At 35.7% G+C, this 126,765-nt stretch overlaps 6 protein-coding genes and 2 long non-coding RNA genes across 34 annotated transcripts; 3 read left to right on the forward strand and 5 right to left on the reverse strand.

Moving 5' to 3' along the window:
* Nucleotides 1–4,301: 4,301 nt before the first annotated feature.
* LOC110008562 (uncharacterized) lies at nt 4,302–14,613 on the reverse strand. 3 transcript variants are annotated; one of them, XM_020676607.2, is made up of 3 exons: nt 14,080–14,613; nt 7,222–7,289; nt 4,302–6,645 (listed from the first exon to the last, which is right to left on the reverse strand). In XM_020676607.2, the coding sequence occupies exons 2-3, from the start codon at nt 7,282–7,284 to the stop codon at nt 4,678–4,680; spliced, it is 2,031 nt and encodes a 676-aa protein (XP_020532266.2). In that variant the 5' UTR covers nt 7,285–7,289; nt 14,080–14,613; the 3' UTR covers nt 4,302–4,677. The 3 variants fall into 3 exon arrangements, with proteins under 3 accessions (XP_020532266.2, XP_020532265.2, XP_020532264.2); XM_020676606.2 differs by lacking the exon at nt 14,080–14,613 and having other exon boundaries at nt 7,222–7,459; XM_020676605.2 differs by lacking the exons at nt 7,222–7,289; nt 14,080–14,613 and adding an exon at nt 6,744–7,126.
* A 1,175-nt stretch (nt 14,614–15,788) lies between these two features.
* LOC18424385 (uncharacterized) lies at nt 15,789–38,775 on the reverse strand. Of its 9 annotated transcripts, none has more exons than XM_088845924.1 (7): nt 38,120–38,775; nt 37,786–38,015; nt 26,589–26,742; nt 21,634–21,789; nt 20,944–21,182; nt 16,638–17,010; nt 15,789–16,112 (listed from the first exon to the last, which is right to left on the reverse strand). In XM_088845924.1, the coding sequence occupies exons 3-6, from the start codon at nt 26,731–26,733 to the stop codon at nt 16,687–16,689; spliced, it is 864 nt and encodes a 287-aa protein (XP_088702050.1). In that variant the 5' UTR covers nt 26,734–26,742; nt 37,786–38,015; nt 38,120–38,775; the 3' UTR covers nt 15,789–16,112; nt 16,638–16,686. The 9 variants fall into 9 exon arrangements, 8 of the variants coding, with proteins under 8 accessions (XP_088702050.1, XP_020517201.2, XP_088702048.1 ...); XM_020661542.2 differs by having other exon boundaries at nt 26,589–26,699; nt 38,120–38,758; XM_088845922.1 differs by having other exon boundaries at nt 26,643–26,699; nt 38,120–38,730.
* Nucleotides 38,776–47,345: 8,570 nt separating this feature from the next.
* Nucleotides 47,346–52,165, forward strand: LOC148780400 (uncharacterized). Of its 8 annotated transcripts, XM_088845928.1 has the most exons (6): nt 47,414–47,553; nt 48,807–48,940; nt 49,262–49,373; nt 50,379–50,423; nt 50,777–50,876; nt 51,238–52,165. In XM_088845928.1, the coding sequence occupies exons 2-6, from the start codon at nt 48,930–48,932 to the stop codon at nt 51,255–51,257; spliced, it is 288 nt and encodes a 95-aa protein (XP_088702054.1). In that variant the 5' UTR covers nt 47,414–47,553; nt 48,807–48,929; the 3' UTR covers nt 51,258–52,165. The 8 variants fall into 8 exon arrangements, 5 of the variants coding, with proteins under 5 accessions (XP_088702053.1, XP_088702052.1, XP_088702055.1 ...); XM_088845927.1 differs by lacking the exon at nt 48,807–48,940 and having other exon boundaries at nt 47,346–47,553; nt 51,210–52,165; XM_088845926.1 differs by lacking the exon at nt 48,807–48,940 and having other exon boundaries at nt 47,346–47,553.
* LOC110006378 (uncharacterized) lies at nt 51,884–53,091 on the reverse strand. Its single transcript, XR_002279287.2, has 3 exons — nt 52,543–53,091; nt 52,223–52,365; nt 51,884–52,062 (listed from the first exon to the last, which is right to left on the reverse strand). It is a non-coding gene; the product is annotated as an uncharacterized LOC110006378 (long non-coding RNA).
* Nucleotides 53,092–59,302: 6,211 nt separating this feature from the next.
* LOC18424386 (uncharacterized) lies at nt 59,303–68,973 on the reverse strand. 5 transcript variants are annotated; one of them, XR_016040114.1, is made up of 6 exons: nt 68,374–68,972; nt 68,058–68,287; nt 67,577–67,687; nt 64,238–64,393; nt 63,661–63,894; nt 59,303–59,771 (listed from the first exon to the last, which is right to left on the reverse strand). XR_016040114.1 is itself a non-coding variant. In XM_011630688.3 (6 exons), the coding sequence occupies exons 1-6, from the start codon at nt 68,703–68,705 to the stop codon at nt 59,448–59,450; spliced, it is 1,392 nt and encodes a 463-aa protein (XP_011628990.1). In that variant the 5' UTR covers nt 68,706–68,973; the 3' UTR covers nt 59,303–59,447. The 5 variants fall into 5 exon arrangements, 4 of the variants coding, with proteins under 4 accessions (XP_011628990.1, XP_088702058.1, XP_088702057.1 ...); XM_011630688.3 differs by having other exon boundaries at nt 63,661–63,899; nt 68,374–68,973; XM_088845932.1 differs by having other exon boundaries at nt 63,661–63,899; nt 67,577–67,730; nt 68,374–68,934.
* A 3,389-nt stretch (nt 68,974–72,362) lies between these two features.
* On the forward strand, nt 72,363–78,139 carry LOC18424387 (putative pentatricopeptide repeat-containing protein At3g25970). Its single transcript, XM_011630789.2, has one exon. The coding sequence runs from the start codon at nt 73,337–73,339 to the stop codon at nt 75,863–75,865; it is 2,529 nt and encodes an 842-aa protein (XP_011629091.2). The 5' UTR covers nt 72,363–73,336; the 3' UTR covers nt 75,866–78,139.
* A 1,340-nt stretch (nt 78,140–79,479) lies between these two features.
* LOC18424388 (mechanosensitive ion channel protein 1, mitochondrial) lies at nt 79,480–118,554 on the reverse strand. 5 transcript variants are annotated; one of them, XR_016040116.1, is made up of 9 exons: nt 118,349–118,554; nt 115,220–115,268; nt 114,245–115,104; nt 113,482–113,759; nt 102,851–102,951; nt 93,690–93,858; nt 92,900–93,007; nt 81,652–81,873; nt 79,480–79,838 (listed from the first exon to the last, which is right to left on the reverse strand). XR_016040116.1 is itself a non-coding variant. In XM_006828975.4 (8 exons), exons 3-8 carry the CDS (start codon nt 115,072–115,074, stop codon nt 79,725–79,727), a joined length of 1,653 nt encoding a protein of 550 aa, XP_006829038.2. In that variant the 5' UTR covers nt 115,075–115,104; nt 115,220–115,268; nt 118,349–118,554; the 3' UTR covers nt 79,480–79,724. The 5 variants fall into 5 exon arrangements, 2 of the variants coding, with proteins under 2 accessions (XP_006829038.2, XP_088702061.1); XR_016040115.1 differs by having other exon boundaries at nt 93,687–93,858; XM_006828975.4 differs by lacking the exon at nt 93,690–93,858.
* On the forward strand, nt 82,320–84,724 carry LOC148780401 (uncharacterized). Of its 2 annotated transcripts, XR_016040119.1 has the most exons (4): nt 82,320–82,510; nt 83,066–83,154; nt 83,243–83,667; nt 83,847–84,155. It is a non-coding gene; the product is annotated as an uncharacterized LOC148780401 (long non-coding RNA). The 2 variants fall into 2 exon arrangements; XR_016040118.1 differs by having other exon boundaries at nt 83,243–84,724.
* Nucleotides 118,555–126,765: the final 8,211 nt, after the last annotated feature.

Here is a 126,765-nt window from a genome sequence, read left to right on the forward strand (position 1 = left end):
TTAGTCTTTCCGCTTGTAAACTTTGAAACTCAACGAAACATTCTTTACACTAAAGCAAACAGGCTTCACAATTGATTTCACTATTTACATTTGCTTCTATAATTATTTTTTGTTGGCCTTAGACTTCTGATCCTTAGAATTATCAATCCAGATTGTAGGAAATAAAGTCGTCTTGCTGTTTTGAGCATTAAATTTTTGCCCAACAAGGTTTTCCTTGGTTTGAAAATCCATATTTCCATTTTTTTTTTCCTTGAGTCTAGTCTCTACTTCAATTCGAAGAGGTCTCTAAAGATGAACAAAATCATGATCAACTTTCTTGTGCTTTATTTTCTTTTGATACTCTTTTCAAGATGGGGGTAGCTTGTGAATTATGATGCCTACTTGAAAAGATTCATCTAACTAAATAACATATTCTTAAGGGAATAGCTTCAAATCCTTTTTTCTTTTTAACAACCATAATGGTCAATAATGAAATGATCGATTTGAAAGTTTTTCGACACAAAAACTACAATTTATGGGTAGTCTTGAGGTGAGGTTTTACTTATTTTGATAGGGTTGCAAGCCTATCAAGTTATTTTCCCAATTTAAATAAGGAAACTGGTTTGATAGGGCTGCAGCCTTACCAAAATAAGTAAAGCCTTGCCCCATAAGTCATCGAAAGTTACAATTCTAGTTTCGGAAAACCTTTAAACTGATCATCTCGGCTTGAACATTCGTTGCGCAAAATTAAAACTAAAAAGACTTCAAGGTCTAACAATAGTGTGTATTGTACTAAATTATCTTAGACTATTTATTTCGCCCTAAAAATAAATATTTAAATATCTGCCAGATCTGTACTATTTTTTAAGTTTCAAATTTTACTGTCAGTGTTAGAAATAGACTTTTGAGCCATCATGAAGATTTTAAATGTTGAAAGTGGTTTTTGGATGAGGATTTGCATGATGATTTAGTTTGTTTTTATAAAGCCTAGGCCTTATAGAAACTTCATCCTTTTAAATAATGAAGCATTGCGCGGTAAAAAGAACCAAAATCTAGGGGCTTTTTGTATAGAGCGGCGGCTTATAAACGTCAACCCTAAACAACAAAAGTAAAACGATCCCCAAAACGCCAATGATGGTCTCAAGATCTATTTCTACATATTATTATGAAATTTAGATATCAAAAAATATAGAAATTGGGTAGATCTATAAACACTTAAAATTTTTGATAATGAACAGTTTACAATTTTAGAACTTAAAATTCTTTTTATATATTTACATTTCGAGGTCGAAATAATAACTCTTGAGTTTTTTTAAATATGAGAATGTGCACCATACTCTGATGCCGTCTATAAACTTTTAGGAACTACTTACCAATTATAGACTGGATTGAGGGGAAGTACATAGGCTAATCCATCATTCATCATTTAGGTGGATGGTGGAGATATTCCTACCATCTCTCAAAATCTGCCATCTTTTGCAAGTTGAGAAACGGATCATCTCTCCATCTGTATTCGATGAGGGACGGTCATATGGGCCTCCATGTTCAGTATGCTATATACTTCATTTTGTACGATATAACGTTAGGCAGCTAAAACCGAAGAAGCAGTGGCCTTTGGTTGTGATTGAACAAGCAAAATATTTTCATGGTTACTCGTCTCCGAGCCTTCAACGGTTGCAACATGTAGGGGTGGCAACGGGTTGGATCGGGCCCGATCGGACCAAACCCAAAGTTTTGGGACTTGGACCATACCTAAAAATAAAATATATATATTTAAATTGATTTAAATGTTATATTAAATATGTACATGTATTACTTAGATATTATAATTAAAATATATGGTTATGTCATTTAAATATTAGTTAAATATTATTAAAATATTATATATTAAATATAATATATATAATAACACTATGCAGGTCAGGTCCACATGGACCTGGACCTGGACCTCGACCAAGACCAGAATAGTGTTCGGGTCCAATATTTGGACATATTGGACCCGGGCCCAACCTGCAGGTCCAAGTCATAGACCCGTACCAAACCCAAGCCGGGTCAGTTCCATTGCCACCCCTGGCAACCTACAATTTAAGGCTTTGTATTCATACTCAAAATACTCAATTTTTTATAAGAAAATAGTCTATATAAGGTTGCAACCTTATGCCATTAAAGTATCGTGCCTCTCAAAAATTCAATAGAAGAGAGTGTCCCAATGTTGGAAACCCTCTAATTGTTCATCTTGACTTCGACATTTATAAACATGAAGAAAAAAACATAATTTCAAGTCCAAAAAATAGTGCATCTTGTAACAACTTATCTAGACTGTTTATTTTCAGGGTTTTCAAGTATTTATTAATCTCGATCTTTACTATTTTTGAAATTTTAATTTACAACAAGGGGTAAAAATAGAGTTTCAAGCCATTACAAGGTTTCTAAACAAATTTTAGATACACCTTACTTCTACAGTACAAGACGGCAACCTTATGCAAACCTCACCTTTTTACAATGAGAGCGTTTGTCGTCTTTTCATGGGTGATCGGTTTTGTTTAGTTTAATAATAACATTTTTATAATGGGAAAGGTTCCTGTACTTCCCCATAAAAGATCTATGCTTTCCCTATCATCCAGCCGTCTAATTTTAATCAAGAGAGCCACTCACCGTTTGATTTTATATCCGACATCTCAAAGTATTTTATTTTTAGTTTTTTTAATACAAATTATATGAATATGAAATTTGGTGCTTGCCATCTTCTCATTGGGGCACACATATAAAAAATATTTAAAATGATTTTTCAATAAAATATAATGACCAAAATACCCCTTGAAACTTTCAGAGGTATTTTGATCATTTTATATTATTGAAAATATTTTTTTTATATTTTTTGCTAGTGTGAGTTTAATAGAGGATTGGACATACAAAATTTGGTGTTAAAATAGTTTGTAGAAAAAAATTAAAAATAAAATAATATAGAGACGTGATAATGTAATTGGGGCAATCTTAGCCCTCCATTCAAAAAGAAGGGTTGGAGAAGGGGAAGTATATAAGTTTTATATTGTAGGGAAAACATAAAAAGCTTGCCCATAGTTTATCTGGCTTTATTTAGTGGGAAATTCCCGTTACACACTCCTTACCCTCCATATCTTTTTATCTCTTTCCATAAAGGAAGAAATTTGTTTTACAAATTATCAAAAAACAAAAACTCCTTTTGCAATAAAACTTTCTTACATGTAGGGGGATAGGGGTAAAACTTGATATCTTGAATCTTATTTTGTTTTGTTTGGAAGCAAAATAAGAAATGAACTTTTTATTTAATTTTTGTTTTTTTAATTTCAAACTGCTTTTGTTAAACAATCTTTTGGCCCAATTTAAGATTGGGGAATCAAAACACAAATGACACTAGGACATTAAAGACTGGATTCCTAATACCCATCTAGAGTCCTGTACAATAAAGTATGTTTCTATGCAGAAGAAATTTAAGTTTGAAATTATCTATATTCCTTTTAGTAAAAATATGGCATATCACAAATTTTTTTTTGAGTTACATGTTATTTCTTTAAAATAACTTGTTTCAATTTAAAGATAAGATATTACAAAAGTAATATAATGGGATATTATACAATAAGACCATTTACTTATGATAAAAGGAGGTCACAATAAATATAACCATCCCATGTGAATCAAATAGCTTGGCAATGTCATAAAGTTCGATAACATATTTTGAATTTTTTAGCATGATTAATGAAATAAATGCAGCCATCTAATTTCACGTTCAATTTTCAGGTTAATTGTGACCAGCTTATACCAAAAGTCCACATTATGCTTTACCGGTCAAGGTGTCAGCTTTATAAACCATAAAGGTGTTAGCTGCCCTTTCTCAAAGGTAGTGAATATTGCTCAAATAAAGAATAAATTTGTCAAACTGTTGCCTCTCACAAAAATTTTGGGTCGTGCAAAGACACTAATTTACTTCTGCAGGAGTACACCAATCTTATTATTTCAAAGCCCAAAAGTGGTATTATGGTCGCATCTTGATTATGAAACTAATCACTAATATTATTTGACTCAAATCAGCCTTTGAAATTCTGAATTAAGTCAAGAATATGATCACTAAAGCACTAGCCTATCCAATTTGCTCCTGCAGGAGTACACCAATCTTATTATCTTATTATTTCAAAGCCCAAAAGTGGTATTATGGTCCCATATAGATTATGAAAGTAATCACTAATATTATTTGACTCAAATCAGCCTTTGAAATTTTGTATTAAGTCAATAATAGGATCGCTAAAGCACTAGTATATCCTTGTGAAATGTGAGGACTAACAAAATGACAACACCAAAAGCCAAATATTTCTATAGACTGTAGTGAAAACCTCCACTCTGACAAAATCCAATGTCAAGTGTTGCATACCACCAAAAAGATTCAACGCAATAGCCCTATCACAAACTCAATGAAAAGTTCATAATTTTCTAGTTTCTAGTTATAAGGATGTAACAATTGAATAACACCCAAAAAAAAAAAAAATCCTAAATCAACCAAACAAAATGGGGGAGAAATGAAGCAAGACCACCAAAACAATGGGTTCCATGCACTAACTTGGCACATATTATGCACTCCTTGCCCCTAGCAGCCTCAATGTTGCAGCATCATTCTCTCTCTAATTCTTATGCCCTTCTCTCTCTGATACTAATGCTTCTCTAATTCTAATGCCCTTCTCTCTCTAATTCTAATGCTTTACAAGCAGTTATGAGTGAAGTATAAGTCCTCCCTCTAGGGGAAATGTACCTCCTTTCAAACCTTGAATTCTTGGGCTTGTATGGAAAGGACCACCCCATTGAGTTCAGATGCTCCATCACTCTTGTTACCATTGGTTTAGTCATTCTGAGTTTTTGACCTTGGTTTAGATCACTGTTCTTATACACCTCAACATACTCAGCTAAAATTTTTGGACAATAAACTGCCTTCAAATCTTGGTCCCCAGAGATATATAACAAAGACTTCCTCTGTTTAGAGGCCCTCAAATTTTGATCATTATCCTTGTATTCTTCCAGTGGATCTTTAGGGCAAAATGATTGCTCAATTGAAACATCAGATCTCAGAGCCATAGTAGAACCAGTAGAGAGTATATCTTCAGTAGATGAACTTCTTCTAATGGAGTTTGAGAGCTTAAGTGTCTCCTTTCCCCTGATTTCAGTGGAATTAGACAATTGAGGCAGAGGAGTTAGACCACAAGAGCTCAATTCATCGATTGTGCAGCTCCTCTGTGAAAGTCCTGCTTCTTGATATGCCATACAAGCTTGAAGGAGAGAGTAATAAGCTTTTCCACTCGCTGAAACATAGCGGAAAGCATATCGTTTATCACATACCTTACACTCCAACCTCCATCCAGCTGATAAAAGATGATTCACAGCTGTTTGCTTCATATGTTTGATGAGGCCCTTCCCTCTCCTACTCCCATTGTTGTTCCTGACTTCAATGTAATCAGTTATTGAGTCGGGGTAATGGTGTGATTGCTTCGCTGCTCCGCTGTTGAAAACCTCCCAAGTTGATTCTCCTCTATCTAAGGAACCCCTCTTCCTCTTTGTGACTTTACCACACCTTTTTTGCTCCTCTTTCTCACTGTAATCATCGTGTGTACTTTGAGAGGAAAACTGGTAAGTGGATTCCTGTTCTTGGGCTCCATCAATCCAATGGTGCTCTGAATCATATTCAGAAAACAATTCATCGGTCGAATAAGATGGAAACTGGAAAGTGGGTTCCTCTACTTGGCCTGGATCAATCGAATGGTGCTCTGAATCATATTCAGAAAACAATTCATCGGTTGAATAAGATGGAAACAGGAAAGTCGGTTCGAATACTTGGCCTGCATCGATCGAATGGTGCTCTGAATCATATTCCAAAGGCAACCCATTAGCTGAATAAGATGAATGTCCGTTAGTTTTAGAGCCATGGCTGCTTACATCTAAAGCTCTGCAACACTCCATGGCCACCATGCCTTCTTCATCATCCACCAAGGCTCGCATCTGCTTCTCAGTCCTTTCTCTCTCAGCATCTCCAATTACCTGATCTATGAGCATCTCCCATGTCATTTTGCTCGTACAAGTCCACTCTAAAACCACCTGCATAAATTCCCTCTTCATACTCAATTGACACCACAACTGGTTGAGAGAGAGAAAGGACCCCTTTTTCTGGATTTTCTCAAGACATGTCATCAATGGCCATCGCCCCCGGTCAGTCCATTTCCTTGAAAATTCATCCCAATCCTTAGTTATTCGGATTTTTGAGAGAGAGATACTCTGTTCACAGGCTTCATCCGGAAAAAAAACAGTTATCTCCGCACACCCACTCTTGCTCTCTACAATCACACCTTCACACCAACACACTTCTATAAAGGCATCGACACAGAGGCCAGGAACCAGGTTTTCATGAGAGGGAGGAGCCGAAAGAGGAGGATAGAGAGCCCTAATCCTTGGTCTCTTGTTCTTGGAAGAAGAAGAAGAATCAGAGCCCAAGAATGGAAGAGATCCAGACATAGGGATATGATCTACGAACCATGATGAACCACCGCTTTCCTTGATTCTGTCGTACACAACTATCCATTCAGATTCTGTATAATCCGAGACCTCTGCAGGGTGCCATGTCCCTTTCAGCCCTTCATAAAGAAAACGCACCTGCACTTGCAAGAAACAAAATCCATTTCAAGAAGCAACATCCATCACGGAGAGTGAGAGAGAGAATACAAGAAAGAGATCTACAGAGAAACACTGACCAGCAAATTTTCCCACAAAACACCTCTAAATTTTCTAGATTTTGCTAGAAAGAGAGAACAAGAAAATGCTGCACGTCCTCTAAATTCTCTAGAGTTAGAGAAAAAGAAAACGTTGTAGAGAGAACCAGAAAACATTGTAAAACCTTTTTAGAGATCGAAAAGAGTTTCTCGAAAAGAGACAGAGACACAAGGAAAACCAAACTGGTTTTCAGGAAGAAAATTTAGAGAGAAAACAAGAAACTGGCACACACAGTTAGAAAGAGAATTCTCAGCAGAGGGGCCAGATAGAGAAAGAAGGCAACCCAATAGATTTTTACGTTAAAAGAAAAAAAAAAAAAAAAAAGAAAAGAAAAGAAAAGGAGGCAAACAAAACTGTTAGCTTCGCATTCCAAGAAAACAGAGCACGAAGAGATAGAGAAAGAAAGAGAAATGTAGAGAGAGAGAAAAAGAGAAATGTAGAGAGAGAAAGAGAGAATACCTCCACCTGGTCTCCTATTCTAAACAAACCCTTGCTCTTCTTTCCCATTCTCTTATGTCTCATTGATCCTGATAATTCAGCAAAGAAAGAAGAAAAAGCTCAGAGAAATGAAAACAACTTTCTTTTAACTGTGTAGAGAGAGATAACAATAGAGAAAAAACAGTATTAGCGATGAATGCAAATATCTCCGATAAATCTTCCAGTTTCAGAATTTAAAGGTGGGAAATTATATTAATATAGCTTCTTAAATATTAGAAGAGGAAACTTACTAATATAAGGTGTAACCCAGATACCACCTTGTAGAACTTTGCATAAAATTAGGGAAATTCTCTCTTAAAAATAGGGAAAATATTTCCTTATCTTTTAATTTTGACTTCCATATCTTATAACACTTGACAATTGAAAATATTACTGGTAAACAAATTTTTTCTAGCTTACCACCTTACAATTCCCTGACTTCTTTGACCACAAATTTTTTACCCAAATAAACACTAAAATGATATCCTATTCAAACTCTATCTCTCTAAAACTCCATCTCTTTCAGTTCGTTTCTAAGTGAGTTTAGAAGCCAAGAGGTTAAGTTTGAGTTCGAACACGAGCACACTTTCTTATGTGTGTGAGAGAGAGAGATGGAGTTTGGGTTTTAAAAAGAGATGGAGTTTTGAGAAAGAGACGATGATGCGAGAGATGAAGTTTTAGAGAGAGATATAGTCATTTCATAAATTGTTGAGGTCATCAATATATGGTTAAAAGGGTTTAAGGCATTTTACTTAAAAGTAATATTTTCAATTATTTGGACTAATGAGATATAAAAGTTTAAAATAGAGACTAATAGGATATTTTTCCCTTTTTTTTTCTCAAGTAACAACCTAAAATAACTCTCTTTCTAAAACTTCTCTTTCTCTATCTAACTCATAAAATTAACCATGGTGAGTAGGACAGGCAATGGACCCGCGGCGTGCCCTAAAAAAGTAGGCCTTGGCCACATACTGTAGCCCGAGGATTGGGCCGGACTGGGCCAGTGCTGGCCCAGTTTTGCTGGGCCAACTCTCTTTTTTCTTAAATTTTTTTTATTTTTTTCATTTATTCTTTTGTCCCCTAGCTCTTAGTGATGGGTGGGCTTGGGCCGGCCGAGGTTTAGGCCGGCCACCCTTATGTGTGAGAGGAGGATTGAGGAAGCCGTACCCGCCTTGTTAAAAAACGTTGACAAACTCCAAGATATAGATAGCGCTGGTTTAAAACGTGACGCTTAGGCCCTTTTTATGGTAGATAGAGTACATCAATATTTTTATATGGAAAAAGTTTATATAAACGTGATGCCTAAATTTTTTTTTATTTTTTAGAGAGTATATCAATATTTTTATATGAAAAAAGTTTATATGGAGCCGAGGCTCTAAACAATAAACAATCAAATTAGAGCTCACCTCAAAAATTTCACTAAAAAAGGTTGTTTCGATGCTCAAATATCCTCAAATTAATCATTTCGACATCATCAAGATAGAAAAAAAATGGATTTCAAGTTTTTGAAATAGCGCATCTTATAATGCTTTTTTAGACCGTCAATTTTCAAGATTTTCAAGTTTTTATAGATCTACTCGATCTGTATTATTTTTTAAGCTTTAAACTTTATAATTAGAGATGAAATATATTTTAAGGTTATCAAAAATTATTTTTATATTATACCATATTTCTCAACATTATTTGAAGGTGCACTCTACTTTGATCTTTTAGAGCCTTTGATCACATGCCCTGCATCTCTCTAGCAATATGTTTGTCTATATTTTAAGGAAAACTTCTACCGCATACCTATAGCTTTATATAGGTAGAATAGATAAAGGAATTTGTAAATTAATATGGGTGGACATTTACCTAAAGTTTCCAAAATTTTATTGGAATTAGAGATAGTGTTATCAGGATCAGGATCAGATTGGGCACCGAACCAGAAAGGTGATGCTAGTCCAAACTGTTCGAACCAATTTCAAAGGATTTCAAAAATATTAAAGAAAATATGTTTTATAATAATTTTAAAATATATAGTATATTAGAAAAAAAAAAAAAAAAGTTGCTTAAAAACATGCAATATATTGGAAAAAAAATTGCCCATTCAGACCAGCCAAGGCTAGTCAAATACTACTTTTGACCAAATCTAATTTTTATTCAAAACTAGACCGTAGAGATCTGGTGTAATCTTCATAACTATAGCCTAGATGGAAAAGAGTAAGTGTTATGGACAAGGTCAAGTGGCATAGGACTATGGCCGGTTGGTGTAAACTAAATGATAATGGAGCATTATTGAGGAGCACAGGCCACAAATGGAGGATTTCCACGAGATCACAAGAGAGGTTTCATAGCTTCCCACCACCACATTTTAACTCTAATACCAAATGTATAGAAAATAAAATAAAACTAAAGTACAATTTGCAAGCATAAAATATAAAATATACATGGTTATTTTTTACTTTTGAGAATAAAATGGGATTTTCATAAATTTCTCCTGATATTAATATAATTGACATAATATTATATTACTAGTTGTTTGATACATACCTTGATGATACATAATACTATTTAGTTATTTAAAATATTTTGCGATTTTCAATTGTTCCTAGGTATTTCTAGCTAAAAGCATGTAATTCTCTACAAAGTACTTTGAATACAATACAAAACCTTTTTAAAAAGATAAACTTATTTATAAAAATTGCTTATAAATTCATCTTAGATAATTTTATATGAGACATGGCCAACCAATAGATAATTCATTATCAAAGTCAAGGGTTAATTTTATTAAATCATCAATTATCAATGGTCATAAATAGAGCAGAATGACAGACTACGATTCACATAGACGACCCTACTTAATTGAAAAAAAACTATAATGATGATAATAATCCATCCAAACAAGCCAAGCCCTTAAAATATATATACTCACAAAGCATATCCTACCTCTCTTTTCTTGGAAAGGCTTGCATTTTCTATGCCAAGGTGTCTTCTTTGAGATGCTGTATGGAGTAGTTGGCAATGGAAACAAAAAAGACAGATGAAAAAAAAGCGAAGCATATGCAACTCGAATCCGAGTTATCCCATCCAAGAAATGGAAAAGAATCGGCATTTGAGAGTCGAGTGAGATCGCAATAGAAGAAGTTCAAACAAGTTCAAAGGCTCGGACTAGCTTGCTCAAACCAGCTCCCAGAATAACTAGGAACCCGGAGCAAGTGGACTCGGTGACTCCCAAGTGACTTCACTGTGTTTGTTTTGAAAATTATGAAAAATTGAGAATATCCCCCCAAATATCTATTATTTAAAATTTTTCCTCCAAAATTTTATTATTATACATACTTTTTTTTTTTTTCCTCAAATTGGCCTTGCATCAGACTTTGAAGGTCTGAAGTTGAGCTTGGGATAAATTCGAGTTGAGGTTTAGTTGCCAACGTTGGGCAAGTTGGAAACAATTAAAAATTCGGAAAAGGGTCATGAACATAGAATTAAAAGAACCTATAGAATGGGGAGAGTGAGCCAGAGAAGCAAAAGCAATTGAGCTTGGGATTGATCTACTAATGGTCAACTTTTGCAAACTATTGAAGTACCGTTGAGCTATAACAGAGAGAGAGAGAGAGAAGTTGATTCCTTCCATTGAATTTCTATTTTGATCCCTACGTAAATTTCTTGAACTTTGGAAGGTTGAAAATGACCTTGTGTTCTCTTATCTTAATGTTATCCAAACTTGCAATCCAACTTTTGTTGGCTACAGGCAATAATTTAATTTATTTAGAAAGCTTCTATAATGATTGTCTACTAGTTTTGGTTGATCAGACAAGATGAGGTAACTTTTTTGTTTCATATTGTTCACCGTATTTTTCTTATTTTTCAAGGATTCGGTACAACTTGTCTTAATTGGGGCACACCCTACCTGATCGGTGGTTGGTCAAATAACGATAATATTGCTCTTATTTAATTCATATTTGAAATTTTTTAAAACTTTAAAATCAAATGTAAAATTAGAATATTTGAGAGATGCTCTAGAATCTAAAGATTTTAAAATTAGCCAAACTATGACAGAATATATGGAATGCAAGTTTAGTAATAATAGGAGTAGAAACAATGAAGTAATTCAGATTGGTGGTCAAGAAATGCCTTAAAAATAAATTGTTTCTGATACTAGAGTCGATAATCCAAGAGAATTGAGAGATTGAAGACAATTCCGCAAATAGAGTTAGAGCTGAATGGAAAAAGTGGAAATATGTATATAGAGTTTTATATGATCATTGCATACCATTGAAACTGATGAAGAAGTTATATAAGACAGTTGTAAGATAGTCATGTTTTATGGGATGGAATGTTTGGCAGTCAAGAAACAATCTATCTAAAAGACAATCTTAACTGAGATAAGAAAATTGAAATGGATGAGTGGCAAGACAAGAAATGATAGAATTCATTTTGAATACATACGAGAGAACTTAGGTATGGCTTAAGATTTAGGTGGGCTGATTATACAACGTAGACCTAGACCTAATCCAGTACCAACTAGGAGATACGATTTGATTCAAGTAGAAGGTTCTAAAAGGGCAAGACGAAAGCCCAAACGAACATGGATAAAAATAAACAAGAAAAGATACAGTGACATTTGGCCCTTGATAGAGAAGAACAGAAGAAATCATGTAGCCGACCCCAAATAATTAGAATAAGACCTGGTTAATGATGATGATGATGATTAAAACATAGAAGTTCATCAAATTACTAACGGATTTGGGTCCATAACCATGGGTTCAAATGCACGAGATCTTATAGCACTTACCAATGAGGCCTTATCAATTAGTATTTAACAGAAGAAATCAATTATAAACACTAATATAATTAGATCAACTCCTCATAGATAAACTTGGAATTTGCGATCCCAGGTAAGATCATCAGGGGGTTTTTTTGTACAAAATGTACTTCTAAGTAATTGCTCCATGGATCCAACATTTACCTATATGACGAATAAATCAAATCAAATCATATAAGGAAGAGGAATATTATTTGTACAAATGGTACTTCGAACTTGAAACGAACATAAAGAAATTAATGAGACTTCTTTATCTTTTGAGTTGTTCTATCGGATCAGTCGCTTCAGATCTTTAGGCTCCACCCGGACCCCATGAAAAAAATTGAATCACTTTTTATGGATTCGTTGAGAATGATTCTGATCTAGTTCATGGCTTATTAGGAGGTCCTCACGGACAAAAAAAAATTGCAGTCGTGATTTTATTGAGCTCAAGTCAGGAATTAGGCTTGGGCTTGGCATCATCACAAACTGTCGAGTTCAATTCCTACAATTGAACTACTCACAAAAAAAACTCAAGGCATCCTTTGTTTCGCACAGATGAGCATCGATAACTTACCTAAAAACTATACACTCTTTGGCGTGCTTATGTAGTTGGGTTGTAAAACTAATCAAGTAAATAGGAGCATAATGTTTTAATTTTATTTCAATCACTTTTTCATCTACATTTCTTAAGAACTCTTGTAGATGGAGATTAGAAACAGAATACATAGTGGCATATCTTTACTATTGTTAAGTCTCTCTCTCTAACTTTGAGATAGAAAGTACATCGTAGTGATTATTATATGATGTTATTGGGATATTATGTTGTTTGCCTTTTTTATTGGCAATTTAAAATATCAAACTAATGTACTATTCATTTTGTAATATGTTTGTGTTCACATGACATCAGTATATATGAAGGGTGCAGTTTGCATAGAACTTAGGCTTTAAAGAATCAAATTAGAGCCTACTTTCAAATAGTGTCAAGTTACGTGGTTCAATAACGGAATCTTTGTGATAGCCTTTAAATATATTTTCTCTCTCTTTATAAAATTCAAAGATTAAAAAATAGTGTCAATCAACAGATCTATGAAATTTTGAAAATCTTGAAAATTGACAGTCCAAAAATGCGTTACAAAATACACTATTTTCAAACCTTGAAATTCATTTTTTTTCTCATGTCCATGTATGTTAATGTCGAGATGATCAATTTGAAGATATTTGAGCATCAAAACTACCTCTTCTAGTAGAATTTATTTTTGAGGGAGGCTCAAATTTGATGGTTTAAAGCCTTTGCTCTAGTATAAACTTTTCCTACATATGAATTCATAGAACAATTAGAAACATGAATACGTTAAATATTTAATGCATGATAAAGTCGATATTAATTTCTAATGCAGGTATAAAAAATCACTACCCAACTTAATAGTTTTAACTAGTATTTGAAACCCCAGACCAGCCAGCCGGAACGGTCATCTGAGAAACATGTCCAGATAGCAAATCGGTGATTTAAATCGGTGGATCGGCCAGTTTAAGCTGATCGGGCCTTTAAAAAAATTTCATAAAATTGCTAAAAACAATTTAAAAACTAGTTCTTTGTGTTTCAAAAAAATAGGGGTACTGCATTATGTATGTTTATTATTTTATTTAAAATACATAAATACTAAAACCTGTCTCATGTACCAGCATTTGATACCATTACATTCATTTCACAGTGAAAATGAAAATGAAATTTAAAATCCATCTCATTACAATAACATGGATACATAAGAGCATATTATCAAGAAATTATATTTTTATCACATACCAATATAGTGATTTTAAATTCGAGTTATTTCACAGAACGACACTCGTAAATATTGAGCTCCCCAACAGCAACAACCTCACGACTCAACGATTTTGAGCGGCTCACTAATTCAGTGACTCATCAATGATAACCACAGTTTTTAAATAATATTACGAAATATAATTAGCTAAATATTAATATTATCAAGGAAATGTGGCAAAATTACTATACTGATGACAATGCTCAAAGAGTTGTAGAACGAAGAGTCTACCTTTGCAGAAGTGCACCGTTTCTCTTTCTTTTTCCTTTGCAACATCAAACCCCGATCAGATGAGTCTTTCTCAAAGACTACGATATAGGATCTGTTTGACGATGAATCTCAGTAGATCAGCACCCAGAACGCAAACAGAGGTCACATCGATCAGCAGTCGGAATGCAACAGATGTTCAGCCAATCAGCTGGAATGCAACCGATGATCATCCGATCACCTGTATCGGTTTTCCGGAATGCAACAGATGTTCATCCGATCAGCTGCATGGTTTTCTTCGTAAGCCTCTAAGCGGTATTTTAGTGAGGCTGAGAAAACTCTGGTGTATATTTCATTAACAGAGAGAAAATAAAAATACAAGGGTTGTTACATAAAACAGATCGCACATATATATTAATTACCAAAAAAAAAAAAAAATGGCACATATCTACCTAATGGAAAGTATGCAATTACCAAAAAAAATAAAAAATGGCACATATATGTCCAAATGGAAAGTATACCGGAAATATACCAAGATCAAATTTGTACATATCTCAAAGAATGTATTCCTAACAATATATATATCTTTTAACAACTGTACTATTTTTTAGAAAAATAAAATCCAATAAAAAATGAAATCAATATAGATTAGAGAACATTAAAAAAAAAAATCTTCTAAATCCTTCCTTGTACAATGCAATACAAAATCCCTAAAAATTTAAATACTTATGTTTTCAAAACAAAGTGATTTTTTTTTTTTGCCAAAAAAACCGAGCTTTTTCATAAAACCAATCAAAATACAGCAACAAAAAATCAAGATTTTTAGAAAAAATATAAAAACAATAAAAAGTAGAACATGCATACTTACTAGAATTATTATTTCTAGCTTGTAAAATTTATTTACTTTTTCATATTCATGATCTCCATGTTAGAGATTACACGTCCTTAAAAATTAAGTCCAAAAATCCATCTCGAAAGTAGATTTATTAATATACGCGTATTTCTACATATGTGGGCTTGGACGCATAGAAACCGGGTTCAAAAAATATTCACCAACCTATGCTAAAAAATTCAAGTCAATATACAAAAAAATATATTTAAAAACAATTCCAAAAAAAAAAAAGAAAATATAAAAATAAGAACCATTGGCAAAAGAAATATTCACCAATATGTGCCAAAAACATTCAAATTAATATACAAAAAAAATATATAATATGTCTATATTTTTTACACTTTGTTATTTTTTAATAAATTATTATGTACCCTTTGTAGACACAAATCGGGGTTACTCAGCCGAGTTACTCACCAAAGTCAGTGTGGACTCGGGTGAATCACCAACACTGAATCCAAGTTGATAATTTTGCTTTATATGTATGATATTATCATAGAAGTTGTTTGTCGCAATAATAAGGGGATTTGGTGATTAATAGGGTCACAAAGCTCGGGTTTATAGACAATTTGATTGTAATTTTGTGCCCCAAGAATAATCACAACATAAACCAAACATATTTTAAAAGGTACGGTTTGTACAAGATTGCAATATTCTACACTATCCACCATTCGTTTGATTTGATCAGTATAGATTTGACACATCTTTTCAAATAATGAAAGTACATAACATGACATGCCTTTTATGATAGTGTCAATACATGGCATGTCTTTTACGATAGTGCCCAATCTATACCGCCTTTTCATTTCATTGGCTCAAATTTTTGAAAATTTGCTTTCTCGGGTTGACAAGCATGACATCATAATTTTGACATAAATGATTATGTAATTCTACAATTTAACATCCACAAAAATGAGAATTTGTACTGATATTAACAACTGCCCACATGTCTGGGAGGACTTGTAACTGCACTGCTTACAGCTTCTTGCTGTTTAAGGCAATTTTACGTAAATACAAGGGCATGATGATCGTCCTTAAGACGTAAACCATGTGCTAAGCACCTGCAACTGCAATATGGCCCCACATAAAACTGGAGAAGCAACCCTAAAATTGACCGCTATTGATTGCTCATATCTGGTACAAAGCAGAATACTTATGCTAGCGGACCCTGAGATCAGTCAACAGATTTTACAGCCACTCTGGTCAAATTCTACAAATATGGGTAACTTTTGGCAATTATATTCGGGAAAAGTTTATATAGAGCCGAGGCTCTAAACAATCAAATTAGAGCCTACCCTAAAAATTTCACTAGAAAAAGTTTTTTTGATGCCCAAACATCTTCAAATTGATCATCTCAACTTCAAGATACATGGACATGAGAAAAAAAATGGATTTCAAAGTTTTACACAATATATTTGTAACATATTTTTGGACCGTCAATTTTCAAGTTTCATAGATCTGTTGATCTATACTATTTTTGAAGCGTTGAACTTCATAAATAAAAATGAAAATGTATTTTAAGGTTATCACAAAAATTTCCAGTATTGAAACCACATTTCTCGATACTATTTGAAAGGCTCTAATTTGATTGTTTAGGGCCTAGGCTCTATACAAACCGCACCCTATTATAATATTAATAAACAATTTTCCGTACACATTTGGTAAAGAATCTCCACGAGAAGATATGACTTACTTTCACAAAGTTAAAGTACATTTGGAATGCGATGTGTTCCAGACTAATGTCACATGTGTTTGAGAACCATCACCCCAAAGCCAATACCAAGAAAAGTGGCAATGCTAATTCCAAATATGCCAGCAAGAATTCCAGGCATTACAAGAGTCCCCCATCCCTTGGCAGTTGCCATTCCACAGGCTGTTGTAGGGCCACCCACATTGGCATTTGATGCCATCAGCAAGAGCTTCTGATCAAATCCTATCAGTCTTCCAACTCCAAGAATAACAGCAAGATGAACAGCAACCTGGATCGATGCAAAAGCAAAGATACCAGGTGCCGTGTGAATAACATTAAATATGCTCCCACTTGCTCCCAAAACAGCAAAAAAGACCTGTCCATATACATGCCCATGTAATGATTTAACAGTGAAGTATAAATCCATCAAAACCAAATACATTTACTTATTAGGCTTCATTTTATCTTGCTCAGTTACTTTCAGGCTTCATTTATAACAGAAAAACTACAACTCTTCTTTAAAGGTCTAAGTAGGAAAAACAAAGGTAAATCATGTTTCAATATTACTACACACAGGAATGGTTGAACTCGTTTACTATTAGTTCATCATAAAGTATTAAACCGACAGTACTTGGATCAAATTCTTGGCCATGCACTATGCAAACTACTCAGGGAGGCTGTGTACACTGAACAGACAACAGTTTTCTGAGACCGCCATCTTGGTTACAACTAAGGAACCAATACCAGATCTGAACTATCTCCATGTTCTGTCTTGTGTAACTTAAAAAAGGAAGGTCTGACTGTTATCTATGCTTTCAATCTTTTTCATTTGGAAATAACAGCCCAAATATTGTTAAAAGCCATCTTCAAACGGCCAAGGTGATTCGAATTTAAGCATTGTTAGTATCGTTTCCCTTTTATTCTGTTACATCCACACCCAAATCTCTGCTTGCTGGTATTAAGACGCCGTCGCAGAAAATGAACATGAAGGGGTCAAGGTTCCCAACACAATTTTGGGAATTGGCTTTAAGTTTGAGAGCGAATACTAGTTTGGAGACCCTAGTACCTACTGTCATTATAAACTAAATTTCAAGGTGATTTGAAGTCTAAGCATTGTTAGTATCGGGGCCCTTTTATTCTGTTACATCCACACCCAATCTCTGGTTGCTGGTATTAAGAAGCCGTCACAGAAAATAAACATGAAGGGTCAAGGTTCCCAACACAACTTTGGGAGTTGGCTCTAACTTTGAGAGTGAATACTAGTTTGGGGACCCTAGTCGCTACTGTCATTATAAACTAAATTTCAATCTTGAAGATAATACCATTATAATATATGAAAATAACAAGAATAGACATTCTTAAACATCTTATCACCAGGGCAGGCACTGTTTGAAATAAAAACAGGAACTTAGGTAGATTACTGTTTTTTTTTTGTTTGGGAAAGTAAAAATTTCATGAGTGGATATTTAAGGGGCAGCTTTGACAAGATTATCTCGCACCAACGCATCCCTCAGGTAATCTTTTTCTGCCAAAGGTGTTGGCTTAGGTTGTTCAGTGTCTTGGATTTTCGCCCCTATCCAGTACTTCAAGAAAACATCAAATGAACTACAACATCACAAAACTATTAAGCTGAAGAATCAGCCCAAGTAATATTTGTAATTAATGGTCATGGTGCATTTCATTGTGATCCATTGTAGTAAATTCTATACCTCATTATTTGGTGGAATTTGCAATGGATATATTTAATGTTTGTGGACTGATGTGAGATTTTCATGCAAGTGCTCAAGAAGGGTTGAAGCTATGTCTACACAATTTTAGATACTTCGAGTAGTCTTAGGTCCATTATGGTCTAACTCAGGGATGGATCAGGAATGGGAGGGGATCTGTCTTATAAGGCATGCTTACCGAATATGCAAGAGAAACACATGAGGGCTGTGGACATTTGGAAGAAGTGTTTTACATATGGAAATAAATATTTTGTCAGAATTTAATATGAGGACGATATTTTCCTGCTTCAAAATGAGCTGATACTATGCTCCATTCAGAAAGGTTGTTTAGTAAGAGGAACATTTAGACATTTGGTTTTTGATACTTATATTATTTCATATTGACATGTTAATTTTTAAAATTAAACACCTGGACATTTTTTTTATTTATTGTTTATTAATTTGTTTATTCTTTACAACTATGATTAGAGCAATATGTGTTATACATTTATTTAGTATAAAGGAAAGCATGCAACCAGGGCCGTATTATTGAAATGATTTTCTTATTGTAGAGAATAAATGACTAAATCTAAATAGAAATTCTATACCCTTCAGTACAACAATCATTACAAGATGTGCAGCCTTAATTAGCTTTTTTGGAGGTTCAATAGAGCGACAATTTAGTGGGCATCTTGGCACTTTAGAAAATATATGCCAGATAGATTTGTACCAAAGAAACAGTGGTCAAATATAATTTGAATGGGGACCTTGGTATTTTAGAAAATATGTACCAGCGAGATTTGTACTAAAAGTAATAAAAGGGGCTGTTGTGTGACCATTCCTTCTCGATTCTTAGGGGATGTGCACTCTGAAGTTCTAATCTGTCTATTGCTGTTCTAATTTGCGCACTCTGAAGTTCAAATTTGTTTATTTTTCACAATTATGATTAGAGCATTACGTTTTGTACATTTATTTTATTAGTATAAAGAAAAGCATGCAACCAGGGCTGCATTACTGTAATGATTTTCCTATTGTAGAGAATAAAAGACTAAAATGCAAATAGAAATTTTATACCCTTCAGTACAAAAATCTTTACAAGATGTGCAGCCTCAATTAGCTTTTCTGGAGGGTCAATAAAGCAACAATTGAATGGGCATCTTGGCACTTGAGAAAATATGGGCCACACAGATTTGTACCAAAGGAACAGGTGGTCAAATATGATTTGAACGGGGATCTTGATACTTTAGAAAATATGTACTAGAGAGATTTGTACTAAAAGTAATACGAGGACCTGTTGTGTGACCTTTCTTTCTCACTTCTTAGGGGATGTGCACTCTGAAGTTCTAATCTGTAGGTTTTGAAAATGTATATTATGCTCAGGAAGCTATAAATCGGGATCAACATTGTATTGCTTGTTCTAACCTCTAACGTGGACACTAGTCAGCAGACAAATACTGGGGTGATTAAGCGACATGAGATTTGAAGGAAAAGCAACACAATGTGAATATAGAATGGGATGTTAGACAGTTAGCCTACATCAGCAACTTCACTAAATAACCAAACCAAGAAACAGTTTCCTTTCTCTTATGCATGAAATGGCAACTCTGGTAACACTGATGGAATCAAGACATCCTCATTCTAGTTAAGAGAATTCTGCAGACATTCAACTCATTGGAAACCTGCACCCTAGTAGGAATACTCCTGGTCATGAGGTGTGGAAGTAGGAACTGGAAAACAGATTATTTTCAACAAGGATCATGTAACTATGTTTTTGTTAATTTGGAGCCATATAGCCCCAGTAATGTTTCTGAAACTAAGTGGGATCAGTTGGGACCTTTCCAACTTCTTCTGACAATATACACATAAAAAATGCACCAAAGAAATCATGTGTGGGTGCACAGTGCACTTATGCCGCAACCCCACAACAAATTGGCAAGTCACATACTGCACATCTTGCTGATACATTATTATAGGCATATGCATCCACGAATCAATATCTGTATACAATCTTAGATACTTGAAATGGAGATCGTTTTCCACATGGCACAATGCACAACTTTAGCAAAAACATCAGCAATGCATCTGTCATGATAAGCAAACGAGTCACATGTAAATGCAGGACACATTGGTAAATAAGAAAAAGGAAAAGGGAACTTACTCTAGTGTGTGACTGTGATACAGTTTACAAATGAAACACCTAGTCTTGATTCTTAACAAATTTGAAGAATGAAGAGATTATCCTTAGAGGCAAAGTTTTCATGCTGGGAAGTCTCGTAATCCAACATTTCAATATTCAGGTGACATTTTTCACTGATGTGAGCCTATATAGAGTTTCAGCATTCCTTTTATCTCAGTTGGGTCTTGTGCGGATGTGAAAAGATCACAATAAGTGACTTAGATTTGGGCTCTCATAACTACATCCAGTACTTGGAAACTGATTTGACATTTCTGCTGTCTGGTGAAAATGGCTATTGAATTACACACAAGTTCAAGGAAGCCAAATGAGAAGTTCAGTATTGATAGTAGAAAGCACCCTGGAAACTAGAAACTGAACCTAATATAAGCATAATTCTTCATAGATGACTAGCTAGAATTGAATTTACCTGCAATGAAATCAAAGCCATGGATTCTCCAGCAGGTGCAAGAGAGCCGATTTGTTCTGGGAATACTGTTGCCAACATTACCACAATTGCTGTAATGCATGGAATACCTCCACCTTGGATACCAAACAACTTTGCAAGTTGCATTCCAAACTTGCAAATGGCAAGAGATAAACCAAGAGCTGTTGCTGTCTGTCGCACTGGTGAGCTACCAGAATAGGCTTCCTTCTCCCTTTGGCAGTCTGTCAAAAGTGGGATAATAAATGGAGTTACAAGAGTGATCAGAGGAATAAAATGTATCCTGCCAACGTTAAAAATGATTTGGGTGCCATTTCAGAAATATTCGAAAAGTGGAAATAAGAATGACCTGTTTGTTTATTTGGTCCATACACACCTTATTGCTTAAGCTTACACTGTCAACGAATACTTTGATTTTGAACAGATCTTAAGATTTACAGAATCAGTTTGTTTTGAGGAATTACTTTGTAAAAGTTCATTGATTATTTTAATGAACTCGGGAACTAGTCTAATTATAAATGCAGGATTCAAATTTTCAAAATAAATAAATAAATGCCACTCTCCACATGAAATTATAAATATTAAAATCCATTCTAGTTTATTATGGCAAGTGAATAAGAAAAAAGTATTTCGTGTAACATGAAAGGATAAAACATAAAAAGAGCGCAGGAATACCATTTGTTGATGCTGATTTCTCTTGAGGTATTCCAGAAGCTAATCCAAAAAGAAATGTGAAGTATATAGCACAAACAACATTGTCTGCAGCCACTCCTGCAGCCACAACTGTTGGGGATATTCCAAGGGCCTTTGAGACTGCTACGTAATTGATGGCTTCAAATTTAAAGTACAAAAATATGGCACAATTAGCCATGCTAGTTAATGAATTTCACGATGTTCATAAAATGCAACATATTCTATAACACCATCCAAAAGGAATTGATGAAAACCAACTGTGCAATGCATGTGATAAATGCCCATTCGTGTTGCGCGGGCAGGCAGGGCAAGTTATTCAGCACTAAAGGATCTCACACGATGCGTGTGGTGAGTAGGGAATGGTATATGGTTCACAAGAGCAGGAGCAGTGCTTTATGTACAATGCGCATTGGGAAATCTGCAGTATGCAGTGCTTGGTTTGCATTCCATAGTGTGCGGTGTGTGGTGCACATTGAATAACACATTCATTAATGCACATTTAAGATACACAGTGGACAGATGCATTGTGCAGGAGAGCTAAGAACAGTGAAGTTTACTTAATCGAATGGTAGGTGAAGTACAAGAACCTAAGAGACTAAAATAGTAGAAGAAATGGACAAGAAAATGTTCATTGTATGATCAATAATAGCCTTAAGCACCCTATTTACAAAAAGATTTGAACAGAGACATGGCACTCAAAGTTGGTTAAGAAATAGAAAGCAGACTTTGTCCGATCAGGAAATGATCATCTACTGTCATTTAAAATGTCAAAATAGGGAAACACAAAATTCGTATCTGCACACAAGGTAGGCATTTGGATTAATCATAAATGTATATAGCAGTTCAACAATTATCTCAAGTATGCATTTGCTACTAAGGCCATGTATAACCTTACATATTTATTGGACAGGGAAAGGCAAGATTTTGGGCAAGGATACTCATTTGCCTCAATGTATGTATGCTGCTGATCACGAATCAGAAAGTGGAAAGTTGGCACTCCAACCAGTTGAGTTCCCCATGGGACAGCAAAGGAGTTCCAGTCAGCTAAAGGGAGACTCGTAATAATCCATCATCCATGTATAAAGGGATTAATGAGGATTCTCCAGCATCTCATGAGTAATTGCCAGGTCTCTCACATAATATAGGAGCTATCAGTTCATGCAGTTGCTGAGAACTCCTGAAGGAGAATCTGTTTATCGAATTCTAGGAACATACATTATACAGCATATAAGGAAAGTTTATGGCCAACTGAAAGTAGCAAGATTCTAGCATAAAGGGCTGCAGACTAGAGAGGTATGCTCATTTTGCAATGCTCTACATGTGATGGTTGCTTTATCAAATCAAATAATTTTAGCACTGGCAGTGAAGAGAAGTAAAATAACTAGAAACGGTTCAAGCACAAAATCTGAATATATGGAAAGTAATGAATGCTCCAATCTACATGATCCAATTTACAGGGGACTATGTACCGTTTGGGCATGTGGGAGACAAGTGCACAAGAACATATAATACACATAGGGGGAATTTGTCACAATGCATCTAAGATTTTAACTATTTAACATTTTACCCATGTGTTTTTATTTAATTTCAAAATGCCCATTAAAATACACATGATATTGTGTTGTTGGATATTAGAAAAGGAGTATAATGTTAAACAGTCACATAGTATGCCTATATATAGTCTAAAGATTGATAATATATCTAGTTGTTTCTTTGAGTATCCTCCAATTATTTCAAGGCAATATTGCCCTTCTCTTCATAATTCATATTACACTCTCTGCCTTCTTAAATTAATGTTACACCTTGCAACCCCAAGGACTTACCAAAAAAACAAGCTTCGCATAGAGGATAGCTGACGAAAAGATGTAAAAATAAATCATTATTGAACAACACACGTAAAAATTACTAGTCATTGGATATTACTCTCTTCTCTCTTGAAATTGTGTTATGATACCATGTTAAGAATGAGAGAGAAGAAAGAAAAAATAATATTCAAGCACAAAATAAAGTAACTATAGATGTCTTGTTCACTCTGTACAAATCGTGGTACATATATACACAAATCCCGATGGGAGTTACAATACAGGTAGGTCAACATGCAAGGAGCTACAACCATTATGCATAACTGTTACAGCAGTAAATCACCCAAACATGGTAATTGTTACAGCAGGAAAGTCACCCAAATATGATAATTATAGAGGAGGAAAATCACCCAAATATGGTAGAATATTATATACATTATCACCACATGCAGGTTTCCATAATGGGCATGAGTCCCATGCAGGTTTTTGTAATGAGCGCGGGGCCAATAACAGTCCTACACCCCCTCAAGCTGGAGCTTGGTTCTGAATATTACTTTATCTCTCTTCCCTCAGAATGTTGTGGCAAAATGGAAAAACAGAATTGTTAGAAGTGGTGAAAGACATCTAAATAGGAGTGACGGTTCCTAAGATATATTGGGTTGGAGCAATTCTTACTGCTGTCTATGAGGTCAATAGACTGCCTACACTTGTTCTATACGGTGCTTATCCTTTCAAACTTCGCCATCATACACTTCCTTTACTTTCTCTTCCACCAAAACTTTTGTTTGTCTCTTCTTTGTGCATACCCTAGGGCCGGACTGGGAACAAATTGAGACCTCAATTTACTAGATATGTGTTCCTAGGATACTCAAACTCTCAAAAAGGATACAAGTGCTATTGTCCGAAAAGTAAAGAGTAATATGTTTAACAAAAATGTTACCTTCTTTCATAATATATCCTATTTTTCTTCCCAGGGAGATTTGATATCCACTATGCCACCTAACAATCCTATTCCTCTTTTAATGATGACATATAGTTGCAGTAATCCAACCAAGGAACACGTGGAATCTATTGAGAAACAGCTAAATGTGTGCACTGAAAAAAGAACAAGGGGAAGTATGATGTAAACGACCAACCCCAACTTATTGACTCGTCAGGTAATTGTCGGGTACCTGCTCAGCTCAATTTACCTATTGCCCTAAGAAAACAAAAAAAGACGTCCTTCCCATACAATCAGTAAGTTTGTTTCTTATGCTTCACATTCACCTTCATTCCATGCATACCATTGCTCTACTTTCTCTGCTCTGATGCCCACCAAAGCTGCAAATGCATGGGCTCATCCACAATGGAAAGCAGCCATGATTGAGGAATTGAGTGCCTTAGAGAAGCAGCGAATTGGGGATATTAATTAATCGGCCAGAGGGATAACATGTAGTAGGATGCAGGTGGATGTATAACCTAAAGCACAAACCAGATGGTTCCATTGAGAGACACAAAGCTCGTCTAGTGGCTAAGGGTTTTATACAGTTATATGAGGTTGACTATAAGGAGACTTTTAGTCCTGTAGCAAAACTAAAATCAGTAGGTACTTTTATCTATTGTAGTAAACAGGAAATGGTCACTCCACCAATTAGATGTAAGGAATGTCTTTCTTCATGGAGATCTGCAAGAAGTGTATATAGCATTGCCACATGGGTTTTATCCTTGGGGGAAGAAAGGGAAGGCTTGCAAATTGAGAAACACTATATATGGATTGAAATTGTCACGTCGGGCTTGGTTCAAAAAATTCAGTAAGGCAATACGTCAGTTCGGATTTCAGACAAGTGCTTCTAATCATTTTGTATGATTCTCATTCTACCACGATACTGATCGTCTATATGGATGATATAGTACACATAGAAAATAAGGATCACGAGATTCAAAAATTGAAAAATTTCTTGGGTGGTGTTTTTGACGAGTCAGTTTATGCACGCACCATGCTCCCATCACCTGGAGGCCGTTCATTGCATTTTACGATTTACAAGGTTTCTGGTTGGGTATTCTCTTGATCAACAATCTAACAATGGCTACTTTATGAGAGTGGGTGGTAATTTAGTCACCTGGAAGAGTAATAAGCAGAGTGTTGTAGCTTGATTTTCAGCAAAAGCCAAGGGCCGAACAATGCGACAAGTGAAACAATTTGGCTCCGTTCTGTTCTTCAAGAGATGGGTGTTAATGTATCAGCTCTTATTCTGCTACATTGTGATAATCAAGAGGCAATTATATTGTCTGAAATCCTCATGAAAGAACCAAGCATATTGAGCTTGACTATCACTTCATTAGAGAAAGGTCACTTCAAAGACAATATGTACTCCTTTCCATTCGCTCTAGCTTCTAAGAACCAATTGGCAGACATACATATCAAGGCCTCTAAGCGAGTTGGACTAATGGATACTTTGGACAAGCTAGGCATATATGATATATATGCTCCAGCTTGAGGGGGAGTGAAATATGCATGGGCCTCATGCCTATTATGAAAGCATACATGCGGTGATAATGTGTATAATATTCTACTATATTTTGGTGATTTTTCCTATTGTAACAGTTATCATATTTGGGTGATTTTCCTGCTATAACAGTTACCAAATTTAGGTGATTTCCTGCAATAACAGTTATGCATAATGGTTGTAACTCCTATGCATGTTGACCTACATATATAGTAACTCCCTAGGTATCTGTGTATTTTATAGGGCACATTGCCTTGTGATTTGTATATAGTGAAAAAATACATCTATATTTACTTTATCTTGTGCTTAAATATTACTTTCTCTTCTCTCTCAATATTAATAGTAACAATAAAGAAATTAGGAAAAACGATCTGGGTGAAATGCATCAGTTTTTATATGCCAATGTTTTTGAGACAACAGAGTCAGATAATTCTAAAAAAGGATTTAATTGTAAAAAAAGGGTCATAATGTTACAATCTCTAGAATACATATTGTAATTATGATGAAATATTTTAGTCACAATCAAGACCACCATCAGTGCAACCAAAGAAATGACCTCATACACTTATGAATGCAAGCATCAAACTAGTTCCATATAGAGATATACATAATAATGGTGAAAATCCATGGCTAATCTCATCTAAATTACCTCCACCTATATAACTACTCATAAGAGCTGCAGCAATTTTCCAGCTATCATTACCAAGAGACCGCATAGGTACCAGCAGATACGCTACAACTGTTCCAATTGTTGTTGCAACTGTTACAGACAGAACATTATTTATAAACATCATCAACTGGGCCTGTTTAGACAAAGGGGGAAGAACATTAATCAGGAAAGTAGTGGACTATCATCAACAAAAAAAAAATTCAATAAAAAAAAAATATATGAAGTTAATATTCACCCTTCACCCTTAGAAAACATAAAAAAGACAAAGGTTATATCGAAATCAAACAGTATCAAAAGCTACAAATAGTATCAGCTAGACAAAGGTTACATTGAAATCAAACAGTATCGAAAGCTACAAATAGTATCAGCGAGAGAGCATGAAGTATCAATTCTGCAGTTTATTCTTCTACCAAGATTTCCCTTTCAAAGAATAACAAGGTTCGGAGTGCTTTTTGAGCATTAATCAAACACAAATGGAAAATGACCAAGCAAAAGTCCAAGATATGAACGGGATAAGGACCAAGCGATCGTTAGGCACATAGTGGCTTGATAGACAGTGGAATAATATGAGGGTCAAGGGACATGTTTCCAGGACACATTTGTAAGATACAACTCGAATATCATGCATGGGTTATAACATAATCAGGACTTGCCGTACAGCCTCAATACACCTTGAAAGCCCTGCAGCCGGCCACCAGATATCTTAAAGACTAGACCCAGTCAAAGGCTATCAAAACATCTCAATATGAGATCAAACTATGGGAATTATATCCTCGTAGTCATTATATGCTTCTCCACTTGATATTGGAGAAGTGTGGATATATATTGATACATCTTGAGAGACTCCATTTGTTGATACATCTTGAGAGACTCCATTTGTCAAGGGGGCTTTGATGGCCAGATCTTGTGAACCTCATCACTTGTGTCAAAATGAGGTGAAACTTTGCAGAAATCCATATTGGGGCCTTATATACCTTTGGTCAAAGAACAATATAAATACACATTATCTGATACATCTCCTCCATCTATAACTACGGATATGCCCTGACCAACAGACCCCCTCATGATAATGGGGACTGATATGAAATCTTTGGGACAATCATAATTGGGGTGTGATATCCCTCTTCCCAAAGTTGCAATGCATTTGGAGATGATTTGACCCCTCAACAGCAATCAAGGCCTATATCCACATGCTGCCAGGCACATATACAGTAGTCAGGATGACCTCCGGTAACTAAAATCGAGATATCTTCCAATCTATAAGGAGTTTTCTCATAAGACCTACTAAAATCGAGATATCTCCCAATCTATGAGGAGTTTTCTCATAAGACCTGAGGAACACTGAGTTGCCTAACTTAATTCCCCATCAACCATGGGAGAGTGGCATCCTAAAAATATCCCATGTGAAAGTGGTTGAAACAAAAACAGTGGTCATCAAAGAGTCTCAGAACTTAACCACCCGATAAGGAGTTCTCTCACCAAATTTTGTAGAGATGTTCCTCATAAGCTCCTCTACAGGGTCATCAAGCTCTCAGGGTCCATAATTCCCTACGATGAAAACAGTTCAAACCGCAATGGTCTGATATGCTACCCAAATCTACAACAAAAAGGTCAACTTCACAAAGTATATCTCCCTCGTCATTGTTCCCTTTAAGATCAAATTTAGATCATGGAATTCCTCTTTGAGTCCTCTGTCTCCATGTCAAATTCCATTATCCATAGGCTTCTCCATCAGGAAGTGACAACAGATGAAGCAAGACATGCTCAAACAGGCAAAGTGGCTTTACCAATGGAGGCAGTCGAGATTGTGGAATCCCTATATTTACTCGCGGTAAGATCAAGTCAAAATGGGGTTGTTATATGTTAAGATTCAAATTTAATTCAGAAGGAGATCAAAACCGATCAATATGAGCCCATAAGGAAGATTTGAATTTAAATCAGATTGGGCTTTATCTTATAAAACCAACACATGAGAGAGTGGCGTCAACCACTTGATCTTCGGATAAACTCTACAATATTCAGGGTGATCATCTGAAAATTATTCATGCAGATAGGAAAGGGGACTGATCCCTGGAGAGTCTTGCGTGAATCTACAAATCAGTAAAGAGAGAAAGCGACATCCTACTTGAAAAAGATACATCTGCATGTCTGAACAGAGAGAGAGTAAGCCCCTTGATAGTGTTCTTGTCCCTGGGGCATAGAAATATAGACGAGAGAGATATACTCAACGTACAAACTCACTCCAAGCCCAAATCAAGATGGAGCAGGATTTGGACGACAACTATATGGGACATCATGTGTCCCCTCGAAGTTTATATTTTTCCTTCAAAAGTCCGTATATGCCTTAAGAACCGAATCAAAGGTGTTTGAGTCTGTATAACGACCTGATGTAACTGTAACAGGGATTGAAAGTCCCTGGAACTCTTCACAAACCCTATCCACACGTAAAAAACACTTATTTTTCCATTTATGAAAATAGGGGTGACTTTGTTCCCCTGATGTGTTACCTTTTTTATGGCTTTAATAAATATGGAGTCATACCTATATATAATTTCACTGACACATTTTTAGGAGACAAAACAACTTCAGTAAATAGAAAACTTTATAGATTTTGACAATTATCACCCCTTTAACAGAAGACAGCTCCCCCATTTCACTAATAAGCAAGATGAAGCAATAAAAAAATAATTGATCTGTAAAATTAGAAAATTTCAAGAGACTTCAAAACTATTCTCGTATTATTAGAATGGAACAGCTAGTGGTTAGTGATGCAGATAGAGTGTAAGGTCTGGCAGCTAGGAAACCTAGGAATCATTTTGTAGCATGGATGAGAACAAAATCATTGTTTTAAAAAACAGCCCACCTTGACACCTAAGCAGCACCTTGAGGCAGAGTAAGGCCCTAAGTGACTCACCTCTACCCAAAGTGAGTACCCTAGCATCCTATCCGAGGGCAGAAATAGGCCCTAGAGCAGTAGCAAAATTGTACCTTCCCCTGTAGAAAAAGGGGATAAAAGCATTTGGAGGGTACTATAACTCCCCAAAACCCATTTTTGAGCTTTTAGATGAGAAAACCACTTTAAAAACAAAGATTTAAGCTGTTTTGAAGAACAAAAGGTTTATGGGCTATGTCAAATTCTTTTCAAAACCAAAATGGCTATAAAACGATTAGTTTAAACTTGAAAGTGTGCACGAAGGTGTTTTCGCAACCAGGGCACGGCAAGTTAAGCCAATTTAATTAGGTTTTCAAGGCTCAGTTTACTTTGATTCTGGGTGTCTTTCTTAATACATTTCAAAATTGGGTTTTTGCTTTTTCTTTTTTTTCCAGGTTCCTTTTTAGCTTTCTTCTTTTTACATTATTTTTTTTTACCAAGTTTGGGTTTGGGTTGTTTTAGCCTTTATCTCGATTAGGTTTGGGTTTGTGTTTGTTGAAAATTCTCCAAGTTTCGTTCATGGTTTCATGAATTTTTGTCTTTCTTAATACATTTCAAATTTGGGTTTATGCTTTTTCTTTTTTTTCCAGGTTACTTTTTAGCTTTTTCCTTTTTACATTATTTTTTTTTTACCAAGTTTGGGTTTGGGTTGTTTCAGCCATTATCTCGATTAGGTGTGGGTTTGGGTTTGTTGAAAATACTTCAAGTTTCATTCATGGTTTTATGAAATTTTTCTGATTTCAAATTTCGATTTTGGAGATGCTTTGGTTAATGTAAATTTTTTTTAGTTGAGTTTGTGTTTCTTTACGACTTTCTTCAAGATTGAGTTCTGGTTTTAATGACTTTTTTCAGTATTTGTGTATTTGTTTAGTGATTCTTCCTGGTTTTGAATGTTGAATTTAGACCTTCTGGTTTTTTAAATTCTTGGGAATATTATAGATCCCCAATTCAACTTTCTAGACATCCTACTCCCAAAAACATTTTGTATCGCACCCTAAACCCCAATATTGTTTTTTTATATTTACCCCCAAATTCAAAAGGTCAATGGATTTAAGACAAAAATGCCCTTAATTTTTCTCTTCTCCTCTATTTTGGGGTCACGTGACTCTCTCTACCCACACTCTCTCTCCCAAAGTAAAAACCTATTCTCTTCTGACTAGCCTATGCAAAGTGACTCTGTGATTCTGTCTAATACTACGGGGGAAGGTTAGCCCATTAGAAGTAAGCAAAAATAAGAAAGAAGATATGAAGAAATATGAGGAAGACCAAGGTGGGCTAAACTAGAAATAGTATGCAAGGTTAGTTTGGAGAAGAAGCCTCGCACAAGGGGGCTGATGGATTCTTATGTATTCCCGATCCCGAGGTAGTGGGAGAGGGAAAGAAAAAAAAGCAAACTACTATAGAAAACTTCTTCATGAAGATGCAAAGAAGTTTGATATGCCAATATATATAGACATATGTACCAAGCGAGCATTTCTTTCAATAGCAAAACGAAAAAAGAAGATATGAAGAAATATGAGGAAGACCAAGGTGGGCTCAACTAGAAATAGATGCAAGGTTAGTTTGGAGAAGAAGCCTCGCACAAGGGGCCTGATGGATTCTTATGTATTCCCAATCCCGAGGCAGTGGGAGAGGAAAAACAAAAAGCAAACTACTATAGAAAACTTCTTCAGGAAGATGGAAAGAGGTTTGATATGCCAATATATATAGACACATGTACCAAGCGGGCATTTCTTTCAATAGCACTAGCTTAGAAAAGCATCAAAGTTATGTTGGAAGCAAGGGGCAGTTTAGGCCCGGATCAAAGGGCCCCTAAACCATAATGAGCTCAAGGAGCCCTTGCTTAAGAAGGAGGTGGAGCTCACAAATGAGTATCTAAAGACCCATAGAAATGCATAACCAGAAGTATGAGATGAAGAAGAGGGAGAGAAGTACCATCAGCATTATGGTGAGTTGTCCAATGCAACAATGTCTTTTAAGTCCATTGGTGAATTTGAGGAAACACATAATGCAGTGTTCATTTAGCATAGTGGATTAGTATATAGAGGATGTGAGTGAGTAGCACGTCATCCAGGTGGTTAGAGATATGGCTGCAGCTAATGTGTCAATTGACACACTATTATGAAGAAAAGGCCTCATATTTTGGACAAAATGACTAGCTCAGGATTATGTTCATCTGTGAAAATGGACCAAGAGTAAGTAGGCCAAGTATGCAAAGGGGGGTGTCTAATATTATTTTGCAACCCCAATTTTGGAATGTAAGCATTTGATCTTTCAATGAAAGTATTGCACTTGGTGAATAGTGAGAAGGAGCCACCTATGCGTCATATTTACAAGGCAATGGAGGTTGCCAAGTATATGGTCTGATAGGAGAAAGTATTCACCAGCTGGGAAGATCGTAGATTAAAAGTGGAATAGCAGGCCAACTACATAGGATGCAGAAAGAAGTTTCTCATCCCTCAATACCTTTTGTACTGATTATGAGATTACTTCCAAGGTTTGGATCATGGATGGGTCTAATATGTCAACATGATGACACTCAACATCATCATGGAACTCCAAGAAATCATACCAATAGAGTTGAATATGTATAAGTTCCCAATGGAATCACCTGGCATGATATGGCAATAACAGAAAGGATGAAACTTAATCCAAGTAAACTTTGTGCTTACTTTAGCAATGTGAATTTGTGACATGATTCCCTAAGTTATATATTACTAATATAGTATGACACTATTACTGCCATACCTATAAATATCTTTAACAAATATTCATTGCTATATAATGCAGGTCTATGGTGTGAAACAAATGGGGGAAAAGCCAAGCACTTGCAGACGTTTATTGTATATGTTCTGTAGCTCATCTAGTTCCAAATGCAGCCTTAGCTCATTTGAGTTGGCTCTTTTTCAACTTACATTGTCTTTTAAATACAATATGCCTTAACTTGCATTAGTTTCTCTAAATCATGCACCCATGCATTACCCAGCAGTCCATACAAACAAGAAAGCATATGCAAGCAAAAGAGACTGAACGACCTTCTATATCATTAGGATAATCAAAGGTTGAAGGAGCCTTTTTTTATGATAAGAGGTTTAAGGAGCTCCATCAAGAACAATTTCATTTCAGACCCATTGTCGTGAGAAATATGGATGATTTTACAGAGTGGGTGGATGATGTTGGAGAGGATCAAGTGTTCCAAGGAAAGGATTTGAGCTGTAAGGACGCTAGATCTTCAAGTAAGAGCTTCAGGGCAACAGACGAGGAGGCTGACTTAGAGGAGACAAAACAGGATGAGCACTCTGTTGAGAAGGGGGATGACTCTGGTGGATCATAGTGATAATGGAGATGGTGGTGATGCTTGTGATGAAGTTGTGGACCTTGATGATGAATCTAAATTGGTAACATGAAATTTGGCTTCTTATTTTTGTTGTTTTGGATCTTGGGAGGGGACTCACAGATCTTATGAGATTTGTCTTGTTTGTATGGTGACTATGTTCTATCTGTCTCTAAGGCCTTATGCAGCAATGGTCCACATTCACAATGTTTTATGGCTAATTATTCTTTTTATTACAAGTTCAACTTGAAAGTTTGCCCAAGTTACAATCTTCTACAATACTGAATTTAAGTTTCAATCTTTTAGATTTCTAATAATACAAGTCTCAAACTCCTACATGTCTGCATAACAAAGGCACACAAAACAAGTAGAAAGTCTAAAGCGTTGTATTGATGCCAAGGTTCAAGAGGAACCTCCGTGCTTCAGAAATCCCTGACATGGGCGCTTTGTGGAAAGGGATAAAATGATTTGGGCACCAAGTCCTTCATGTATTTTCTGAGTCCTCTCTATAAAACGCTTTGAACCCAAACAATAATACCCCAGTCACATCCAACAAGCACTGGTTTACACCAGCCCCAACCAAGGTTCAGGCATTCAATTGGTTGATAAGCTCCAGCGATGCCCGCACAGCAGACTAGATTAAGAGGAAAGAGGTTCATTTAGCCAAATGATGTAATTGTGCGTAAAGGGACTGAAGAAACTGTAGACCAGTTCTTCCATCACTGCCATAGAGCACCCCAGATTTGGTCTGTCAATCTTCACCTCTTTAAGTATGTGGGGCTTACAGCTAAAACTGTGCAACAGAATTTCTTGGTCTCTTTCTCACCGCCTTTCCCAGCTGCAGGACTGTTATTAGAGCAAGAATTTACTGTGGCTTCAACATGGGCCACCTGGTTGGAGCTCAACCTGTGCATCTTCGAGAACAGGGAATCTTAATGAGAGGCCATCAAAAAGACAATATACACTGTCACCTTTTGGGCCCCAGAACCCAAAGAATTTTAGGGACCTTTTGTGACTGCAGATTTCATTCAAAACTAGAATGTCCTTCTTAGAGTGGGGCTTTTGATCGATCCCAGACCCAATCTCTGTCACAAGCCTCAACTCATGTTTGCCAAACTTAATTTCAATAGCTGCTCCCTTGGGAACCCAGGCCCGGCACGTATCGAGGCATTTGAGAAATAATTCGACTAATTTGTTACGATCCTATTTTGGTTTCATAGCCACAGCAAATTCCACTTTGGCTGAAGCAAAAGCACTGTTGGAAGGTCTTAAATAATATGAAAGGAGGTAGTACACCTCCCTTCTGGTGGAATGGGAAATGTCTTGGGTTGCGCCCCAAGATCTGCCCGTAGCATATGCAACAAGTTTCTTACCAAATTTAGGCACAGAAAATTCCACATTGGCCAAAGCAAAAACACTGGTGGAAGGTCTTAAAGAATATGACAGTGGGTGGGGCTTCAACCTTCTGGTGGAAGGGGACTCAAAGAACATCATTAGTTGGATCACAAGATCTAGCCCGTGCCCCAGGCATAGGGAACAAATTTTCAACCAAATTTTTTAGGATTAGTAACGCATTGCAAGCCACCTTTAAACACACATGGCATGAGATCAATGCAAATGTGGAATGCCCTTGTGAAAATAGTGTAGTTAGAAGCAAATTTGTAGTTGACAATTTTGTTTCATTTTTTGTACAAACCATTTTTGAACAAATACTGTCACATATAACCTGCATATTTTATTCATTAATACAAAGAGTAAACTTCCTCAAACAAAGTCTCGAACATTTTTAGTAAAGTTCATAATGGAAGGTTTGGTATGAAATCCAAATTTAACCCCCCCCCCTCTCATCAAAAAAAAAAAAAAACTCTATTTGGGGCACCTCATTCATGAGGTACATGCGTAGGCAGCCAAGACGCCTTCCACTTTTAAAAAGTTAGACAAAGTAAAATAAATATGATAATTAGCACTATGAAAAGCACCAGGCAACTTGAGATAATTTTGGGTACCAAGAGGTGCCAGGAGCTACCAGAGATTCCAAGGGAAAAGAATTATTCGGTGGGCTGATAACGAAGTTCTTATCTCCATGGTGGATTAGACAAATTATGGCAGAACATTGGGGCGGAAGTTGTCAAGCTTTATGAAAATAGGTTGATTCTATCTGACAAGACCTAGAGTACTAATAAGAGCAGATACTTTGGCTAGTGACGGAGTAGGGCCCATGATTGCTTGCTTCTGTTAACCCTTGCTTTAAGGTCTGTTTGAGATGCCTCCTTGATATTTCTTAATTACTTCATTGTTTACTTTTTACTTCTACACTATCATTACCTTGTCAAAAAAAGTAAAAAGGATAAAAAAGCTGGGTGCTAATGCCCGAGACCTGTGGCAGTGGCTGGAACTGCTAGACCATGTTGGGCCACCGCATCATGAGGTGCAGTGGATGTGTATGGCTTATCTTCAAGGCCTGGCTGCAGTGTTATCCAATTTAAACCGATTGTTATCCAAGTTGCTTTGGGTGGCTCCTCATTTTTGCCAGGAAAGGGAAGTCTTCAGCTCTTTGCAGATTCAGGGGAAGCCTTTTGGGTGTATTCTAAAAGAGGGAAAAAAATCAAAAAATATGTATAAGTAGGCATTTAGGTACATATTTCAAACCATAAGGTATACTTTTCCCACAAGCTCGATCTGTTGCACTCATACTCCTCCTCCACAGAGTCATCTGTCAGAGAATCCAATTTCTTCAGGGGCATCCTATGTGTACTAACACTAAACTGAATCTATCCCGGGAAAGATATTTCAAAGCATAAGGTATACTTTTTAAACTTTTATAGGTAACGAAGGCATTTTGCATCTCTTTTTCTTTTTCTTTTTTTGGAAAGAGGTAATCTTTTCCAAAATTTTAATTATCTTGTAGGTAGTTTTACATAGTTATGAATATATAAAAGGACATATTTTACATTAATAGCGATTTTTTATAATTATGAGGGAGTGACTCGCTTCACTTTAGTTTAGGGGCTGCAGCTGAAGACTTTGGCCAATGTGGCCAGAGCGAAACAAATTTGATAATATTGATTTAGACACTCTCATTTTCAAGTGTCGGATCCACACCAGCAATTCTTTTACGGGGGCATCATATAAAAGAAGAAAAAAAGAAAGTGGGCAACATGCCTCACTATGCTTGTGTGTGCCCATGCCTTTACTTCTTTCACTCTACAATCATGTGGAAGGTTCTTTAAGCATCTTGTCTGGGTACCATTTGATGTTAGAGAAGCACAGTGGTTCAAGGAAAGCTGCCCTTCAACAGGTACCAACATGGACTTGAAAATTGCTTCAAAGGACAAAACGTTGATGCAGAAAAATCAACTTCCCATAAGAGTGATGGGACATACATGCACATGCAAGCGCACACGCACACACACACACACACATACCAAGAAAAAAGCATGCGAGAAAACACACATAATTACAATGTAAATAACATAAACACCAGAATAAAGTACAAGATAAATAACTCCTATCAGCAAAAAAAATAATACAAGTCTAAGGTACATAGACTACTTTACAAGGTAGCATTGAGGATTAATCAAGAGTGCCATATTCACTTTAGAAACCCCTTTCAATCAAGGGAAAAACAATTCTCTTTTCAAGAACACTTAGAGGCAAGTCAGAATGATTTGCTAATGCACTTGGGGACATAACCCAATAAGCCAATAAAAGAAATGGAAATAGAAAAGAAAATAGGGAAAGAATGGTTCTCATGTTGTGAAATGATTGCTATTTCTATTCCTATATTTTTGGAAGTCCCATTTGTATGGGGTTTGAATCCATGAAGATAGGAAGGATCGCATGATTCTTGTTGGAGAGAGAGACTTTCGTAACTCCTAAAAAGGTAGGGAGATAGAGATGGGTCACGTAGGTGTTATCTTGGGTTCCTCTTTATAAAGTGTTTTTGCAGAGAGAGAAAATATATGCAAGGAAAAAGCAGTCTTTGAGTTGGTGTTCTAGAGAGAGAGATTTTAAACTCTTGTATTCTTCATGCTTGTGTGGGTTTTTTTTATTAGTGGAAGAGAGTTTTGATGCCCCGTGGATGTCGGCAATTTGCCGAACTACATAAATCTTGACAGGTAGCAAACGAATTGTACAGAAAATGCACACTACGAAATCTCCAGCATTTATACAATTGGGTGATAAGTTGGACTATTAGAGAACTTGAAGATATATTCCCAAATGGTAGCAGTCTACCCCCATTATTACCATTGATCATCATCATCATTTTAGCCTTTTTCCAATTAATTGGGCGGCTACATGAATCATAGTTCTCCATTCAACACTATTAAAGGTCCTATCCTCAGTGAGGCCATAAGTCCCCATATTTTTTCGGACTACTTCCAACCACATCTTTTTGGGGCTACCCCTTGCCCTTTTCAGTCCTTCCACTTGAACTAACTCGCACCTCCTAACAAATGTTGTACTTGGTCAGCGCGACACATGACTAGCCCACTTAAGTCTACTCCCTCTCTCATTCTATCACCTGTTGGTGCCACGCCTAAATTCTCTCAAATAGATTCATTTCGAATTCTATCCCTTCTTATCTTGTCACTCATCCATTTCAACATCTTCATCTCTGCTACACTCATTCTATGGGTATATTGTTTTTTATCCGCTCAACATTCCGCCCCATAGAGCCCCCGTTATTGCCATTAAAGTCGATATTTCCCTTCATGAAATATTATTTTGTTTTAACATAGAAGCCCCTTTAAACAATCAAGCAAATACATTTCACATGTCCATATAATAAATAAATACTCATAAGCTTCAATGAGCATGGAACCACCAAACAAAAAAATAAAACTGAACAACATAAAAACCAAAAATAAATCAAAAGAAGCAAAAAATTTGAGAAAACAAAGCATCACCTGATCCAAGCCAGAAGGCCAATAACAATTTCCCAGTAGATTGCATAACTCTCCGAAGATCAGCTTTGAAGAGCAGAAGAGGAACAGAAAAAGGGAGCAAATACTCCATTACAATCGAGTAAGCAGGAGCTTCACACCCCACAATCCCCAAATTACTAGCTGCTAACCCCACCAATGTGCTAACCAAAGCTGCACTCAAAGCACTCCCAATCTTCGTGTTCTTCTCCGACCTCCAAAAACAACGCAATAAAAAAGAAAATCAAGAAACTAAGAAGAAAAAAGAAATCGTTTTTACGAGCCGAAAAGAAGAATATAGAGGAAAGAAATGAGATACCAGAGTCCAAAAGCTCCAGCAGAGAAAATGGCGGTCCATGTCCCCCAGTGATCATTCGGAGAGATGAGAGGGAGGTTTTGGGGGGGGAAGATGAGACGAAAGTTGAACTGAGCTCGGGTTTTCAGTGATGGAAATTGAGAGGGTTTCTGTGAAGTTGGAGGAGAGGCGGTAGTATGTTGCCATGAGGAGAGAGAAGAAGGGAAGTGATGAAGTCTAAGGGGAGGGATGAGAGAGAGAGAGTTAATGTTGTTGTTAGGAATGAGTAGAGGGGAGCATTTAGTGGTGTTTAAGAGGGGTTGAGAGAGTGTCTGGAAGAGACCGATAAATGCCATGAATGGAGATAAAAGGACTCTCTGGGAGTTAATTCCTCGTTGTTGCAGACATGAAAGAGTGGAGATAGAGAGCGTGAGTGAGACAGAGAATTAAAGAAAAAAGTTTGTTCAAAATGCCATGAATGGAGGAGATAAAGGGACTCTCTGGGCTCTGGGCTCTGGGCGTTTAGAAAACGTCCTTAACGGATCCCACCAGAGTAAGAAACATAGGGAAAATTAGCGTTAAGGACGAATAGGGCCGAGAAAGTGAAAAAATATTATTAAGGGCCAACAGATTTCATGCTCCTCAAAGAGCATACTCTCACTTATTTATTTATTTAGGTAAATTTCAATTTAAGAGAATGTCCAGGATTTCAAATTTTGGGAGGTAACCTTCTCCATCGATGTAATAAACTCAATAAGAAAAATCCTCAATTTGTATTTTTACAGGCTCAAAAAAAAAAAGGAAAAAAAGTTTATACAAGGGCGAGGCCCCAATCAAATTAAGGCGCACCTAAAAATTTACTAAAAAAGGAAGTTTTGTTGCCGAAAAATACTCAAATCAATCATTTCGACCTCAAAATATATGGACATGAGATAAAATAGATTTCTAGTCTTGGAATGTATTTTCCGGACCGTCAATTTTCAATATTTTCAAGCGTTCATAGGTTTGTTTGATCTACACTAGTTTTGAAGCTTTAAATTTTATTATTTGTGATGAAAATAAACTTTAAGACTATCACAAAGATTTCCAATACTAAAACCACATATTTCGACATATTTGAAAGTACGTCTTACTTTGATTATTTAGGACCTCAGCCTTATAAAAACCACACCCTTAAAAAATATGCCCCGCGATGGAATAGGAACTGGTTCATTTTGAAGGCATTAGTATTAGAAAACTCAAAAATTTAATTTTTTCTTTTGAGCATAATTATCTAGTGTTTTTTTATTTCCCAAAAATTCAAATCATAAAAAAACATTCAAATCTTATTTCCAAAGGAATAAGTGTACAATATATTCTTGCAGAAGCATCGTACATAGGCTCCAAAATGATCAACTACGTGAGGTGGTTAGAACCATTAGATCAATAAATTTACTGTTGAGGTTTCTATAAAGCCAAGGCTTTATGAAACCAAAATAAAGCCTCATGTTAAATCCTTGTCCAAAAAACCTTTTCAGCAACAAAAATCTCTAAGGTGAAATGGACGGTCTAGATAATATATTACAATATACACTATTTTTAGAGCTTGAAATCTTGATTTATTTTCATAACTATAAAGCTCAAGCCGAGATGATCTAAAAGTTCCCCAATGCTTGAATTATATTTTTCAAGGTTTGAAAATTCAGTGATCCAGATTGGGAATCGTTGACAGCGATTCGGATCCCTCAATGTATCGGAATACAACTATGTCTCCCTCTGAACCGGTTTCGAGTTGCTTGTCATTTTTTTTATTTTTTTAAAAAGTTTTGAATTCTTTAAAAAAAAATTAAAAGTAGGCAGTGGCCCAAACCTGTGTAAACAGACGTCAACATTAGGCACTCTTCACACTTCCCTAAACAAGACCCAGCATTAAGCACTTTGCACACTTACATAAGCATGAGTCAACATGAGGTACTGACATTTGACATTTGCCACCATCTATTTTAGATAACAAATGTTAGAAGCCACCCAAAGCCACCAGTTCAATGTTCAATGCCATCTGCCACCCGAAGGCACTTGGCTGGTGCCACCTATTGAAGATGATAAATATGATCCTCTCATCAAGAAGAGAAGGCCTAGTAAAGGCTCTGGAAGCCTGAAGCATCTATAAAAAAAGAAGAAATCAGACTTTAGAAGTATCGAAGTCCCTCTGTATTCTTTTGAGTCTCTCTCTATAACTCTCTCACTCCTCTCTTATTCTTGCTCCTCATTCTTCACTCATTCTTTTTCCCTTATCTCTACCTTTTCATGTCCCTATCCCTTATCTCTACCGTTTCATGTCCCTACTATCTCTGTGAAAATTATGTGTTTTGTAAAGTTTGTACAAGTCCAATTGATAAAAGGAGTGTACAGGAGATTAGTACGAATAAGATATATGTTGGCAGAGCATTTGAAAAGTATTTGACCTTACCTTATCTCTAATACTCAATCTGCCTTTATTAAAGACTGTCAGATTACATATAGTTTTTTGATCGTACAATAATATATCCACTCGAGAGTTCAAAACAATAATCATGGTATCTTGCTTAAATTAGATATGGAGATAGCTTATGATAGAGTTGAGTGAGGGATACTGCTATAAATCTTGAAATGTATGGGGTTTGGTGACAAATGGAGGAGTTGGATGGTTGGATGTCTTTCTTCTGCCCATTTATCGATACTATTCAAAGGTAGCCCAATTGGTTTTTTTCAAGCTTCTAGAGGTCTTCGCCAAGGGGATCCACTATCTCCCTTCCTATTCACTATTTATGTTGAATATTTTAGCTTAATGCTAACAATGTGGAGAGAGTGGGGCATTTCTTGGGGTTCTCGATTGCTAATTTAGATATAGTGATTTCTCATATGCAATATGTTGATGATACTCTTATTTTCTGTGATGCGGACCACTTACATATTAAGAACATTGCGTTATTCCTTGAAATATGTGAAGTTATTATTGGCTTTAAAGTGAACTTTCATAAATCCTCCTTGGTGGGCATCAATTGCCCTGAGTCTGTGACTGATTCTCTGGCTACAATGATGGGCTGTAATGTCGGCTCCTTTCCTCTTGTCTATCTATGCTTACCAATTTCCGATTCTAGACTTCCTTTAACAATATGGGATAGAGTGCTTGAAAGAGTTCAATGTAAGTTGGATCTATGGAAACCTAAATACTTATCTCTTAGTGGAATGGTGACGCTCTTAAGACCTTGTTTGGCAAATCTTCTGATCTATTAGATGTCCTTGATTAATATGCTTGCCTCGGTCGCTAATAAGATCGAGGAGAAGATGAGGGACTTCCTTTGGGGATCCACTAGCGAGCAAAGACAATTCCATTTGCTTAGATGGGAGAGAGTGTGTACATCCAAGAAGGAAGGGTGACTGGGCATTAGAAGTATTAGATTAATTAATCAAGCTCTTATGTATAAATGGTGGTGAAGGAGCCTCTATTTGAAAGAGCAGTTGTAGTTTCAAGTCCTTTTGGTTAAATAAAGGTTGGGTAGGTCGGGAGTTTGGCTTGGGGTTGGTAGAAGAGGAGCTACCTCCCATATGTGGAGGAATATTGTATTATGCAGACCTCTGATTGCTGGTTACTTTAGATGGTCTGTAGGGTGTGGCAACCAAATATTTGGCATCATAAGTGGGTGGGGGAGTATCCTATTAAGTCTCTTTTCCTGAAACTATTTCATATTCATTCAAGGCCAAATATCAAGGTCTGCGAGGTGATTGTGAGAAGAGGTGATTCCATTTCATGGAATATTCTATTGCCCTATGCAAGACTAAATGATGCACTCTTTGCCCAATGGTGTGTGTTAATGGAATTACTTTAAATAATTTATATTTCTGCAGAGGCGGAGGACCAAATGGTATGGGAGATTGAGAGTGATAGTTTGTTCACAATCAATTCTTGCTACAATTTTCTTATTCACGATTGATGGAGATTGTCTCACCCTCAAATGGCACAAATCTGGACATGGCCTATACCCCATAAAGTGCAAGTCTTTATTTGGTTGGCTGCAATGAACAATGTCCTAACTATTGACAACCTGATTAAAAGGGTTAAGATTCTACCAAATGTTTGTTTACTTTGTAAAGCTGATGGTGAATCTGATGCACATCTTTTCATACACTGCCCTTTTACAGTCCAAATTTGGTACTGGTTGGTTGTAGTGATCAATAATAGTTTGGCTCTGCCTTTGACGACGGAGAGTATTGTTACTCAACTCTCTTTACCTCACCTGCTGGAGAATAGTAAGTCTTTATGGAAAATCGCCAAATGGGTTATTCTTTGGGAGGTTTGGAAAGAGAGGAATAGAAGATGGTTCAAAGGAGTCTCTCTACCTTTGGATAGTTTGATTCACTCATTGAAATGTTCAATCTAGTCGTGGCTTTCTATTTCTAAGGTGGGATGGGGTACGACCAAGATTGATCTTTTTGCCAACCTCAACAATGTTTTTCAGTTGGGTACCATGAGGTCTAGACCTAAAAGTTTGTGAATAGCACCTTCTATGGGTACTTTGAAGCTCAAATTTGATGGAAGCTCTTTTGGTAATCTAGGGAGGTTTGGAAAAAGAGGAATAGAAGATGGTTCAAAGGAGTCTCTCTACCTTTGGATGGTTTGATTCACTCATTTAAATGTTTAATCTAAGCATGGCTTTCTGTTTCTAAGGTGGGATGGGGTACGACCAAAATTGATGTTTTTGCCAACCTCAACAATGTTTTTTAGTTGGGTACCATGAGGTCTAGATCTAAAAGTTTGTGGATAGCATCTCCTATGGTTACTTTGAAGCTCAAATTTGATGGAAGTTCTTTTGGTAATCCAAGGTTAGCTGGTATTAGTGGCATTTTGAGGGACTGTGATGGTAATACTCTCTTTTTGTATGTTGGGTTGGTAGGGCATGCAACGACAAACTTTGCTGAATTGTTTGCGCTTTATCAAGGATTGAAGATTTTTACAGAGATAAACTATGGCCTTTCATGCTGGATAGAGGGGGATTCTCTTAATGTGGTCAAGTGGTGTAATAAGGAACAACTCATTCAATAGAAACTGAGATCTCTTTGGCTATAAATCACGGACGTATCTTTTATCATTTCGGTTTTATTCCCACATGTTTATCGAGAAGCAAACTAGGTGGCAGACTGTCTAGCCAAATGGGGAGCCTCTTTATCTTCTCTTGTTATCTCTAATAATGTAATTACATTCCAAGAGCATTAATAAGAATTATTAACATTTGTCAATAAAAGATATATAACTAAACACTCTGCTCAAGTATGTTAGTTTCTCTATTTGTCTTTTTAAATAACAATAGCTTTGGTTCCTGAGTTGTTTTGTTATTACATAATTATTGTTCATCACTATTCAATACTAATATTCATCACTTTTTTACTATTCATTACTTTTCATTATTCATCACTCTAAGAGTCAAATTAGCATTTAATGCATTCACTGTGCATTTATTTTTTGAAAGCTATTTAATGCTACAATAACATAGCTAATGTGTTGCAAAAGTTGTGAAAAAAATATAGTGTCCCTTGGACTATATTTGAAGAATCATATTATTCATTGTAAATGTGCATGGACTATTAATATAATATCGCATGATGCTATTCACAAATACTATTTACATGATACTGTTCATAAATACTATTCATTGAATACTACTAACGCACACTATTCACACAACATTATAGTAGTGCACAGTTAATATTATTCAATGATAAATTGGGAACTAAGTATCATGCTAATTCTTTACTATAACATCATGAGGCTCTAGCTTGAATAACATATTTGTTTGCTCATATTCATAATAATGATCTTTCTCCTTGGCTAGAAAAGTCTCATAGAAGCATTGAACTGTACATTGAGCTATGACTAAAATTTGAATTATAAGGAGATGTAAATTGGATTAAACCCTATTAAAGAAATTTATATCAAATTCTCACCACACTTTTACATAGCATGTCTAAGAGACTCTGCAAACAACCCGATTAGAAAACAACCTGAAAGCCTAGAAATGGCCTAGGGCTCTTTAGAGCCTAGGAATAAGAGATGAGAAAGAATCCTATGATGTCTGGCATACTTACTTAGACTTACAGAGCTACCGGGTGTAATGCAATCTACCCCAATAGCCACCTTGAGCAGTATCTCGCCGCAATGGACTCACTCCCTTTAGGAACAAGACTAAAGATAATCGGGACTCCCGGATTAACGCACAAAGAAAATAATCTTACTTAAGAGATACTTTTGTTTTCACAACTCAATTGCTTAATTAGAATGCAAATGGTATAATTTATATGCCTTAGGAGGGAACCTTTATTCCTCATTTACATCAAATCAATTAAAAAATAAGATATATCAATGTTGGGTTCATGTTGCCTTTAAAAGCCTTATAAGTGCCTGTAAACTGAAATGATATAGTGGAACATGAATTCAGTGGGAGTGTGGTCCCTCGTGGACCATACTAAGCAAACGATGATTTGCTGATACCGATCTATGCTTAATGATCTAGGCCAGTCCATTGGGAAAAACACATGTTACCTGGGCATGAAGAACAAACCGATGAGGGTTTATGGGTTAGCCCTTGATGAGGTCGGAGAACATGGCCGGATGAGTGAGCCCAGGGATTGTGTGACCCTTGTGTGTGATGGTGGCCTACAGAGACATGGGCCAAAACCTCATCTATGTACTATCACACAGCATGCATATCGATAGATCGTTCAGGAAAGCTAGAAATCCACCTTTTAGGGTGAAACGTATGCATGTACGAGAGATATCCCTATGCACCATAGGAGCTATGGTCGCATCAGGTCTAGGTGACCTTGACTCGTCTCTAGGGGAGGACCTGCAATCCACAAACTGTGATTGTAATCCTTTGGCTCATCAGTTGGACTTTAGTGACCCGCTAATGAGCCATTGCTTGGATTGTGGGTCATGAAAAATATTGGGTCGGTCTGATAAAGCAAGTGTGGTCTGTAGTCCACAGTTGAAGGTGGAGTGCCCCATGATTGTTGATTCCTAAACCATATGAATCATTTTCCCATTAAATTAATTTAATTGTGTTTGTTTTATGATGGAAATTATTTTAATATTATTATTTGAATTTGTATGAACCCTTGGATTTTTTATTTTAAATTTTTGGATTTATAAAAGTAAAGATATTGACTTTACAATTGTTTAAATATTCAAATAATGTTCTAAAATCCTTTTATTAATTTTAAATATATAAAAATATTATAGGGGCCCATTATGCATATGGGCCTGCCATATTTTTAGAAGGTGGGGCCTATCAGTGCCTCCCTTGGGTGGCCCGCCCCACCCTTATTCTCTTTCCTATTATTTGGTGATATGACATGTGGCCATATGGTTGAAAGATATTGACTTGATATATATTTGAAAGATGTTGTGAAAATATTGAGTAGACTTGTGTTATTTTATGGTATGCACAATAGTTTGATTATATTTAATTTATCTAATTTCTATTGATAGGAAAATGGTTTAGAAAAGGGGAATAATGGTTCATGCACCTTCCATAATGTTGATGGCCCATTTATGAAATGAATGGCCCATATCTCTTACCCCACAAGTCACCATTGATCGACAGTCTATGTTCAATCTCACAAGAAGATGAAAGTCAAAGAAAACCTTAAGAAACCCTAATCTTGTTCAAGCCTATAAAAAATGGATTGTCTTTACCCAAAATCTCTACACCTTATCTTTCAATCTCACTTTCTTAAGAAAGTTTATCTCTCTCATGTTTGATCTCTCTCTCCCACATTGTGAATGAACCTAAGGGTTTAGGTTATGGAGTTCTTCTCTCCTATCTCTCAAATATGGTTTTATGGCTAAGGGTTTTAGGATTTAACAAAAAGAGAATCCATCTCTCTCAAACTAGGTCGCTAAAAAAATTCACCTAGGGTTTGAATTTGTGATCAAAGGGGTTCATATTTCATTGGTGTGGCTTGGCCAAAATTTGCTTTCCCGGTTCGAGATTGAAGCTAAACCGTTGATCCCGTGCCATGTGGCGACTTGGTGTGGGGTGTAATAAGCCCAGTTGAGGTAATCTCCAACACTCTTCCTTTTGTTTATTGCAATCTTCTATTTTATTCTCAAGCATAGTGCATAGTTATTTCAATGACATCAAGTTGTTAAGATCTTGGTTTTATTGTTATGTTGATTTTATTTTGAAATTTATCTTATTATAATAGAGACCACATGTAAGTGATCTTTTGCCAAAAGAAAGGGGTGAAGAAAAAAAAAAAAATGTATTCCCCGATAAAAGATCACATAGGTACTTTTTTCAATCAAATCCTACTTTACATCGTATCAAAGGAAAGTAAGTGAATAGTAACAAGTTTACATCTTTTCAAAAAAGAGACTAAATGAATAAGAGAAAACTAATGAATCACTAACTATTACGGTAATGCGACTACCGTCAATGTCATTTTGGTAAAAAAAACCAAAAATGAGGAAAAAGGGTGGAGATAAACAAAAGTTTGGGGTTTTTTTCTAATTAAACTTTAATTAAGGTATATTTGCGATAATTATAATTTCCCTTAATAAATCCATTTCTTCTAAAAAAAAAAGTTTAAAAGCAAATAAGATTTGCCTTCTTCATTATCATGAGTTTATTTTTGATGGGATCCTATAATAGGGAAAGGTTACTATACTTCCCCTACATCATAGAAGATCTATGCTTTCCCTACCATCCAGCCGTCCAATTTTGATCAAGAGAGCCACTCACCGTTTGATCTTAGATCTGACATATGAAATTATTTTATTTTTATTTTTTTATAAAAAATGTATGAATATGAATTTGGTACGTGCCATCTTCTCATTGAGGCGCACTTATAAAAAATATTAAAATATTTTGTCGATAAAATATAATAACCAAAATACCCCTTGAAACTTTCACTGGTATTTTGGTCATTTTATTCTATTGAAAATATTTTTTAAATTTTTTTCGTTAGTGCGAGTTTAATAGAGGATTGGATGTCCAAAATTTGTGTCAAAATAGTTTATAGAAAAAATTTAAAAATAAAATAGTATAGAAATTTGATATTGTCATTGGGGCAATCTTAGTCCTCCATTCAAAATGGACGGTTGGATAAGGGGAAGTATTATAAATTTTATGGTGTAGGAACCATTGAAAGCTTGTCCCCTATAATATACCACGAATAATATGCATGTTTGGTCAGGGCCCACCTCTAAATGGAACCCTTTTCAAGCACTCCCATTTGAATTCCTTTTGTTAACCAACACCCTAAACCAATTTGAATCCACATCTAACTAACTGAATTTAACAAAAACAAAAACAACAACAATGGCACCACATTCTTGATTCTTTTAAAGGAACCGAAGAACTCAATCATCAACATTTATTTGAACGAAAGCTGCTCATTTATTGGCAAGGGCTAATGCTGCAGTTGTTTCCATCCCGAACGTGCGTCTTCCATCTCTGGTTTCCTTCCACACCATTGTACCATCTGCATCATACATGAGTGATATAGTTTGTGTAATATGTTAGTATTTGTTGTAGTTTGAAGACTGCATTTGGATTCTCTCTTGCTTAGGATTTGTTGCCGTTATAAGACTGCATATGGATTCTCTCTCCATTTTTTAAAAATTTAATATCTTCATACGGATTGTCATCTGGAAGTTTGTTCTCAAAATCAGGTTGCATCCTTGGTGGATCTTGGACCCTTTCTCGAAAAAACCTGGGAAGGCTCCTCTAACATAGGCTCTTATATTTGGGGATTGTGTACTATAAGAAGGTTCACTTTTGGTACAAGGGAGTAACAAGTACTCTTAGCAATTGGACATGCAATTCAACATATTGAAATGTTTTACAACATTTGAGAAATTTTATTTTGAACTCTATCCCCAATCAATAACACCCGACCACTCGATTTCACATCTAATGGTTGATTGTGACACATTTCCAACCACTCGATTTCACATCTAATGGTCTAACATGGCTTTTGTGGAACACACTGTATGGATCGTCTTTCTTTTTCTTGCTAGTGGTTCAGTAGAAACCTGAACTTATCTTGCGTCTACTTGATCATAGATTAGCTTTATCGTGAATGGGTTTTGGTAAGTTAATGTCTGCAGTGTACTAAGAATGGATGTTACTATGTTCAGTGGATGGATATTGGTATGTTTATTGAATGGATGGTGATATTTGAGTATTTAATATTTTTAATTCTTGCTGACCATATAGGAATGAGTTCCGATGATGTTGGAAGAAATTACCAATTGACAACACTGCTCTTGATTCCCTGTCATATCAGGGCGGGAACTTTAAAATGTATTTCATAACTTTTATGTGGAAGATGGTTGGTTTATATTTTCCTCTGAACTTTGGTTGATTATATGGATGACTATAACTTTTCCTTCTTTTTATGTGGATGGTGGTTAATGTGGATGTACATGTGATTGATTTTTGGTGATTAATGTGACTATGTGATTGATTTTTGGTGGTTAATGTGGATGTACATGTGATTGATTTTTGGTGATTAATGTGACTATGTGATTGATTTTTGGTGGTTAATATGGATGTCTATGTGATTGATTTTTGGTGGCTAATGTGGATGTCTATGTGATTGATTTTTGGTGGTTAATGTGGATGTTTATGTGATTGATTTTTTGTGGTAAATGTGGATATTTATGTGATTAAACGGTTAAAAAAAGCAGTTTCGTGCTTTCCCAACGTCAGCATTACCAAACAAGAGAAAGTAGCAGCACAACAGTTTATCAAATAGGGTTCCTAACTTGCAGGCTACCAATTTAGGCTACCAATTTTCACTTTCTCACAGAATGATTGGCAGGTGAGCTTACATTTTCTCACACCTCGTTTTCTAGTTAATATTTTGCCCCATCTCATAATCCATGATCTTCGGCCTTCGTTATGTTGTCTTAATGACAAGTTTGTTACTCTCAGTCATTACGAATTGTTTCTCAATTAGGTACTGATTGGTATCTAAACTCCACTGTTCTATGAATGCATCTATTGTGGTAGCTTTTGCATTTTTGTGAGAGGTTATGATCGATAAAACATAATATGGTAGCAGTCATGGAGGGGTTTAATGAATTTGAACAAGGAGGTTCTCTGAATGAGTTATGATTTGTCTTAATTTTATATAAATCAGGATGCATGCCTGGAATCGTGCATCCGGTTTTCGTACATGCAATTTATCGAAGAGGAGTTATGCAAGTGATGCTGCCAAAGCTAGTTTGAATCATCAAGCTGAAAATGTTCATGTACATCCTTTTACATTTATTACCTTTAATTGCTTTTATTTTGGCTGTTCGTTCTCGACATTTCTGTTTGTTATCTTGTCAAGTATTTGTAAATTTAACGGAGAAATAGTTACAAATATAAATTATATGTTGTTTTATACCTTGAAGATATTTTTTTTATTAATAACTGTAATTCATATTTACTTCGGAAGATAGTTCTGGAACCCTGGAAAGTTATAAAACTATAAGGATGAGAAGGGATTTTCACAGTCAAGTTCCTATGTTTGACAACTATCTATTAGTCCACTTGAAAATTGTATCGTTGGCATCAATGTTTCGAGATCATTCTATAATTTTTTTATGTATAATTTTGGATGTTTTTGGCAAAGATCGGTGATTTTTTTGGCATGATCCGCATTTTTACATTTTTTTTGTTTTGGAGCATTTTTTAAAAGGATGCGGTTTGTATAGAGCTGAGGCTCTAAACAATCAAATTAGAGCCCACTTTCAAATAGTATCGAGAAATGTGGTTCCAATATTGGAAATATTTGTGATAGCTTTAAAATATATTTTCATCTTTAATTATAAAACTTAAAGTTTAAAAAATAGTGTAGATCGAGTAGATCTATGAAAATTTGAAAATCTTGAAAATTGACGGTCCAAAAATGCATTACAAGATGCACTATTTTCAAAACTTGAAATCCATTTTTTTCTCATGTCCATGCATCTTGATGTCGAGATGATCAATTTGAGGACATTTAGGCATCAAAACAACCTCCTCTAGTGAAATTTCTGAGGTAGGCTCTAATTTGATTGTTTAGAGCCTAGGCTCTATATAAACTTTTTACTTTTTTAAAATATCCCCAATTATAAGTCAAATTCTTTTAAAATCCATTTTATATACTTTTTAAAGCTTATTGGAAAATTTGAATGTTGTTTTTGGTTTTATTTAACTTCTAGCAGATTCAATTTATTTTTCAAAATTTTATATTTTTTGAATTTATCTAGGCTTTTGGCTGTGTATAGGACTTGGTTGAGTCCACTCAGTCTCTGCTGAGTCCCTTGGCCAAGGTGAGTTCCTAATCATTGGCTTGCATATTGCTTATGGTAGATTATTGAAAGTTCACACCTTCAAAACTTTTCTGGTACTTGTGTTGCCCTTGATTTGGTGTGGCTACATAGAAAGCCTAGCTTTCTTCTATTCATCTCATTGTTTCTTTGAAAATATGAATTGTTTTCACAAGTTAGAGAACCTTTCATTTCGGTTAACTTTGGGTCGAAGATCATTGTGAAGCTTTCTATTCGTGTATGTGTGTATGTATTGTTTATGAAATTCTTTTAAAATCTCTTTTAAATGTTGGGTCTTTAATGACAATTAATATGGTTTTCTTGAAACGGATGGGCTTGCTGTAAGAACTTTCTAGGAGGGTGGAGATAAGCCTGTTGAAGCAAATAATATTGAGCAGTACGATGTTGCCATTGTCGGAGGAGGCATGGTTGGCATGGCTCTTGCTTGTACTCTAGGTAATTATTATCACCCATTGATCGTCTTTTCAATTGCATAAACTTTCACTATATTGAAATTAAGTCCTGTCTAGTGTTGTCTAGAAAATGGTGTGTCATTTCAGGAATAACTGTTATAATGCTTTTGAACATGACTGAAATCAAGAATCAGCCTTTGTGGAGAAAAACACCTTAATTTTTGGTGCACATCATTGATCATAATCATGAAATAGAACAATATTAGCAATTGAAAACTAAATAAATGTATTACTGGTTGGCAGTGTATTGACATATAGATATATTTTGATCACTGTTCCAATCCTTATGCCATTCCAATTTCGGTTTGATGAGCAGATGAAAGTGTGGTCTGATTTATTTGCAGCTATCAGCAAACAGATGTAGAGGAGGCTGGATCGTGTGTCTGGCCAAAAAAAAAAAAGCATAGGAACATATAGTCTCCTTGGACGTGGCAAATCTCTTATGTGTTGTTTGGATTCTAGGACTTGCAGAAACGAGTTTTGGGGGCATTGCTGTTTGGATAGTTTTTGGATCAACCCAGGATATTGCAAATCCCTTGTTTGGTTTATGCATTTGTAAAACCTGGATTTGCTGGATTTATGATAAACATGTTAACTGTAGTTGATTAGATCTTGATATCTATCCAGTGAAGACAATTTCTTGAAAATAATTAAACCATAATATGAATAACAAAATGGACAATTCAAATTATTATACAACTAGATCACTGTTACTCACCCTCCCTCTTTTGTCATAAAACTTTGAACATAAATTGATATATCCATCCGATAAATCAACTAAAGATGTTTTTCAGATGACTCAATTTTCTAGAATAAAAAGATCATATGCAATGGAATATTGTTAGAAAGATTAATACAAATAATATGGAATGCCCATTCTGCACCCATGGAAAGTTCAGTAACATGATTTTTTTTGACAAGGAAAGCTCATAGTTATATAGTACTACATTCACCAGGGATCAAACACAGGAAACCATTAAAACCAACATGAGATTTCAAGGTTTAAAGCTTCATTTCTCTTGTTCAACAAAATATATCAAGATTTACAGCTTCATTTCTTTATTCAACAAACTTCAACGTATACCTAAAAATACAAATTGGGAGGTCCACTCCCCCAATACAAACCAGAAAAATACTGCCCGCCCTTGAAGCTCCCGAAAAAGAAATATCTGGAAAACCCAAATGAAAGAAAAAAGTTAGAACCCTAAAATCCATTTAAAAAAAGGCATCAGCTACCTCCAAACCATAATTATTAAAAGTAAGTACCAAAAAGGAAAACCAATAGAGAGAAAAAAAGATGGAAATCCAAAGAAAAATTGAAAATCAAACCTCTTGAAAACATCAATAGGAAGTGATCAAGATAACAATAATGGAGAGGGAACCCATTATTATCAATGGTGTGACTCTTTCAGTGATTGGTTTGATCCACAAAGGAGAACGAGCTTCCTCATAGTGGCAGGATTGCAAACCTCCTAAAAAAACCCAACAACAAAAGTTTAGTAGAAAAGAAATAAAGTTCCCAATAAGTATGTAACCAAGCTTTCCTAGGTTTGTAGAACAACGTGGGAAAATGCATAGCACCACGATACATTAAAAAAAATAGCGCACAAAATTTTAATGGAACGAGTAATAGAGATAGTGGTTCTTACTCCTCCAACCCCAATAGCTGCTCTATTCTTTCTCTCTTCCTCCTTGTCCTTTTGTCCCCCTTTTTTCACTCTACCCTATGTTCCTCATCCTTTTCTCTCTCTTCCTCTTATTGAACTTGTATCTGCTTCCCCTTCTTCGTTCTCTCTCCAACGCTCTGCGATTTCTTAATGCCATTGCTTCAAGCCTAAAGAATAGTTGGTCTTATCTGCAAGAAAATAACTTAACAATGGATTGCAAACTGCAGCAAAAATTATTGTGAATCTTAGAGGGTATTGTACTTTGGTTTCTTTGTGAGGAGAGATTGTTGAGGCAGAGGAGAAGGGTTGACTGGGACTGCAACAATGGAAAGAGAGAGAAAAGAGAAGATAGAGAGGAGGTTAGCGGCCAGCACTTGACCTAATGCGCAAGATCAAGCTTAAGAAAAAATCGGGAAATGCTCATTCCATCTGTTTTTTGCTTTTGGAATGAGCAAACCTCATTTTGAGCCCTTTTGGGGATATGCAAAGCCAAGATATGAGTCCTGAAAGAAAACCCAAACAGCTTTTTAGCTGCGAGGCAATGCACACTTGTCTGATTGCGGAGTGATTGTACATGTAGTATCTGTTGTCCTTGAGAGACAATCTCACAGCATCATAATTCATTTGTATGTTGATCCTCAAGGAAATGAGCCTTCATCTTCTCTTTTTTAAGTAGGTTGGCTTGCATGCATAAGGTGGTTTGAACCCCAAATCTCCCTCTTGCAACCAAGATATCACATCTTAACCTAGTTTAAACTTTTGAACTTTTGCAAATTGACAATCAAAATTGCCCTCTTTTGTGGACATCTAGAAGTCAATTTTCTTGTGACATTGACCCCGTAGTTATGTTTCTCTCAATTCTAACCTAGAGCGGGAGCTTTGGAAGGCATTTATGGTCCTAGAAGCTTGGTTTCGGAAATTTAATCATGCTATCCTTTAGGCCTGTTTTCAAAGTGCACAAGAGGTTGCAATGGCTGCTGGAGGTTGAGGATGTCGTAGACGGTCAAGGTGTGTTTTCATATTTTCAATTTAAATCACCCTCTTTGATCTTGTAGTTGGTTTGGTCTATCATAAAATATGTGATCTTGTGAGTGATCCGATTTTGATTAAGAGCCTTTGGAAGAAGTTGAGGAATTAGAACCCTTTCTCTTCGAGATAGTGAGGAGAGAATAGTTCTTGAAAAGGATGATGAAGCCCTTGATGGCATGATGAACAAGGAAACCCTTAGTAGAGAAGATGATGGCCATGGTGATGGTGAGGAGGACAAGGAAGTCTTTGGGTTTTTTGGGAACTTTTGGGCGTATGGACTCTACATACAAAGTGTTTGGTGATCGTTGAATGAAAATGAGGTTGTTGGGTTGGCAAGCATAGTTAAGGTTCTTAAAGTTGTGGAGGAGGAGAATATACAGGTTTAGAACATTTTAATTTGGTGGCATAGAGGAAGCGTAGGGGATCCTTAGCCCAGTAAGGCGTGACCCTAGATTTAGAGAGAAAGGAAGTGGTTGTTGAGAATGTGTAAGATACCAAGAAAGAAGACTTGGTATCAATTTTTCAATATACATATCAAGATCCTTGTCTTCAGGGCATCTCCATACCACAAATAATCTTAAAGCTAGTAAAGATTAAGGTTGAGAAGATCTTGGGCTTAGCAAAGAATCCATCTTAGTGTACTTTAAAACTCAAGGACGAGTTTTTTCCAACCAGGGAAGTCTGAAGCATGACAAGATGCCTGTTATTTTTTGTTTTTTATAATTATATTTAGGAATATATTTTAGGGATTTTCTACGTTATTTTTAAGGGTTTTTAAGTTTTTTAAAGCATTTATTTATTTATTTTAATATATTTTTAGGATTTCATGACTTGTTCGGAAAAGTAGTTAACAATGCGTATGAAATTATTTGTTTTATCAAGGTAAAAGTGTCATTATGAATTTTTTTAATTGAATTTTGTTTCAATTAGAATTAGGATTCTTGGGGTCTTAAGGACGGTCTTTTTATTATAATGGAAAATTATAAAAAAGGTCCCTAAATTTTTCAAATATATAAGAAATGCTAAATTTTTTCAAAGGACATCCATACCCAACAATTTTTTGGTTTACTCAAAATGCTAATCGGGCCATGATTCTAGAGGGAGGTTGTGTGGTGCTTCTGTTGGGCATTACGACCTCTTAGAGCCGTGATGCACCCTCGCGGCCCTACTGCCTTGGATGCTTTGAAAGCACAAGGTTGAAGCATGAAGGGCCCTTGGGCATCATGGGCCTCTTAGGGCAATGATGGTGGGGCATCACGACTGTAATAGGCATCATCATGCCCTAACAGGGCCGTGATGCCCAAAGGAAGCCCCAAAGGATAGTCCTTGGGCATCGTGGCCCTATGAAGGGCATTCTGAGCTAAGAAAAAAACTGTTGGGTATGGACGTAATTTTTTAAAAAAAGTTTTCGTATTGTTTTTATTTTTTGAAAAATACAGGGATATTTTTTATAATTTCCCTATTACAAATAGGGAATTTATACAGTTTTTCATTCAGAATTGGGTTTTGAGTTCTTATTTCTGGTTTAACCAATGTAAAATTATTGAAGCCTGACTTGTAGGCTTCCTCTTTAATTTTTCCAATCAATAGTTTGTTTCATTTTCTTCCCTTCAGATTTCTTTGTGCATTTCTAGGACTATAGTTGTCAGAAACGAGTGAGATTCCGAATAATTGCAATTGCGGAATCGTGGCTGGCTACAAGATTCTTGTTTTCAAAATCAACGTTTGTACGAGGGGAATTGCGGGAAGTGATATTCCTACCTTATAGGAATCAAGATTCGACCCAAATGAAATAGAGATACCTACATATATGGAATCGAGATTTCGTCCTATTCGGAATCGAGTTTATGACCTAGTTGGAATCGAACCCCATATGAAATCGAGATTCCAAATATCTTTGAAATCGAGTGTTTGATTTTATTTTTCTCATAGGTTGTGAATTGTTTATTTTGTAGTTCATGGCCCTAAGTTTTAGCGGGTGTTTGTTTCATGGAAGACCAGGCTGCCAATATTCATGTATTTTGAAATCCGTGACCTCGCGTGGTTAGAAGCCACGGGTTCCATAAATCACATCATTTTGATGTTAATTTGGAGGTCCAAGAACCCACGATTTTCAAATTAACATTGCACTTCATGCCAACAAATGCAGGAAGTGCAACAGTCATGGAAGTCGTGGCCTCCAATAAACAAACACCCTTAGTGAGTAGAAGATTTCCTGTAATGGTTTCCACATATGAGCTCTCAATGTATGATGGAAGTCAATTAGTTTGGATTAGAGGTATATCAATTACAATGACTTGTCGTACTTGGGAACTGTAGCATTCAACCATCAATATAACATTCACATTCAAATCTTTTTTATTTTTTGCCAAATTTGCCCCCAGTCCGATTTGAGTCATTGGATCGCATGGTAGCATGGTAACATTTCACGTTCTATTTTTTTTTTCATATTGATTGATCCCAGTACATTTTGTCACACCAATTGACAGATATTTCATGTGAAAAATCTCTTGTACCGAATAACATGAAGGAGTTTTATCACGTGAAAATACTTTCATGGAAGTATTTTCATGCGTACCAAACATTGTAAAACCTAATACTCCAACTAATGTTTTAAGTATGTGGATTTGAATAGGAATTGCCGATATAGATTAAGAATCAGCTCAGACCGAACCGGTTCTGGGAAGCTATTGGTCATAGCCTGGTGCCCCCATAAGATAGACGTTTTTTTATTCTTTTTTTTTTTTTTGACCTTTTTGGCTTATCTAATATTTTCTTAAGTCTCACCTAAATCCCAACCTCATAAATCCCTATTTTAAATTTTATTTTATTATTTTTACTTTTTAATATTTCTATGGCCTGTTGATTTGGACCAATGCAAACCGATCCGAATAGGTGATCCAGCAATCCACGGATAATTGATCCAGGTTCCACTGCTCTAAGCAGTAAGGATATCCTGAACTTAGAGACCAACATAAAAAACTAATTAAAAAAAATTCGTGATCCCTTCTGAAGAAAAATGACGTCTTAAAATTAAATACATACTATTCAATTTTTGGGTTGTCAAATTTAAGTGTTTAGAAATTCAAAATTTACTTTTCTTTTTATAAAAGTACTCACAAATTTTCAAATGTGAGAAAACTCTTCTAAGTAGGTCATTTCTTGACGGAGTAGATATACAATATGTACCGCTCGCTATACACACAGCTGTTTGGTTCCATGTGCAAAGCGATTGATTATGTGTTTGTGGTCGTAATGAGTTGCAACGGAATGGGAATGGGGCCGGGGCATCAGTGATAAGGGAGTAGATGCCTCAACTTAACGTCCCACCTTTCATTCTTACCATTAACGATTCGACAAAAATAAAATAATGAAGATGTATAAAAGTATAAGTAAAATATCTCCATATCTTCTATTTTTAAATTTTATTTTTTAATAAATCTAAAGTTTCAAAAAATATCTTCTGGCCACTTTAAACCCATTTTTTAACTTAAACAAATATAAAAAAAACATGTTATTTCTCTCTTTTTGTGTTTCTCTCACTCTTTCCTCCCTTGTTTCTTCAAACATCTCTCTCTCCTCGTGGTAACCTCTCACCTCCATGAAACCCTTCTTTTCCTCTAAAAGTTTGGGATGATGGCTTTTAGAAGAGACATATCTTTTTATATTTGTTTGGCCTAAAGAACAAGGTTTAAATTAGTTTAGGGGGTTAGAAGAAATAAAATTTACTATTTTTATGCCTCAAGATATCTTTTAAAACTTCGGATCTATTGTAAAATGAAATCTAAAAATAGGGAGTATAGAGATATTTTTTCAAAAATATAATAAGTTGTATAAAATATGATAAAGATATGATAGCACTTAGGTAAATGGGAAAAAATATTTTTCTTCACTATGTAATTAGAAAATCAATAAGAGTGTGAAACCACCTCGAAACAACAATAACGTGATTAAATCAATTAATTTGTCAATAATAAAGTGAATTCAAAAAATAAAGTGGGTATGTTTTAAAAATAATTTTATATAGATATTTTTCCAATCATTTTGGTAAAACAAACCGAACAAACACATATCCAGTAACCATAAACAAGTGAGGGAAATTTAACAATTTGACCACTTAAGTTGCTCAACTCAAATGACGTAGAGACCCCAACTTGTTTTCCTATCCGGGACATTATGTGGAAAAGTGTTATATACGTCAGGAGATGCATTCCTACATTTAAGTTCCCAAAGAATAAACCATCCATCTAAATGTGGATGTAAATGATCTCCAAGACTTATGTTACCTAAAGATCATTGTCCTCGTAAAAAAACCAAATCTCACTCTAATATTTATGTTATGCAAAAATTATTGTCCTCTTAAAAAACCCAAACAATACTCCATTAAAAACCATGTTTCACACCATGGTCGGATATAAGTGAAAGATAGTCTCATATTTTTTATATGGAATTGTATATTATGAGGCCGTTTACTTTCGTATTTTCGTAAATAGCTCACAATCATATATTTAGCCATAGATGTGAAATCTAATAAATTGAAGTGTGTTATAACATTCCAGAAATTTGTTTTGGACCTTGTGCCCAATCAGTGATACATCTTCAACCACCCGATTCTACATACAACGGTTAGTAATGATTGTGACCTCTTTGTATAAAAAATAAATGGTCTCATTATCTTTATTTTTTTATACTATAATTGGGAAAAAACTGGCATAGGCCCACTAACCTACAGCTACATATGAGCCCAATAACCCAAATTGAATATAGGCCAATCCAATAATTACGATTGTATTTCGTGTTTTAATTTATTTTTTTTATAAATCCAAATTAGTTAAAATTTTGAGTGTTTTTTTAAAAAATATAGAAGAATCTACTAAAAATACTTCTACTCACTCACTTGAACTATCGAACATAATATTTTTATTTTAAATGGGAGAATGGATATTGCAATTCAAGATATCGAATACATCATTTTGAGTAAAAGATCAGTTAGGCACTTATAACAACGGACCTATCTTTTACTAAATTAAGTGTTATATGCCTTTGGCACTTTAAGTATGACACCTTTAATGCAATAAATGTGTAGTAAAACTTATTTTTAAAAAATATGAATGTGTACTATGCTCCTACAAGAGCATACTGTCCATTTGCTCCTTTAGGTGAAAAAGCTACTTAATTGTATAAGGCATCAATTGTTGAAATAAAGTGCACCTCAAAAATTGACTCAAAAAGGATATCTCAATATTAAAAAAAAAACCTTACAATTGATCATCTCAACCTTAAAATGTATGAATATTAAAAAAAAGATTTGAAGTCCTAAAAATAATACATATTGTAACACATTATCTAGATCATCCATTTTTAAAATTTACAAGTATTTATAGATCTTGATCTACTCCATTTTTAGAGTTTTAAATCTAATAATTAAAGATGAAAATAGATTTTTAGGTCATTGTAAGGTTTCCAACACTGAAACTACATCGTTTATCAAGATTTAGAGATGCATCTTACTATGTTTAACGTTGACATCATATACAAAAACCACACCCTTTTTTAATTCACAAAGAAAATAGATTTTTACATTATGTAAAAAGAGAAAAAACAAAGAAAATCATTATTGATTATGATTTTGAAATAACAACATGAGGCAAAAAAGAATATTTATTCAAATAAAAAGTCAGAAAATGATATCATTAAGATAAATTTGTCTCCATTTGTGTGGAATTCCTTAAATATCATTAACTTCTGCAAATATCTTAACAAACATGATTTGTCGAAAACTTCCACAAGAAATAGAAACCGATACCTGATACAACAAAGTTACACTACATTGGAATGATAAATAATCCAGCATGATGTCACATATGTTTGAGAACCATCATCCCAAAGCCAATACCAAGGAAAGTTGCAATCGAAATTCCAAATATACCGGCAAGAATACCGGGCACTATAAGTGTCGCCCATCCCTTTGTAGTTGCCATTCCGCAGGCAGTTGTGGGGCCACCCACATTGGCATTTGAGGCGATGAGCAGGAGCTTCTGATCAGAGCCCATCAATCTTCCTACTCCAAGAATAACAGCAAGGTGAATAGAAACCTGGATCAGTGCAAAGGTGAAAATGCCAGGTGCTGTTTTGATAACATTCCATATGCTCCCGTTCGCTCCCACGACAGCAAAGAAGACCTGTCCATACATGTGCCTCACATAATGAAAACTTAAATTCTTTTTTTGAAGGCCTATTATTCCAAGCAAAAAGAGAATCATTTCCATGAGCCTACATAAGACACGAACACCCGAGTTTAAACTAGTTCAGCTCATTACGCAGAAGCAAACTCACAGAACTTGGGTGAACTTGTTTGCCAAGCAATGAACTCATAAAACATGAGTAAATTGGGTTGACAACAGTTATTCCCTAGCTTAACTAAAATTTTAGCTTCAATCTGAAGTTCCAAGAATTTTCAGTTATTAGTGAAGGACCAAACCAGAGCAAGAATATTTTCAGATTTTGTACTTTGCTTTTGCATAACCAAAAACGTGCGACCAATTTTGGTTTTTTATCTCTTTTCAGTTGGAAATATCAGACAGACGATTATTAAAAATAATCTTTTAAATATCCAAGACTGTGCATTTTATCTGACTATAGAAGGGCAAGGAGGTCATCGACAATTATTATAGTCGAAACTGATGGTTGTCAAAGTTGCAAGTGAGAATAAGCTCTCCAAGTGTAAAGCCACAAAATTTTTCTTTCTATGGTGGCTTATACCCTAGTATTTCTTTCTTAAATAACATCAAGTCATGAGAAACCTTAGTCCCAAATTAGAATGGAGAGAGAGAGAGAGAGAGAGAGTTTGGGTGTGTGTTTTTATTATTGTAACAAGTCTTAGGGTCATAAAGAACTTTATTTCATCAAGGTCCAAGAAGCAACACAAAGAGTGCAAACTACATCCAAGATGGATTCTCTCTCTAGTGACTTTCCTAATGATCTCATGATATAAACGCTTTCTTGTCAAATCCATACTCAGGTTCAAAACAATCTACAACTCATGAAATGAACTTCTCTATTCTCCCTCTTTTGCTAAAACTCACTCTCTATCTCTCTCTCGCTCCTCGCTCTTTCAACCCTTCCCTCTCTTCCTTTATCCAAGTGGACAACATCTCTCTACTTATCAACTAAACTAGTGACCCTTATTCTTTGAAGAGTCACGCATCCAAGGAAGCAAGTAGCTTATACAAAATGACTTGCATCAATGGTATTGTGTATTTCCTAAGCCTCGTTTCCTCCTTCAATGTCTTTATCATTGGAAACCCTACAACCTCCAAATATAGGAGCAATCCAGGCCTTAGTGAAATCCAGGGTTTTTCTTTCCGCCCCATTTCTCGTAATTTCCAGATCTTGGTGCATGGGTGGCGCATAAGTGAGAATGTCTTGCCCAGCTCCTTTGAGTGGAGAATTTTCTTCTCATCCAATAAATCTCATAAAATAATTACAGGTGGAAACACGAGTATATATCATGAGTTGTAAATTCGATGCTTTTCATGGGTAACACTTACTATAGATTATCGTGGAAGTTCTACATATTGCTTGGGCGTTCCATAGTTTATTGACATTTGATCTAAATAGAAACAATAGAAGAAATCCTAGTGCATGCAAAAATGAGCCTAAAGAGAACAGGAAGAGAGAGATGGAATTGTTTTTGACAACCTAATTTGTAGAGCGATCAAGTTGTTTATAATCGCTAAGCCACATCAGTGAGTGAGTTTCAACATTATAAGCATACAAGCCAAGCCTGAGCAACAAGAAATGCCCCTAGTTGAAAGAAGAGGATAAACAACTCTAGTATCTCCAAGCTCAAGTGTTTCAAATCTCCTATCATCACTTCCACCCAGTCTCTCTCCACTGAAAACCCACAATCTCACTTTGAAATCCCAAGTTATCTCTATAGTCGCAACCTGATCACCCCACAAATGGGATTGCAAAAAATGGTTCCATCTTCCCTTTCCTATTCTCCTAGGGTTTGTTTTTGCACGCACCACAATTTCTTCTATTGTTTCTCTCAGATCAAAAGCTAGTAAATAATGGAATTCTCACAACAATAACTTCCCCAATAATTCATGGCAAGTGTTACCCATGAAAAGCCTTGATTCTGCATCCCATGGCAAATACTCATGCCTCCAACCCGCAATTGTTTTCCAATACTCATTCCATGAGAAGAAAATTCTCCACTCAAAAGCGCCAGAGAGGTTGCAAGGTTTCCAATGAAGGAAAATATCAGATGAGAAAATGAGGGCAGGAAACACAACATACTATTAATGCAAGCATTTTCTGTAAGCTGTTTTGCATGATGTAGTAAATGAGACCTTGCTTATTGGGACAAAAGAAAAGAGGGAAAGGTTGAGAGAGTGGGGAGGAGAGAAAGTGAGTTGTAGCAAATGAGGGTGCGGAGAGAGGTTCATTCCATGATCCGGTGATGGTTTTGAACCTGAGGATGGATTCGATAGACAAAAGTGCAATAGTTTGAATCATGAGATCATCAGGAAGGTCTCTAAAGAGAGAACCCATCTTGGTTGTCACTTGCGCTCCTTATGTTGCTCTTGGGACCTTGATGAAATGGACTTCTTTGTGGCCCTTAGACTGGTTCAAGAATACAAATATATACATGCACACACATTCTATCTCTCTCAATGCTATTTATGTGCCAAAGTTCCTTATCACTTTATGTTATACAAGAATTGAATACTAAGGCACTAGCTACCATGGAGAGAAATAACTTTGAGGCTTTGCACCTGGAAAGTAGATTTTGTCACTTTAACAAATTTGATGACATCCATCAATTTACAACTTCAAAAACAGTCAAATGACTTCCTTTCCCTTCTACATCAGATGAATTTTCTTCATTTGTGTCCTTATTGAAGCTTAGGTAGATTCTTACTTCCTTTTTTCTTTTTTTTCTGAGAATTCAGATCATTACATGAGTAAATTAGTACACCACTTAACCAAGGATCAGTTTCTTTCTTTCTTATGAATGAGATTCCTCGCAAACGTTTATTGCCAACTCTACTCCTGCAGCCATTCTCCTCTCCTTATTAGAGACCTGCACTCTAATGGCAGTATCCTAATAATCTGAGCTGTGAAACTAGGAGCTGAGAGGATGACAGGATGTTTTTCACCAAGGAATTGCCATTCTTGGTGGGAAGGAATTCTAGTACATGTTCATGCAACTAAGTGCTGCTCAGATAGGACTGCTGCCAACAATTTCTAAACAAAAACTGCACGTAATAAAAGGATCAGAGCTACTATCCATGACAAAGGACCTATGAGAGTTATCAGGCATCCCTAAACAGTTCTACCAATCTTAATAAACGGGCAAGGAGGTTCAAAAACATGCACTGCACCAAATGTTGCATCAGTGATATATAAAACCACATGATTACAGGCATGTATAGAATCCATGTAAAATATCTCTATGCAATATTTGGACTGCCAGATGGGCCCTTTCTTGCTTCACATGATACCACCCACAGGCTTTAGCAAACAAACCTGTTGTGATATCATGTCACCAGCATTCATAAATGAAATATCTAGCCTTGACTGATTATAAGAAGCAACGTAAAAACCCAAAGGAACATGCTCTAGCCTCTATTGATACCATCCACAAATGAAGTAAGTACCTACTCTGCACTGATTACAAGAACGGAAAGGAACATCCTCAGGAGAAAATGTTTCTGGAACACTCATAATTCATCTTTTACGTAGACGCAAATAACATTTGTCTAGGTAAAGCTTTCGTACAGATTTCAAAGAGTACCTTCCCTGGGTTTTAGGCCTTATAAGCACCACAAACCAATTTGTGACATGTGATGTCTGACTAAAACATTACACATAATAGAAAAACAAACAATTCCAATATTGCCAATGAATATGCAAGAAGTTCCATATTGATAGCAGAAGGCACAACTCGAAGCTAGAGAATAAGAAGCTCCTGATTATTTGACCATACAAGAAACTGAACCGAATCAGCAATAATAATTCAGAAATATAATACGTTAATATAGCCGCCAAAACAAAACTCACCTGCAATAAAATCAAAGCCATAGCTTCCCCTGCAGGTGCAAGGGACCCAATTTGCTGTGGGAACCATGTCGCCAAGAGAACCACGATTGCTGTTATGAATGGAATTCCACCACCTTGGATGCCAAACAATGTAGTAAAGAATGTACCAAACTTGCATATAGCAAGGGCTAAGGCAAGAGCTGTTGCAGTCTGCAACACTGGTAAGCTACCAGATTCGGCTTCCTTCTCCATTTCCTGCTCTGTCAAATTTGGGATAAGATGAAATTCCAAGAATAGAGAAAGGAATGGAAATATATCCTAGCAAAGCTCTTTAGAAAAGATTGTCACAAATACTATTTTGATTAAAAGATATTTTATAATTCACAGAGTCAGCCAGTTTTAAGTAGTCTTGAAATTTTGGAAACGAACTTTGAAACCAATCGAATATAAATGTAGGGTCCAAATGATCAGAGTAAAAAATAACGGTCATTCTCCACACGGGAAAGTAAACCAAATCCATTCTAGTTTTAATGGTTAAGTAATGGAAGGATACATGAATTTTATGTAATATTGAAATGATAAAAGCAGGAATGAGTACCATTTGTCAAAGTTGTTGTCTCAGGAGGTATTCCAGAGGCCAGTGCAAAAAGAGATGTGAAGTATATTGCACAAACAACATTGTCTGCAGCTAGTCCTGCTGCCAAAACTGATGGAGAGATAACTAAAGCCTTTGCGACCGCGACATAATTGATGGCTTCAAATGTACAGTTGGACAGTTTGGCACAGTTAGCCTTGTTATTTAGATTAAATTAACAATGTTCACAAGCCACATTTGAATGGAATCGACTTAAATCAATGCAAATTACCTATTCACATCATAGAAATTTATTGTTTTCCTGATAAGCTCATTATAGAAATATTTGCATTAAGGGGAATGTAAAACTAGCACACTAAAAGGAAAAGTTCAAGGAAATGTTCATTGTGTGACCGACACCCTAAGAGCCCAGTTTGTGAATTCATTTGAAAAAAAGAAAAAAAAATCCCAGGTTGGTCAAGAAACAGAAAGCAGAATTTGCCCAACCAGATAACAATAATTCCATTTCTTGATTATGTATATTTGGCAATTTCACTTCGGTATCTGAACAAATGAAGTACGCATTTGGATTGATTATAAATGCATAATATAGTAGAACACTCATCTCTTCACATTAGTCACTAAGACCTTGAATAACCTGAAGTATTTATGGGGCACAAAGGCTGCGAGATTTGAGTGCTATTTGATTCAATAAGTGTGGGAGACTTAGTTTGACTTCAAAAAATTGGAATCGTCCTCCGACTCAGTCTGTCACTGAACTGAGGCATTTGGATTGATTATAAATGCATATTACAGTAGAACACTCATCTCTTCACATTTGTTACTAAGAACTTGAATAACCTTAAGTATTTATGGGGCACAAAAGCTGCAAGATTTGTGCAAGAGTGTTATTTGATTCAATAAGTGTGGGAGACTTAGTTTGACTTCAACAAATAGGAATCCTCCTCCGACTCAGTCCGTTAGTGAACCGAGTAGAATGGAAATTCTGATCCAGATCACCAGATTTGTGGTGGTCAACTAATAATGAAATAAACAAATAAATAAAATAGAAAATAGGGAGTATGGGGGCCGGGTTCCTTGAGCAGCCCCCACCCCACCCTACCCCCACCCTCCCAAAAAAATAAAATACATATGGGAGAATTTGAGGTCAGCCCACTAGCTGACAGCTACAATAAACACCCAAGGGCCAAATTGAATCTGGGTCGATCCAATGAACACGATTGCACTTCGTATTTGAATTTTAATTTTTTTCTACAAATCCAAATCCCTTGAAATTTGGAGCGTTTATTCTAAAAAAATAGGTGAATCTAATAAAAATATCAAAAAATAAATTTGTAAAAACTAAATTGACCAAAATACCCCTAAAAACTTTTGGGGGTATTTTGGTCAATATATTTTTTGAATTATTTTTTTAAATATTTTTATTAGGTTCGCCTTGATAAGAAGAGTGGAACAATATAAGAAAAATTGAACCGAAATAGTTAACTGAACATGGGGCCGGAAGCGGTTACTCGGTACTAATCAGTAAACTAGCTGGTTCAACCGGCCTAACTGGGTAAGTCCCAGGTGGTCGAAAAAGCATTAAAAAAATATATATAATAAAAAATATAATAAAATATGAGAAGTATATTTAAATCATGATTAAACAAAACACATCCAAATGAAGCTGAAAATTAATGAAAAATATGAATTTTAAAGATATATATATATATATATATATATATATATATATATATAATATACCTAGCTGATTCAGGCAATTCTGAGGTGGCTTGAAGATATTTGAAACAGTTTTTTACATTGATTTTGGGCATCAGATTCTAAGGTTAATAAAAAGTTGAGCATGTAATGAAAATTTCTAGCCCACTTCTAAAAGTAGAAAGATTCAAGCACAAGGAGGTTCTTAAAGGATGGCTTTCTAAGCTGCCAATGCTTATCGTTTCGTGATGGTTGTTTCACCATTCATAAAAGTTTAGCCCCGAGGCTAAGTAGAAAGCTAGAAACAATTTCATGAACAAGGCCAAAACTGAATATCAAGCGACAACAGGTAATGTTCAGTCTATATTCTCCAAATGGAGGTATGCTGTAATCTATATTGCATGTAAATGAAATGGGAGAAAATATTCTATAATGCATGTGTTCTGTACGAATACTACATCCCGTTGTTTCATTGTATTTGTCGTTTATGTACAGGTTCTAAGCTCTTTGAAATTGGGGGAAAAATGCATAAAACCCCTAAAAATAGACTTTCTAGGCACTTTACCCACCCTAATTTTCTTAGCATATTTTTCCCAACAATCAAGTTTTATAGTAAATACCCCCCAATACAAAAAGTATATTTTTTTTTTATGAAAATACTCTTCCTGTACATAACAAATCATTTTGAGATCCCAATACAAGGAAACGCCGGACCACGGTTGTATATTGTCGGACCGGAAGTGTATACTGCCGGGCTGCCTATTCCAGACATAGTTTTCAATTTTGTTGGACCGTAGCTCACAAATACCGGACCGCTCATTAATCCAGAAACAAATGTCGAACTGCCTCTTCCAAACTCCGGACCGCCATGATGAAGTGTCAGACCGCCATGATGAAGTGCTGGACTGCCATGGTGAAGTGCCGGACCGTTCCAAATCAGTGACTTAAGCGCCGGACCTCCTCTTCCAAATGCCGAACCACCATGGTGAAGTGCCGGACCGCCATGGTCGTGTGAGATAAGGGAGGGGTATTTAAGTCTCTTTTTTTTGTTTTTTTTTTGAGTTGGGAGGTATTTGCTAGGAAACAAGGTTTTGGGAAAAAAGTTGCTAGGAAAAGTTAGGTTGGAGGTAAATTGCTTAGAAAATCCATTTTTGGGGGTTTTATGCAATTTTCCCTTAAATTTATGTTGCAAACCCCATGGACTTTATAGCACAAAAGCAAACTTCACATAGACGATGTCCGACAAGCAACAGGCAGGCCATAGACGCATATCAGCGAACCATTTGAAAAGAATGAGTTCTAAATTATTCGTTATTTCATTGTTATAAGGCATCTTCAAAGGAACCTCCTTAATGATATGGTTAAAATATATAAGTATTATTTGCTGATATATTTGAGGCAACTAGGTGAGAGAATTTCACAGACAAATATATATTTAGAATGATGATATATCATACATTATCATTTCAAGATTTCTAAAATGCATTTTCTGAATCTTATTATTTATTCTAATCAAGTTCAAGAGATGCTAAAGGTGAAAACCATGAGCCACCATTGAGCAAAAAAGTTCCACCATTCCATATATGAATAGGAGTATACAACAAGCTAATGGCGAAAAGTCATGGTCAATCTCATCTCGATTACCTCCACCAATATGCCTACTCATAAGAGCTGCAGCAATTTTCCAGCTGTCATTACCAAGCGACCGCATGGGGACCAATAGATATGCTACAACCGTTCCAATTGTTGTTGCAACTGTTATAGACAGAAAATTAGAGGGAAACATCATCAATTGGCCCTGTTTAGACAAAGGAGGAGGATCAATCAGATATATATTCCCACTAGAACCACTACAAAATCTATGTGACATTAATATATACACCACTAAAAAACAGCAGAAATGATCCAATAAATGGTTCAGAAACTAGAACCTAAGTAAACAATTGCAGCAGCTACCGCGAAAGCTACCAAAGTTCACTGTTTACAATGAAGAAGCAATGAACAAATACTTGGAAGTCTACAAAAAATAGTATATAGACAAAAACGAAATGAATGAACAAATGCCTTGTAAACAAATAAACATCAAAACAAAAGAATAGCATAAAAAAACGAAACAACGCATCACCTGATCCAAGCAAGAAGGCCAAGAGCAGTGTCCCGGTTGATTGCACAAGTCTCCTAAGATCAGCTTTGAAGAGCAAAAGAGGAACAGATAAAGGGAGCAAATACTCCATGACAATTGAATAAGCAGGAGCTTCACACCCAATAATCCCCAAATTACTCGCTGCCAACGCAACCAATGTGCTAACCAGAGCTCCACTTAAAGCACTCCCAATCTTCGTGTTCTTCTCCGACCTAAAAAAAAGAAAATAAAAAAATTAAGAAGAAAAATCAAGTTTTTCGAGAGCGGAAAGGAAGAAGAGAGGAGAGAGCTGAGTTACCATAGTCCGAAAGCTCCAGCCGAGAAAATGGCGGTCCATGTACCCCAGTGATCGTTTGGAGAGATGAGAGGGAGGCTTTTAGGGGAGGAGATGATATGAAAGCTGAAACGAGCTCTGGTCTTAAATGATGGAAATCGAGTGAGTTTCTCCGAAGATAGAGAAGGGGTGGAGGTGTGTTGCCCTGTAGAGAGAGAAGTGGGAAAGAGGTGATCAGCAAAGGATGTGATGAGAGAGAAAGAGTTGTTAATTCTGTTGTTGTGGGAGAGTAGCGGAGACGTTGTGGTGGTTCGGTAGGGTTGGGGCAGTGGGCGAAAAGGGCGGAAGAATGCCATCAATGAGGAATAAACTCCTTTGGACACAAGTTACGGAAGTTGCAGAGAAACAAGGAATAGTAATGGAAAGAGAAGGCGCGCTCGCAGTTGCAGAGAAGGAATGAATAAAAAATGGAGAGAGAAAGAGAGTAACGGTAGTTCCAGGGAAGGAATGGAGAGAGAGAGATGGAGTGACGTTGACTTGTTGGAGGTGGTGGCGTCAGGTCTGACGAGGCCTTTATTTATTTCGAGCAGGTGCATCACGGTTTGATTTCCATAAAAATGGCCAAAAGTTCGTGAACCAGAGCGTGTACTATGTTCCCGCAGGCCGATGCTGTACACTTATTCTGGGAAGCATAGTTGTTTCATGCCGGCTTGGCTGCATTTTTACGATATATGGTCTAGAGATATAAAACATCTATCTGATATATAGATGTAAATAAGTAGTCCATCTAAAAATAATTGTAATTAATTATTCAAATATTTTTTTAATATAATTGTTATTTTTAATTTTCAAATTTTATTTACTTTTCATATTCATAATCTAGATTATATATTCTCTAAAAATTAAGATCCAATTATATTTCAAAAAATATATTTAATGCCATGCCCGCATTTCTAGAGGTGTAGGCTTGGCTGCGTGCCAGGGTCACTATGTTCAAATGAAAAAAGTGCGATTTTAAGATTTCTAGCACTTCAATCTCATGCATCAAACTTGGGCCAATAGCTTTTTAAAACCATGTTGAAAATACATATCTATATATATATATATATATATATATATATATATTTTAAATTGGGAAAGGTAGATCCTAAGAACCGGGGGTTATACCTAAGGAATAAATGGACAGTCTACTGCCTCATGATCATGGTTTTTTTTGGCGCAACGCAATGTTGTACCTCTCTCTGGTCTCTAGACCGCAGCCTGCACAAAGCGGGTAAGGGCCGGCATTGTAATTAAAGATTCAAAAGATCGTATAAAGGAAAAGTTTATATAAAGTTGAGGTCCTAAACAATCAAATTAAGGAGCAAGATATATGTATAGATATAAAAATAAGTACAGTAAATTATAAAAAAGTAGTGTGGCTTATAATGTATTATCTAAGCCGTCAATTTTAAAGATTTTCAAATTCTCATAGATATGCTTGATATACATTATTTTTGAATCTTCAAAATTTATAATTAGATATGAAAATAATTTTTCAGATAAAGATTTTGATATGGATGTGGTTTGCATGAGGTTGCAACCCTAAACAATCCAATTAAGGCCCACCTCTAAATTTTATCATAAATGTAATTTTGATATAAAAAATTCTTAGGATGGCTTGAGAATCTATTTTCATCTCTAATTATAAAAATTTTAACTATAAAATGATTCAAATCAAGTAGATTTATAAATACATAAAAATCTTGAAAATAGACGATCCAGATAATGTATTGCAAAATACACTATTTTGCGGACTCAAAATCCTTTTTTCTTTTCATATTCATACATCTCGATGTTGACATGATCAATAGAGGGTTTTCCAACATCTAAACAACTTTTTATGATGGATTTTTGATGTACAACTTTAATTATACATTTTAAGCTTGCAACCTTATATAAACTTTTTCCTTAACAACATATTTCAATATTATTTGAAGGTGTGCCTTACTTTGAAGGTGTGCCTCGGCCTTCTACAAACCACAATCCCCAATAAAACCGGGCGTTGTAATTAAAAGAGAGAAGCATATATACCAGATGACCTATTTCAGAGGATTTTTTCGATTTGAAAATTTGAGAACCACTTAAGTATTACTAGATGATTATTTTCAAAAAAGTTTTGAAATTTTATTTTTTGAACATTTAGATCTGGCTATAACAATTAGATGGTCACTATTCATTCTCAATACATAATCTTTTGGGTGAGGTTTGTATAAGGTTCCCAAACTTATACTATACAAATAAGCTCACATCTAAATTTAATTGGAAGATATAATTCTGGTGTTGAAAACCTTATTACGATTTGAAAATTCTTATTTAACTCCTAATTATGAAATTTAAAATTCTAAAACCGGTGCAGATTGAGCAAATCTATACATAATTAACAATCTTGAAAATAAAATGTCTAGATAACTTGTTACAAAATGCACTATTTTTAACTTCTTCTTTTTTATTTATATCTATAGATCTTTTAAGTACACCTTACTTTTAGAATAAAAGGTTGCAACTTTTTTTTTTTTTGATATGTAAAAATGATAAGTCAATGGGGATTTGAGCCCCCCTTTGGTGAAAAAGGAGTTAGAGACGAGAAGTACCCCTATTGACCATGTTTAAAAGAACGAACAGAGAGAGGAATGCTTCCTTTAACTATGCACAAAAAAAAGAAAAATTAATGCTATAGAAAAGGATAAAGCTTATATAAAGTTCTCTTTATATTATAGAAGTCAGGCGCATCTCTAAAATTTGCTTAGACATGTTGCTCAGGTGTTAGAAATTTTATGATGGCTTGAAAAACTATATTTGTCTTTTAAATAAAAATTGTACAGATCGACTACATCAATAAACACTTAAAAATATAAAAAATAGACAGTTGAGATGATTGTTACAAGTCTCAGTATTTTTTTAACTTGAAATTCTTTTTTTCTTGACGTCCATACAACTCGAGGCCGGGATAATTATTGAGGGCTCCCCAATGCGGGAACACAATTTTTTATAGGATTTTTAAGGTGCATCGTAGCGTATGTATGGTAAGGGAGCATACATAACCTTCCCATGTTTATAACGGGATGCGGCCCTATCACAATAAGGGGGTTTAAAGTCCTGCCATTGCAGCGAAGTCGCATCCCAAACCTATGTGGGGATGAATCCCAACATTCCGCAAAGGATTCCATACCGGAATTCCACTTCTATAAGGCTTAGGCTTTATGAAAACCAAGTAAAGCCTCAGCTTGGATCCTCGTCTAGAAAGCATTTTGAGCATTGGAAATCGGATCCTTGTCTAGAAAGCACTTTGAGCATTGAAAATCGGATCCTCGCCTAGAAAGCACTTTGAACATTGGAAATCTCTATGATAGCTCTAAAATCAACTTCCAACGGTGATCATAAAATTTGAAGCTAAAAAAATGTTATAGATCTTGTGAATCCACTTTCACTTATTTTTAGGCAAAATGAATGGTAAATAGGCATTATTTTTAAAGCTTGAAATCCTAATTATTTTTCACATCATTATGGTGATCGATTTGAATATTTTTCAACACTGCATAGCAATTTTTTTGTGAATTTTGAAGTGATGCAGTACTTATTTTAATAGGGTTGCAGCCCTGTCAAACATTTTCCTTCCAATAAAGTAGGGTTTCGGGTAGTGTTCGACTGATGAGCCAACTTGGACTGATCCGAATAACTCGGGCTCGCCACTCTAGCAAGCTTGAGTATCTCGAGTTTGGTGGTCAAGCTCAGAATCTTAAAAAAAATAAAAAAATAAAAAAAACTGAAAGAACAACAAAAAAATATTTTGTGATATGATTTTTTGTATTTTCTATCATTTTGGCAAATACTAGGAAGAGTTGGGAATGAATATTTATTTTTACATTTTCCCTTCTTTAATTATTTCAAAAATAAACCAGGTCATAAATTGATTTTTTCAAAATCCATGTTTCACCATTTTTTTTTAACCTCCTCATTTACATGTATTTTGTTTAATTTTACTTTAAACATATTTTTTATATTTTTAAATTTTTTTGTGTTTTTTATTTCTTAATACTTTTGGCTTGTCCAGACCTACCCAACTCGACGTGAGTTACTCGTACTTAGCCCAGCCCAAGGCCGGGTTACGGGGCCGAGTCGTGCTTTACGACACTGGTTGCAGGCTTGCAGCCCTCCTTACTTGAATAGTCGGGCATCCTCCCGTTACTTCCACCGCATTCATATTTTCAGCATATTCTGATGTGGGTGCGGTTTGTACAAAGCCTAGGCTGTAAACAATCAAATCAGAGCCTACCTTCAAATAATATCGAGAAATGTGGTTTTAATATTGAAAATATTTGTGATAGCCTTAAAATATATGTTCATCTTTATTTATAAAGTTTAAAGCTTCGAAAATAATGTAAATCAATAGATCTATAAAAACTCGAAAACTTAAAAATTGACCGTCTAAAAATGAGTTACAAAATACACTATTTCTAAAACTTGAAATCCATTTTTTTCTCATGTCTATGCATCTTGATGTCAAGATGATCAATTTGAAGATATTTGGACATCAAAACAACATCTTATAGTGTAATTTTTTTGGGTAGGCTCAAATTTGATTGTTTTGAGCCTCGGCTCTATATAAACTTTTCCCTTCCGATTTTCTACTTAGTATTTCCTCATTGTCAAAAAATTAAAAAAATTAAAAAAACATATCAAAAGTAGTGCATTATTGTTTTTTTTATTTTTTTCCGGCTAAAACGTTGCGCCTAATGATGAATATATTATAGTCCATGTGACAGCGTGAAGCGTGATTTTAACGTGGGTCTCACCCTCGCTCTCCATCACCCTCAAATCCATTCCTTAGACGGTGGTGATTGTGATGACCAATTATTACATGAGGCTCATGGCATATGCCCTGCTCTCTAGTCTCAAATGAAGTTCAAATGCGAGAATACCAGAAAACTAGTAGGTTTCTCCATGGATGAAGAAGCTCAAGCTCCTTCCCTATCCAAGCTGCATAGTAGCAAGGCATCATACCCTTGTGCGTGTTCTCCACCCAAAAATACGCTACAAAAAACCCATCTCAACATGCCAGAAAATTCTTTACAGAGATCAAAAGACATGGCATTCTTCCACTGTAATAGACTCCCTCATGAACCACAACCTCTACCCCCAAGACATAACAGCTTCAAAATCTTCTCTCTCGGATCAATCTCTCATGCCCCAAATCTATTGCTACCTCATCAAGTCATCTTTTCCCTTGAACAAATACCAGAGCTCCTCATTGGTAAACATTTTTGCCAAATATGGTAACCTGCAACTTGCACATGAGCTTCTCCTCAACTCACCAGACACAGATACTGTCTCTTGGAACTCCTTAATTTCAGTTTATGCAGATATAAAAGATACCCATTTCTCATTTGGGTTGTTTGATTCACTGCAGCGTACAGGCTTAAGACCTGATGTATACACTTTGAGCACACTTCTTAAGGCCAGCTGTGAACTTGGAGAGATCGAACAAACCCATGGCGCCATTATAAAACTGGGTTTTGTTCAGAATGGATTCACAGGAAGTGGGCTCATTGACAATTACTCGAAAGCAGGGGAATTGGGTTTGGCAGAGAAATGTTTTGAGGAGTTCTTGGCTTTTGATTCAGTGGTTTGGGCCACCATGATTGCAGGCTATGTGAGGAATGGACACTCAACGAATGCTGTCAAATTATTTGAAGAAATGCATAGTTTAGGCATGGTAGTAACCCAATTCAGTCTTACAAGTGTACTCAGTACTATTGTTGAAATGGATGAAAATATCAAAGGGCAACAGATTCACTGTTTGGGCATAAAGCTGGGTTTATTATATGGGTTTTCTTCCGTCTGTAACTCTCTTTTGAGTATGTATTGCAGATGTGGGTTTAAAACTGAAGCTGTCGATGTTTTTGAGGAGATGGAACAGCCTGATATTGTCTCTTGGACTGCCCTTCTTGGAGCTTATGATGGAGAGCAATGTATCAAAGTGTTCAAGAATCTGTGTAGGAGTAAAATGGAAATGAATGAGTACACTATGATCAATGCCTTGTCAGCAATCGGGAGCTCAAAGCTTTTGCTAGAGGGAAAACAGCTTCATTCTCTTTGTTTAAAAGCTGGGTTTGGGTCTTTTGTCTGTGTAGCCAATGCATTGGTTTCAATGTATTCAGGTTGCATGAGAATCGATGATTCCCGAAAAGCGTTTGATGAAACAGACGAAAGAGATGTCATTTCATGGAATGCCATGCTTGCAGGCTATGCAGAAAATGGGTATTCTGATCTAGCTTTTACAACGTTTTCATGGATGAATTGGGTTTCAGTGAAACCCACCAAAGCCACATTTTTTAGCCTTTTGGAAGGAATTGCAGGGCTCCACGAAGCTGTAAAAACAGTGCAAATCCATACCCACATGATCAAATTGGGTTTTCTATTGGACAATTCCATTGCCACTTGCTTAATAACAGTGTATGGCAAGTGTAGCTTGGTAGAGAAATCAAGGCAAGTTTTCTATGAGATTGCAATGAAAGAAACTACATCCATGAATGCATTGGTGGCTGCTTTCGTCCAAGCCAGTTGCTTTGCTGATGCACTAAAACTATTTCAAGAGATGAGGAATTCTTTAATTGCAATAAATCAGACCACATATAGCATTGTTGTGAAGGCTTCCACTGCCTTGACAGCATTGGATCAGGGCAAGCAAATTCACTCCCTTGTACTTAAATCAGGGTTTGAGAATGACAAATTTGTGGGAAGCTCCATCATTGACATGTACTGCAAGTGTGGGAGCATCAATGATGCAGCAAAGGCCTTTGAGAAACTAGCCAAAAGCAATGTGGCTTCATGGAATGCAATGATAACAGGATATGCTCAGCATGGATGCTACAATGAGGCTCTTTGGTTGTTCGAGAGGATGAGTGGTGAAGGAATGGATCCAGATCAGATCACATTCCTGGGGGTTCTTTACGCATGTTGTCATAGAGGCCAGGTTGCTATGGCCAATTACTACTTAAACTCAATGCTTGAATGCTGTAATGTTGTGCCATGCTTGGAGCACTATGCATGTGTAATCGATCTTCTTGGAAGACATGGGAAACTCAATGCTGTGAAGGATTGTATTGAGCATATGCCTTTGAAGCCTGATGCTCGAATTTGGCAAATGTTCCTCTCAGCTTGCACTATTCATGGCAATTTGGAGCTTGGGAAAGTGGCAGCAAGAGAGCTAATCTTGTCGCAACCTGAGAATGATGCAGCTTATGTGTTGCTTTCAAACCTCTATGCTTCAGCTGGGATGTGGGATGATGTTAGGAAGATGAGGAAATTGATGAGAGAGAAAGCAGTGAGGAAGGATCCTAGTTATAGTTGGATACAAGTGAAGGGGACTGTACATTTATTCTATGTAGCTGATAGCTCCCATCCTCAAGTTAGGGAGATATATGCAAAACTAGAGGAATTGAATGGTCATATGAGTTTCAAAGATGAAACATAATCATGTGTCTTTCGTTTCTTTTTTGTTTTTTGTTTATATTATTTGATAAAAAATTGAAACCTACTTCTTTTTTTTTAATCTGTTAATGTTTGTATTAAGTATAGAAAAAGTATGCAAGCTAAGAAAATAGGCTTCCCACCGCCGGGAGCTTTATACGAAAACCACTGGGAGGGTGGACTTCCCAATGTTAGGTCAAAATGCTATACATCCCTGGGATAGAGTCAAAATGAAAGAGGAAGGGGAACCAAGGGCTCCAAAAGGTTCCAAAAAGGTTCCCTGTGTGCCAACTCGAGTAGCTCCTCCTTTAGAGTATGTCGGCTTCTCAGTTGGCCCCACACACGTCTCCATGAGACTTGCATAGGCCTGCAAATGTGTAAGATTTCAAATACATGTGCTAGTCTCTAGGGGCAGACTAAGGAGTCCGAGGCTTAGGAGATGACATTTTTGGAACCCCCCTCAATAATCAAAACTGGACTCCAGGAGGGTTTGAAGTTCTTCATACTTCCAAGAAGGGGAGAGCCTCTGCTGTGTGAGAGTCAGCATGGCCGATGGATTTAGAGAAAGAAAGGAAGGTGTGTCCTTCATTGGCTCTGATGATGCGGTCCAGGTTGCCTAGAGAACAACTGTCAAAGTTTAACTTGGATTGGCCTGGTTTGGGAGGTCTTCAAAATGAGGCTTGAGGAAAACTGGAGGGCGTCAAGTGCAGCAAGTCCTGCCGAACTTAGTGACAGTCTGTATAAGAGAAGTGTTGGAAGCAACTGTGATTTTAGTCCAAAAGATGACCATCATTCTGACTGGGTCTTTCAAGACATCAATAGTTGCCTTCTCACCTCGGAAGGTCATGTGGTTGCTCTTGGTCCAGATCACCCACAGAGTGGCTGCCACGGAAGCCTTCTACAGTAGGATACTAGGCTTTGGCCAAGGAAGAGGGCGAAGAGAGCCAATGAGGTATGGGACTAACCTTGAGGTCACACATGACCAGTTGAAGAGAGGAAGAAGCTTCTCCCACAGATCCATCGCCAAATTGCAGTGGATGAATAGTTGGGCGTTGGTTTCTTCGTCCGCTGTACACCTCACACATCTATTGGGGATTGGCAGTCCCCTTCTTTGAAGCTGGTCCACTATTAAAACTTGGACAAAGCTATCCAGTTAAAGACTTGGACTTTTGGGGGTATTAAAGAAAACCAAGCCCTTGCGGCGATGGAAGGGGGTAAAGCAGGAAATGTTGGAGGGATAAGAAGTTTGCAGTAGAAAGAGGAGACCAAGAAATAACCTGAGGTGACAGGAGACCAGATTATCTTATCCTCACCTTGGGTGGTGAGGTAAACAGATTGGAGGCAAGACAGATCAAGGAACCCGTCCAACTCGTGGTCTGCAAAGGGCCTCCTAAACCAAATTCTTGAGGAGCCCAAGGTGCCAAAGTGTTCGGTGGCTAAAGTGTGATAGTTCTGCGCAAGGAGAAACATGTAGGAAAATTGTTCCTTCCGGGAGGAATGGCCTATCCAGAGGTCGGACCAGAATTTCTCTATTCTTGAGGGCTTGAGGTGGTACTTGTGGCGAAGGACCTGTTGCAACAAGTGGCTATCTTGGGTGACAAGACACCACCACCGCTTACCTAGGAGGGCCAAGATGTTTCTTTCAAGGCTATGGATTCCCAACCATAAAGGTTGTTTAGGCAAACAGACTTTATCCCAGGAGATAAGGTGATACTTTTGGTGCCCCTCTCACCCGACCAGAGAAAATTCTCAAAAGTTGCTTGAGTCGAGAAACTACCAAGGCGGGCGTGTGGAAAAGCGACATGGAAAATGGGAACCTTCAAAAGGGTCGCCTTTTATGAGGGTAATTCTACCAAAGAGAGAAATCTGCCCTTCCAGCCAGCCAGCTTTCCGGTCAAATTTATCGATAATGTGGCCCCACTGCTGCTTTTTGGGCTTATCGACACACAGGGGCAGGGCCAAATAGGTTGAAGGCAGGTTTTTAACTTTGTATCCCCACATATCAGCAAGATCCTAGATGGATACGTTGAACCTTATTCAAAAAAAAATGATCCTGAATAGCTTGGGCCTCTAGGATGCAACTATCATTTTAGATTTGGCCATGTTCACCCTAAAGCTAGTGGCCATCTGGAAGCATTTAGGAAAAGAAGGGAGTTGACCTGCTGGCTGGTTGCTCCACAAAAGAGGAGGGTGTTTTCGTTGAAACCAACTTTGTTAAAGATTACCAATTTTCTTCCTAGAGAAGATTTAGGAATTGATGGTCGACCATTCTCATAGAGATGCATACTAATATTATTTGACAAGATGATATGAAATGAAAATAAAAGACCTTTGAAAAAGAAAAGCAAATAAAAAAAGGGAAAGGCTAAAGAAGAAAAGGTTGCCATCCATTCTTAAGAAGACAAGCAATGCTTTCCATTTTTCTGAAATGTGTGACAAACAATTATGAAACTCGCCATAGTTAACCAATAGTTAACCAACAGTGGCGGTTGAGTGGTGCTGGGAAGTTTCTTTAAATGACCAAACTTGACCCCATTGAGTCAAAGCGGGATTCATTCGATCTGGCCATGTTGAATGAGTTTTACTGTCCTCTTGACAAAAAAGGACCCATCAGGTTCACCTGGAAACAGCAGAGAAGCCAACCTGCCCTTCTATTTGTGATAATCTATATAGAAAAGTTCAACTAGCGCTTTCTTAGGACAACTGATTACTCAGAATAAATAACATAAGAAGATTTAGTGATTAACTATTATTAAACAACTTAAATAAAATAACTCGATAACTACAGCTTCTCGTAACTAATCTTGCCCTCTCACTCAAAAAAGGAACTAAAAATAAAATAAACTGAAGCAGAGATAGAAACACACAGGGGGAATAAAAGAAGTTAGACAGGGATATTGCAACAAAAGGAACAAAGCGAATCAAAGGACACAGGTTTTCCCACTTCGTAGGTGGCAAACGTTTGCAAACATTATTATATGGTTTCAAAGGAGGAAACACCATGGAGGTATAAATATGTCAAAGCAGAAATTTGGATTACATGCAAGTTTCAGATGTTGATTATATAAAGAATGAACTTCACAACCAAGAGCAGAAATAATTTTAAGGAAAACAGATTTTTGCCTACTCGGTATTTCAAGACTGTAATTTTAAGTCCTCACAAATCCTTCCTTAAGATGCTTTTTTGGAATATTTGTAGAAATTTATTTAATGAGTCATGAACGTCATGTAAGAAACTTCACGACATCCAAGTTCTCAGATATCAACAACTGGGGTTACAGAACCTTCACTGCACACATCGTGTACAAAGTTACAAATCCCTTATTTATCCATGACTAAAGAATATTTTTCACATATTTATCTATACTGTATTACAGGTCATGGTTATGTTTCTTTAGTGTTCTAACACATATATCTGCTGTACTTAGAATGTCTCATCCTAATAGATAAGTTTGAAATCTCTCTTCTGAAGAATCATGCTATAAATTTTAATGAACTCAAGGAATCCAGAGTTCAATTTTCCTGAAGTCTTTGAAGTTTACAATTGTCGACAACTTCAAAAGTTAGGACCAATAGAAATCAACATTTTGAAAGTCTGAGAGTCCTGTTAGGAGTCAATTTTCTTGAAGTCTAGGTGTCATAACCCAAATCTCTCTCTATTCAGACCATGCATTACACATGTCAAAAACAATATAATTCTCATGCACTATACAACCATTAAGCGTTCATTCAATTTCTCCTTGATAATTTGCCATTGAACATTAATTTTCTACTCTAGCAACATTTTCATCAGATATGTGGCAGCTATGAACAATGAACTACATTAAACCTTGATAAAAAGATCATGCAGTTATTTTTCGACTTCAATTGTTGGTTCCGTCATACAGGGAACTACCGAGCTCACCACCATGCCTCCGTATAATTTGAGCTGCTTGCAACAACACATCTTGCTCTGCAGAGAATAACTCAACTTTGCTCTGTAGTCAAAGCCAACAAAACAATGACTATCACCTACAAATAACCCTGAAGTTCAAACCAAGATGGCTTCTTACAAATTTCAAGAATTTGTGTACATCCATTCTTTTCTTTTTGTCCAAGTGTAAATCATATTTTTTGACGTCCGATGTTTATAACATTTTCTCTTCCTTATTTTTTACACAAATGACTGGTATATTTTACACAACAACAAAAAGTCTTACCTACTCCAGGTGGAGGCAACACAAACATGGAAGAGTATAACTTAAATATCAAGAGTTTTTGAACAATAGCTATTCATAAAATAAAAAGTACCTAAAATAAAAAGTACATAAAAATAATCTAAGATGAAACACCTTCAAATAGAACCATACAAGGTTTAAAAAAGTGAATTGGTGAGTCAAACTGATCACCCACCAGTCCGAGTCGAACACGACAAATTGCCGTGTTGGCCAGTCCTTTCCTAAAAAACAAAGAGAGAGAGAGAGAGAAAGGAAATAGAGCAAAAAATAGCCGAAGTTAAAATATATATATATATAATTGAAGATTGACAAGCACCAATTTGATTTCATATAGTAGGAAGTATAAATCAAATCAAAGTCACAAAAATTAATGTCAAAATCAACTTGGGAAGAAAATGACAGGATGAAATGGCCGGAAAAAAAAAAAACCAAAAAATCAATCATTGAAAACTTTGGTTTTGATTAAATGACTTTGTTATGCCTTTTGTAGATCAACATCTTAGGAATATTTTGGGACAAAATTGAATGAATTTGGTGAAAGAACGAGAGAGATATTGACGATTTTCAATTTCGGCTTCAAGAAAACCCTTAAGTTTGGTCTCTCGATTTCTCCTATTTTGCTTTGTGATCCAAAAAATTGTTACAGGGTTTTGGTAGAGGGCTCCAATACCAACATTTGTATCAAATTGCAGGGAATGCGGATTGGGTTTTAGGGCTCAAAAATGACGACATTTTTATGAAAAAATCTTGCCCTAATGCAATTTTTTATCAATAGAAAGAGTTTTTGGGGTAAAAGTGGTAGATTTGTGTCCAATTCGATCGAAATGGAGGTTACAGAGGGATTATTGGTTCAAAAGAGCATTTCAAGACAAAAAGGGGTATCAGGCGACTTGCCCAGGTCAACGAGAATAGACAGGTACCCTACAGGTCCCAAGCCGACCCAAGCAATGCCAAGTCAACTCAGCTACTTTTTAAATAATGGAACCAAAACATAAGGAAATTTATGTGTGCTCGAAGGGTGAGAAACATGTAAACTAATGCATAAGAAAAAAAAAACCAGTAATTTTGTAGTAAACTCCTTTCAGAAATGATTTAGGAAATGATATAAATAGTAACAGTTCATTTTCCTCAAAATCCAATAGTTTTTTTTAAGCTATATTAAATTCATGCCTTCAAAAATTCAGTTTTTAGAAGTCGAAACTTTTCGAAAATACCAGTTTTAAAGGTAGATGTTCATGCAAAAAGATCACATTTGTCTAGCAAAGTATGAAAAACATGACTGAAATATATTGATTTGATACCAAATAATAAGTTGGTCTTAGCATAAGCAAGGGGAATAAAGACAACATCATGGCCTATTGGCATTATTTCATTCTATTAATACATTACTTTCATATAACTGAATAAAAGATAACCAATTACACCACAGTCTAGCATACACTATAAGATTCAGGTTAGAACTAAATTGATTAAGGTGATGATGAGTGCAATAATTCATCTTTGAATCCTAAAGCTGAACTGCCAAAATAAATAAATAGAAGACACTATAGGCATCAAATATCAAGTTTCATACCATATGTCTGAAGGTGCACCCAATGGTCAGTTCTGCATATGAATGTCCAATACGAGAAAGGAAACAATAAGGGGGCCCATTTTCTAAAGAAGCTTTAGCATTGTTTTCAAGCATGCACTTTATATCCTGTGAAATTTGGGGAATCCTCTCAATATCATGAATACGGATGGGGATTTTAGTTACGATGGCACGTGAATGGGCACGAGATTTGTTCATAATCACCTGCAAATAGCATTCAAGAAGCACCGATCTGAATATTTAATGCAACAAACAATGCTCACACTTGACTTCTCATTAGGTAACATGAATGAGGAAACAAACATCAGGTCTATTGAAAAAGTAAATTTCAAAGCCCTAGAAACAATAGATTGTCAAAAAACCTACAATTGTTACATATTAGGAGAGACCTTATGCAGTTGAGAATAATAGAAAGATTTCTACACATGGATACGATGTTGAGAAACGGATTTATCTCGACACACAGCCTTGAGCCAAAATCACCAAGTATTTTTTGTCATAATTGGTTAGGGGTATTATTTATCATTTTGTATACTGTTGTAACTTATGCTTGTTTTTGTAGTTCATGTTCATTGTAAAGGATAAATATGTAAATTCCGGATTTATTTGTACCTTTGTCTGACCCTCAATTAATTAAGGCTATAGAGTAATATAAATATATATCTTTGAGTGCAGCTACTCACTCTTAAAGGAATTAGGAGTCACGTTACTCTTCTTTTGGCTTTCTCCCAATCCATTTCTACTTGTAACACAACCTGCTTTTCTCTCTCATGTATTCAAGGTGACATTTTAACATGGTACCAAAGCAAGGTTCAATCATTATGTGACCCATTGATCAAAGGTATCAAGATCTCTCTTTTATCTCTTTTCTTTGTCATTCGTTATTTAGATTGATCACGCTATTGTCAATATTGATGTGAAACCATAGATCTAACCCCTTAACTTGGATATCTAGACCTCTCTTAACCCTAAATCTCTTCTTCTCTCTAAATCTCTTATTTAACCCAATTTCTTGATTTTAATGTGGCTAGTAAACCCTAGTTACTATTGACATGAACAGTAAATCCTATTTACTACATTAACAGTAAATCCTAGTTAATGTTCACATGAACAGTAAAATCCAAGTCAATTGACTTGTCAAGGATCAAGAATTAATTGGGTGGATTAATTCTACATTGTCAAAAGATATATTGGAATAAATGGTTGATATAGACCCTGCTGAAAATTTGACTTGTCAAGGATCAAGCTAGTCTAATGAGCATGAGACAGAACTTTTGAGTTGCAAAACGGAAAATAAATCTATGTATAACTGGCCAAAATTAAAGGAATATACAATCAGCTTTCTATGATTCAACATCTTGTTTGTGATACTGACAAAGTGTACATTGCCGTCAAGGGTCTTGGAGATCAATATGAGACTTTTGTGGTGTTACCTCGAGACCACCACTTTTGCAGAATTACATCCTCTACTTCTTCAACATGAAGGTATGTTCCGTACTAAAAGGACAGCAAAGTAATTGAGTGCAAATTCTTATGATGTTTTGTTTACTAAGAACAATTATTCATCTCCTAGGAATGGCTTTCATGGAGGTAGAGGCAGAGGAAAATATGACAAGAGGACATGGTGGTCGTGGTAGAGGTGGATTTTACGGAAATAGTGTTGGGCGCAACATCATACCTCCATTAGTGATAATAGCAATGGGAGTTCCAGTCGTGGGAATAGTGGTATAATGTCAGATTTGTGGAAAACATAACCACTCAGACTCTAATTGTTATAATAGATATGATGGAAACCAGGACCACAATATGCAAGCAACCAGCATGATGCTCTAAATACACCTATTGATAAAGTCGTGAGTACTGAAAGTGGAGATGATAATGTTGCAGGTCAACTGGCTGCATTGAATATATCTATGTAGAATCTTGCCATTACATCTCTATTTAAAGCTACATGGATCGTTGATAGTGGAGCAACCAACCATTTGACAGGAAACTCAGGTATGTTCTTTTCTCTTGTCTCTTATTTAAATAGTGGGTCTGTTAGAACTGGAGTTGGGTCCTCTCACCACATTACACATGTTGAGAAACTCGTCACTTAGTGTTTCAAAGGTCCTATACATCTCAAAAAAGTTTTCCTTGTCCTTAATTTTACATGTAATCTTATTCTTGTGTCATAGTTGGCTAGCGAAAATCATGTCCTCTCTGTATTTACTCCGGATTGTATTTAATTGGAGGGCCAACTATCGAGGATTACGACTTGGAGAGTTGCACACAGTTGATGATCAGTCAAAGAAGTTCCAAACTTTAGTAGTGTCTTGTCACGTTAATAAGGATGCCACTGTGTGGCATCATAGATTGGGTCATTGGAGTAAATGACTTGTTTAAATAAGGACTTGTTTCCTCCAATATTGATTGTCCTACTGAGTTTATTTCTCAGGGTTGTCAGCTGGAAAACATGTCAAGTTACCATTTGTTTCTAGTAATAAAAGAGCTTCTTCTCCATTTGAGTTAGTGCATTTTGATGTATGGGGCACCAAAGGTATCTCCTTCCAATTCCCTTTGTTATGTGATATTTGTTGATGATTTCTCTAGGTTTACAGATTTTCTTTCTTTATAAAAAATCTCATGTGTTTGAGACATTAAGCCGTTGCAAGTTGTTTGTTGAAAAGCACTTCCGTACATAAATTGGGTACTTTCATAGTGATGGCGGGGGAGAATACTCATCTCAAATGTTCAAAATTACTTAAGGGACAATGGTTTTGGCAACAGATTTCTTGTCCTTATACTCCACAGCAAAATGGAGTGGCGGAAAAGAAACATTGACATATAAATAAAGTTGGATTATCTCTTATGCTTTTTAGTGTAGTTCCAAACTTTTTATGGACTGATGCTTTCCAAACAGCTACTTCTTTTTTGAAACTGTTAACATTGTATAGATGGAATAGAGGTTAAGGACCACCATTCCAAACAGCTACCTTCTTCATAAATAGACTTCCAACCTACGTATTGGATGGTAAAATCTTCATAACATACACTATTTGGAAAAACTCCTGATTATTCTATCTTGAGGAGGTTTGGATGTTGGTGTTATGTCCATATTGAAAGTAGCCTTAGAAATAAACTTGATCCTAAGGCAGAAACAGGCATTTTTTGCAGGTTACTCAGATGATCATAAAGGCTATAGATGTTACTGTCCCTAAACAAATACAATTTTTATATCTAGACATGTAACATTTAATGAGTTGAAATGTTTTCTCCTCCAAAGAATGATATTTGCTATGAAAATACGTGTCTGAAGGAAAGAGACAAACACAAGAATAACAATGTACCTCTCTCCATAAGTTGACATCAGATAGAAAAAAGACAATGTTGATAGAAAAAAGACAATGTTGAGGAAGGTAGAAATGATGAAGACATTGTTCCATGTAATCCAAGAGAAACTTTCTGTAAACAAGCCAAAGTAGGACGCAATGTTCAAAAAGGCAGAGGCAGCCAAGGGCCTGGACCGCCTAGGCGGAAGGGCAGCCGCCTATGTAGGCGCCCAGATACCTGGGCGGCCTTAAGGGAAGGGGTTGGGTTAGGGGCCATATGTTGTTTTGTGTGTGTGTATGTTTTTAGCGCGTGTGTGAGTGAGGTCTCGCATGAAATTCTTAAAAATCCTCTTTTTTTCTTTTATTTCTTTTGGATCTATATTTGTAAGAGAGAGGTCTCGAACACATGGAGGATAAATCAAGAGAGGGAGAGAGAGTCAGTGAGAGAGAAGGACCTCGCATTGAACACTTGAAAGTCATCTTCTTCTTACATGTAAAGAGGGAGCATACGGGTCCATGTCTATTTTTGTGTGTATGTGTATGTGTGTGTGTGTGTGAGAGAGAGAGGCTGCACATCAAACACTTGGAGTCCTTCTTCTTCTTCTCATATATAAAGAGAGCACATGGACCCGAGCAAGAGAGAGATAGAGAGAGAGAGAAGGGCAAGCCCAGACCTTATTTTTGTTTGGGTAGATTTGAATTTCTTTTTTTTCTTTCTTTTTTTTTTAAGGGATGGCACTAGGTGGGCACCCGCCTAGGTGCCGCGTTAGGCATGCCCAAGGTGAAGTCAGTGTGTACAAAAGAAGTGCTAAGATAAGGCAGCAAGTGAGCACATCAGAAAGAGCAGCAAATGAACACAAAAATCTGCTCATAGAGCATCTAAATCAGCTAAGCACTCCAATTGACGCAAATGTTGAGGCCACTTCATTGAGGAGGTTGACTCGCATTAAACATCCGATTAAAAGATGGGTGGTTATGGAGGTCTAACTCATGAATATCAAGTATTATGAGTGAGATACCTAAAATCAGCGAGCCATCAACATACTTCAAGGGAACAAAGGATAAGTGGTGGAATGAAGCTATGCAAGATGAAATCAGCTCCATTGATGTCCACAATACATGGGAAATTGTTAAAAGACCGGAAGATAAAAATATGGTAGGTTGCAAATGTAATATATAAGGTAAAATATAAATCATATGGAAGTACAGAGAGATTCAAGGCAAGGTTGGTAGCTAGGATTTAATCAACAAGACAGACTAGATTATCAAGAAGCCTTTAGTCCAATTGTGAAGACTGTGACATTACGCCTTTTTTAATCATTAGACTTGGCCGCTCTACTAGCTGGAAGTAAAGAACATGTTTCTACATGGGGAGTTAAAAAATGAGATTTACTGAAAGAAGTGGCTATGTGGAATTCAAGGCAATAAAATAAAATAAAATCTCTTTTCTTTTATTAACCAATCTGAACTCCACTTACAAATGTCACAAAAACACTGCTGTAAATAAGAAACAAAACCCTAAATACAATCTAGGACATTGCCTTTTACTGCCAAAGTAATAAACACAATTCAGGAATAAAAAAAACCAAACTTCTAAAACAATTTAGGCAAAAATAATGTTCCTGGAAATTCAGAATAAGTATGCAAATATGACTAAAAAATAAAGCTAGATAGCCGGGAAGACTTACTAGATTATGCCTAAGGTCGCCCTCATAAGACTTAGTACACTCCACACCCAATTTCCTATTCGATGACGCCATTCAATCCTATTAGTCTTGCTGAATTTTCTAAGCCAAGAAGCTTCCTTACACGATACCTCTTAAACTAGGGTTTTAGAGAGCATAACCAAACAACCAGGGCTTTGTTAGAACCCCTTCGGAATAAAATAGGGCATTGTGCCTCAAAGGCACCTCCCTTTCTAGGGCTAGACTTGCCTCTCTCTCTTCAAACCCTAAGTAGGGTTAGGCATGTCACTCCCTTTGTAATATTTATGTGTAGCGTGCCACATAGAGAGAGAGGGAGAACAAAGAGACTAAAGAGAAAAGAAGAGAGAGAGTGAGGCATGGAGGAGAGAGAAAGCCAAGAGCAAGAGAAGCTAGGGAACTGTGTAGAGAATGAGGAGGGTTCCCCTCCTTATATAGGCCTCGACCTCCCTAGGTATGCCTATCCAATTATGGCTCACCCTAACCAATAGGAATCTGGAAAACCTGTGAGGTGAAAGAAAATCAAATCTGAGTCATCCATCCTTTAATCAGCCATCATGATTTAGGGAAGAAATTAGGAACGTTATCTCTTTATTCTTTGTCCCATATCCACTTCTAGTCTAACAAGGATCAGACCAATCTAAAACCTTCTAGAACTTCCTTTTTTTATCTCTTAAATTTGTACGAAGTCAAAATAAAATATTTTTGTCAAATCTATCTCAAAAATTTAACTCCCACAAAAAAGGATATAATCTTTTATTTAAAAGATTAACTTAAAAAAAATTAATTAAAATATAACTTAAAGATAAGGGAAGAAAAAGGAAAGGGGGGGTTGAGCCACCTCTTATGGTGGCCCACCATGGGCTCCATGCCCCACCCATGTGGTGTGACACACATGTGAGGCTGAATCCAAGGGCCCCACCTGCCCCTCCACACTATAAAAATTACATAAACGTTCTTTTTTCAATATTTGATTGCTAGAAATTAATTTAAAAATGCTGAAAAATTCTAAAGTTCATATAAACATTTCTTACATTAAAAAAAGAATATCTAAAAATTGACTAGTACCTGAAAATAAGTGATTCTAAGGACACTCCACTGATCCAGTAACTGTGATCCATGACTATCTTCTCAAACCAACCCAACAACACCCATGACCCACAGTCTCATGAAGGGGCTCATGATTGGCTCATCAAAGCTGGCCAATAAACAGTGGAACCATGGTCCCTGGAATGTGGATTATAGTTCTCCCCTTAAGGGCAAGTCAACTACACATCACTATAGTGCAAGGAGAACACTCTCTATGCACATATAAATGTATCCCTTTTTAGGGTTGCTTCTCGAAAATGTGGTTGTCATATTTATATGCCGTACAAAAATTTATTGAGGATTTGGCAGTCGCTCTTACAGGCCTACATCCACATACAGGAGACCATGCTGCTCTCTTGGCCTACAATTCATTCATGGGCATCTCTCCAACCTTAACAAGGGATGACCCTCTATAAATCCTTTTCAATAGTGCCATATGCCCAGGGAAAAGGGTTTTAGACATAACCAGGGCCATAGACCACCTAACCCTTAGTCAGTCAACACACGCTCTTACTGAAGTGCATAATCCGCTATAAATGACATATACATACTCTCGCAAATGAGTATATAAGGTAAAATATATATCAAATGGAAGCATAGAGATATTCAAGATAAGGTTGGTAGCTGGGACTTAATCAATGAGACGGACTCAATTATGAAGAAAACTTTAGTCTAATTGTTAAGACGGTAACAATACGCATTATTTAATCATTAGACTTGTCCCATGCTTGGCACCAGCTAGATGTAAATAATGCATTTCTTCATTAGGAGTTAAAAGATGAGGTTTACGTGGAGCAACCACCATGATTTAGTGAAGCACATTCAAGAGAGTATGTATGTAAATTGAATTGCTCCATTTATGGATCGAAGCAAGCATCAAGAACATATTTCAAAGTTTTCTTATTACATAAAAGGAGCGAGCATTTAAGAGAGCAGCAGTCGACCACTCCCTTTTATCCACCAAAGTGATAGATATGTTATATTTGTGCTTTAGCATCTAGATGATATTATGATTGCAAGTAGTTCATATGTGCATTGCAAGTAGTTCATATGTGTTGATTGCAAATGTGAAGAGATTTCTTAACGATAAAATCCAAATGAAAGATTTGGGAGATTGAAGTATTTTCTTGGGATAGAGGTAAATCAAGATGCTAATAAAATTAAGTTGTCTCAGCAAAAGCATGCTTTATATTGTTATAAAAAAAAAGTAATACGGTGACTAGTAAGCCTCCAAGAACACCTATTGCCATGAATAAAAGACTGAGCAGGGATGAAGGGAATTATTAAGAGAACCAGAGAAGTGCGGACGTATCACACAGGCTTTAGAGTATATCTCACACTAACACAACCAGATATATCATTATGCAGTGAATCAAGTATGTCAATTTATGCATATGCTGACTTAATCTCATATGGAAGCCTTAAAGAGATAATCAAATATACTGAAGGAACAATGAGCCATGGCATGGACTGAATCAATAATGGGAATATACTAAAGGAACAATGAGCCATGGCATGGCCCATCATAAAGATGATATGAAGATTATGCGGACTGAATCAATAATGGGATATCCATATGTTGATTAGGCTGGTGACCTAGATTCAAGGTCAGTCTCCAAATTTTTCATTTATCTCTGGAAAAAAATCAAAAATTTGATATCATGGAGAAGAAACAGAATACCTTTGTCAGGTCAAGTGCTGAAACTGCATACTGGGCATTAAGAAGTATGACATCGGAGATGCTATGGATCCACATTCTAATGACCACTTTGGGCATGAAAATTCAAACATCCACAATGTTTTGCAATAACAGAAGTGCCTTAGCCAGACAGCATATCCAATATTTCATGATGAAGTAAACATATTCAGATTGGTTATAATTTTATGTCATAAGGATTGAAGCCAAAGAAACTGAAGTGAAGTTCGTGGGCACAGAAGATCAAACAGCAACCTTACTTTACAAAAGGGTTATCAAACGGATGGCATCAGTATTTGAAGGACAAGTTGTACATGCTAAACCATGATGTACAACTTGAGAGGGAGTGTTAGTCGTATTTGGTCAGGGTGTATTGGTAATTTTGTATATTGTTGTAACTTATTCTTGTATTGGTAGTTCATGTTCATTGTAAAGCACAAATACATAATTCATGGATTTATTTGTACCCTTATCTAACCCTCAATAAATCAGGGTTAGAAAAAAAAAAAAAAAAAAAAAAAAAAAAATTATATATATATATATACAGGAAAAGACTACAAAACACCTATGGGCGAAATGAATAGTATTTTCGCCCATAGACTCGGCACCATCCGATTCTTTCAGACGGGGTGGATTAAAGACCGTCACGGACTTAGCATGTCCGTGGTGGTCCGTTACGGACATAGCAAGTCCGTGACAGGATCTTCTTCATGCAAATTTGAAGAAAAAAATATGGGGGGACCGCCACGGCTCTCGTAGGTCCGTGGCGGTTCTTAGGCAAAACCGTCACGAACATAGCATGTCCATGATGGGGGCTAAACACTGTAGCACTTCGTCTATAGGTATTTTTAAGAATTTTTCATATATATATATATAGGGAAAAGATGGGATTGGCCCACTAGCTCATATGAACATATGAGCCCAACGGCCCAGATTGAATCTGGGCCGATCTGACGATCACGGATGTCCGATAGTGCTTTAATTTTATTTTATTTTCTACATATCCAAATCACTTGAAATTTTCGGTATGTGTTCTTCTCATCAAGGCGCACCTAATAAAAATATAAAAAAATTTATTCGTGAAAAATAAAATGACCAAAATAACCAAACCTTTTTGGAGGTATTTTGGTCAATTTATTTCATGTAAAATATTTTTTTGATATTTTTCAAAGATTCACCTATTTTTGATAAACACACGCCTAAAATTTCAAGTGATTTGGATTTGTAGAAAAAAAACTAAAATTCAAACACTACTGGACGTCTGTGATCGTCAGATCAGTCCAAAATCAATCTGGGATGTTGGGCTCATATGTTCATATGAGCTAGTGGGCTAATCTCTTTTCCCACATATATATATATATATATATATATATATATATATATATATATATATATATATATATATATATATATATATATATAATTGAATGCAGCCCCTCACTCATGAAGGAATTCAGGGCACATTTCTCTTGTACCACATCTTGTTCTTTTCTCTCAAGTATTCAAGGTGATATTTTAACAGTATTGCCCAATGCTTCTGCATCTTAAAGAAGAAAGGAATAAAGAAATTTCTTTACAATAGATCATTCTTTTCTACCACAATGTGAATTTCTCAACAAATGATTCCAGATGCATAAAATTGGAAACTAGAAATATTTATGTTTTTAAGGTTGCAAAAAGAGAGACTATAAATCCTTCAAAAAAAAAAAAAAGAGACAATATAAAAGAGACTTCCAATAATGATCAGGACATGGTCATTTGGAAGAAGAAAAATTACTAATCCAACTAATAGAGAACAATGGCCACACCTCTAGGTCTCACCATAAGAAGGTCACAACACATAGAAGACAAACCAACTGAATGAACAGCCAAGACACATTGAATTAAAAAGAAAGAGAGTAGAGCCCCACAAAATATGCTGACAATGATGGGGTAGGCTAGGTAAACATTGTCTTAAACATTAACATAATGAAGTTGGATACTCCAAAAGGAAATGATGATCCTTTTGGAGTATCCATGCTAATGTTTTCCCTAACTTGACAGTGCATATTTCCTTGACATGAATGTAGAAAAGTATCACAATAAACACACACACATGAATGCACACCCACTCACACATAGGGCTAGCAATGGGCCGGAAGGCCCGGCCCGGGCAACCCTAGCCCTTAAAAACTAGGCCTGGTGGGCCACGAAATGTGGATCGAGGTGCAAGGCTGAGCTAGGGCGATGATAGGCAACTTTCTCTCCCTCTTTTTTCTGAGTTTATTAGGCCCAGCCAGTTCAGATGGGCTTGGACCCCTTTAGGGCAGTCTGAGACACGCCAAGACGAGCCCAGCGCAAGCATGGCCCGTTGTCAGTCCTACTCAAACATACACGCACAAACAAGAATGCACGAAAAACTGCAAGCATGCACCTATAAAATACACATACAATGTGGGTAACAAATGAAATGACAACTATAAAGCCCTTCAGTTTTTGACAAAATACAAATATGATCAACAGATTCCACAAACCTTTTTACATTAACTCAAAACCATAGTCACGTGGAGTATTACAACCAAAGTCTTCACAGTAGAATTCTTTCGAATTCAAGAAATCCAAAGCATCTTGTTTTCTCATGCAACATGTACGAAAAATCTTGTGAAAATCACACAGTCAAGTAATATTTTAGTTTCAATAACACCAATCAACCAATCAATCACGATAGAAAGAACTTAGGCATTATCTTGTAAAAATATGCATTAAAAAACACCATATCATATTGATTTTCACCTCCTAATGTCCTTCAATCTATATGACCACCACATATCATCTTCCTCAACGACAACAGTTTTATTTAAATCTATAAGCCATAAATCACAATTAAATGCCTCTAGGGAATAGAAATTGTTCTCCAAGATTGTAGTCTTTGTTTCTGCAATGATGCTAAGGATAGGATTTAATACTAGAACATTGTTACAAAGCACATGTAAATATTAGATCATTACTCACTTTCAAAACCCACAAAACTTCCAGCTGAAACCAGTGCTTTAAAAATTGCCAATCTAGATCGACAATCACTAATTTATATCTGAATCATTACGTGATGATTCCCTTACAAAATCGTGAAACGGCCCAATTTTAGTTCTATTAAAGAACTGGGCCATTCATATTGGGAATTGCCGACTTGAATCAAGCGAACTGGGTGGCTCCCTTAAATTTTAGTTTTTCATGATTTGCTTTCTTTTTTCTATAATTTAATATTTTCTTGACCTTGAGGATTGACCGATTAGGATAAAAAATTGTCAATCCGAATCGGTTCAATGGAGGGCCGATCCAAAACTCGAGCTGTGTTAAACACTTGTAACTGCTCAAATTAATTGACACCAGTGAGCACCAATGCGCAACAAAGGGACTTTATAAGGATTGGATCAAATATAACTAACCCATACCTGACTAGAGAACAATGAATTTGGCACTGTGAGAGGATATTTCTCGGCAGTCAATAATGATGTACTTGTCAATCCCATGTCAACCACTTGTCCTTCAATTGAACCAGCCTATAGAATGACAAAAGAATAACAAAAAGAAGTTCCAATATCATTTAGACAAAATAAGTGTTCAAGAAAAAACTAATGAACCAATTTAAACGTTTAGAGGCAATAGGTGAATCACAAGAAGAATTATGATCCAGGCAATTTTCATTTTACAAAAAGAGGCCAGAAACAATTAAAGAAGGAAAAAGTTTATACAAGGTTGCAATCTTAAACTGTAGAAAAAAGGCATACCTCAAAGTCTATCAAAAAAAGTTGTCTTCATGGTGAAAACTCAATAATTGATCATCTCAACCTCGAGATATACGGATGTGAAAAAATAAATAAATAAAGATTTTAAAGCACCAAAAATGGCACATCTTGTAATACATTATCTAGACCGTCCATTCTCAAGATATTCATGTGTTTATATATTTGCTCGATTAGTTCCATTTTTTGAGTTTTAAATTTCATAATTAGATGTGAATTAGTTTTTTAGGTCATCATTGAAATTTCTGACACCAAAATTACATTTTTCGATGAGCTTTGGAGGTGTGCCTTAATTCTATTGTTTGAGGTTGAAACCTTATACAAACCACACCCATTAAAGAATAAGTTTCACAAAGGGAAATCATTATTTAGGTGTTTATATGCAAAAAATTGGATAAGTAAGAAATTCAAGCTCTTCAATAGAGACAACCACAACCACCTTCAATACATAGGAAGCTGTTTTTCTTTTTGTCAGAGCCATTCAACAAAGTTCCAGAACCCCACTGCAATAACATGCCGCATCCATTTTGTTTTCGTGTAACTTTTCGTTTGATCAATTTCAGGATCTTCAATGCTCCTAAAAAATTTGATTCACATACAGACCTCACCTGGAATGAAAATATTCATGACATACAATACAAGCTGGAATTTTCTGGAACAAACTCCACTAAACCTATGAGGAGGTCACTGAAGAGTGTGAATGATATAGACGCTAGTAGGACTGATATAAACATGTATAATTTACCAGATCCAAGACCCTCCTGTTCCTTAAGCTTGCTCACATCATCCCGACTCAACAAGGACGTTCTATATATTCTTTCATACAGACTATGGGCAAATTTTCCCTAAGATGAATAATATGAGGGACAAGTACATACATAACAAGCATTATGTTTGTTTTACTTAATTCATTCTGTAATTTGTTAGTTTCATATTAGAACACACCCCAGCACACATGTTTCTCTCCTAAAGTACCCATTGTAAGCTAATATATCAGGCCACATACTCAGGATTTCATGATAATAAATACTACAAGTAGGTGTCAACTGTGGCATCATTAAGCATGTAAAATGCATGCAAGTGATTTGCATACACAACATCATATAAACAAATCAACTAAGAAAACTTACACGAGACTCAAGACATTTTTAAACATGTGAAACAGAAGCTATGTGAAGATGTAATATGTGTTGTGTGTGTATGATTATCTACAATTCACGACCATTGAAAATACAAAGGTTAACATTAGAAAGGGTTGTAAAGGGTGGATTTCCTAACTATGTGGGTTCCTTTTTAGAAAAGCTCTCTTACATTTTCGTAAACACCAGACCCTCACCTTGTCCCAGTCCTTTTCAGTGTCCTCAGCTTCTACCATTACACCCCTTGCTATGTCACACCATTAGGCTCCAGTTCCCAAACCCCTATTTCTGCAGCTACCTCACCGTTCATTCCTATCAATCCCAGGAAATCCATTGTTGGTTGCAAGTAAAACTAATGAGACTAGCTTCCAATGAAGTCCTCATAAAGAAATTTACACCTTCCTGATGTTTTGCTTTGACATTTAACTTTCCAAAAAATATAGGATCAATCAAACATCTACCTAATTGTAACAATCCTAACCTTTCAAAAAAAAAAAAAATAAATGAATAAATATTTCTTTATAGTGTGATGGTCCATATAAGTATTATGGTCCTTAGGGACCATCACCACTTTTGTTGACTTTTTCCCTTCATTACCACGTCTTTTAGTTGACGTGGTGCTTAAATGTTTCACGTTTAATAATATCGTCACACCTCATGTATGAGGTGGAGCTTAATAAATAATATAATAGTGTGTCTTAAGAATTTAAATAGGAGAGGTGAGGACTCCCACCCTAGAGAACTTTTGTATAAGTTCTCCCAACACACTGAGATCTTTCTCTCTCTAGTCGAAACGCAGTAAGCTCCTCTCTCTAGCCAAATTTTTATCGGAAGCTCCCTCTCAAGTATTTTAAGTAAGTGACTTCATGATCTTGAAAAATAATCCGTTCTTTTTAAAAATAAAATGAAATAATTACTTCTGCTTATTATCATGAATTTTAGGCACGATAAATTTTATGCAAAAGCGACCTCATTATTTTGAAAAATAATCTTTTAATGAAAGTGTGATATTTTATCTATGTTAGAAATTTTAAATGTTGTAAATTCTTAGAAATAAATTTATTTTCTTGTTTATTGTTAGAGAATGTTAGATACAGTAAAATTATTAAAAATAAATGCGATATTTCTGCTTTTAGTAAAATTGTGAGATTTCTTTCTACTGTTTTTGAATATTAAACATTGTAAAATTCATGTGCAAATGACCGTTATTATTTGAAAACTGATATTTTTGCATGTGATTATAGCATTGTCTGTGAAATGTTTATTTGCAAATTGACATCCCATAAAATGTGATAATTCCGCATTCTTGAATTTCTATAAGATTTTTTCTATACATATTAGATTGGCAATTATGCTAAAATGTCTTTACGAACTGCTACCTTTCTGAATTTGAGCCCAAAATATTTGACTGGGTATTTTTGAAATGTTATTGAAAGTAACTATTATTAATGGTTTCAGTGAAATTCATATTAATAATTTCAGTGATATGTTGAGTACATGATATTGATGCTTTCGAATGTTTAAAGAGATTTAGAAATACTTTAAGTATGCAAGTGGACTCATCCTGTTCACCGGTGAGGTATAAGTGGACCTATCCGGTACGCCGGTAGAGATTAAGTAGACTCATCCGATACGCCGATGAGGTATAAGTGGACCTGCAAGGATTAAGTGGACCTATCTAGGATGCCGATAGGGATTAAGTGGACCCATCAGGACGCTGATGGGGTATATAAGTGACCTACTTGGGACGCCAGAAAGGTAATTTGTGAAATCCTTTGAATTATGCACAGCCGTTAAAATGTTATATGCATTTCAATTATTCGGATTACACTTAATTATGCATTTTTGAAAGTGAATCTGTTAATAGATCTCCTTTTTGAAAATATTGATATCTTTCAATCATGATTATTTTTAGGACTATGATGATCATTTACTGAGTAGCCAAACTCATCAAACTATGGTAAACATTTTTCAGGATAACTGCGGTTTCCTTTTGAGTGCTCGTCAGGATCAACTTTGGAAGATATTGTAGTTGTGCTTAAACTTTCTTTTGTTACTCTGTAAGAATTCGCCATTGTAAATTTGTCCTAAAAAGAGATGTATATATATTTTGACTGTCACATCTCAGGAATATCAGTATTGTAAATTCTTCGGGCTTGACAATTATGGTATCAGAGCAATAAGTTTAAGATTCTTAAGAAATTTAAAAAGAATGTACTTAAAATCACATTTATTGCGTGTACAGACCGGGACGAAGTCAAGATCCAGAATAGCTGAAGCTAATATGGAAGGAATTCACAAAGCCTTGGAAAATATGGTTGCTCTAATGCAACATCAGATAGAAAACAACAATTCACCCAGGCAGTCAGTTACGAGAAATTGTGGGAGTAATATCGAACAATTTAAAAAATTGAACCCACCTTCTTTTAAGGGTGCTGTAAACCCACTGGAAGCCAAGGGATGGATTATGCAATTGGAGAAGATATTCGAGGTAATGGAATGTCCTGATGATAAGAAGGTGGCCTTGGTAGTTTTTATGTTAGAAGGTGAAGCACAACATTGGTGGCGAATGACAAAAAGACTATTGGTCAAAAAAAAAAAACCTTGACTTGGGAAGTATTTCTAAAGGCATTTAATGAAAAGTATTTCCTAGATTTTATTCGAGACAAAAAAGAAATGGAATTTTGGGAATTAATCCAAGGAAACCGGACAGTAGCACAGTACGAGGCCAAATTTACTGAATTGGCCAGGTTTGCACCACATATGATTAACAATAAGGCAAGAAAGGTGAAAAAATTTGAAAGGGGTCTCAGACCAGCTATTAGAAGCAGAATATCAATCTTAAAATTGAGAACTTATGCTGAAATAGTGGATCGAGCCCAAATTGGCGAAAAAAATTTTGAAGATTACCAAAAGATAAAAAATCAAAAAAGTCAGGTTAGACCCACACCATCTAATCGACAACAGTTTGAAAGGGCAAACAAGAAGCCAAGGCCCTTGCCACTTCAAAGCCCAATAGAACCATATAAAAAATGTGGGAAACAGCATAAATTGAGCCCTTGTTATTGGAATACTGGAGCCTATTTTAAATGTGGAAAATTGGGGCACCGGATTAAAGAATGTCCTAGCTTACAGATGCAACAGCTTCCAAAGAAAGGAGAGATAGCTCAAAAGCCTCAGATGAAGGGAAGAGTATTTGCGATCACCCAGCAAGACGCTCAGGCCTCAAAATCAGTGATCCGAGGTATTCTTATTATCTTCCAAAACGTAGCTCATGTTTTGATTGATCCTGGATCTACTCATTCATTTGTGTCACCACACTTTGCATGCCACTTAAAGGTAGAACCAAAACAATTAGAATACATTCTAGAACCACACCGATGGGAAATTCAAGCGACACCAATATAGTGTACAAATCCTGTGTAATAAAGATAGAAGAAAAGGAACTGTTGGTTGATTTAATACTCCTAAAAATTCAAGATTTTGATGTAAACTTAGGCATGGATTGGCTTTCTGCATACCATATAAGTATTGATTGTTACAAGAAAATGGTTACCTTTAGTATTCCGAATCAACCAGTATTTTACTTCAATGGTATCAAAAAAGACTCCCCATCATATTTAATCTCCTGTATTCGAGCTAATCGCCTCCTTCGAAAAGGGTGTCAAGACTTTTTTGCCTATATCAAAGACGATAGGAAGGAGGAGATAAATTTGGATACCACTCCGGTTATCCGAGAATTTCCCGACGTTTTCCCTGAAGAATTGCTAGGATTACCGCCTGACAGGGAAATTGAATTCTTTATTGAATTATTGCCAGGGGTAGCCCCAATTTTTAAGGCACCTTACAGAATGGCACCTGCAGAACTTAAGGAACTTAAACAACAATTGGAAAAATTATTAGGTAAAGGTTTTATCTGGCCCAGTATGTCACCTTGGGATGCTCCGGTATTGTTTGTTAAAAAGAAAGATGGGACCATGAGATTGTGTATCGATTATAGATAGTTGAACTAAGTGACAGTGAAAAATAAGTATCCATTACCTAGAATTAATGATTTATTTGATCAATTACAAGGATCACAAGTGTTTTAAAAAATTGATCTTAGATCTGGATACCATCAACTTAAGATTAAAAGTGAAGATGTTCCCAAGATAGCTTTCAGAACAAGGTATGGCCATTATGAATTTTTAGTCATGCCTTTTGGATTAACCAATGCACCGGCTGCGTTTATTGATTAGATGAATCGGATCTTTAAGCCCTTTTTGGATAAATTTATTGTGGTATTCATCGATGATATTTTAATTTATTCCAAGAATCAGAAGGAACATGAGCAGCATGTAAGAATGGTATTGTAAATATTAAGAGAAAAGAAATTGTATGCCAAACTTAGTAAATGTGAATTTTGGCTTCAACAAGTGACATTTTTAGGGCATGTCATATCAAAGGAAGGTCTATCAGTTGATCCTTCAAAGGTTGAAGCCGTTGTTAATTGGAAACAACCAAGTAATTTGACTGAAGTTCTAAGATTTTTAGGATTGGTAGGATATTACAGAAAATTTGTAGAAGGATTTTCTCGAATCGCAACCCCATTGACTCGATTAACACAGAAAAATGTCAAATTTGAGTGGACAAGTGATTGTGAGGAGAGTTTTCAAGAACTAAAAGTTCGATTAACTTCAACACCTATTTTAACTATTCCTGAGGGGAGTGGGAGATTTGTGATTTATAGTGATGCTTCACATAAAGGCTTGGGCTGTGTATTAATGCAATATGGGAAACTAGTGGCATATGCATCTAGACAGTTGAAAGAATATGAAAAAAAATATCCAATTCATGACTTGGAGCTGGCTACAATAGTATTCGCTTTGAAAATGTGGAGGCATTATCTATATGGTGAACAATTCGAAATATACACAGATCATAAGAGTTCGAAATATACACAGATCATAAGAGCTTGAAATACCTCTTCTCTCAGAAGGATTTAAATATGCGATAAATAAGATGGATGGATTTCTTAAAAGATTATGATTGTACAATTCATTATCATTCAGGAAAAGCTAACGTTGCGGCCGACGCTCTAACTAGAAAATCTACGGGAGTCTTAGCTCATCTAATGATCCAAGAAATGAGATTGTTAGAGGAAATAGTGGATTGGCATCCTACTCCGTCCATTAATGGTGTGGTAAGTATGATTGCCAACATTAAGGCAAAACCCCAATTAATCCAACAGATTCGATCGGCACAAAAAAAAGACCCTTAGCATATAACAATTGTAGAAGAAGTGAAGCTGGGAAAGAGAGAAGAATTCTCTATATGTAGTGAGGATTTGTTAAGATTCAAAGGTCGGATTTGTGTCCCAAATGAAGAGAGTGTGAAGAAAGCTATCTTGGAAGAAGCACATCACTTTCGTTATACGATACATCCCGAAAGTATTAAAATGTATCCGGACTTGAAGAAAACCTTTTGGTGGAATAATATGAAAAAAGAGGTAGCACTATTTGTGTCTAAGTGCCTGACATGACAGCAAGTAAAAGCTGAGCATCAATGGCCCGCTGGGTTGTTGCAGTCTTTTCCCGTGCTAGAGTGGAAGTGAGAGCACATCTCTATGGATTTTGTCTCTGACTTGCCTAAAACAAATTCAAGACATGATAGCATTTGGGTCATTGTGGACCGGCTGACCAAAACTGCCCATTTTCTGCCGATTCGCACGACATACACTTTGGATCGACTGGCCCAATTGTACATTAAGGAAATAGTACGGTTGTATGAAGTTCCGGTCAGATTATATCGGACAGGGATACTCAGTTTACTTCTAAATTTTGGGCTAGGCTACAGTCAGCCATGGGGACGAGACTCACCTTTAGCACTACCTTTCACCCCCAAACTGATGGACAATCTGAGAGGACCATCCAAACCTTGGAAGATATGCTGAGGGCCTGTGTCATTGACTTTACAAGAAGCTGAGATGACCATTTACCCCTGATTGAGTTTGCTTATAATAATAGCTTCCAAGTCAGTATTCATATGGCACCATATGAAGCCTTGTATGGAAAGAAATGCAGGTCACCCATCTGTTGGGACGAGGTTCGTGAAAGAAAGCTTTTGGGGCCAGAAATTGTCCAGGTAACCACAGATAAGAAGCATTCATTCGAGAAAGGCTCATGACAGCTCAGAGTCGGCAATAGAGTTATGCTGATAACCGACGGAGAGATCTTGAATTTGAAGAAGATAATCGAGTTTTCCTAAAGATCTCACCAATAAAAAGCATTATGAGATTTGACAAGAAAGGAAAGCAGAGCCCATGTTACATCGGACCATTTGAAATCCTGAAGAGAATCGGAGGTGTCGCTTATAGACTTGCCTTACCACTCGAATTGGCAAACGACCATAATGTCTTCCATGTATCATCACTATGAAATATCAGCTCGACCCATCCCATATCTTGAAATATGAACCTTTACCGATCAGGAAGAACCCATCTTTCATTGAGCAACCGATTTTGATACTGGATAGAAGGGTATAAGTGTTACGCAACAAGGAGATTCCTTTGGTTCGTATATTATAGCAGTACCATTCAAGAGAGGAGTCGACTTGGGAATAAGAAAACTATATTAGAAAAAAATATCCCTATCTTTTTCAGTAATTAGGTACACAAATTTAGAGGACTAAATTTCTTTAAGGGGGAAAGAATGTAACTTTCAAAAATAAATAAATAAATAATTCTTTATAGCGTGATGGTCGATATAAGTATTATGGTCCTTAGGGACCATCACCACTTTTGTTGACTTTTTCCCTTCATTACCACGTCCTTTAGTTGACGTGGTGCTTAAATGTTTCACGTTTAATAATATCGTCACACCTCATGTATGAGGTGGAGCTTAATAAATAATATACTAGTGTCTTAAGAATTTAAATAAGAGAGGTGAGGACTCCCACCCTAAAGAACTTTTGTATAAGCTCTCCCAACACACAGATCTTTTTCTCTCTAATCGAAAAGCAGTGAGCTCCTCTCTCTAGCCGAATTTTTATTGGAAGCTCCCTCTCAAGTATTTTAGGTAAGTGACTTTATGATCTTGAAAAATAATCCGTTCTTTTTAAAAATAAAATGAAATAATTACTTCTGCTTATTATCATAAATTTTAGGCACGATAAATTTTATGCGCAAGCGACCTCATTATTTTGAAAAATAATCTTTTAATAAAAGTGTGATATTTTATCTATGTTAGAAATTTTAAATGCTGTAAATTCTTAGAAATAAATTTATTTACTTGTTTATTGTTAGAGAATTGTAGATACTGTAAAATTATTAGAAATAAATGCGATATTTCTGCTCTTAGTAAAATTGTGAGATTTCTTTCTACTGTTTTTGAATATTTAGACATTGTAAAATTCATGTGCAAATGACTGCCTTATTATTTGAAAACTGATATTTTTGCATTTGATTATAGCATTGTCTGTGAAATGTTTATTTGTAAATTGATATCCCATAAATTGTGATAATTCCGTATTCTTGAGTTTCTATAAGAGTTTTTCTATACATATTAGATTAGCAATTATGCTAAAATGTCTTTACAAATTGTTACCTTTCTGAATTTGAGCCCAAAATATTTGACTGGGTATTTTTGAAATGTTATTGAAAGTAACTGTTATTAATGGTTTCAGTGAAATTCATATTAATAATTTCAGTGATATGTTGAGTACATGATATTGCTGCTTTCGAATGTTTAAAGAGATTTAGAAATACTTTAAGTATGCAAGTGGATTCATCAGGTTCACCGGTGAGGTATAAGTGGACCTATCCGATACGTCGGTAGAGATTAAGTGGACTCATCCGGCATGTTGATGAGGTATAAATGGACCTATAGGGATTAAATGGACCTATCTAGGATGCCGATAGGGATTAAGTGGACCCATCAGGACGCTGATGGCGTATATAAGTGACCTGCTTGGGACGCCAGTAAGGTAATTTGTGAAATCCTTTGAATTATGCACTGCCGTTAAAATGTTATATGCATTTCAATTATTCGGATTATACTTAATTATGTATTTTTTAAAGTGAAACTGTTAATGCATTTCTGTTAATAGATCTCCTTTTTGAAAATATTGATATCTTTCAATCATGATTATTTTTAAGATTATGATGATCATTTACTGAGTAACCAAACTCATCAAACTATGGTAAACATTTTTTCAAGATAACTGCGGTTTCATTTTGAGTGCTCGTCAGGATCAACTTTGGAAGATATTGTAGTTCTGCTTAAACTTTCTTTTGTTACTTTGTAAAAATTCGCCATTGTAAATTTGTTCTAAAAAGAGATGTATATATATTTTGACTGTCACATCTCAGGAATATCAATATTGTAAATTCTTGGGGAGTGACACTAATCCAACTGAGGCATACCTAATCAATAAAAATATGACCATAATTCATAGGAACAAAGATAGTGTCCAAAAATGTTACTTTTATAGTGTCACCAATCGTAAAGGGCTTCGAAAATTGCAAAGACAAACCACTGAGAACATTCCCAAGAATGTCTCGAGCAGCAAAAGCAGTCGCCACTCCTGTTTAAAGATGAAAATCCAAGCAAAGAGAAAATTAACTTCAAACATTTTGTAGAGAAGAAAAAAATAAGTTGCATAAGCAAGCTAATTCCATTTTGCATGTAGGAGACATAACTTGAATAAAACTACAGCAATTCATCATCAACATCATCCAAGCCTTATCCCAATTATTTGGGGTTGGCTAATCAAACTACGGCAATTATAGAAAAAGAAGAAGAGAAAATACAAATAGCTTAAATCAAATTTAAAGATCAAATAACCATGTGAGAAATTCACAAGATAATATTGGTCCAGCAATTTCAGTTTATATTTACAAAGAAAAAAAAATACTTAACAGAGGATTATTTGTAGTAAACAAAATATTTGCCATGCAAAACACTCTAAAATCAAGCTGGAATGGCACTAGAGTATAATGCTTTCCATTGATCCATTCACAATGCTAGGAATTTCTTATACAATTATTAACAATGTTATAGGCTAACAAATGTGAGAAATATGGAAAAGTGAATAATGAATGTCTAACAATTCATGCATCTTTCCCTTTTAGCAACCATATGTTTTGTGAATTGTGACAGCAAGTCCATTGATATGTTACCCATCTTTGGAAAGCTATGTTACAGTGATGTGTGTCAGATGCACATGTCTCAACAAGCTAGACATGCCACTAGATGCAGCTCAAGTGTCTACAGTGTGTATTGCACGGATTGTATGAAGACGTGTTTCTTGACGTTAACACAATGACACTGTCCAAATACTAGATACACGTGCAATTAACTGGAAATATATCCAATTGGACATCTAAATATTTGATGCATGTGTGTGCACTGTTGGACAAGCGTTCTGCAATTCGGAACATGCATGTTTTATTTTTATGTTAGTTTTATTATTAAAAAAGACAGAAGATACTTTTATACTATATATATAGAGAGAGAGAGAGAGATAAGTTGTATGGACTTGTACGGACATGTCATATCCGATATACCACTTTGTGGGCATCATTTCAGACAGCATATCCATGTATGATGTCGACATTAGCACTTTACCTAGTGTAGCTGATCTGCGATGAATTAGTGTTATCGAGACAAAAAGACTTTTTTACCCTTAAACTGTATTACCTGTTTTTGTTCATTTTCACATACACCTATAGAGAGAAACACAAGAGAAGGGCAGGAACTGAGGAAGGACATACATCATTAAAATACTCTCTCTCTCTCTCTCTCTCTCTCTATATATATATATATATATATATATATATATATAGAAAGAGAGAGAGAGAGAGAGTCAGCTAGACTGCTTAGATAACTATTTCAGCCCAATGGCCTAGATTGAATCTGGGCCGATGTGATGGTCACGACTCCGTTTCGTATTTTAATTTCAAATTTTTTCTACAAATCCAATCACTTGAAATTTTGGACGTATATTCTTTAAAAATTAGAGAATCTAATACAAATATCAAAAAACAATTTGCAAAAAATAAGTTGACCAAAGTACCCTCAAACCTTTGTAGGGGTATTTTGATCAATTTATATTTTTTGGATTATTTTTTTAATATTTTTATTAGGTGTGCCTTGATGAGAAGAATGGATGCTTAAAATTTCAAGTGATTTGGATTTGTGAAAAAATTAAAATTAAAATACGAAATGAAGTAGTGACCATTAGATCGGCCCAGATTCAATCTGGGCCATTGGCTGAGACAGTTATCTAAGCAGCCTGGCTGACTCTATTGTTTTCATATATATATATATATATATATATATATATATATATATATATCCATTTAAGTACTTTATTTAAAGGCTTATAATCACAAGTCTTGGAACTCCTTTCTTTTTCTACTGCTTTTTCTACATAGAATGCAGAGCAGCTCCATGGAGATGCAGTTTTCCTTATTAACCCTTTATTTAATAATTCATCTATTTCTTTTTTGCATATCTCTAAAAGTCTTGCATTCATTTGAATAGGTCTAGCTTTTGTAGGTATTTTACTTTCTTCAAATCTCTCTTCATATGGTAGGCTTATCATATGTTTCTTTCTTTCCCAGAAAGCATTAGGTAATTCATTACAAACTTCTGTTTCAATCTTATTCCGGATTTCTTCAATTTTTCTTTTAGTTTCTTGAAGAGATAATTGCTCATCTATTTGTTTATATTTTACTTCTGTTTTTAAATAGCACAAAAAATTTTCTTTATTTTTCATATTTTGTTTTACATTATTGATTTCCTTTATTTTAGATTTATCTATAAATTCAAATTTTATCTTATGACCATCTATACTTGATTCAATTCTTGTACTATCTATTGTTAAAGGGTAAAGTATACTAAGAAATGGTGCTCCAAGTATTATTGATTGGCTTAGCCCTTTAACCATGATGAATGGTGGTTCAAAACAATTTCCATTATTACAAACGGCTGTATTTGATAATTTATAATTAATAATTAGTCTGCTTTCATCAACAATATTAAGTATTTGTGTTGTTTTATCAAAATATTTAGTAGGGACTAATCCCTCATTAATACAATTTAGATCGGCCCCTGAATCTATCAAGGCTAAAGATTGGAAACTATACTCATTTTTTACTATGATTTTTATTAATGTAAACCATTTTTGAGTAATTACTCTATTTATTATGTTTAAGCAATTATTATTTTCTACTGTTTCTTTATTAGACTCACAAGTTTCAGGTATATCAGTGGTTATTAATTTATGAGATTTTATCAATGGATCAAAGTCTAGTTCCTCATCTTCTGATAGATTTTCTGAGAATTCAGTATTTAATTCTAAAATTCTAATTCTATTTCGTAAATGTTGAATGTCTGTTTTAACTTCATTAATTTCTTGTTTTAATTCTGGAATGGTAGGTTCTCTATGAATATCTTCTCTTCTATTAATTCTTCTAATTATTTCTGAGAAACTATATTCCTCTGGTGGTTTTATTAAAGAAGCAGGCTTATCTTTTGCTATCTTTATATACTGAGTTATTATTTCTCTCTTTTTATCTGAATCAGTTATTTGATCTACTAAATCTAAGATTAGATTTTCTTCATTAGTAAGAGTATTGCAATAACAACCCTTCATTTTATCTTATGATTCTTTATCTGTTTTAGAACTTTCTAGAATTACATCTTCATCTGTAATTATTCCAACTAATGATTCATTACTACTATTTGTAGAAATGCTGGAAGAGCTCTCATCAGAACTATTATACAATTAGATAATATCATATATTTGATTTCTTATATTCTCATCTAATATTAGAGTATCTATTTTCTTTTTTACTTTACAATTACTTTTATAGAGTCCTATTTTTCCACACTTGTAGCAAACAGGTAATTTCTTTTTTCCCTTTTTGTATTTATTTTTAGCAGAGAATTTTTTAATAAATTTTTCTTTTTTATCACTTTTTATTTTTGGGTTTTTATATTTTTTGTTTCTATTATCTATTCTTCTTTTCTTATGTGCTTTATTTGGAGAGATATTAATACTATATCCGAACTGTGCACAAAAATCTCCTAATTCCTTTTTTCCTGTCATTTTTTGTTTATCTAATTGCTTTCTCAATTTCAGGTCTGTACACAGGGCAAGTCCTTCAACACATATTTCAGCAGAGAGTTCTCCTAATGTATATGAAGAATATGGTATTATTCCCCCATTTTTATTTTTGAGTCTGTTTTGGACTTTTTCTGCAAAGAGATAAGGTAGGCAGCAATAAATTTTTCTTTCTAGTGATCAGCACTGCTGTCTTCTCTGGTTAATAATCTAGAGAAAAATACATCTTTATACCACTTAGAATGTGATAATGTAGGGCATCTTAGATTAGAAAGTAAATATTCTGATCTAGCTTCTAATAAAGATGTACTTTCTACGAAATGGAGGTTTATGGTATATATAGGAGTATTAACAGCGTCACTTTCGCTGTAAGGTATGTCTTGGTTTTGGTCATTTTTTACAACCCATTGCCTAGTAGCATTAAGTATCTGGTTTTTAGTGATTTCATTCATATGAAAATCCCACCAACCTCTAAGCCATCCAGTGAAACCACATACTATGGCTTTTGCAACTTCTTGAGCAAGATTTCCTGCAATTTTGCAGGCAGATAAGTACATTGTCATATGTTTCATAGTGTCCAGTATTTGATGGTCTGACATTCCATCTATATTCCAATTTACTATAGTTCTGCCAGAATATGACACTGTATGTGATATTAAATCTTCTTCAAATTGAATATCTACAGGAGTAGGCCGAGTATGGTACATTTTTTTTTGAGCAGTAGGGATCCATCGTCTTCCATGATCAATTCTATTGATATTAAGAGTTTTATTATGAGTTTCTTCTTTGAAAGCATTTTCTAAATTTTCTATAGTATTATGGATTATTGGTTCTTCTTGGAGAGTCATTGCCTCCGATTCTTTAAGAATAATCCCTTTCCCTTTACTATCTTTTATTTGCATTTGGGATAATTTTGTTACGAGCTGGTTTACAAGTTTTGCATTATCCTCTTTTTCTCTTACGTTAAATCTATTTTTATTGATTTCAGGAGGTGGCTTAAATAAAACTGCTTTCTTCTTTTCCTCTATTTTTTCTTGAGATTGTCTTATAATATTTTCTATTCTAGTTGTTTGCTTTCCTATTGTTTTGAAACAAAGATTAGTATAATTATTTTATTCCATAATATGCGGTAACAATTCTATTTTATGAACATGCTCTCCAGGGTTCATCTTATAAGGTACGGCCTTGGTTTCTGTAACAGTCATAGATTCTGATGAACTTTTATCAGCGCTCTTCATTTGAAGAGATTTCTCTGGAGGATGTATACTAGAAATATTTTCCCTTTCACAAGTATGAAATACCTGATATTGTGATTTTAGAGTATTTATTCCAAAATCTGGGATTGGAACTTCTATTTCTTTGAGGGTTTTGATTAACCAATCAAAGAAGCAAATATTATGCTTATTATTTTTTATAAATTTATTATCTTTTTTATGAATCACATTAAGCAGCTCTTGTGAAAATTCTTTCAAATACCAATTTCTTATTTCTTTATTTTGTTCAGATAGGTAATCATTTTTTAAGAATTCATAATCTACCTTTTCTGAAGCCTGCAGTGTTAATACTTGGAAATCTAAATCGAAGTTATTATTATTTATAGACTCAGTCTCTATGCATTTATATTCTGGTATATGTATATTATTCTGAGTTCTTATTACTCCCTGTATCGTTGGTTCTTCTCTTAATGAAGAAGTAGAGTATCTTGCTGGTATAGCAACTTTTTTAATTGGACTTAAAGCCATGTCATCTTTGGCTTTCCTATTATTATTACTGAACTGTAATTCTACATTTCCATCAGCATGTTCTATAATTGATTAGGACATTTGTTTATAGGGGTTTTATGTTTCTGGTTTTCATTATGGTTTTGACAATACAATCTGAGACCATTCTATTGTTTTTGGTACTATTGTATTTGATTTTTCTACATTTGTTTCGAAAAATATCGTTTTACCTTTAGTATCTACCTGTAAAATATTAGGACTTAATGTATTCATTACTTTATAGCAAATTCTATATATTAAAGCTATATTTTGGGATCCTGGGTTCATATCAAACCCTTGAGTTTTTAAATTACGAGTTAATACTTTAAGTATATTAGGATCACTTAGTGATACAGAATAGGTAGGGAAACAGTTAAAGTAAACTGGGCCACTACATAGGCTTGATTCTACTATTCCTAATAATGAGTCTGCAAACTGATTATGCCTACTATCTCTTAAGCATAAAAGTATAGAGTTATTTAATCCTAGTCTTGTAAGTGGTTTTACTGCTATTTGTATTAATCCTATATGTAGATATTTATATTCTTTCTTTAGATGAAATTGAATTATTTTATTGGATAATAATTGGAAATTTTCTTGATCACTTTGAACAGATAGACTTTGTTCTACTGTTTTTATAGATATCCTGTTTTTAATTCAAAGGTGCCTTTTTTATAAATATCAAATATTGGGACTTTTGGTATGTTCCAATTTTGAATCTGGTTTTCTATGTTTTCAATCATGATTTCTTCTTTGTTCTTTATTCTCAAAGTGCTATTAGTTGGTATCAGAGCCAGATTCAAGTAGATTCTTTATTTAAAAATTGTTATTAAGAAGTTATAATACCTTAAGCGTTAGGAATCTGATAAAAGTCCACCATTAGAAAAGTTAGTCCGAGCGTTGAGACCGTTGTCGCCCAGTCAGTTGTCCGCTTAGGCCAAGAAGAGCCGTCAAGGACGTAGAAGACGTAAGAGGTTGGTCTAAAGGTACTCATCCGTAACTTTCAATGGAGAATTATATATATATATATATATATATATATATATGGCCTTAAATTGTTCAAACCAAGGGATATGACCCTCCTCATCAGTTGAGTGGTTTCACTCCTTTCCCTCTTCAACATACAGTAGTCGAGTACGAAGGTCAATCTAGATCCGAAATAGGCTTTGACTATGGATCTCGATCTTTTGGTCTATGCAGGGTTTGCCCTCCGAACATCTTTCTCAAGTCTCAGTTCTGGTTCGAACAATTTCAGCCTTTGAATTAGCTACTGCTACTATAGATGTAGAGTAGAATGAACCTTCGTTGTACTCACCCGGCAACGATGGTAGGGAAGGGCATTTCTTTGCCGCGATCCCCACGTTCAGCTGTTAATCCGTACCTCTCGACCGTGATAGAGTGATATTATATTCAATTCCTCGATGACCGAGCAACAAGCAAAGCCATTGCATTAACGTGCATCCGTTTTCTTGCAAGTAGCAACATCTAGCCTAGCGCGAAAGCCGATGTACGAACGCGCATCAATTTTCTTGCAAGAAGCAACAACTAGCCTAGCACGACCGTTGTATTAACACTTTGCTTTCTGGCTACCTATGTGTTTATTATGGTTTGGAGCCAGCCGTCGACAGCATAGCTATAGCATGCTCGAGCCCACTACAATATCTAGGGCAAGGGCGCAATGCCTCGGCAAGTGTCCCACGTCGAGTCCAGAGGTGATTGGAGAGTAGCCCAGTTCGATCTCATCAATCTCTTCGTCCCTCTATCAATATACCTGAATCAGCAGGTATGATATTGATATATAATAACCCTTCTCAACTAATGGGTTTTTTGTTATTAAACCAGGTTGAATACTTCATCAAAGGGGCAGAATGCCAGAAACTGTAGCCATAGCAGCTATGGAAATAGCTGCATGAAAAATGCCTATACGAACTCAAGTCATTATTGCAAAATAGGGATTTGGAACCCATGATATATTTGTGATGAAAAAACTCTTCCGTCTTAACCCAATTTATGATCCTAAAATCCAATTTGTGTAAAAACTTCTGGATGGTTATCCTCCGCCGTAACTGAATTCTTTCTGGTTAAAGAATCTCTTTCTAGTTTCTATTGAACAATTAGGAGATTCTTTGGAGAAATCCGGGTTCTGATTATGACGGCAACATGCTTTAGTCATCATGGATGGTAAGGTGGCTGAAGTATACAAGCAGGAGTGTGAGGCAATTGGAGTGGAGTTATATCAATAGGATGATTGTTTCGCTTCTGCATATCTCTGAGAGTTGTTTCATGGATCTGAAAGAGAGTACTAGGCTTCTCCCAATAACTAAAAAGTGTATCATGCCTGAATCTAACCGGATCGAAAAAAAGAGGGATTCAAAGTGCAACCTTGTAGTACTGGCTGCTACTTCCTTTGAGGGCATACCATATGTTTATAGTCATGACTGTTGTCATGGAAAAAGAGTTTGTTTTGTGTCAAAGAAGCATGCTTAACACAGGCTCTAATTAGAGCTGCGTCTAAATTCTAAATACGGGCGGGTCCGTACTCTCTCTTCTGTAGATACGCTATCCCCTCCAGCTATGGTATGGGGGAAGGTTCAATGCAATTGGCCAGTAGGACCAAGCCTTGAAGAACGAAGAAGAAGATTTAGCAAACAGTTTGAGCACCCCAGCCTAGGTTCCTTGTCGATATCCACGGCCCATCCATTGAAGATCCTCTCTTTCCATAGCATAAATGTATTCCATATCCCCTCGTAGGAGAGCTTGTCCTAGCATCTCGGCCACCCTATTTATTTGTTTGTGATTTCTTTCGCGCGTTCAACCAGCCTAATGACTACTTTTTTACTTAGCATTCATTTTTTTACCTTGATGAAATGCTGCTGCCCGAGGAAAGACAAACAGGAAGACTGAGCCCATGCTCGTCCATTGGTGTGCCAGTCAGTGAGCTCACTGTCTCTCACTTCTCCCTCGGCAGGTGAGGGTCGAGCAAAGCAAGACACTCTATCGTACTGGAGGGTCGAAGAAGAGGAAGACCTCTTTCTTAGGCAGCTATTATTACACACACGTATGTATAGAGCTCGTTGGGCTCAGGCTCGCTAATGCTACCTCTGATGCGTTTCTATTATATAAATAGGACGGGTAACCACCAGCCACCTCTTGTTTATATAACTCACGCACGGGGGGGGGGGGGGGGGGGGGGGGGGGGGGGGGGGGGGGGGGGGGGCTACCTTCTTCGATTTCCAGCTACCTTCCATAGCTACCCTCCATCCCAAGCGTAAGAGATAGGACAACAAACGTGAGCCACCATGGAGGAACGAAATAGCTTTCCAACGTTTCCAACAGCATTACAAAAGGGTGTTACCACTTCTAGTTGCAAAATAGAAAGACCAACGATTCTTTCAAGCATACACCTGTGAAGCAACAGTATTGATATCGATGAATGAAAGTAGTTTAGTGCCGGGAAGTTCAAGTGGAAGAATGAAATGGCCTGCCCGGTTGCTTCCCCCACGTTGACTGCGATTCGGATAATTTTTCATTGACTGACGCCACTGGGCAAGCAGAATAAGACCGTTCGTTTCATCCAGCCAAGCAAGAAGATACATACGGACGAAGGCATAGTGCGGGATGGAAGAAATGGAACAAAAGGAGAAGAAATGGCAGTAAGATCATTCATTTTGTCTTCTGTGTCTGGGCAGGAAAAGGGGAGGCGAGCAGGCAGCCACCACGTGATACAACAGCTATATATCTAGAAAAATGATACACTTGCTAAAGTGATACAGCTGACCTGCTGTATTGTCGAGAAGAAAGAAGTCGTGACCTCCTCCAGTGTCGAGAAGAAAGAACTCGCAAGGAGAAAATACAAAGCCCTAAGAGGACAGTTTAGACGCTGGTTCACTTCGGGAGGGCGAAGTCCACACACCATAAGTGGGTAGGGTCCCTAATAACCGGCTCTCTCCTTGTTTCTGCTTCCCTCTCAAACTCCCTCCCTCCAGAAAGTAGGATATATGGCATAGGTAATGCGAGAGGAACGAATAGGGATAGCCTTAGACACGCATGTCACGATTTTGACTGCCCAATAACCAATTTGGTCCTGAGGTAAGGAATATAAACTTGATCATTTTAGATACTTTTTCAGACCCATTAAAAACAAAATTATCTTACAGGTTGTTTTTCCTTTGAAGAAGAATGCTTCCTTTCAATACGATGTAGGGAAGCTCTTCGCTCACTCCCTTGACTCTCGGAATCGGCAACATGGAAGAAGTTGCTAAGGTTCCTTGATGAAAAAACGCTAAACCATAGAGAATACCTAAGGACACGAGACAACTCTCTCTAAGGAACTCCGCAAAATAGCCCCGTATTATATCTCCCTCTTATATGGTAAGAACTGTCACTACTAGTACTAGTTCTACTTCTTATACTATAAATCCCATTGTCACTCCGCACTAGGATCTCCAATAGCTAGAGACAAGAAATTCATATGAGAAGACATAAGTAAACGGGCTTCTACTTGAGGTTCCAAAGATCCCTGAAACTGCTCAGCCGAGGATGAACCAACTCATAGTTTCATGAGAAATCCATTCCTTCAGGTAATTGAATGCCGCTTTACCTTCACTCCAGAGCCTTCGTTCACTAGGGAAGAATGCGACCTAGTGGCTAAAACTCATACCTCTGTGGTTCTCCCTGTGCCATTAAAGGAAAGGAAGCTTTGCTCTCGACGCTTAGTCAGCTAAGCAAACCAAGCTCCCTGGCCTGGCACGTAAGCTTCAGGCGTGCTTGAGTAACCAGAAATGGTTGGTGACAAAGACTAGGTAGCTTGCACTGCGATGACAATATCGTCACCAAGAATCGCATAGGCCTTGAATCTAGCACCGGGCATCACCTTTGAAGCAGCCAACCAACCGCACCATTAAATGGTGAGTTAACGTGAAAAGAGGCCGAGAGCTAAGGAAACCTAATGGCTGTCCACTCTTTCAGGAAACAATCTGAATACAATCCTTCTTAAGTAAGGGCCCGATGTAAAACACATTTAGAATAAGTCCTATCGAAACCAATACACATGTATGTTGTATGTACATACTTATTAAGGCATGTACATATGTATATATTTAAAGATGCAACCCGAAAAATAAGTCATATAACAAACAATCATTTAATCTACAAAGAGTTAAAGAGTACCATAGCAGATCATGTCTTGTGAAAGCTCATATTGTCATAAGAAGTGAAACTTTACCTCCAATTCCTCCAACAGTCAAAATAGATTGCACAGCCACTCCACAAGCCTCAGCTGAAGCCATCAATCCAAGGACTAGCAGACCCATAGAAGACAATCTGTCTAAAGCCAATATCCTTTCTCGATCAAGCCCAGTTATAACATGGGAAGAAAGCATACGAGCAAAGACATTTGTCTTCCATCTGTATAGAAACCATATGACTGAAAGAACAAAAGCACCTCTCCAAGCTTGTATGATAAAATGGGAAGAAAGAGTAGTTGGTGCAATCATTACACCCCTGCATAAGACAAAACAAATCTCAACTAAAATAGAAACAGAAAATAAAACAGAAACTTCTAATATGACAAGCAAGAGAGAACGATCAAAGACCTACATTCCACCGGTATGCACTCTAAAAGAACCAATATTTAGCATAGTAGAAATTCCTGACATTACCTATTATCTCCTATCAGTACTCTAACACTAAAGAACTAATTCTGACTACTAAATCAATATGTAATTACTTCCCTTACAACAGGTGTTATACTCTCCAGTTCTCGATTGCAGATCTTTAACAGACAAATAGTCCTTGGTGTTCTCATAAGCAGTTTTGCCTGGTATCATATAACAAATACAAAGCATGTACCATCTGTATACCAGTTATTGAATTAATCTACAATCGCATAACAATCATAACCATTATACTATAGTGGTAATCTGGCAAAAAAGGAGGCACACTCCAAGTGGGGAATATAGAAAGTAAGTTGAGTACTAAACACTCACAATTGTGAGAATGCCATAAAGGTAACTAGATATCGTACAGGATCTTCCAGAGCACCCCAGAAACTTTGCTCATAAGAAACTTCGTCACGAGACAATCGCCCTGAGAGTAATGCGGCAGGACCTTGCTTTGAGTATTTGTGAAGTCTCCTAAGTATTCTAGGCATGACCATCCAAGCCATTGCAGTTGCAACGGTTGTCCCAACCACTGGAATAATTGTATTTCTTAGAACAGGAGAGGAATCAATATATTGTTGAATGATGGGAAGGACTTCATCATATGTTTCCTTTGTATTTCTTCCCATGTCCACAGCTGCATTCATAGCAGACTTATAAGCATTCTTGGCCATGTCAACCCAGTCACTTCCAATGCCATTGTCATCAATGTTGGGTTCTCCTGAACTAGAGGCAGATGGCACGTCTGATTTTTTATGGTTATCTCGCTTACCACCAACAAATGATGAGTACGAGTGATACATGGAATAATCACCTAGACCAATTTGAATATTGTCCATCCTAGAGCATAAAACACCTTTCACTGGTGCATGGTTCAGTAGACAAATTGGGGATAAGAGTACTCCTCTTTTGTAATATCCACTATCTGCATAAGATGGAGAAAACAAAGTTCTGTTCCCTGTGTCCCCTATAAACCTTTGAGGAAGCCAGTCATTCACAGAGTGGTCACTAAGAACGTGTACACCCAATAATCTAGGAAACAACTGCGAAGTGCTCAAACTGTCCATGATAGAGTTGCAAGACTGGAATTTATGGCGTTTACAAGAACACTTCATGCCATCATACAGAGATCTGAGGAAAGCACCATTTCTAGCCATCAACCAACCTGCTGTTGAATATTTTGGATTCTGCAAATTCAAAACCAAATATGTGTGCATAAGTTACAAACCACAGAGTGTAAACTAGGTCGTTATTTCAATAATCAATTGCACTAAGAAGGTGTGGGAGATAAGTAGCACATACTGTGATATGAGTTGATTCATAGACTAAATGATCTCAGAAAACCTGTCACCTGATTTCAATTGAACAAGGAAAAATAAGATTACAATTGAAGGGTCAAGACCGCCGACATATAAATAAGGCAACAATATGAAGAGCTTATGCCATATTTGTTTTCCATAAATATGACTTGATTTAATCCAGGAATGTGAACAGTTTTGAAAACAGAATCTATAAGACACTTGAATTTTAAGAGCTTCACGACATTACAGATATTCCAAAATCAGCAGAGCAAAAAACTGAACTAGAAATACCAATTGAGAGATTGTCAACACCCTAAACCCTGAATCAAATGAGTTCCAATTCTAAATGAATGCAAGTCCAAGCAAATAAAAACAAAATTTACTCAACGAAAAACAACATGAAAATCCCTATCGGAAAATCAAACAAATATAGAAAAATAACGCAAATCAGAAGAAGAAAGGACAGTCCAATATCTTCTATTCGCATCTTTAAAATTTGAAGCCAAATTAAAAATGAGATGGTGCCAAGCCAAGTTAACAAGGCAAAGTCGTAATTTCAATAAACTCCTCATGACATATGGGATTAAAATATAGCTCTTGGTGCTAGCAACTTCTCTCACTTAATCTATAGTAGATGCATATGTTATAATTACCATACAATGTATTCGATGATATATTTTATGTTATATTGCTAGAATGCACTATTATACACTCTATTACTATTATTGTGCAATATAATATAAATGTATTAAGGGGATGATGCAGAATGAAAAGGGGCACTGAGAAGGGCTCAGATTAACTTTAACACCCCTATCTAGTACGAAAATAGAAATCCCAGATCTTATTTATTTGAGAAGTCAGCCCACTCAATTAAAGTAAAGCAGCCCAAATTGGAAAAGTCCAAAGACTTTAAAGTAAGTCGCCTAACTTTTTCAAATTCATATAGTGTTGCTGATGTGAACCTTGTTTTCAAGTTGTCTGCACTGTCCCTTTTTCGTGTTGAGCGAGCTTATCAAGTCGGGGTGCCTTTTCAAATATTGCCAAATAAGCAACTCAAAATGAATGAAAATTTTACCATAAAACTAATTAGGACAAGGCAAACTAGATGCAATCTTTCAGCTTATGTGAAGCACAATGACATTAGCGATAAAAGAAACCCAAATTATACCATTGAACATAGAGTCTTCTGATAAGTTATTAACCACATCATTGAATCATTTGTTGTGGGATTACTGAGGTGAACAAAATTTCTATTACTTCAAGGGAATCCAGGCCCAAATAGTACCACTTGTGACATGTAATTTCCATGTGTGACCATCAAGTCATCTACTTGACATTGAGTTACTTATATTGGCTTCCGATCAACAACATTGTCAAGATTCTCCTAAGAAAGATGTTAAACATTGATTCAATATGGACCTACAGAGTTGGCTTCAACATCATTAATAAGAACAGGTTTCAGGTTTATAAGTCTAAGATTAATGACTTAACTCTATTTCCAAATTCAACGACCAGTTAAAGAACAAAAATAAATTATAACGCAAATGACTGACTTAAGTTGATTACAATGTAGTGTTACTCAAAGGGATTTCTTACCATATAGGAGATATTGATGACATTTGTTAAAACAGGACGATATATTGGTACAATTAAATGACTGTGATGGTTCAGCATAACCTTAAACCGGTATAGTGTCAAATGTACTAAATGACACAAGATGCAACAATGATATAACAGATTACATGCATAGAACTAAAACTGATCATCAAAATAATTTTGCTTGATACATAACAGTAAAGGAATGAAGCAATCAACAAAAACTAATGCTCTTTAAATAATTGAAAATGAGATTTAATGTGAGTTAATGTACTGACCAAAAAAGAAATCATTTTGGTAAGTGGGCACATAAATGAAAATCAAGTCAAATGGAGATAGTGATAAATCTAAACAAAAAGTACTAGCCAAGGATCAGAAGTATGATAATTCTATTGCACACCTAAACAATTTGCAGAACAATACTGCACAACATTAATTGAACAGTGTCTAAATGATACAAAAAATTAGCACCATGACTGAAGTTTTGGAAGTGGAAGTTCATTTTGATTCCAAAAGCAGTGTACGCTCTGAAAAGGGAAGAAGCTAAGGTATACAAGTTGAAAGGCATTATATGACCTAAAACAAGATAAATATTGACTGTACTATCCATTAATGAGACAGAATACACAAGGCAGCATAGGACATTTCCAAGAATAATGCTGAATTAGTTGTGGAATAAGCAATTAAACCAATAGGACCTTACTATGAGAATGAGTTGGTGATATCTCATTGCCATAGGACAATGCTAGAAATAGTTGAAGTAAACATATCAAAGTACTTTTGTCCTCTATCCATCAATAGGTTGAAGGAATCAAGCCATAAATTTGTAAATCAAATAAATAAATTGCCATAAATTTGTGAGTCATATGAACATATTACAAATGTATTCACCAAGGGGAACGAATCGCATGCTACATGCATCATACAATCAGTATGTTACAAGCAGTCCCCACTTGTCACTTGTCAACTAGGCAGGGTTGAGATGAACTAATCTTTCATTGAGAGACGTGGATAGACTTGAGCAAAGTACAGTTCACCTGAACCATCTAAAATTGAGTCCTGGTGATGGTACATGTCGCATAGTGTTTCTATGTTAAATGTAGTATGCTAGACAATCCTTTCAAAAAAATGTTTTATTGATACATATGAAAGGCAGTAAGGTGCAACATTTACAGAATATGGTTCTGTTCTCTCAAACTGCATTTAATTGATTAATGTGGTTGCATTTAAAAAATGTAGTGAAGATCAATACATTAATCCACATTTCAATGCTTAGAGGAATTCAGGTATGAATTATTTTCTTTTTGAATGCACAACTTCATTAAACTGAATATAAGTTATGCCAATCATATGTTAAAAAGCAAAAGATTAAGTGGAGGCATTCCACGTATATATTTTCTGAGAGAGAAGAAGTGTATTGCAAGATAATTCTCACATGCTTTTGTGATGTATCACCAATCAAAAAAAAGGAAAAAGAAAAATATGACATCTGGTGATTTTGATCAAGGTATAGAAGTTTTTGATTCCTACTTACCAAAATACAAACAAATTTGTTGTATAATTGGTTATGCTGCAATCAATCAAATTTATCCAACCAATAATCAACCAATCTAGGGCTGGTGAAAGCAACAAATTGAGTGTAAATACATTTTCCTCTTCCCCGAGAAACAAGGAGATGGAATCGAAGTTTAAGCACAGTCGCAGTCAATCGAGGATGGGAAAAAGCAGGAAAATTTGAGCAAGGGGTCCATCACTCGTACGAATATATGTACTGTGTTATACATTTAAATATGAATTTGGACATTAAATGGTCCCACGGGACGATACTGTTCATTAACTTTCCTGTGATAGTTCAGGACCGTGAATTTTGCGCGTCTACCCTTTGACAGTATGTAAGACAATATGAGTGCGTGGCAATTCACACTATGAAAAAGGCGTGGAGAGAGAATGTGGGAACTGGGATACATGGTCGTTCAAAATTGGACGGGCCAGACCGGAATTATAGAGGAATGGTAGGATGGTAATGGACCCGGACCTGATGGGTGGACTCGGTCCGGATCCTCATATGGGTCAAAAAATTGGACCATGTAGGTTGGGTCTGGTCCAAATCTTGGATTCGAACACTATTTTGGTCTGGATCGCCATATAAACTTGAATATGTCCCAACCCGAATGGTGTTAATAATTAAATAATATTTAAACAAGTATGCCTATATATTTTTAGCTATGATATTTAAATAAAGGTGCGGTTTGTATAGAGTCGAGACTCTAAACAATCAAATTAGAGCCCACATTCAAATAGTATCAAGAAAAATAGTTTCAATACTAGAAAGTTTTATGACCACCTTAAATTATATTTTCATCTTTAGTTATAAAATTTAAAGTTTCAAAAATATTGTAGATCAAACAGATCTATGAGAATTTGAAAATCTTGAAAATTGACGGTCCAAAAATGCATTATAAGGTGCACTATTTCCAACACTTGAAATCCATTTTTTTCTCATGTCCACACATCTTGATGTCGAGATGATCAATTGGATGATATTTGGACATCAAAACAACAGCTTCTAGTGAAAGTTTTGAGGTAGGCTCTAATTGGATTGTTTAGAGCCTAGGCTCTATATTAACTTTTCCCTTTAAATAATGCATGTATATATTTAATAAATTTATGAAGTAGATTTAAATATATAGATATTAACCAATCGGGTTCGAGTCAGTGTCCCTCATCATATTTTTGAGTCCGGTCTAGTTTGGGTCCCATAATAGTTTTATGGGTCTTGGTCTTGGACCCGGACCCGACTTGTTGCCACCCCTAAGAAAAGGAAATAGTATGTACAGCTTATCAATGTGTTTCTTACAATACGGGACACGTTTTTGTGAAAATTAGACAGAGACCACCCCCATCACACGAACAATTTTTTTCAAAATTGCCACCTATCCTACTTTTCCAACACCAAACATATGAGAAATCCGCAAGTTTTTTTATATTTCTCTTAGTCAGGGCATGTCCGACATTTGAAACATCAAATAATTATTGTTTGGTATTTCGAATGTAGTTGTTTCGTGTTTCTAATATCCAACAGCTTGACTTACTCAACGTCCACTTGATAATAGGAAAGTCAAACAACCTTGAGTAAGAAAAATGATCATTAACTCATCCTAATCTTAGATCCCCAGGATGCGTGCTTACTTTATTTAAGTTAGCGTGGTGTAAGGATTGTGTTGGAGTAATTGATGAAACACACCATCACATGTTCAATTAGAACCCAAGATCATGGACAATTCTAGGAATGGTGAGTATCACAAAATGTGATGCCTGTATTTTACTTATTTTTAAGTATTTTCTATGTAACGGTTTATTATGCAGTCAGAATTTAAAAAGGATTTGATTCACACTCAAAACTTTCATAAAGCAATAAATAGGGGTTCTTGCGAGTACAACTATCCTGCAAAGACGATTTACCTTTTCTTAACATGCCCATGTTGCTAATATTTGAGGATGGCTCTTTTCCAAATATAAATGATACTAGGGGATGCCACGAGCCATTATGTTTTTTTTTTTTTTCTATCTGGGGTGGGCTCCACCATACCAAAGGGGGCCTCTGGCTATGGAGAATATGTTTAACACTCATCATTTATTGGGCCCAAGTTCAGCTGACATACATGTCTATGCCGAAGGAGTTCTTTAATACTCGTATCAAGGAATCGTTGGCTTCTAAAAAAAATAGGGTAGTTAAAGTCAGTGAATGGACTTCCTCATGTAGAGGTTGGGTGAAACATAACTTTGATGGTAGTGTCAGATGTAATGACTAGGTGGTAGGCTAGGGGGCATCTTGAGGGATAGCGACGGGGAGGTCCTATGGACTGTTGGATTATGAAGGAAGAGATAGATCCTTAAATTCCCAGGATTAGGAGCAATGTCGTGAGACTGAGGATCACAAAGTGGAGGGTCTTCCATAACAATGAGAACTCAAGCTTCTCTGTGTATACGTCTCCATGGTCATGAAATGCCTAATTATAAAGGATGGAGGAGGTTATTCTCCAATGTTCGGTTTTTTCCTTAAAACTCTGAGAAACGTGGCCATGTAATCCTGGGATGCGGGTGGTTATTTTCTACTTGTTAGATAACGACAATTTCTCTCTCTAATAAGCCTCCCTATTTTAGTGATAAACATAGACTTTAAGATAAGGAGATAAATATTTGGGAGCCCCATGGCCACCCATATGTGTCAACATTCACCCACTTGGCCATGAGGGTTAGGTATATTAAAATAATATTACTTAGTAATTTAACATTTATGAGCATATCATTGTCGTGAAGCTTTTCACGTTAGTACGGTTATACATCTCATAACAAAAACTATCTAAAGTCATGTCATGGGTTTTTCACACTAATGCGATTTTTCCTCTCATGACCAAGACATCAAAGAAATAATATCCCATTTGGGAGTTTCTGACTTAAATATTTCTAAGTCCCATTAAAGCCACATGCTTTGAAAATATTTATCCACTCAACCTGTTTATTAAAGGGTCAGCAATCATATCTGAAGATGGCAAATAACTTACAATTATGTCATTATTTTCAATAATATCATAAATACAATGATAATCAATTTCAATATGCTTACCTTTGGAACTATAAGCTCAATTTCTATTTGATGAGATAGCAACCTGAATTAACAGGTTCGTCGGCTATATCCAACTTCAAATCATTTATGAAGCGTTTAATCCAAACGGCATAAGTTGTAGCAATGCTACAAACAATATAGTTGGCTTCCATAGTATACCAAGCTACACAACCTTGTTTATTGCTAGACCAAGAAACATAACCACCTCCAAAGAGGAGTACAAATCATGAAATTGATTTTCTATCACTCGAGTCTCCTGCAAAGTTTGCATCAGAGTACCAAGTAACATCTAAGTTTTCAGCTTGGAAGCACAACTTGTATTTTTTAATTTTCTGAATATATCTGAGTATCTTTTTTACAGCTTGCTAATGAGTCATCCCAAGATTACTCTGAATTCTACTTACAATACCATATGCATTACTCAAATCAAGTATTGTACACAACATGACATAATTTATGCATTCTATAGCTTGAATATATGGAATTCTTTCCATTTCAGCTTTGTCACTATCATTTAATTGGCACATTTTCTTTGACAATTTTAAGCCTTTACAAACAGGTGTATCTATCGACTTACAATTTTACATCTTAAATCTATTTAAAATACTTTCTAAATAATTTTATTGAGATAAACATAAAAATCTTGAACTTCTATCTCTTGTTATCTTAATGGCTAATACATATGAAGCTTCTCCCATATCTTTCATCTCAAAATGATAACTTAACTATGATTTGGTATGGTTAATCATGTCAATATCATTACCGGCTATCAAAATATAATCTACATATAGTGATAATATAACAAAATTTCTCCAACTATTCCAAACATATACGCAATGGTCTAACCTATTGGCTATATAACCAATTTCAATGATTGTATTATGAAAAATAAAGTACCATTGCCTAGATTATTGTTTTAGACCATATAAAAATTTCATAAGTTTATATACTTTGTTTTCTTGGCCTTTAATTATATATCATTTTTATTGTTTCATGTATATATTTTCATTTAATTATCCATTTAAGAAAGTTATTTTGACATCCGTTTGAAATAATTATTGATCATAATATGCAACTAATACTAGGATGATCCTAATAGATGAAATTTTTGCTACAAGAGAATAAGTCTTTACATAATCTATACCCTCCCTTTGGGTGGATCTTTTTGCTACCAACCTAGTTTTATATTTATTAATGAATTCATTTGCTTTAAGTTTTTTCTTTAAGACCTATTTACAACCAATGACTTTTCTATCTTTAGGGAGGTCAACCAACTCCCAAACTCGATTTATTTTAATAGAATCAAGTTCATCATTCATAGCTTGAGAGATTTAAAGAATAATTATATTCATTAAAAAATACATAAAATTCTTATAAAGTCATAGGTGAGGCTCTAGTTCTTTTATGCCTGTCTGGTATACTTGATTCAATTGAATCATTATCACTAAATGTAGAGGGAGTATAAGAAACTGGGTTTTCTAGACCCTTATCTTTATCAATTTCATGCAAGCCAACATGCTTATTTAAAATATTTTCATCATCTATATTTTCTAAGAAATGAACATCACAACTCTCTACTAATGGTTTAGTATCATGGTCATATAATCTATACCCCTTAGAATTTTCTGAATAGCCTATAAAAGAGCATTTTATAGTTTTACTTTGTATTTATCTCTATTTTGTAATGGTATAAGTACGCTCAAGAACCCCAAACTTTCAATATAGTAAGGTCGGGTTTCCTACTTGTCATAATTTATTTGGGGTCAAGTATATAGATTTTGTTGGAACACGATTAATAATATACATTGCAGTGTTGAAAGCCTCACCCCAAAATGAGTTGATAAATTTGAATGGCTCATCATGGACCTAACCATGTCCATTAGAGTTTTATTTATCCTTTCAGCTACACCATTTTGTCGTGGTGTATATGACATAGTTGTTTGGTAAATTATACCATGCTCCATTAAGGCGGCGCAATATTCACCTCTCGTATCTGTTCGAAGAATTTTAATATGTCTGCCTAACTGATTTTCTACATCAGCTTTATATTATTTAAATATTTCTAATGCATCTAATTTTTTACTAATTAGGTATGCGTATCCATAACATGAATAATCATCTATAAATGTTATGAAATATTTCATACCTCTATGTTGTTTTTACATTTAATGGGCTACATATATCAGAATGAACAATACTAAGTAATTCACTAGACCTTTTCCCTTTAGGGAAAGACTTCTTAGTTAATTTTCCATAAATACATGACTCGTATGTTTTGAACACAATTTCTCCTGCATTGGGGAGTAAGCCTCTTTTAACCATTTGATTCATTTTATCTTTATTGATATGTCATAATCTTAAGTGCCATAAATATGAGTCATCTATACAAGCAAAGACATCAAAAGAGGCATCAGAATAACAAAAAAAAGATGAGCTTTCATTAACATTCAGCCAATACAAATAATCAACTTTAGTACCATACACCAATGCTCTATAATGTTTCCCAATGGTGCCCCGAGCCTAAGGATAGAAATCAAATTGTGCTTCATATTGGGCGCATACAATATATCAATCAATAAGATATTTGTTCCTCTTGGTAAATACAGCCTGAAAGTATCAACACCTAGTACATCACAGTAGGTGTCATTTCTCATGTGAATCCACTGGTTACCGGCTACAATATCCTTTAATTATGTGAATCCATCCTTGGTCCTCAAGACATGTCAAGTGGAGGCTGAATCGACCTACAAATTTCTCAGGTCATGATCGGTAACTATTTATTCTAAGACTACGCAGATCAAGTCATTTATTTTATTTTGATTATTTCGAACAGGTCTGGTTCCTGTTTTTATTTTTCAGCTTAGGACAATTAAACTTGATGTGCCCAATTTCCTTACAATAAAAACATGTATTCTCAACCTTATTATTTTGATTTTTAAAATTTGTTCCCTTTCCCTGTACTTATTATTATTAAAAGATTTATTGGGGATTTGAGAAGATGAACTTTGGGCAAAGTGGAGCTCGTTTTACTTTTTCGTAATTATTCTTTCAGCTTCAGTACTGAGGTGTATGGGAAGATTTAGCATGGTTATCCCTTGTATAGAATGGTTCAATGCAATTACAACAGACTCCCAAGATGGAGGGAGACTATTAAGGACAATGGACACTTGCATGCAGACGGGGATTGGATTCCCAGCTACAGCAATGTCATTTGCGAGCACTGTCATTTTATTGACATGCTCGGTCACTGAGTTTGATTATTTAATTATGCAAGAATTGTACTTTTCTAACAATTGTACATGTGTCTCAAAAGTGGTCCCATATGTTTCAGATATGGCACCCATCATACTTTGAGCTGTGGTGTGATCCTCAAAAACTCTAATCAAACCATCTTCTATAAAGCTCAACATAATAGTCTTATCTACTTTGTCATTTTCTAACCATTTTTCAATTCGCCTTCTGGCTTGACCATTGGCATTAGGCTCTAAACAGGTGGTTCAGTATCTAGGACATAATCTACCCTATATTGGAAAAGAATATATCCAATTTTATTTTTCACATAGAAAAATTGGTCCCATTGAGTTTTTCAAGTTTGGATAGTTATGACATGACTAGCTTAGATTCCATTTTAAAATTTTAAATAATACCTAAAAGTTCAAGAAATTTAATTGTGTTTAAGAAAATGGTTGTCTGCTAGTTAAATCAATAAGTTTGCCAACTCTCAATGAGCTACAGCCTTAAAGAAAATTTTTTTTGAACAGTTGATGTTCGCAATGAGGAAACCAAATAATCGATTTCGATCCAGGGACCTGTGGGTTATGAGCTCACCACACTTCTGCTAAATTCTCAGGATTAGGGGTAGTGTCGTGAGAATGAAGATCGCATAGTGGAGGGTTTTTCAGAACAATGAGAACTTAAGCTTATTTGTGTGTACTTCTCCATGGCCATGAAAGACCTAGTTATAGAGGATGGAGGAGGCCGTTCTCAAACATTCGGATTTTTTCTTAAAACTATGAGAAACGTGCTCCTGTAATCCTGGGATATCGGTGGTTATTTTCTACCGTTAGATAACGACACTTTCTCTCTATAAGAAGCCTCCATATTGTATTGATAAACATAGACTTTACGATAATGAGAGAATTATTTGAGGGCCCCATGGCCACGCATACGTGCCAACAATAATGGTAGCTTATACCTATGCGCAGCCAACGAAGCAAAATTATAGCCTCACATTTTGGTGTATGAAGTTCACGGAGGACAACCAACAAGTAATCATTGAAGAAGATTCATTGAATGTCATCAAGTGGTACAAAATCTCAGGAACTATACCATGACATTGGACTCAGATTTTGGAGAGAATCTTGCTTAAACTTTAGGGTTGAAAAGTAATATTTTTTGGATAGAATCTTGCTTAAACTTTAGGGTTGAAAAGTAATATTTACTCATATCAATCGTGAGAGGAATGGAAAAGCATATTATTTGACCAAACAAAGCACGAAGAAACTGATGTCAATGTTGTTGGCCTTTCTGCCCTCCTCTTTTTTTTATCCCTCTCTTTTTTCCCTGTCATATTTTTTTTTTTCCTTCTCCATTCCCTTTCCCTTCTTTTACTCTTCATATTTTCTCAATGAAATGCTGGTTAACTTAAAAAAAAACAAAGATTTGTCATACTAGTAGGAAAACAACACATACCACAAATAAGGGAAATCAGTATTTCCAAACTTACATGCTTAATTTTGCAATCTATTTAAAACATGCTAGCATGCCATCTCTGCATGTATGTTACATAACTTTATTCAAATGATGAGAGGCAAGAAGTCAAAAGCGGTGAGTCTAATAGCACGTTTAGACATTTTTTTGAAAATAGTTTAAAGTGAACAAAATTTCTCATGTGATTAGGTGTATACATATTTTCATACTAATTGTTCTCAATTGATGTGAAAATATGTATTGGGACCAATTGTTGTAAAAATACTTCTACATCTAGCTAGACGAATAAATTTTTTCATGTGAAAATATTTTCATACGGTGCTTTATTTGGAGAGTTTTCCATTTACACGTGCTTTATGGTGGTGGTAGAGCAAGAATTTAAAGCATATAAAGTGAATGAGTTAAAAATAATTATACTTAGTTGTGTCATTTCTTTCATTGAATTTGGACGTGGTTTTGTTTGAAATCAATATTGTAGTTGTGGTTATTTCTTATATGGTCAATGGTTTCAATCAATGCACCTTATGAACAATGATTATCACCTAATTATTATCTCAATTGCAGGAAAAGTTTAGATAGATGCTCTTTAGAGTGGATGATTATTTTTTACTTCA

Source organism: Amborella trichopoda, chromosome 9 (assembly GCF_054954075.1).
Source record: "Amborella trichopoda isolate Santa Cruz 75 chromosome 9, AtrichopodaSantaCruz75HAP2 v2.0, whole genome shotgun sequence".
Classification (NCBI taxonomy): Eukaryota; Viridiplantae; Streptophyta; class Magnoliopsida; order Amborellales; family Amborellaceae; genus Amborella; species Amborella trichopoda.

What these genes read in the sequence shown, in the direction of transcription:
- LOC18424385 (XM_020661542.2), bottom strand. Translation starts at nt 38,451, where the DNA reads ATGGCATTTATCGGTCTCTTCCAGACACTCTCTCAACCCCTCTTAAAC. An exon ending in GCTGGAGCTTTTGGACTCTG is followed by an intron (nt 38,016 to 38,119) that starts GTATCTCATTTC and finishes TTGTTTTTGGAG; the next exon opens with GTCGGAGAAGAACACGAAGA. An exon ending in GAGTAGTTATATAGGTGGAG is followed by an intron (nt 21,790 to 26,588) that starts GTAATTTAGATG and finishes TTAAATTTGAAG; the next exon opens with CCATCAATTACGTAGCAGTC.
- LOC18424388 (XM_006828975.4), bottom strand. Translation starts at nt 115,074, where the DNA reads ATGGCTAGAAATGGTGCTTTCCTCAGATCTCTGTATGATGGCATGAAG. An exon ending in GACTGTTGGAGGAATTGGAG is followed by an intron (nt 102,952 to 113,481) that starts GTAAAGTTTCAC and finishes ATCTTTAAACAG; the next exon opens with GAGTGGCGACTGCTTTTGCT. An exon ending in CGATTGGTGACACTATAAAA is followed by an intron (nt 93,008 to 102,850) that starts GTAACATTTTTG and finishes GTCATTCTATAG; the next exon opens with GCTGGTTCAATTGAAGGACA.
- LOC18424387 (XM_011630789.2), top strand. Translation starts at nt 73,337, where the DNA reads ATGAAGAAGCTCAAGCTCCTTCCCTATCCAAGCTGCATAGTAGCAAGG.
- LOC110008562 (XM_020676605.2), bottom strand. Translation starts at nt 6,878, where the DNA reads ATGTTTTCTGGTTCTCTCTACAACGTTTTCTTTTTCTCTAACTCTAGA. An exon ending in TTTTGTGGGAAAATTTGCTG is followed by an intron (nt 6,646 to 6,743) that starts GTCAGTGTTTCT and finishes TTGCAAGTGCAG; the next exon opens with GTGCGTTTTCTTTATGAAGG.
- LOC18424386 (XM_011630688.3), bottom strand. Translation starts at nt 68,705, where the DNA reads ATGGCATTCTTCCGCCCTTTTCGCCCACTGCCCCAACCCTACCGAACC. An exon ending in GAGTAGGCATATTGGTGGAG is followed by an intron (nt 64,394 to 67,576) that starts GTAATCGAGATG and finishes GTACATTTGAAG; the next exon opens with CCATCAATTATGTCGCGGTC. An exon ending in GACAACAACTTTGACAAATG is followed by an intron (nt 63,900 to 64,237) that starts GTACTCATTCCT and finishes CAAATTTGACAG; the next exon opens with AGCAGGAAATGGAGAAGGAA.
- LOC148780400 (XM_088845926.1), top strand. Translation starts at nt 47,528, where the DNA reads ATGCTGCAGTTGTTTCCATCCCGAAC. An exon ending in TGCTGAGTCCCTTGGCCAAG is followed by an intron (nt 50,424 to 50,776) that starts GTGAGTTCCTAA and finishes AGAACTTTCTAG; the next exon opens with GAGGGTGGAGATAAGCCTGT. An exon ending in GGCTCTTGCTTGTACTCTAG is followed by an intron (nt 50,877 to 51,237) that starts GTAATTATTATC and finishes ATTTATTTGCAG; the next exon opens with CTATCAGCAAACAGATGTAG.